General features: G+C 37.3%; 1 protein-coding gene across 1 annotated transcript; it reads right to left on the bottom strand.

The window, feature by feature from the left end:
* Positions 1-26,556: 26,556 nt before the first annotated feature.
* Positions 26,557-97,576, bottom strand: MEI4 (meiotic double-stranded break formation protein 4). Its single transcript, XM_048937614.1, has 5 exons — positions 97,257-97,576; positions 87,812-88,060; positions 75,224-75,783; positions 61,836-61,967; positions 26,557-27,554 (listed from the first exon to the last, which is right to left on the bottom strand). The coding sequence occupies exons 1-5, from the start codon at positions 97,297-97,299 to the stop codon at positions 27,303-27,305; spliced, it is 1,236 nt and encodes a 411-aa protein (XP_048793571.1). The 5' UTR covers positions 97,300-97,576; the 3' UTR covers positions 26,557-27,302.
* Positions 97,577-144,179: the final 46,603 nt, after the last annotated feature.

Below are 144,179 nucleotides of genomic sequence, written 5' to 3'. Positions count from 1 at the left end.
GTCCACTGGAGCGAACATAAAACTGTTTGCTGTACACAGTGTACACTTAGATCAGAAGCCAAAATCTGAAACAAAACTGAACATTATTTTTAATAATAGGAATAACTGTTACAGTCCTACTCCAACATAAAAATTAGTTGGCCTCCGCAGCAGTAGCTCTGCTACAAGATGAATTAGTTTTAAATCCCAACGCAATCTAAAGAAACTTCACAAAATATTATGTGGTTTCCCTCCAGCCAAGAAGCATATCCCATTCTGTTTCCAGAATTTAGCATGGGGCAGATCTGCAAAGGGACATTCAGGCAGCTGCAGCTTAGTGGCTGAAGCGTGATGGAGCAGCGGGGTTTCAGCCATTGCACTGAAGAATGTGGAGCTGTTAGGCCTGTCTGTTATGTGCAGTGAAACAGGCACGTTTTGAGTGCAGCAACGGTGAGCAAGCACTTATTAGCTTCTCTTCAAAATAGCAAGAAGTTATAAGTTCTTAAATGTAGTAGCTCAAAGTAGTTGTGGTCAGGTAGGAAGTCATTCAATACCAATAAGATCCAATAATTTCCTGAAATATGTTAAAAATTCTTTTTTTTTTTTTTTTTTTTTTAACCCAGGAATTTCATTCATATTGGTTTGCTTAATTATTGTGTACAAGCAAACACTTGTTTATGGTGAATAGAGAATGCAAGTTTTATACAACAATGCTGAGTGAAAAGACTTAGGTATGTTTTCAAAACTGTTAAAGTGTTAAAAAGTTATATTGAAAAAACTCTCATGTAGTCAATGTAATATTTCAGTATGCAGCACAATTTTTCCCATACAGTTAAGCTCAGATGATTATTAGGGACAGGTTAGGAAAAAAAGGTAACTGCTGATCTTGCCCCAGCAGGATCAGATAAATCCTGAGGAAATTTTTCAAAATTACATGCATTTAGCATATTGCATGATACTCCTCTAGCCCTTATGAAGGACATGGGAGAATGACTATAAGCAGTAAGACTGTACTAAAACAATATACAACAAAATATTACAAAAGAATGAAACTAAGAAGCCTGGTTTATTAAAAAAAAATAAAATTGGACTAACAGCACAGGGGATTAATGAAATTATTGGGATTCTCTTTCTAAGAGTGGAATGGATTGTAAATTCATGAATATATTAGAAAGCAAGAAAGAAAACAATAGAATAGGCAAAACTCAGGGAGTTTCCATGAAGCTACTTATAAATTTGATAATCTAGATGCAGACTGTGGCCCTGCAGTTCATTCTTGCATTTAGCTTGTGATACTGCTTTCCTTTTCAGTCGTATTTTAATTCACCACCGCTTTGTGGAGAATGAGCAACTGACAAAGATCAATAAAGTAATAAATAGCCTAAAAAAAACTCTCAGAAGTAAAAAAGAGTGAGAGAGAGCATGAGAGAAGGAAGGAGAATACCTCATAGTAACAGTTCTTCAAATGGCTGCCTTGTACTAGACTGTCTCTGGACGTTCTCTGTGATGTGTAAGACAAACAATCTTTATGTCTTCCTGATTACTGCTTCATTCCTCCTCACATCTGTACATGGAACAATTGTGTAAGCCTTGTGTTTTTCTAGTCCTTTTTAGTTGGTTTTGATCCACAGGATTCTTTATAGCCTGTATAAGTTCTGCAGGCCAAAAAAAGCTGTAGCAGTCCTGATAATATCAGCACAAGCAGGAAGTGGAGTTAATCTGCTGCTATACAACATACAGTCATCTTCTTCACTACACACAATCAGGTCTATCTGCACTTTGTACCACAGCCCCTTTGTTAAATGTGGATGACAAACACTTCCAAATGAGGCATTTCAGTATTATATTGATAGCTTCACTTAAAAGGATACTGAATTGTCTCCTCACCTTGTGCAAGTCAGAGTACCATCTGACCAACGGATAGCAAGCACTAGAGTAAGGTATAAGGTATACTGATCTCTGCAATAATGTAAGCAAACACATGCATACAAACTGCACACAACTTTCTAACGTACAATTTCAATAAGCTTCAGTTTTTTTACTGTCTTGCTTCAGTTGAAAACACTGATGATGAGAAAACATTTCTAATACTTTTGTGTGTATTTATAGCAAAGGCTGGCATTCAGTATTAGAAAACAAACAAACAACAGCAATAACAAGACCCCAAACACATCCCATGTTGCTATTTGATTTATTTCATTCTCTTTCCCCTCTTGATAGTATATGTTATGGGAAAAATGAGAATCAAGGTATAAAGTAATGTATAGCTTTGCTGCCAAGAAGTTCTCACTTCTAACTCTCTCCTTTTTATTAAATATTCTTTCACTCCTCCTTTTGAAGATAATTAACTGCTGCTATTATTCCAGCTTCATTGCAATGTGTTACCCAAAAATGCTGATCCATATGTTATAGATTAAACTGTCAGAAAAAGGTACAGGTGATGTTTGATCATTTTAATCAAGGAGGTGCCAACGTCATTACAAAACCCAAAGATTTATGTCCCAAAAACCTGAAGAATTTGCATTTTTAATTAGCACTATATAAAATTCATTGTGATTTCATCAATTATGTTCATCTTTTTGCTAGTGTCCATTTAACAAATATTGACTTGTCAGTTGCCTCATCTCACTGTTTAGAGAAATGGTCTTGCACAAAGAATATAATAATTTTCTTTTATCAATTCATATCTGCCGAAGTAATTAACTAATGAGAACTGAAAATCAGAACAGGAAGCATAGGTTGTATTTCACTTACCCAGACTCCTTACTCCTCTACTTACACAGCTGTGACTGCTACACAATCATGATGATGTGATGAGATGTTGCATATATGGTGTCATCAAAATTTACACAACCAGCTGTTATTCTTTCTATTCTGTAATGCTTTTTTTTTCCCTTCAAAATACACTATATGCCAATTAGTATCTCATAAATTATCTTGTTACCAACAATTTGTATTTGCCACTTTGACTTAATTTTTTGGTATGATACACCTTTTTCTTTATAGAAGAAGCAAACACTTATCTCCAGATTTCACTTTCAAAAATTGTTACTACAAAATCTATAGGTGTTTTGCCTACACGTAAAATCCAGTCAACCCCTTTCCTCGTGCACACACACAGAATAAGACTACAAAAAGTGTTGCCTATTCAAAACACTCACAGAACACTTCTCAGTCTCAAAGTCATGCACTAGCAAATCATATAGACTTCCTTCCTGAAAGTTTCCCATACTTTTGCCTTGTCTTCTGCTTGTGCTTAAAGCACTTCTGAGCCCTGCTGGGTCTTAGCCCTGTTCTGGTCCTGCAGCCAGCATCCCCAGCAGAGAGGGCTACAAATGGTGCTGCTGCCAGAAAAAAGTGGCAACTTGGCTACCACAGTATGTGTGGTGCTGCCAGACTTTCACTCATCTTCTCTCACACATCCACCGACCCTCACATTCCATTTTGCAAAGCAGCAGAGAAACACTGCAAGTTAAGCAATGAAAGTGGCTAAGGTACTTTCTGAAGGGTTACAACCAGGAATACAGGCAACTAAGAACATCGAACCTAAGACTTCTTTCTTGGAATATTCAGCTTTTTGTGTGTTCATAAGAAGTAGGTGACACCTCTAAATTGCTCTCCTTTAAAAGAAAAGAGTGAGCCTTGCCCCATTGCTTATGAAAAACCATAGTCATATTCTTTGTGGAGATAGCTGTGCACACAGTAACCAAACTCCCAAGAGGGGCCAGCACAGAGGTACTGGGAAAAACTCTGCTGAAATTTCAAGGCAGGACTTCAGCATACATCCCTCTTCTCCTCTGCAGAGCCAGTTTTACATAACACCTTGCTCAGTGTTTTAGCTGTTTGGCTATTACCCTCACAGGCCAGACAGTCCTGAATGGTATTATGACAGCATATCTAACTGTTCTTTGGATTCCTTTGTCAGGAAGAAAATCCAAGCAACAGCGTTATAGTATCTCAGCACAGTATATCAGTATTTAAGTCCTCTGTAAGTCTGTTCCTAATTTAGAGACATCTGGCTTAAGGAAAGCTGATTTTACTTCTAGTATAGTGCTACTGGCTTCCATATAGAGCAGATGTTTCATTCTACTCCAGTCATCTTCAAATTCCTCCTAAATAGCTGTCTAATTTTTGGATCCTTTTGTCATCTCATTTCAGATGTTGGTGAATGACAAAACAGCTGTGATAGCTCTGTGCCCTTTTCATTTATCACCTACTCCAGATGTGGTGAAAACAGTCTCTTTAACAATGCAAAGCAAAAGATAAAACAAATTACTAGCACTGTTGAGGCTGCAAAAACTCTTAGCAATTAGCACATTGCGGAGTGGTGGTAAAAGGGATTGGACAAATTAAACATCCCAGGGGAAAACCTAGCTGGGTTCATAGTCTGTCCCAGTTATTCTGCATGAACCTCAATTAGAAGAAAAGGCAACCCTCAAAAGCAATATTCAGTCAAGACAGAATTTCTCCAGCATAGCAAAAGGTGTTTTGGTGTCCTACAAGCTGTGGCGCAGAGCAGCCATCACACACCTGAGGGCCCCCTCTCAACTCTTTAAAAAACGTGAATGCAAGCATTCAAGCTGAGGGTCCTGGAATGATCAAGAAATCAGGAGGTCCAGGGTCCCAGATTATCTATACTATTTGCCTCTTCAAATAGTTTCATACAGCCATGCTCTCTAACTCCTGAATTCATACTGCACCTGTTTAGATTTAAACAATCTTTTCCTCTTGCTGCTCATACGAGATTTAGCTGTCTAAATCTAGGCTCTGAGTGCCTAGATTGCCTATTTTGAATGGCTAAAGCTTACAGAAACAAGGCTGTATTCATTTTATCTTGTATGCAATACTCTTGTTCCTCCTTACCGAACTTGCTCACTGTGTATCTCAGCTGGAGATGTGCAAAGGATCAGTCAGACTCAGACTTAAAATTTTCTGCTGAGCACCTTAAACAACTCTGAATCTCAGGCCTTGACTTTGTTCTTAGAGCCCAATTATGAGGAAAAGCTTAACAGCCTTTCATAGCTATCAAATGCTTTTCTGTCATATCATTTTTACTGTAATGAAGCCTATCCCCAGCCCTGAAATCTTAATACAATTCATCTTTGCCTTCCCAGTGTCTGTCTTAACTGTCTTCTTAAATACTTTCAGGCTTGTAGTCTTTCTCATTTTGGCTGTCGCTCAACTTCTCTTAAAACCTTTCCAGTAAGTGCACTGCATGTCGAGTGGGATGTACTTGCTAATGTAGAAGCTGCACCTTATCAATCATTTTACGTAGCCTCTGTGGCATTTGCAAATCAAATTAAAACTTTTCCTCCTTCTCTTAAGCATCTCCACTGGACTTTAAGGCCTCTTTTGCACAACCTCCTCCGTGTTCATTCAGCACCTCTGATCTTGCCCTCACCCCGTCTGCTCTATTGGCACTGTGCTGCATATCCTGAAGACTTTCTCCCTATCTGAGCCTCTGGCTTAAATTAAGAACTTGCTCTACACCTTAGCCTTTGACACTGAAACCTATTTTACTTTCCCTTTCTTTCTCATCATGCAACTTCCTCTTACAGGCTTATTTCTGAAAGCTTCCAAAGCTGATTCAGAAGCTGATAAATATCACCCTGCTATTCTGATCCTTGTCATACCCATGTACTGACAGAACTTTTTCGCTGGTGTAAGACACAACCCTAATGTATGTTTCTGTAGGCATACAACACCAGGACATGGTGTAAAATATGCTCATAACAAAATGAGATTTACTGTTTTCTTGTTGCTCAGATAATTTCATCATATTTTCTTTTCTCATTAGCTAGGCTGAGAAATGTAACATGGGATAGTAAATCCTCCTACTATGGCTACCAGAATGATGTGTATAAATCATCATGCTACAACAAGTGACATTCACATAGTAAATTTGTACAAATTTTATATACTTCTGCAGAAAAAAAAAAAAAAAAAAGCTACTGTGTTTTCAGAGCAGATAAAATGTGTTCCTCTGCAGCAACCCTTCAATTTCACAGAAGTGCAAGCACTGTTTACCTTATGAAACTTTCATGATACATTATGTGGTAGGCCCAGAATTATTTTAAAATAGACCAAAGAGCCAATGCAGAAGTCCTTTGGGTTTCCTTCCATCTTAACCAATTCCTCTTTTTACTGAAAGTTCTAGTGAGAGTATGGGATATGCAACAAATGTAAAGTGGGTCTTTAATTGCACAGTGATTTTTCACCTTAAAAATCTGACAAATAACATCATTAGGTGAGGTCTTCTGCATGTATTCCACTGTAACCTGCATGCATGCTTCATCATCAAATCTCAGAGTTTTTATTACCACATAGGGCAGTATTTCTGTCATTAAGCTATGGCTTTCTTATAATTTAGAAACAAAATATGCAACATTTATTTATTTATTTATTGACTTCTGTGCAGATGCAATTATGATAAAAATATTATCACAGGAAACTGAGTTGTAAAACAATCCTGGTGCCTGACAAAGTGTGGAAGGAGAATTTGCTATCAGATATGAGAGTCTGCTGCCTCCTTATTTTCAGTATAGGCCATGACCACCTTCATTTTTGGGTTCCTTCAAATCTCCTGCAGCACAACCTTTTTCACTAGCTCTGAATCCGTCCCATCTCTTGCATTCTGAAGCACAACTTCCACAGAGGTATTAAAGGCAACAGTCACTGGCAGACCGTTGAAGATTACTGAATAATTGTGAAATTTTAAAGAATTCTACTAAAAATTTTGTAACAAAGGTATAATGCTTATTGCTAAACATTTTTAACATTCATCATATTTTGTCTTAGCCCTCTTTTATTATCTTACATCAAAAAGGCAAACATCCACAATTTCCAGTGATGAGGCAGAAAGGTTAAATGAAATGAAATCAATAAATGAATTTCCCTGTTAAAAAATCCCACTCCTAATTTAATGGAAATAATGAATTACAGGGATTGTTTTTCAACTACAGCACACTGCTGAAATTTAACAAAGACAGAGAGATGTAGGAGTGTCTCTGAGATTCTGCGTTGCATGGAGTGTTTTTTTTTTCAAACTTCCCTTCTGCTCCCATGGTATTCAGCCTACTTACTCAACAGTAAAAAAAAAAACAAACAAAAGAACCAAAACACTTTTCCAGGGGACAAACTGTACCAAGTGCAAACATTATAATTGTGCAGATTGTATTGACATTCATTTATGAAGCAATACAACTTATTAAGTTACTTCTCAAATACTAGTCTGTCAAATTCTGAACTCCTGGGTTACTGCAATTTATCAGTTAGCAAAGATAGGTGGCTCTTGCAGGAGACACGAATAAAAGCTTTATCAATATTTTTGTTTTGCAGTGTTTCCCAACGCTCACATTTACACAAAATATAATTTATGTTTTGTGCTTTTGTCTCTTCTTTCAATGCATTCTCTGAAAGAACATTTTCCTTGTAAACTCTAACACCAATTTGGCAATTTGTTTTAAAGTACTTCATGCGTAACTTTGTACAGAAAAATTAAAAAAGACTATTTGTTCCACTGCGAAACATTTTCACTGTAGAAGGTAAATTGGTTAAGCTTCTGTGATTCCTGCCATTAAACTTGTTCCTATCAAAGTCTGATAAATAAAGGATGTCAGTCTTGCTCCAGTGATCACAACACATCCCTGGTGGCACATGCTGAAAATGTTCAGAACCAAAAATTATCCAAACCTTTTGAAGATTATTATTTTCCCTAGGTTTACAGCTTAAAAGATTAAGAAGTGAGATGTTGTTGATAAGTATATTTAAGACTAGGAAGAAAGATGTTTCAGAGAAAAAGGTTTCTTACTTTAGACTGATTTTTCTGAAATATTACCAAGAAAAAATGCCTCCTGTTTAATCAGTGCAGAGTCTATTCACCAGTAACAATAAAAGGGAAGAATGAGAATTTAAAAAAGACTGCATGGATTGATTACTACTACTCTGTTAATAATCTTCAAAATTTACAATTATATTCTATTTTAAAATTCAGATGTTAGTTTGGGGATCTGAAGAAAAAAAATAGATTTTTGTGAGTTTATATCACATGAACTGTGTACATTAGTCAGCATAGTTGGGATGCCATCCAAAGAGATCTCTACTGGCTCAAGCAGTTGGTCCAGGAGAACCTCATGAGATTCAACAAATCAAATGTGAAGTCTTGCACCTGGGCTGAAGCAACCCCCACTATCAATACAAATGGACAGATGAAAGAATTGAGCGCCGCCCTACCAAAAAGGACTTAGGGGTACTGGTGGATGGATGGTAAGAAAAACACGAGTCAGCAGTGTGCCCTCATAGGCCAGAAAGCCTATCCTGGGCTATAACAAAAGAAATGGGGAGACCTGATAGAGGCCTTTAAATATGTAAGGCTGTTAGAAAGAAGGGGACACTTTAGAAGAGTCTGTTGCAGTACAACAAAGGCAAATGGTTTCAAACTAAAAGGAGATATTTAGATTAGATATAAGGAAAAAGTTTTTTAAAATAAGCATGTTGAGGCACTGGAATAGGATGCCCAGAGAGGTGGAGGATGCCCCATCCCTGGATACACTCAAGGTCAGGTCAGATGGGGCTCTGAGCAACCTGATCTAGCTGTAGGTGTCCCTGTTCATTACAGGGGAGTTGGACTAGATGGCCTTTAAGTCTCCCTCTTCAAAGGATTCTATGATTCTATGACAATTATTCCAAACCCATACTAGTAGGAACAACTGCATGCAATTCAAGTGTAGTTGAAACCATAGAATGTATTGCCAAGTTTGAAACAAGTGCTATATGTTTATCTACAAATTATTCCAAATTCACAGTGTTTCCAAGGAACACTTAATTACTGCCTTCAAGTAAATAGTTACTCTTATACAATACTCTGTACTAGAATACTCTTTTCTTTCCAAGCACATGGTTTCTGGTCTCAGCCTACTGAAGGTCTTTTGCTTTTAATCACATGTGGTCTTTATGTTTTCCTTGTTTTGTATTTTAAGAGGTCATTCACTCGGGCAAACGCACCTACATTTCTCTTTCTCTTGCAACTGGCCCTAGAGGAGCTTTAATGCTTCACTCACTCTGTATACACACTACCCTGACTGCTCATGAGAGGGCTGCCCCTTCTTCATATCAATGACCAGAGCTCTGCTTAAAATACATCACTGGATGGTGTTTAGAGGAGATGAGATTTCTCATTTTTTATTTCACGCATGCATGCTCTTCTATTACAGATTAACAACCCATCAAAATAAAATAGCTAAATAAAGTCCTAGTACTTTAAATTTCCATGTTTATTCATAAATACATTACAGCACAATTGAATTATTTACAAGAAAATACCAGAGCTGAAAAGACTATGCAACTGATAAAGAAGTAAAGGATCAAAGCACACATTAAAATAAAATTGAAATTGTGATCTAATACCAAAATGATATTGCATGCATAATTTCATGAAAATCCTATTTAATTTCACTGCATTCTTATGCATTCAGTAAATCTACCATGGAAAGACAATAAATCAGAACATTTTACCACAAATATTTCCCATAAGCTTGTCATACAAAGTGAGGAATAACATGCCTTGAGAACATCACAGAACTTTTTCAGCGCTCTATACTGTGTCAGGCCAAGTCTCAAGATTTATGAGTATATTTGCTTTCTTAAAGGAAAAATATATATAGCTCTGGGTATCTCAAGAAGTATAAACAGGCAAAGGTTCATGCATAATAATTAGAAAAATGTAGTTAGCATACGCAGCAGTCTGGGCTTCCATGGATACATCTATTGACAGTTGAACCTGACAGATCAGCATTATTGTAAGATGGTAATTAAGAACAGTACTATAGTATTCAAATCATATATAGGAAAAAAATACATAGTTATGGGCATCGGCAGTTGGGTTAAGGAAAATTACAGCTGCTTAAACTAACAGGATAGAGGAGGATTTCCAATCTTATTTAAGAATATCAGTATTATCATAATTAAAGGAATGCAGTAACAAAATTAATGGACAGACACAAAGTGGGAAAACATCAAATGTACCAAAACATAATGATGTACCAAAATGAGAAGAACAGAGAAGGCTACACATTTGAAAATGATGTGTTAAAAATGTAGTTAACTAGCTGAAAACCACAGAAAAAGGTTTAGTTAAAGGAGTCTGAATCCATCATGGCATAAATAAACTATTAATGAGATACTGTGGAAATGTATCAGAAAAAAAAAGTGATGCTATTAGAGCAGTATTAGTTACCAGGAAGAACTGGGAGAAGCCACATTCTAAGTCATGTGTATGTATCAGATAATGAATGCTCAAGAAAGATGAACTTCAGCTACAAAAGTGAAAATAAAGGCTGCGAGGGGGACGGGAGGATAGAGAGCTTTTCTGCAAGAGCTCAGCATCTGTCTTCTAGGCTTATCTTAAGGTATCAAAAAAACCATGTTTTGCACTTTGATCAAAGGGTGCTAATACTTTCTAGTGCTTATTAGCGCGGTTGAATTAAGTGCTCTCGAATGACCCTTTGAGAAAGCCCAGAGCTTTTCATGCTGCCTGAAACAAGAAGAATTGCTCAGAGGTATTTACACAGGATTGCTCAGGATATTATTTGCACAGATTGAACCCAGGACATTGGAGGACAGTCCAAATGTCACATTTCTTCCTTTCAGAGTTTCCTTGGGAGACTTCCTCTTATCCTGTGCTTCTCATAGGGCACAAATAGACCCTGACTGACACTGCAAGTTGTGCTCTCCCTGCTTTGCACTTTGCCACTGAATATCTTCCTCTCAATGCACCAACTTTTCTCCTTTGCCTTTCAGTATTGACTATCTTTCTGGCAGACAAAAGTAGTAATTTAGAAGAATGACTTAAAAACTGAAGTTATTTGCTAATTTGCTATTCACAATCTTGCAGTTAATTGTGTAATTTGAAAGACTTTTTGCGAAGGAAAAGAAATTCTCTTTGCAGTGTATAGATTTTGATTTGCAGAAATAAGTGAATAAAAATAAAACAATGACTAAATTACTAAATGGCTAAATTACTGTCATCTGTTCAGCTTATTAAAATAACAATAAATAATAAATAATAAATAATAAATATATTAAATCAAAAACTGAATAAACAATGAATCAAAAATAATTTTCAACTAATTTTTGAAATTACCAAGTCACTAAATTAGTAGAGAATAAATCATGAGACACAAATTTAAAAAAGGCTTGTTTCTTTGTTTTTTTTTTTAATACTTGTGCATACAGAGACAGCTGAAAGATGAATTATATCTATTGTTTCCAACTATACACACAGAAAAACCTATCTATCCATCACTTTCTTACCAATCTGCAGAGTCTGCCATTGTGGCCTTGATTTAATAGCTCAAAAATCAGAATGCCTGTTCTTAATTTAGGACACTGTATCAGGAAGTTCACCTAAAAGGACAGCACAATAAATGTTACTAATTGCTGAGAAATAATGAGATTAAAGTACTTTCCCTGAATTCAAATCCTAAAGTCTCATCATTGCTAAAATGAACTTCCCTTCATGCTTCTCTTGCAGAAATAAACAGATGACTTAAGAATAGAGCTAACTAATGAAATATTAACAGTAATAGCTCCTTCATCCATTTCTTTTCATCTTAACTTCTTTATATTAAAGAAAAACTAAATTTGAAAATAAAAGAGAGAGAAGGAAGTCCAAAAGAAGTAAGTTTTAGAGGCCCGAAACCCTGCCTGAGCAGTGTTGTTCTTGATGGGGGTCATCAGGTCTATTAGTTAGGCACGAATGAGGGCTTGGAGACCATGAGAGGAGTAGAGGCAAAAGCGGCAGCAAATACAGGAGCTGCACAGACAAGAACAAGGGAAAGCCAAGAAAATGAGAAAAGAAGGAACCAGACTCAAGAAGATGAAAACAGAGTATTCAGAGGCTGAGATGAAGACTGACCAACTTTCTACATGTAACCAGGAGACTGAAAACTAGACATGAGTGCTGGAACAGGACACACTGTCTAAAACAGTACCAGTCAGCCTTATAGATATGGGAAGTAGATTTTCTAGAAATTTGTTGCAATTATTGCTCAGAGACTGGCAATACAAAACTGCATTCAGACTGTCTTCCTCATCCATCTGTTTATCAAAAGCATTGTTTCCATAAATCAGATTCAAGAAATACATCACTAGTTCATAGGGATCCATACGTGTGTGGTTCCACTGCAGATGCAATTCAAGAGCAATTCACTTTTTAATTTTACAGGTTCTGTAAGAAAAAGCACAGTAGTGCATATGAACGTGCATATGCTGAGCAATCATTTTGTTATGTCTCTGAGTCATTGCCTATAGACACATTCATACTGTGTATGACTCAACATGAATTTCAGACATATGTTGTACAAACCAGAAAGTGCAGGCCCAAACTAGCCAGCACTTATCAGTTACACAACACACTGCGTTATTATATTGTTTAATAAATTGCATTTGGGTGAAGGTAGCTGTTTGGTACCAGCAATGGCAACACTACTGACTTCTCTTGTATCATTACCACCTACAGCTATTTATATATAAAGGCAGAGCTTTTCTTGAAATCTAGTGGGTGTTCAGGATAGTCTCCAATACTGTAGTCTCACTGGACCACAGTACAACTCATTTACCCAGTTTAAGACTCTCTCACAGGAGATAATACATTTAGGTTTCCAAGTTTCCAGCAGAAACAACCTTGGTGACTGCTTCTTCCTGTGGAGAAAAGCAAAGCCCTTTTGAAATTGCTGAAGAAGGATTCCAGTTTTTGGATACAAAGTTTTGTATGGAAAACAGGTAGACTAATTCTCTGAATGAGATGTACCTCACAAACTGCAGGGATCACATAAATATACACTCTCTGCAAAGACAGAGTACATGCCATAGAACTCGTTTTATTATTATTACTTTTTTTTTTCTTTTTAAAACTTTCCTAGAGATACTATCAAAACTAGAAAGATGTTTGAACAGCTTAAGGAGATGCAATGTCGACATTGCCAGGAGCTTGAGAAATGAGCTCTCAGATTCAATTATCTCATGGAAAAGATCTCCAGAAAGGGGAAGATGATAAAGGCAAAGAATATATAATGTAATCTTGTGCCATGTGTTCATAAACTGACGGGAGTGTGCAGAAAAGACTTTGCTAATGGGTTACACAGAAAAAACTGAGGGAACCAGGATCTCCTGTGCAAGGTCACTAAGCAGATTACCTTTCAGGAGCTTTGAAGACTTGGGATGAGTGAACTTTGGTGGTGCCCAAAGACACAATACATTCCAGATACAGAGCTGAATAAAAGGCTTCCAGTCTCACTGTTCAGGGGGCAACTCCAGGACATGCTTGTGCAGTAATTTTTGGCAATGCTTAGCCACTGCATAGACAGCCATTGGTGGCTGATGGCAGAATAAATAAATAAATAAACAAATTAAATTCCTGTATACTGACCATGTATAAAATATCCCACTTATCTTAGGTAGTTGATGAGAAAAGGAAGTGAGAAATATCATACATTTTTGTAAGATGTTTCACAGAGCATGAAAAGCAGGAATGTTTGGGAAATAACCTACACGTATTGCAAATGCAAACAGTCTGGAACTGTTTGTCATATGCATATCCAGAAATATAAAGTGTGTGGGAGTTCCACCCTGTAGAACTTAAAATCCCACTTTATGTGCTTTTAATACCAGAAAAATCCAAGATTTTTTTTGAGTCTGAATGTGGATTAATGCATCATAATTGACCTCTGGACATTATCTTTAATTTTAAAGTTTAAAAATCTGCGCATATAAGCTGAGTCGATATTCTGACAGACGCTGTTAAAATTATTCTTCTAACTCTGGCTTACTGCTGCATTACATTTAATTTAGATTCATAATTATTTATGGCAGAAACTTATATTTTCATTAGTTTGTAAATCCCATGTTTACCTGTAGTGCAGTCTAGTAAGTGATGCCAAGACAATTGAGGAGAATGAGTGGCTGTTCTGAACAAAGTTGTGTGGAAGTATTGCTCAAGTTATTAAGTACCTATCAATTTATCTGCAGAGGTTAAAGGAGAGAATGAACTGCCACACCTCAGAAAGAAAACACCATCAGCCAAAATAGTAGACTTTTCTACTATTAAAAGTAGACTTTGCAGTAGTCTGCAAAGAGAAATTAAATACACTTTCAGTGTGGATACCTGGAAATCCAGTACACTGTTGCAGAGAAGAATTACTATTTCTATTTCTCTCCAGGAGCACTGGTCAGGAAAAAAAAAAAAAAAAAAAAAAAAAAGATGCAACACTTTCAAACGGCCTGGCAAGGGAAAAGAGAAGCTCACTTCTCCTTCAAGTAAACAGAGAAGTTTTTCTTCCTTCCTTCACTTTTTCCCTAAAACATGAGGATACTTTACGTGAAGATACGATTTGGAAATTTTCTCTTAGCTAAACAGACCTTATTCTCATTCAGTTTCTATTTTTCCCAACAAAGGTTTAAACAGAATGTGCATCTGTGTTTTTTTTTTTTTTTAATTTTTATTTTTTGAATTTCAACAGAAAGTTCAAGTTTCTAACATAGAATGAAGTATGATGCAGTTCTGAGTTTTCCATTAATTGTTTCTCAGCAGTGGTTCACAGAATCACGGAATGGTTAAGGTTGGAAGAACTACTTGGGAACGTCTAGTCCAAACCACCTGCTTCAAGCAGGGTCTCATAAAGCACATTGCTCAGGATCACATCGGGGCAGGTTTCTAATATCTCCAGCGAATGAGACTACACAATGTCTCTGGGCATCCTGTTCCAATGCTCAGTCACCTTCACAGTAAAGAATTTCTTTCCCATGTGCAGATGGAACTTCCTGTGTTTCAGTTTGAGCCCATCGCCTCTTGTTGTGTTGCTAGGCACCACAGAAAAAAGCTTGGCCCCATCCTGTTGACACTCTCCTGATGCAGCTACTTGTTTACTTGCAAAACCCACCTACTCTTCTTTATGTCGCACCCCCTCACAGGCAAGATTAACGAGAAAACGAAACCCAGAGCCTTGAAATCCCATTTAATCTTTCCCAGTTTGCCCTTGGTATCATTAGTACTCTCACGGAAGAAGAGCAGAGGGTAATAGTCTGACATGTGGACAAGCCTGGGGAAACTTTCAATGATTCAAGTCATTCAATCTCTGTCTTCAGAGGCTTCAGACTCACTGAGCAACTTGGCTCAATCTTCCAACTGATCTCGCGTTAAGCAGAAAGTTGAACTAGATGTTCTGAAGCCTGAACTTTCCAACAATTCTCAAAATCATACAGATGCCTTTTGAAGGTTGACTAAATGTCTGAATGAATAGGAGAATGTCACAATATACTACTGAATGCGTAAATTCAGTGTATGCAACTTTTTTACTTAACTATAACCTCATATCTTTAATTACTTATCCATGAATTTCCATTTATATCTGTCAGTTAACTATTTGGGCTTCAATAGATTTGCTAAGCTCCAATTCAAGGAAAGGATACAAAACCAAAAGCTGAGCACACAAAAAGCTTCACTTATAAAGAACTCCTTGGACATCTTATTTGTCCCTTAATCTGTTCCTTTATTACTTGCAAGTTGCATTTTTCTTTACGTTTAACAAGCTCTACTTGCAAGGGTAAACAAGTTTCCTCTTAACAATGTTCTGATGGAAGAAACATAATTGCACACCATAAAATCTTAGTAGTTATTTTAATTGCTCCATAAATTATTTGTAAGTGCTGTGCTTGATTTATGGTAGCAAACTGTTCCCCTTTCCTCCTGCAACAGCATAATAGAGCTGACTAGTAACATTCTAGGAAATACACATATATATTTTTGGGGGAAAATATACACCTGATAAAGAAAAGACTTATTACAGGAAAGACATAATTAAAGAAAAAAATCTTATTTGGAAAGGTTTCTTAGGTTGAAGTAGAAATTTTGATCAGATTTAAAATACCAGATTAAACAGATCTTAATCACAGTAAGAATACTAGTAATGTGAGAGACTGAATGGTAAACTAAGGCACACAGTTTGATAGAAAGAGGTTCAAGCTCATACCTTGTCCAGATTGCAGCAGAGCCTGCAGTTGGATCTAGGCAAGAGATCTATCCTGTTCAAGCTTTCTTTTCTACTGCACGGAAGGAGGTAAATGTAAAAGTCTTAAATAAATAATAATATTCACTAAGTAAAAATTCTGTTTCCTCAATTTTTCTTCCTGAATTTTGTTTCCTGTTTTCTCTTTAAATAGACAGCTGTGAAACAAGTAAATGCCTATGTGTGCATAATCATGATTATCACACCTCTCATCACCTCAGCATTTTGCAACCATAAATGAAATAGTAACTTCAATGAAGAACAGCATCACTTGTAGACAGACTATTGTTGAAAGTACAAATATGGAAAGATTGACATTTAAAACAGTGAAAGCTATTTCTCTGCAATGAAGCTCTACACTAATTAGAACATAATTTATTGAGTAGGAAATAGAAATCAGTGAGGCATTAGGAAAAGCTTTTAGAAAGAGACAAACTTCGGAGCTGTTCCATCAGAGGATTACATTCCAATATAATTACAGTTTACTTATTCAAAGAGTTGCATATTAATGGGTTCAAACTCATTAATGAGTAACGTTTGTTTCCACAGAATTCATCATTGACATTTGTCTAAACAACTTTGAGCGGTTCTTAATGAATCTGCTGAATGAAATCCTGAAATATTACTTCTGTGTTGAGCCACTTGTTGTCTAAAGCTTTTTTTGAATACAAAACACTGAAACAATTTTGCTCTATGTTTAAATTGCATACAATTTTATACGGACAGGTAGCAACAGGACAAGGGGAAATTGTTTTAAACTGGAAGAGGGTAGATTTAGACTAGATATTAGAAAGAAATTATTTACTGTGAGGGTGGGGAGACACTGGAACAGGTTGCCCAGTAAGGCTGTGGATGCCCCCTCCCTGGATGCATTCAAGGCCAGGCTGAAGGAGACTTTGAGCAATCTGGTCTAGAGGGAGGTGTCCCTCCCTGTAGCAGAGGGTTGGAACTAGATGATCTTAAAGGTCCCTTCCAACCCAAACCATTCTGTGATGCTACAACTCTATGCTAATTATTTAGCCTTCAATGTGTACCAGTTGGTACAGAGTATAACTGACCTCTGTTTTTCAGAAATTAAACTACAGGTTTCAAAATCTGCATATTTCTTATGAAGTTAGTGGTTTCTGACAAAAAAAAACCAACAAAAAACAAACAAACACATGAAAAGTAGAAAAGCAGCGACTGATTGTAAAGTTCTAATGAAAGTAGCAAATAGAATAGCTCACTGACAAGAGACTACCAACTCCAATTCATCAGTATAATTCTCAACTGTGAAATAAAAATTATTTCCCCTGATTCCATCTAGCAACACTGTAAAAAAAGTTTAAAGTGCTATGAACAGAAATCTCCAGTAACATAAAGCTCAATTTTAATACAGTTCCTAATCAGCTTATTAAAGCTGAAGAAGTCAGTATTGTTTGCCACTGTTTGCCCCAATTGTATTATGTTTGTTGAGTTACTGAATTTCTTGCACGCTGATCAGTGAATTTATCTTCACTTTCAGTGTTTTCCTAATGCAGCTACAGCCATTTCAGGAGAAAGTCTTCATTTAGCAGTTGATATTTGCTATTGCACTTCTTAAAATTATCACAGATTTTTGTACAAGTTTTCCAGAGTATAGTTGGAGGCCATGTTTCAACTAAAGCTGTCCTTTTGAAGGTCAAAACAAGATCTTGTTTTCTTTATTCTGTGTGATTTCCCCTCCCCTGAGCCTTAATTCTTTTACTGTCAGCTGCTCCCACCTACTGTTACTATTTCCTTTAGGATGATAAACACCAGAGTTGATGTAAGGATAAAATCAGTTGGACTATCAAAGATTTAAGCAGGTGCTGAAGATGGAATCTGAATAAATAACAGGACCTCTTGCTTTGATCATCCCCTGTCCAAGTCTGGTTCGTTCTCCTCTGCCTCAGAGACCTTATTCTGACTGTCATTCCAATTTCCCTTTGGAAATTTCCTCTGGGCTAATATCTGTAACAACCTGAGTGAATTAAAAACTGACCAAAGAAGCAATTAAAAAAAGTAATGCCTACTGATGGTAAGCTGACTGCAGACAATTATCCTGGGGTGTGTTGAAGAAAATGGTGTTAAAACTGACTTTGGCTGATGCTGTTATAAGTAATCTGCAAGAAGGAGTAAAGATTGTATTAGTGATCCTCTGAAACACTAACAGAGTACATGGACAGAACTTACGAATCACAAACAAGGCAAAGAAATCAAGAGGAAAGATTAACTAGAGACATAAATAAAACTAGAATTTTTCAATTAACAGAAAAATTAAAATTAATACCTCCAGAAGAAATACAGTCTCAATTATAGTTGAGGCTTTAGCCCAGGACAATCTCCCATATCAGACTGTTGAATTGTGATCTAGCTCTTGTACTTTGCAATCACAGACATTAATTCTATCTTTCAGGAATCGTTTTCTTCTGAGTTTCTTTTCTTCTTTCTGGGAGTTGGAACTTTGTGGCTTATTGGCTGCCTAAAGCTCTCTTTCCCTGTCTGTTCTAGGGCTTCCTCTGACAAGCTCTCCAGGCCTCCTGAGAACCTGTGTTGACATTTCCTTCTGGATATGTTGACATTTAAAGCAAAGGCCAGAAACCTTCCACTGGAATTTCTAAATACACACGTAACTAGACTCTAGACAAAGCATGACACACATACACAAATTTCTGACAACAGATACATTGGCAAACAAAACAAAATAAAAAACCATCAACGACAAAAACCTATTTCCGTCTCTCTATGACCTCAGAAACCCAAGGACTTTGTTGCACAATTACAGAGTGTTAGAGTAAATCATCTATCAAACTGTAGTGCCAGAGCAGTCCCTGTTATGCATTTGGTGCTGCTCATTAGCAAACTCTCCAAGCAATTCCTTACAATTCAGCCCAGTCATCTGGTACAGTTCAGAAACTGCTCCTCCCGATTTGTACATGGCAGCTCTGCTTCAAAGACCAAGAGCGCTGAACTGGCCAGAGCTGGAGTACAGGTAGGCTAGAGGAAGCCCTTGGCCACACGGCTGCATGTGGTATGAATGTGGCTGTTGAATCTTGAGCCTCACCAGACTCACCAGTCTTGCAAACCTGAGTCTGCAGCACACAGTGCAGTAAGCAGACGGCCATTTAATGCCAACACAGTTATCCAGGTCATGTTCTGTTCATATGAGATTAATGAAAATGCATCTTAAATGTAACCATTTACATTTTTATAGGAAAGTACTTCGACTGACTTGGGAGCTGCCGCTTTCATTTCCTGAAAATAGTTGTCCGCAAGCCTTTCTTTGAAAGGTTGAGCAGGGAATCATTGATTTTGCACACAACGGTGAGTGACCTGCTTGGATACTCCATAAAAAGAAAGCACAAACATCTTCACTACTGCACTCAGGGAACAACTTTTGAAACAAGGTAGCCACAAATGCATTTTGTGGGAAGTCCTACAGATCACAATGTCTTCCTCTAATCTATGTGGCGGGTAAAGCAAGTAACACAGGTATCCGTCACAAGAAGATAACGAAAGGAAAGAGGCAGAGAGAGAGATGAATTAAATGCACAAAGAGGAAAGCAGGAGCCAGAAATCAAAATGTTTTTTAAATTGTTTTCCAAATTACTTCCAGCTGCCCGTGACTGAGATGATGGTGGCCTCACATCCAGCTGAATTGCTCTCCTGCTTACAGCCAAAACTCATCTCAGTTGAAATAAGCAACACATACAACAAGGACATGGTATACTTCAGTCATACATAGAATCAATCCACTCAAGTTTCACTCACATTTAAGTATTACTCTCCAAGCATAATAATATTATCAGAAATATATTATCAAATCATTCTTCAGAAAAGACTGAAATAATAGGAAACAGTCAAGAGAGTAAATGAAAGCAAATTAAGAATCTGAGTCCTAACCAGGGGTACAGAATATTCAATGGATGTATTTCTGTTTAGTAATATTTGGTAGCACACTGCAAAGACGAGTAAAACAACTTGCTGTTCATCAGTCTGGAAATAAGTATGATGTTTGTTCACTTATATATTCTAATTTTCAATTTACACTGTTGCTGAAAAGAACTCTGTCATGTAGCCTAAAACGGGATTTGATAGTTTGGTTACCACAAACAGTTTTCTTCAAAAAGTTTTTGAAATTTATCTAGAATAAATACATTAAAAAAAAAATAAATACACAGGCTTCATCAATATTATCCATAAGGTTTTTATCTTCTCTGCTTTTGGGGCAGAAATTTTATGGGAGCACAGGGTTCGTGACAGTGCTCTTTTCTTAATTCTTGCATCATGTTCTTAATTTTCATTTCATCATTCTTAAGTTAAAATAGATTAATTTAAAAACTAATGAGAAACTGAAGCAAAAAACCAACCCCACCTGCACTAAATTACCCTGAGTAAGGAGTGTAAAATCTAACAGCTTTGTTTGTCTGCTTGCAGCAACCAAAATAAAGATGTAACATATTGCAAAAATAAAATAGGTAAGAAAGCCTCTTGAACATTTTGTTTTAAAACACACAATCATGATGACACAATTTAAATACTTAATCTTGTTAATTGCCCAACAGCTGATAAACTCTAACTGTATAGTCTGCTTAACCAAAGCTGAAGAAATGAGGGAAGGGTGTTAACAGTAACGTGATGTTTGTTACATATATAATGTGATGTAACAGTAGATATGATATTTGCATGAAGTCCAGACACAGAATGCAACAGATCACGTCAATTGTCAATGTTTTCCCCTGTTAGTCATGAAAAACATTCATTTATATATATAAAAAAACAAAAAAAAAAAAAACAAAAAAAACATAAAGGCACTTTGTCTGGCACAGAATCATTAACTTCACAGCAAAATGAATTGAAAGTAAGCTGCCTCCAGTACTCCTTCTAACTAATACAAACTAGTAAGTGAAAAAACAGAAGGTGTCAAAAATAATTCCGGTGATACACATGACTGACACATATTTATTTAACTCACTTGTTTCAATTATTGCCTTCAGTTATTTTCATGTGGCAACATAAATTATTTTAAGCAGATTTTCTTTCTCATTTGGAATAAAAAACTACAAGTGCCAAACAGAATGCTAAAGTTCACAGTCTGTTTACTTCTTACAGTTTGGAATGTCAATTTTGTTTTATATAATCACTTGGACCAAAAAAAAGAAAAGGGAAGTAGAGCATGCTGCTAAAGAAACTTACATTAGTATTACACAGAAGTGCTTGTAACAATACCTTAGTGCCACAAGGAACTGGGACTCAAGTGGTTTCCGTGCGGAACAGGCTTCCTTTGGCTTCTATTAACTTCTAATATATGAATGTACTTTCTAAGGAACAAACAGTACAAAAAGCTTTCTGAATGGCACAACTAATTGCTGCACCAAAAGCCTATAAAATAATCTATTCCATTATATTCTAATGTTTAAAATGTTGCATAATTTCTTAGAAATTCTCTCTGTTAAAAGAGCCTTCAGACAAACACAAGAAAAGAAGCAAGTAAAGGGTTTAATTTTTTTTGCCTTAGAAATTAAGTTATAATTAGCTGGAAAAATTAACAATGAATGGGATTTTAGCAATTTAATTACCCACTTATGAGGGAACGCTTCACATTTTTATTTTTATTTTTAAAAAGGCAACATATGAAAAAATTCAACCAGATTTCTATTAAGAAAGGAAACTATTTTTAATTTTATTCAGATGAGCTGTAGCAAACTGCTCTGCCAAAAGTGCCAGTGGCTCCTCTGGCAATGCTCTCCAACCAGTGATGCAGACCCTATGGTTGCACAGGACTTAGGACACAGCACTAGGCTGTGGGAATGCTAGCTCTAGCCTAATGGCAAGGACACAGCAAGGCTTCATCAGGTTACTTCATCATGCAGCTTGGACATGGCTCAAAAAGATTACACTGCTGAAGGCTTTTAAAAAATTTCACTGGAGTTTACACTTTCTGGGAAGTCCAATAAGAGTTTGTCTCATTTCTTTGTTCATCTTATCTGTCTCTTTTTTCCTTGTATTCTGAGGACAGGACAGCTGCAGGAAAGGATAACATGGAATTATATCAGCTTGTGGGATCTTTTTTATGGATAGCTACTAAAATAAAATGAAAGAGTATCTGACTCTCCATTATCTCTAAGGCCTGAGAAGCTTTGATATTGATTGCAGGATGATAAACAAACATCAGTGAGACATTCTGACACCTTTTGAAAATCACTCTTGAAAACAGGTACAAAGAGCCCACCCATGGAGTTAGTCCTTCTTCCCACCCTTCTTCCCTCAAAAAAAGGTTCAAAGGGGTCAGTCACTAAGAAGAAAGATAGTAAACTAAACAATTCATCTTCCAATGTTTCTTTTTCTGACTTAAAACATATTCCTTTGTTTCTGATATCAAAACCAACAATTTTCCAGAGGAAGGAAGAGTGCTGGGTTTGGAGAAGAAATTGTGGAGAGAGTCCTCTTGGAGCACTTTGCTGGACATATCGAGGAGAAAGAGGCAACTGGAAATTGGCAGCACAGATTTATTAAAGGCAAATCATACCACACCAACCTGATTATCTTTTAGGATAAAACGACTGGATTTATGGATGTCAAATTTAGGAGATTCCAGTCTAGATGGATGCAAAACCAGGTGGGTTTTAAAATGATTTTATGGTAGTTAACGGGTTAACCTTTAATGGGTTATACCTGGATGCTTGTTACAAGTGGACTATCACAAGGAGCTACTCTGGAGAAGGTGATGGAGGGCATCCTCACCAACTTTGCAGATGGCATCAAACTGGGAGTCCCAGTCAATGTGTTTGAAAGTGGAGCTGCCATTAGAGGTACAAACGTGGACTGGATGAACATGCTGACAGACTATGAAATTCAGCAAAGACAAATACAAGATGTCCCACCTGGAAAAACAAGCCCTGTGCAATGATACAGGCTGGCAGTGCCCAGCGGAGAAACAGCCCTGGGGGTCTAGTTGGCAGCAACCTGAACGTCAGTATAAGAGCAGCTCAAGGAAAGGTAATGCTCACCTCTACTCAGCATTTCTTATCTCACATCAGACAATTGCTATTTGAGGTCCTCCAATAAAAAGAGGATAAATGGATACATGTTCAGTGGAGAACCTTCTGGATGGTCAGGATTGCCTTGTGAGGTGACTTTAGGAAGCTGGGCTTGCTTGGATTGAGGAAGAGATATTTTCAGGAGGACCTAAAAGCAGCTTCCAGATCTATGAGGAAGATACGAAGGGGACAAGGCCAGGCTCTATGTGGTGGGAAGACTAAAGGCACTGAGCATAAAACAGAGGTTTACACTGTTTATAAGCAAAACCTTTTTCAGCATGGAGACAGTCAAGCAGAAGAGGAGGTTATCCAGAGGGGCTGTACAATCTGTCTTTAGAGTTTTCAATATCAGACTGGATACTGAACTAGCAAAAAACAACTAGGTCTAAATTCAAAACAAACCCTGCTTGTTCAAGCAGGAGGTTTGACTGGACTTTTGAGGTTCTTTTCAACACAAGTTCTCCTATGATTATATGAACATAATCCGAATGTTGTGTCACAGTAAACTATAAGTTAGCAGCACACAGAAAACTAGAACAACAACAAGATGTTAATATAGGATTAAAATGAGGTAAAATTTCATTTCTACTACTACCAACAGATATAAGCAAGAACTATCTCAAATCAGTACACCATAAATATATTTTTAAAAGGTTCCAAATTAAGCTTATAACATTTTGAGATAGTTCACTTCAAATCACTCCAAAATTCATTATTAGCAGACTTGTAAAATTCTTAAGTGAATGGAACAGTCAGTGGAGAAGCACTAATAATAATAATAAACATTTATTTTCCTTGCATCGTAATTTTGCTGCTCATAGAATAAGACACACTAACATAAAATTCCATTTAAAATAGATGCAGACAGTTAAAAAGAAAAGTCACCTGGATAGCCATGAATGTGGCAAAGTTACAAATTACAAAATACTAACCACTTGGCTACTAATGAATTAACAACGCTAATTTGATCACATAAATATATAATAAATATTTAAAGTATATACAAAAATATATAATGAATATAATTTGACCAGGTCAATATATATCTATATACATCTATATAAAATCCTGAATACTTTGCATTTTCAGAACACTGGCATTTTGCTAATTTGTGAAGTGCATACATTCATGAAAAGAAAATCAGTGTGATGAAATAAATGCTGAATTATTAATACTAAAACTGTACAGCTAACTCAGGTAGAGCATTCCCAGGAAACAACAGGTCAGACCACTTTCTTCTTTTACAGTTCCTTGTTCTTTGAGCCTAGGATAAGTTATGCTCAGCACATAGGACTTCTAGACTGTTCTTTAGAGACATCTAATATTCTCCATTCTTCAAAGACCATATGTTTTTTCACCGGATTTGGGATTCTTTGGAGGCTTGATATTTAAAAGTTGAACACTGACATACCTACTGAGCAAGTACTTAAGACATTGAGTAAGTCCAAATTGCAGAAGGGCTGCAGCTGGGATACAAATCCTTGCCTCAGAATATATATCTGTAAAATCTAAACATAGGACTGGCCCTCTCATCATGTTTTGTTTCAAAACTAAAGACAGTGGTGTTTCCATAAGTCATAGCTAACAGTTACTGGGCAAAAGCAGAAACTGTCTGAAGAGCATGGACTTAAACTTAGGCTTTTCTACTCCCAAAAACATAGATATCTCAAGGGTCAGATTTAATTCTCAGAGTAAGACACTGAAATGCATCTTGTTGCCATAGTTAGCTACATATCCAAGTACCATCACTGCTCGACATATTTTCCTAAACACTTACAGTGACAGTGCTACTAAAGATGCTCCAGGGTATTAGAGGCAACTGCATGCAAAAAAACAGCATGTGTGACACAGGATTTCTTTAAGAGCTGCATTCTTCTGCTGTAGCAGCTGGACACTCAGCACAAAATATTGCTCCATTTTGTAGATTTTTCATACCTTAGACACCCCAACTACACAGAAATATCTACATGTCTACATCTGTGCCATCATCCTATTGAGGCAAGTCCCACATTGGTGAACTACTTCTTCAGGAAACTTCAGACAGTGATATAAACAGCTATCCCAGCTGTAGAGGTTATTTCTCCCACCAAAGCTGAAATATGCTCACTAATATGGATTAACCAACTATTTAATTTTGCAATAAAACAGACTAGGAGAGCTCAGGGGTAAACAGTACTTGCTAGTAATTGTCTGAACTGCTACAATGGTATTACAATGGGGACTCTCACCCTGCTCAAATATTTTCAGAACTCCATAACAAACTGTTTAACAACCTTGTAAGATTTCATAAATAATGTTTCAAGCCAGAAGTTGATTCAAAACATAGGAATGATGCATATATTTCCCAAAACATCCATTGCTCCTCTAGTGGCCTAGAAAGTTTGCTGATGAGAAAATGCAATGCTCTGCAAGGAAGGAAGCCTTTCAGGAAAGGAGTCATGAAAACAATACACATTCTACTGTTTTTCAGATTCTGTTATTTTCCTGTCTTCAAGACATTTTTGAAATGTTTTTTTTTTTTTTTTTCCAAATATGAAAAGGACCAAATGTTGCACAAATTACCATATCAAATGGATACCAGTTCCCTTTTATTTATTTTTTTCCTTGCTCTTTGTGTAATCATGCTTTTATTGCTCTTACAGAACTTATGTAAGGAGGTGGAAGAACCTTGTCTAAATAAAAATTAATAAGACAACTGGAAAGGCACAATAATTCTTGTGTGGCTGCCAAATTTATATCCTTATTTATTTTCCTTAATTTAGTAAGACTTATCTAATTTTCTACTGTGGATATTCTTTTTGCATGCATAAGACAGATTTCTGTTGAAAGTTTGCTAACAGAGAGAATTAAATGTTACAATAGAACACAGTAAATAGTAAGTTTAAGAAGCATACCAGTGCTAGATAGTATATGAACAATTATAAGAATCTCTTTTCAGATACCAATTCAACATCAAAGTAACTTGTTTTGCAAATGTTACTATCTTCTAACTATGTAGAAAAAATAGGTTTATTATCTTAAATAAGTGCATTCAAACTAACAAAATAAATATTAACAAGATCAATTACTTACAGTAATAAAGCCACACTTCAGAGCATGTTTTGGGTATTAAAAATTGATTTGAAAAAAATACTAAAGAAAGAATAAGGTAAATGCTAAAAATGTTTTCTATTTTTGATGAATATACCCTACTAGAAGACACAACAAAACTAAAACGATATTTATTTACTATAAATAATGCTATCATCGTAAAACTTGTACCCTCCTGCCCCAAATTTATCAAAGCTGTTCTGTATTGGTTAAGCTATTGTTGAACTCATTTCTACAGGCCTTACATATTTCTATAAATATATGAATTTAATAATTACTATCAATACAATTGCACAGAAATAAAAATGTAAAAAAAAAAAAATCAGTACATAAGCATACAAAAGAGATTTTATCACTGTTCATTTATTTTGAACAAAAAGGTCTAAAGCAACCACAGAAAGAGTTAAATTTAATTTGAAGTCAATAGTCAACTCAGAGTGAATTAGGCCTGATGCTTACGCATACACAAGTAAAGCCAAGAATAAGAAAGTTGTAAAACCAAGCATCAGATTTTATTTTGGTCAGATAATCACTGTGATTAAACAAAAAACTAAGACTATCCTAGAAGAATACTGATGTTACCAAGTTTAAAACTATTTTTGCTATTTCTGATTTCATCATCAGACAGCAACCTCTGCTGCATCACACGGAGCATGGCAACACACCTGCTTTCTGATGATCAGTCTTTTATTTCATATTATCAATATGCCCAACTACCCAATGTCTCTAAAGCATACAGAAGGTATACAACTTACAGTTTCTTAATACAGAAGCCTAGCTCTACACTCATTATTTCTTGACTTTAAAGTTCAGAGTGCTTATAGGAAGCATTACCTGAAACTATGTTCTTTGTTACCATTTTCACTGTGTATGCAAATACCAATATATTGTTTTCTGTTACACGAAATAGTATTTATTAAAAACAAAACAAAACAAAACAAATGAACAGGGCTTGAATTATTACATTTCTGAATATTTAAAATTGGAAATAAATTTCATTATCTCTGAAGCGAAAGCATAGCATAGAAGTTTAAAATAAATATTTTTCAATAACTACAGTTTCCCTGCCTGACTCAAACATTTTCCAATCCAGTTTCACAACAATGCACTGCTTTAAAGTAGGTTGCTTGTTTTAATCAATTTGTATTTGAGCTGAGTTCAAAAGAACACTCACTCTCCATAAATATAAAGAAAACAAAGGGAATTCATCTGAAAGGTGAAGAATAACTTGATCAAGGTTCTTCAGAAATTTGATTTTCTCTTCTCCATCATAGCCTGAGTCTGAAGTGTTACTTTCTTCTGTCCCATTGTGAAGAAGTTGTTCCAGAATCATAAACAAAGTAAAAATATTCTCATACTGGGTAATGTCATACATCGCCTGGATCTGGGAATAAAGAAAAATTGATGCATAAACACAGTATGATAATACTTCTGAAGCCCATTATCTCAGATGATAGTTGAAGGAATAATGGTAAAATTTGAAGTAATATTTCTATAATTAGAATGGCTATATATTCAGACATGATTTCTAAGGAAAATTTTCTTCTTTGGGAAGTCAAACAGCTAACAATCCATCAAACTGTCAAATGAGAAGTCAACATAACATCTTGTCCATATAAGACTTTCTCTAATTATCCACAGACGGTGACATATAATTATGATCTATAGATTTACCACAACAGAAACTTTTCTTGTTTTAGACATATGATTAAACTTATTTGGTTTTTGGTTCCTGAGATATTAAAAAAAAAAGTTAAAAAAATCTCTGTAGTATGAAGAATTGTTGTTCAAATGATGCTTCTAGAAAACCAAAAAAAAAAAAAAAAAAAAACCAACCCAAAACACATTAGAATTCTCAGTATCAGTAGAAAATATCCAAATCTCTACTACAGTTTTGAGTCAATTTCAAAAGGAAAGAGCCAGTTTGTCAAACTTAGAATTCATTCTAATGTACCTGTCCTGCATTTGGAAACTGCTTTTTCAAATTGAAGTTTTTACAGCCTCTGCTGTACACAGGGAACAACTGATAAGACAGAACCTTAAACCTTGTGGAGCTGGCTCCTTGGAGTGAAATTCTGTATCTTGCTTAATAGTAAAATCTACCAATAATATGAGATAAACTTGCTCTGAAAAAGACTGCAATTACAACAGCTGATTGATCAGAACTTCAAAGTTAATCAAACTTGCTAGAAAATCAAGTACATATTTTAGAAAATGGATGGGTAGCTCTAACATGTCTACATTTGGGCCTGTAGTATCAGGCTGTACTGGATCTAGGCTTTGACATGGACCTATTAAATCGGCACCACCCTCAACAGTATGCTGCTAGACTTTTCAACGTGTGTGAAATATATAACAGAACTGTTATTTTTATTGACCAAGTAAGCGATTTTTGATTCCACTAGAATCTAATGAATACAGCAGTTTGCCTTCCCTTTGTAAGGCACATAACCTCTGTGGTAGATGGTGGCTAAGGGGACTGTTTACTCTTACTGTGAGCTAGTAGCTCTTCAATCCACAGAGTTTGAAGCCTCCAATGTAAAGTTTTCAGGTCAGCTCCTACATCAGTGATAACGCTAAGACACTACAGCCATCTTACTGCAAACTCCTGGTGTAGTAAAGTTATTTTTATGAGTTTTCTATACATCTTGAAAATCAAGTTAATTACTGAAAGTATTACCCCTAGCCTTGCACATTCCATTATGTCTCTCTTGATCTTGGTAAGAATAACCTGTAGTTCAAAACCCCATGACAATTCAACACTGACACAACAGATAGCAAAAAAATAAAAACACAGTATTAAATACTTACATACTTATAGAGTCCAATTAAATCCAATTATATAATTAGAGAAAACCTCCTTCTATAACTTCAAACTATGATTTGCATGATGAAAATGATTTTTTGCTGTTGCATGCTAGAAGACACTATATCATCACCGTATGACTAACATTCTGAAAATACATTTTCTTTCCTTCTGTAACAGAACATTCATGGCTTATTAAATTATATTAATCTCTCATTAACTATTATAGGAAAAAATAACTTACAGTGGTAAAGTATGATTCTGCACAGCAAAATAGAAACACAGAAACATAAATAGAAGTTCTATGCTTTTAGCTTCTATAATGTGAATGTTTGAAGTACAATTTTATAAGCAAAAATCTATGTTTAAGTCTTAAGCGCTGGACTTGGAAATTCACTCATATCTTCCTTTCATATGAGTGATCAACAGAAAATACTTTGGAAAAGCGAATTATGTCACTCCACTTATCCCCATGACCTTCAGCTTTTTGAAGCAGTTAAACAATTGTGTTACTTTCAGTGGATCTCAAAAAGTGCACCTAATTGCAGCTTAGTAAACTACCTAATTGATTACATATGATAGAAACCTCAAGGTAACTAATTGCCTTTCATCTACCAGTACTACTTCCCTAAAAGAAAATGATTTTAGCTACACAAAAGGTAATTCTATGAGAGCAAGGAGGAAGCCTTTTGTTGTTTTCTTTTTTTTTTTTTTTTTTTTTTTTTTTAGGTAATTTGCAAGGGATGAATGCACTTCAAAACACTTTTATAATACCAGGGGGAAAAAAAAATCCATCTACAACAATTTCTGGTTCAAGGCTTACAAACCTTTCCAGCCCACTTAATATAATCTCCACAAAACTTTTTTTTTTGTACACTAATTGATGTAATTACTACCAACAGAAATTTATGCCTTAGAATTAGTAGAAAGGAACATTTACAGCTACTGATGGTTAATAAGGTAACAACCCTTTCTCCTTGCTCACCAATGTATATGAGTAGCAGCATATGTACATGATGCACACAGACATACACACGCACCAACATACCTAATCCACCAAGAAAGTTCAGAAGTTATGTTCATAACGCAGGCCTTTTATATGAACGATAATTCCAAAATATATTCATATCAACAATAAATAAGTCTTATATTGACCCTGTTTTTCAGAAAGAATTTTAAGATAATCATCCTTTCACAGATCAGACAAATGTGTTTTTGTTCTTGTTGGTTTTCTTTTGTTTGTTGTTGTGTTTTTTTTGTTTGTTTATTTTTTAAGTGAGATCAATCCTTGACATATTTTCCTCTTTTCCTCACCAAGTATTTCGAAACATGTTTCTTAACAGTAAAGTGCATTTTGTAGACAGTTCAGTTTTCAATTTAACATTAGAAATTATTTTCTTATTCTGATTTCACAATCCAAAACATTTTTCAGAGTTAAAGTATTTTTAAACATTATTAACTATAGAAGATTGAGCTTTACATAAGGTGGAAACCAGGAGTATGAGGATATTCTGGCTGCATCAGACAATCTATTAATCAGAATTCATCTGTCTATATCACCAAATGCAGAACAGAGGAAATGAATCAAAGGCTGCAATAAACTCCTCCATCTTCTCAAATATTAGAGAGTAACCACAGCAGACATTTTTACTACATATTCTGAGAGCATGGGAGAAAATCTGTAACTATTCTATAACTAGTCTTATTTATAATACTATCATGGAAAATAAAACAAAACACAACAGTTCAAATATGTTAAAAGAAAATGTTGAAAAATTCAAGCAGCAATAGCAGTCAGAATGCTAAAAGCCAATCTGTATACATGTTGGCCTTTATTATACTTCCTTTTTGCAAAGCAACAGCCAACATATTATCAGATGGCCCCGCGTACGCTTTCAAGCCACTGCTGTCTTAGTAGACAGATTAGGAGTTGGCATTTACAGAAATAAATTGGACAAAAAAGTAAGTCTGTAAACACACAGAAATAATTCAAGTAATCATCATGGAACAGTGAATGTCTTTTCCAAAGGCTGGGTTATTCAATAGGACTCAGTAAAAATTCCCAGATGATGGCAGAATATATTAGTTTTCTTGCCTTAGTAGTTCATGCCCATTTATAACATTTACTTAAACGCTCTTAGTAATATAAATACAAAACAAAAACAGGAAGTAAATATTAGCTTTGAATCAGTTCTTTACAGTTCTCTACAGCTGTTTGATAGTCTCAGTGCACATTTCCAGGGACGCAAAATTGAGATAATTAAATGTTACATGGTTAAATGTTACAAGTTTAAGACAGGTAACTTTAGTTCTCTAAAAATTATTTCCAACATTTGGGCTACTACAATATAAAGATTTCCTCTTTCCTTGCTTACCTGTAGTCACTATCCTAACCACAAGCATTTATCCCTCCTTCCAACATACGTTTCATAGCTGCATATTTTTTTTCCCCAAAACAGCGCTAATTAAAATAATTAATGTAAACAGTGTTACATTCTTCCCATACAGTGATTTCTACAAAATCGTAGGGTATTGCTGAAACAGCCAATGCAGTCTTCCAATTGGCCCAGGAATGGTTGGGCACAACAGGCCAGTGGGCACGGTTCCAGGCTGCCTGAGTTCAAGAAATGTTTGGACAATGCTTTCATACATAAGGTTTGAATTTTGGGGGTGTCCTGTGTGAAGCCAGTTGTTGGACTTGATTTCTGTGGACCCCTTCCAACTTGGGATATTCAGTGCGACTTCATGAGTTTTTACAAGCAGCAATTCAAGATAGCAGAACCCAGCCATGCTTGGGAGAGAGTTAGTCCATGTTCCTGCTGAGCTGAAGGCCGTGTGTTCCCTACTTTGTACCACTGCTAGCTCATGTAGTTGCTCTCTGAATAAAACATCTAGCTGAGATCTAACATTTATTCTACATCAGGGGGAGCTTTCAACTGGGTCAGTTCCATTTAGGAAATGAGATCTGGAAGGGGAAGGTAAGGATTGCAATGTTTTTATTCTGTGTACAACAGATGTTTGCACTTAGGAAATCAGAAGCTGAAACGACTGCTCCAGAGATGACAAAAAAATGTGCTTGCAGAAAACAAGTGCCAGCATGCTGTTTCTTGTAGTTCTTCAGGTGAATGACCACTCAGCCCTTAAGCTCAAGGTTACAGTAACCAAAACTGACATGGAAACTCCTGGATATCATGCAACAAATTGTGGGATATGACAGGTAACGATGGGAGAAACTGACACAAGTCATGGATGGCTGATTGTAGGTGGAGATTCACAGCCAGCTGAAGGGGAACTGCGGGGACCTTGGGGAGAGAGGAATCCACTAACAAATTCAAATGAGCAACTGTGTCAGCAATACAAGTTTTAACACTGCATCTGGACAGTAGTATCAGCAACACCAAATCTGGGTGCAGATACAGCAAAATAGGCACCAGTGAGGAAAATATAATTAGGGGCGGGTTATTTGGAGAGAGATGGAAATGTAAAAAGACAGATATAAGAACAGTGAAGAGGAGGGCCAAAGCACAGGAGTGTTACATGATCAGTGCTCAGCTGTCCTATAAAGACAGACAGTATTCTCATAAAGTTCCAGCTAAATGAAAAGTAACAGCTAACCAAAGTATGTGTTCTGCTCCTGGTGACATTCTGGAGCTCTGAGGATTTTAAAACTTTACAACAGCATCACAAGATGGATACTACCTTCTGAGTGCAGGGACATAACTTCTACTCCTTTTATGCCTCAAAGGACCTACACTGTGAAGACAACACAACCTTTATAAATGTGAGCATATTTTAAGGTGAAAAGACGTGGAATATGTTCAGGGAAACCAGTATGGAAACTAGGTTTCCAGAACTACATATAAACCAAGTTTAAATGTGTGCTGCAATAAATATTAATGCATGCTATATAAAGTACATAAAATGCAAACAGAAATTGCAAAAGCTCTCATACAAATCTGAATCAAACTGGAAAGATGAGTGCTTATACAACAGATTTGATATTTAAAAAGGGATAGAAGTGGCATTTATATTAGATGGCTATTTTAACAGAAAATTATCCTGCCCAAACCTTCTCAAATCTCCATACTGTAAGAGTTTTATTCTTATAATTTTTTTCTTGATTTTTTTTTCCATATCTTGGAAAATTTTTACTATTCAGCAGCTGTAATTTGTATGTTCCTGAGGTGTCTCTTCACTGAAATAGAAGTGCTAAAAGCTGGTACTTCTTTCAGATGCATACTTTTTTTTTTTTTTTTTTTTTTTTTAACTCCCAGAAAACAAAGACCAAAACAAGCACGGCCTGCTAAAGCTATGCTAATGCTGCCTTTCAGGCAAAGCAGAGACAGTGCTTGCTGCAGCATTTGCAGCTCAGCTGAAATAAGCACTCCCATACTTAGGGAGTACCGAGGACAGAACAACCAAGTCTACCCATCCGTTCCCAGCAGGAACTTCTCCATGAGCTGTTCCCACCTCAGGGAGACGAACGGAACCAAAGCTCCTATCAATTCTTTAGAGGACTGAGGAACAGGAAAAGAACACATCTATCTTAAAACAGTCTATCACCAACCAACACATCATCTCAGTGAAGAGTTTCAGTATCCCTCGGTTCCTTGCAAAAGGCTGCTGGCACAGGCAGGTACATGTGCAGCCTGATTTCTTGGCAGGAAAATAAAGATTTGTGGGCTAAGAGGCCACAGAACTTGTGTAAGTTGACATCCCACATGGCACGGATAAAAATACCTCCTCTTTGAAGTGCAACATGACTAGAATGTTAGAAAATGTTTGAGTATCATTTACATGTTTCCAGAGACAGACAATCCTGGGACTGCTTGTTTTAGTAATGAGCTACTCCAATGCTTTCGTTAGTGCTTTAATCTAGAAGACATGTTTAGTTTGTAACAGAGACGAGAGAATTTCACTAAAGAAAACAAAATAGGGTTCAAGAAAAAGCACAGTAACCTCCCAGCAGGGTATTGAAGTACTTCCATGATTCTGGTAAATGAACAGTAGAATTTGACAGTTTCCTACCAAAATTCTTCATAATTTCGGGGTTTTACATGTCAGACCTACTGAGCTACAGTAAGAACAAAGTGAGAAGTCTGGAGATGAAAACAACATCCTTAAAAAATACAGTCCAGCAGCAGAAGAAAGTTCTTTGTGCTACTTGTGATGAAAACATAATGGAAAAGTTGGAAATATTTCGGTACAAGAAAACTTGGAAAAGAACATCTTCATTAAGTGGTAATCAAAACAAAGCCAGGCAATAACAGATTCAACTCACAAAACCTGGTATTTTATGATTAGGTGACAGAATTAACCAAATGATGACGGAGACAAGACTGTAAATAGCACCATATTCATATTTTCAGTATTTGTCATTTTCTATCCTAAAAATACCTTAATTAGAGTGCATTACTTTAAAATGTTCCCTACTGCTTCAGTGTCTCTTTACTCATAGCATTTGAATGTGATCCATTATTTGTTGTACTGAATTCTGGAAATGGAAGGGGTTGGTCCAAGGAGAGCTAAGAGACTAAAGAACAAGGCAGCAGCAAACTAAATACAGACATCCCACTCCACAGAACTTTTTTTTATTATTATTTTTTGTGCTCACTTTGGATACATATAGAAAAAATGTTGCCCTGAAACCGTTTGCAGTATTTAAACAATATATTTGTCCCAACAACTGTATTATCAAAATCAAGTCACTAAATTAGAAGCAATAGTTTTTACTTTCCAGTAGAAGAATTTCTAAATTGATTGATTGGAAATTACCATTCAAATGCTGAATTTTTCAGTGAACAAATTCACCATCCTAGTTGAAAATGTTCTCTTCTAATACATCATCAGGCGTAAAACCAATATTTTCCCCAGCCTCTGAATCAGAGGCTGTAGCAAATATCCTTCAAGAATGACTGAATTGCTTCCTCAGACAGTGATATTTTCTCTTTCTCATTGTATGAAGATCAACTCTAACAGTGAGTTCTGTTCTTGACATGTTGCTTTTCCTTGGAGAAATCCCTGTTCAGTCTATGCATTGCTGTGCTCTTGTCATAAGCACAACACACGCTTTTTTTCAGAATGCTTCAGGTATGTTTGAATAATAGAGCATTTTACTTCACAACAACAAAGACTTAACTCAGTGTTCCACAAGTATGTGAATAACTACTAAGTAGAAACTGAAGCAGAAAAAAAATCAACACGCATCATATAAGTAAGCACACAGTAGGATAATAGAGGGTCTCTCTAATTGCTGTTTAGTGTTTCAATAATGTGCTGACAAGCACCTCTAAAATATTTAAGGCAGGCATGGATGAAAGACTTTACAGGAAATATTTTTGTTCTGATTTTAATACCACTGTCTTTTGTTAAAAGGTAATTATCTTACAAATTGCTGTGCCTCAGGATTTAGTCTTTAGAAGATCAGCATTTTTCTTTAATTGCTTTTTGTTTTGTTTCTGAAATGCATATTTCCCTAACAGCATTCCCAGTAATCATAATCCCCATTAACCACATCAACCTGCAAGGAAGTTCAAACTGATTTACATGCTCTTTCAGTGCAAAATTCACACCACCTACAATTCCTTATTTAAACTTACAGTAAACAAAACAAACTTTCAAGCATTTTTGATCTTTCATTCAATGGGATTTCAAACTCTGTTTTCGTCATGTCTTCACTGATGCTCTCTCTTTCATAGAATCATAGAATCACAAGGTTGGAAACGACCTATAAGATCATCCAGTCCAACTGTCTCCTCATCACCATTGCCACCACCAGCACTAAACCACATCACGCAGCACGTCATCCAGACACCTCTTGAACACTGCCAGGGACAGCGACTCCACCACCTCTCTGGGCAGCCATTCCAGTGCCTGACCACTCTCTGAGAGAAACAGTTCTTCCTTATGTCTAATCTAAACCTCTGATACAACTTGCAGCCATTGCCCTGTGTCCTGCTCGTTGCCTGGGAGAGGAGGCCAAATCCCTATTCACCACAACCTCCCTTCAGGAAGTTGTAGAGTGCAATGAGGTCTCCCCTGAGCCTCCTCTTCTCCAAACTAAACAATCCCAGCTCCCTCAGCCGCTCCTCATAAGACTTGTGCTCCAGACCCCTCACCAGTTTCGTTGCCCTTCTCTGGACACGCTCTAGGACCTCAACATCTTTCCTGTAGTGAGGAGCCCAAAACTGAACACAGTACTCAAGGTGCAACCTCACCAGTGCTGAGTAGAGGGGGATGATCACCTCCCTGCTCCTGCTGGCCACACTATTTCTAATGCAGGCCAGGATGCCATTGGCCCTCTTGGCCACCTGGGCACACTGTCGGCTCATGTTCAGCCGAGCATCAACCAACACCCCCAGGTCCTTCTCTTCTTCACACTCATCCAGCCACTCAGCCCCAAGCCTATAACGCTGCATGGGCTGTTGTGCCCAAAGTGCAGGACCTGACACTTGGCCTTGTTGAACCTCATCCCATTCACCTCAGCCCAGCAGTGCAGCCTATCTAAGTCGCTCTGAAGGGCCTCCCTACCCTCAGGCAGATCAACATCACCTCCCAGCTTAGTGTCATCTGCAAACTTACTGAGGGTGCACTCAATCCCCTCATCTAGGTCATCAATAAAGATATTAAACAGGATGGGCCCCAGTACTAACCCCTGGGGGACACCACTTGAAACAGGTCGCCTCATAGAAGGAGATGAGGTTGGTCAAGCATGACCTGCCTTTCACGAACCCGTGCTGGCTGGGCCAAACAGTTATCAGGATAACTGATCGTGCCCAGAGGATAACTGATCTGGCTGTTAAAGGCAGATGTAAAGAAGGCATTGAGAACCTCAGCCCTCTCGTTGTCCTCAGTGACCACATTCCCTGCTGCATCAAGTGGAGGATGGGAATTATCTTTGGTTCTTCTTTTGCCATTGATATATTTATAAAAGGATCTTTTATTGTCTTTTACTGCAGAGGCCAACCTGAGCTCAAGTTGGGCTTTTGCCTTCCTAACTTCCTCCCTGCATACCTTAGCTACTTCTTTGTAATCTCCCCAAGCAGCCTGTCCCTTCTTCCAGAGGTAGACTCTCTTTTTCTCCCTGAGTCTCAACAGTAATTCTCGGCTCATCCACACCAGTCGTCTTCCCCTGCGGCTCGCCTTACGGCACTCAGGGACAGCCTGTTCTTGTGCCTTTAAGATTTCGGTCTTGAGGAGTGTCCAGGCTTCCTGGGCCCCTTTACCCTTGAGAAGCAACTCCCAAGGGACCCGCGCTACAAGTGCCCTGAACAGATCAAAGTCTGCCCTCTGGAAGTTCAAGAAGGTAGCTTTGCTGGCCACTTTTTGACATCGCCAAGATTGGAGAATTCTACAATTCTGTGGTCACTCTGCCCAAGATGGTCCCCAACCTTTACTTCTCCCACCAGTCCTTCTCTGTTAGCGAAGACCAGGTCACCTCAAGCAGCTCGGTAAGATTCAAATATCTGCATAAAACACCTGTTTTCCACTGGAATTATGTCACCAAAACCAAAAACTTCCTCCAAACTTTCACAGGATACTGTCAAAGGCAGAATTTAACAAGAAGCCATGAAAGGCATGGTAGGGTACTGTAATTTCATGAATATTAGAGACAATAGACATGAGTAGTGCTACTTGTTCAACAAAATTTGTATATGTTGAATATATCTATAGAATAATTACTGAATAGACTGCTAAAATTCAATCATATGAAAACAATGTTATTTATTCAGCTTAAAATTGTGAGGAATTATAGAAACAAAATATTTACTCGAAAATCATGCACAACATGAAATATCAGGAAAGAGCACACCATAGTATACCCAAAAGATTGCATACATGCTGTAAAGCTTAATTATAGAAGCAACTACTCCCTTGCCTAGAACATGACAAAACATAAAATTGAACAGATTATTTCCTACAATCTTTTTAGGCATTACAGTAACTAAATGGTACGACTGTTTGCAAATATGGTTTCTCCTGCAAGTTTACTCTTCTATTAATTTAATGTCATGCTGTCTTGGAAAATCCCAGACCAGTAGTTTTCTAGAAATTTGCATGTATTTTATTTATTACTTTTTAAATGCTATAGCAGTACAGAAGTACAAAAAGAAGGGTTTTAAAAGCTTCAGAGTAGCAGTTTGCAACTTGTTTCATAGGAGAACCTCTGCTGGAAAATAGCGATATGCAGTTCAAGACTGGCTCTACAAATTCAGAATGCCAGGAAGGATTCTCTAAGGACAGCTGCATGTAAAAATAGTTTTTTGAAAATGACAAACTTCTGCAGTATTGTATGAACACATTGTAGCATTCTGACAGAACACCAAAAAACAAACAAACAAAAGAACCCACAACAAAGAGGACTTGAAAGTAATCATATGACAAAGTAGCTGTTAGGAACCAAATATTTTTTCCTTCAAATTTTGAAGCAGAAACTTCACAGACAGGATTATGTATTAAAAAAAACACAATTCTACATTACAATATAATCTGAACCAATCATTAAGGGATTTAGAGGAAAAGTCTGTGTTTTAGGCATTATTATTATTGAGATATTTTATACCAAGCTGAACCTAATCCAAAGGCTTCCTATTCCCAGCTTTGGAATATTCAAGATTCCCATCTAATGTAGTCTGGGACAAGATCTCTGCTGTGCAATTAATGCTGTGCTCATGGCCGAATCTCCAATCTGAACTGTTCTGAAAGTCTTATTTGTCAGTAGTTGGCAAAGACAGAATTGGCTTTAAGTTAAAAAAAAAAAAAAAAAAGAAAAAAAAAGATTCTAGAAAGTGTAGTTGCATAAAAATTTGAATGTATAACATCTTCAGCAAGCACACTGCCACTTACAGCAGAACCTATTTACTGTGCTAGCAGGATGTCATCACAAAATGATGAATCTGGGAATTTGAAATGACCTAGAAGAAAGTTGAAGAAAATTTAGAAGATTTACATATGGCAGGAGAAGCATGTGATTTTTCATTCTTTGACATCTTTTGTTTTTATGCCAAATCATCAGCACAGATCACTAACACTGCCTAAAACTGACAGCTGATGGAGAAGTACAAGTCACTTCGTCCTTTACAAGGATTCTGTGAGGAACAGCTCAGTACTATTGAGCCCCAGCTTGGGCATCCAAGAGTTGAGTACCTTAGCAACAGTACTACCAAATACATCAAGTATCTACAGTAAACCAAAGATCTCAGAAAAATAACACTAACAATTATGAGCAATGCACTGCATTTCATTGAGTCCCTCAGAATCAGATTCTTAAACCTAAACAACAGAGTGATGTAATAGAAATTTACAGGAATTAGGTTTGGAGTAGAATCACGAATTCCAGCATTCATTACAAACAATTATAGAGTCATAGAATGGTTGGGATTGGAAGGGATTTTTAAGATCATGTCGTTCCAGCCCTCTGCTATAGGCAGGGACACCTCCCTCTAGGCCAGGTTGCTCAAAGCCCCATCCAGCCCCATCCATTCAAGGCCAAGCCTTGAATGCTTCCAGGAAGGGGGAATCCACAGCCTCTCTATACAATCTGTTGCAGTATCTCACCACCCACATAGTAAAGAATTTCTTCCTAATATCTAGTCTAAATCTACTCTCTTCCAGTTTAAAACCATTTCTCCTTGTTCTGTCTCTATCTGCCCTTATAAAAAGTCCCTCCCCAGGTTTCCTGTAGGCCACCTTCAGGTACTGAAAGGCCACTGTAAGGTCTAATCTGATCTGATACAAACTCATTTGCTCTTTGAATCTCTGAATAATGAATCTGAAAAGATTTTTTTTTTTTTTTTAAATTGATCTTCATACAGGAACAAGGTATTACTTATGAACTTCACAATACTGGATGCTGCTTGTATGAAAAGTAGAGTTTTAAAATGTAATAAGATCATGTTACATACAATTACTGAATAATTAAGGAGCATAACACAATTTCAAGGAGATTACAGAGAACAGTCCCTAATTCTTCCAACCATTAGACAGCAACATGACTGTTGTTGCCAAATAACAAATAGCATCATACCGGCAGGTAACAAATAGCGTTATATTAAGGTAACCTACAGGTTCCTCCTGTCAGTGTCACAGTACCTGCCAATTATTAGATGCGCACAAAGCAGACTGGGTGCAACACAAATGTCAGATTTATTGTGCAGTAAGAATGTAATGTTAGATATGCCACAATATTTATTATGAATTTGCCCTGTAAAGACTGGGAAATTTCTGACACTTCAAAGGATAACTAACTTTCCAAAATGATAGCTAAACTTCAGTTTGAGACGAGATGTGTGTGTGTGTGTACATTGATGACATTAAATTGTTCTGGAAGAAGAAATGAAACAGTGCTTCTTTCTAACCGTGGACCAGATGTGCTAATTTAAAATACCTGATACTTTATTTTGCACAAAAAAATCTCTAATGGTTGATTCCGTTTATGGCAGATGCATACAGAAATGCAGCAATACTTTTCTAAGTGCTGTTAGTGATACAACAGCATTCCTCTTTCTTCAGCTATCAAATTTTGCTACTTCAAACAGATGTAATGCTGCACACTTAATGCAATTTAACATAATGCTTATTTTATTAGGAAGCGTTAAAACTATTGTGCAAGATATTAAAATATAGCATTAACAAATTATACTAAATACATAGACTGCAGGAATTACATTAAGAAAAATATGACAGGAAATCATTACAGACTGACTCATTAAAAGATGAGAGAAGAAATAAAATTAAATGCAATCAGAATTAAAGTGCACCAATCACCTTTGTTATGCTGCACCTAGCAAATTTTTAGTTGCCTATTTTTAGATGTCGTCTGTACGACCTAGTTATCATCCAATGAGAGAAAACAGCTGCAGTATTAATAGAACTCTTGTTTTAATGGTTAAAGTTTCTTCATTAGAAGAAAGTCACTATCTGATTCCAATTTTATTTTATTTTTTTATATTTAATTTTTACTGCACTTATTCCCTGAAAGAGCACTAACCAAGCAGAGAGAAAAATTCAGGGACAATAAAGCGATTTGCAGACGACGAACAGGAAAGAATATTGCTACATTCTTAATGGCTTCAGAGTAGACGTTAAATATATTCCTAGAGGTTTCCCTGATGACACCACGTTACCCAACAAGGAACTCATGCTGTGATTGTTTCTGCTATCAGATTGGATTCATTTAAATTTAATTCCACCCCTTCTATGCTATGTTGGCATATAGCCATTGATTTTGAAATAATTTTAAGCATTCTGGTTAGTAAATTCTTTAAAAAAAATCTATTTCTATTTTTTTTTCCCCCACAGGTCCATCTCTTTTCCTTACTACCATGTATTTTAGATTCCCTCCCATACACGGAGGGCTTAACATCACGTGGCTCATTTAACAATCTTTTCAGTCCTCAGTCCTCTGGTCAATAAGAATTGAAAGACTTTGAATTCCTTAATTCTAAAGGGATAATTAGATCTTTCCCATCTTTGTTCCCTCAGTGGGATCTCTGTTCTCAGAATTGTACCAGGGCAGCCTGAGGCCAATACCACTCTGTGGCTTTACCTTCCCATAAAGGGAGCAATGAGGATTCTTGACAATTATCTCTTCTAAGAATAAAAAATGCCTCAACACCTATTCCCATTTCCCTAGCCCCTGGAAAACACATGAATTTATCAACAAACAAGAAAGCACTTCATATACGTATTTTACCCCTGACCTTGAAAGTCCAAGAGTTATCAACTCAATACAGATGAAGGAACCTAATGACTGTGTTCTAGACCAATTTCCATCCTATATCTTTTCAAGATAAGAGTCCATAAGTTGCAAAGCCTTCTTTTATGTTACAGAAAACTGCTTCTCATCCTGGAAAGGAGGAAAAAATCCCAACCTGTCCTAAAAGATCTTCGGGAACAGTACCCTTGAAAAGAAGGAGGGCTAGTATGATTCAGAATGAGCATACAGGAAAACTAGCAGCTTCTAGCTGTGCTAATACAATTTACACACAGATTTCTATTCTTCAAGAAATGCATATACTACATATAATAGTGAAAACTGCGAAAAATAAGAGAATTGAAAAAAGAATGCATCAGGCCTCTTAAGCACATCTCCAATGTGAGGATAGGTACCTTGTGAAACTCAAAGAGGTGTTCAACTGGGTGACACTAATCCCATTTCAATGGATTTACTGGTGGAACAACCAGGGAGTGTTGCTAAGGGCTTTTAATTTGCTCCTAAAATCTTTAATGAAAGACCTCATCCATTATGTCATCAGAAAGAACAAATAGATAGTCACTACCAACTAAAACTAGAAGATGCTTCTCACAAGAATGGTACGGCCTTTGTTTGAGAGGGAGTATCAAGCACATCCATTGCTACCTGTAGCAATATCACGATGAACAGAATGAGTCTTGGAAAGAAAACTACTTGAAATCAGTAGGAAAAAAAAAAAAAAATAGGAGCAAGGTCCAGTTCATGCAGAACTTTGAATCTGTACAGACAGCCTGATATCTAGCCAGGAGAAACTGATGATGCAAAGAACTTCCCAGTTCCACTGTCACATTTCTAGGTCTCATCTCTAGAGTATCACTGTTCTATAATTATAATCCACCACCTGCATCCCATGTAACTTCAGAAGTAACAATTCCCGCCACCATGCAGCTAAACCAAATGAAAAGTCAAGCAATCTATGTTGTCTATGTTGGTTCTTTTTTTTTTTTTTTTTTTTTTTTTTAATCTATCAGTTCATCAGATAGCTTGACACTGGCTATTTTTGTGATGACTTTGTCAGATTTAAGATGGCCTTACTAATACAGGGATACTGAGTCAACATCTGATGATAAAGCATGTATTGCCTAAAGGCTGAAAGATCTCAGTGATCAGCCTAGGACAAAAAAATGTAGTCTTTGCCCAGAAGCACAGAGTATACGTACATTCAACAATGAAGTACTCCCTCTTATGACTTTCATGGAGATGATAATTGTATTTGATCTGTAAAGAGGGAATGAAATGTGCTGCCTTTCCTATGCATGTGTTCAGCCAACAGCCAAGAAAAGGAAGACTGTGAGAAGCAGAATCCCTACGCTCATGGAATGGCAGAACTTGCAACAGCAAGTCAGTTGCTGATTTTTGTGATCTGAAGACAGAAACTTCTCAGCCAAATTTTCAAGCTAGATGGTCTCAAACAAGGTGAGGTAAATGAATTAGGGTAGTTTCAAGAGTTACTCTTCTAATATACCATGATTTTTCAATAGCAAGAATGAAAATGATAGCAGACCATATATTTATGCTCTGCTGGTGCTTAAGAATGGCACACAAGACTTTCTTCTGGGTACAGTCAGTGGCTCCTGCTATTTTGTTGAGTTAATAGATAAAGTTACAAGCAGCACAAATTGTACAAAGATTTGTGAATTTATTCTAAATGCTGAAAAAAAGGGCAGTAGAACTTGAAAAGGCAGTTTTCTTCCATCTTTACTCAGAAGTTGAAAATCGTCATCACTCAGGACAAATGTATTTCATTAAGTTCATCTTGCCTGTCCTGAGACAGATATTTAGTGTCAAGCAAATGTGTACAAGTTTAACAAGAAGAAATATATTTGGCTATTAGCAGGAGAGATAGTGTCCTGCTATCTGTCCTAATGTAACAGAATGGAGAGTCAGATATTGAACATCACCCTCTTCCTAAACCAATGCTGTTTACCACCTTGAAGTCATTTGTACCAGAAAAACAGCTTGAAAACATATAAGCTATGTATCACTTAAAAATATTTCTATGGAAGTAATCAACATATGTTATTCCTAGAAACATCTAGTGCTTGAAGGTGGGAGACTCCCGAGAAAAGGAAGTAGTTTCACTTAGTAAATGACATTCCCATCCTGGCCAGCTGCCTAGGTGCCCCCTTTTCCTTCTGGGAAACTTATAAAAGTTTTGGAAGCATTTAAAAACGTCAGGGTCAGTTTTCTATGAACATGATAAATGTTAGAAACATGTTTGATTTTCTTTCTCACTCAGAGATACTCAGAGAACCATAAAATACTGGCTGAAAATTACTACCTTAAAAAGTAACAAAGTTGAAGTGATATCAATAGTACAAAGATAAAAAGTAAAGCAGAGAAAGGAGGAAAAAAAAAATCCAGAGAATTAGCTCATATAGTGAGAATTTTCATGGAATTCCCACATGGAGAAAGTAGCAAGAAATTTCTGGCATTGGATCTTTAGGCGGAGAAAGAAAATATAGTAAATGTTAGCTTAGAACAGGAGAAAGTTTCTTAGAACTAAGAAAATTTTCTCTGCCTTGTATACTTCATTTTTTTTTCTTCCTTAAAAAACAATTTCAAGAGATGACCTTGCAGGTTTCCAGATCTGCTGCTCTTATCTGAAGCCCTTCTATTCTTTATGTATTTTCTAAGACAAGCTGACCAAGCTTACTGCAACTCAAAATCTACATCTATATCAGTTCATCTCATAGTCCTAGTAAGTAGTTTACTAAGTAGTTAGTAACAAAGGAAGCTTAAAATAGTTGCTCTGCCTGGAAATAACAGCTAACACAACCTGTTTTCTGCAAATAATGTGAAATTCATTCATAGCAGTAAAAGAAAATAATCATTCATTACAGTTAAAAATGAAAAATTACACTAACTGAAATCTTCCAAATTTAAATCTAAAATAGTAAGCACCACTTTGCTACACTAAACTACTACAAAATGACAGAGTACCTGGAGTTTTTTTTTAATTTGCTGCTTCTGTATTGCAGTATGATTTATTTTACAATTTAAAACTGTGTTTAATTGCATATTAAGAGACGGCTCTATGTGCAACAAGGTTTTATTAACACAGCTGCCTATCATATTTCATATTGAAAACAACCTACACTGGCTTACCTATGAAATGAGCTCATAATAAAGACCTACTACATGTAAAGTAGCACATTAATATTCTATACAGACTGTAATTGCCATTCTATCGGTTTTGTAATATTCATATTTGCAAGCAGTTTTGAATAGCTTTCAATTATTTTTCTTCTAAAATGCCCCCTTTGCATTTATATTAAAAACCTTTGTGAAGGCAGTTACTAACTGGGAATAACTGTGCAGTAATGCAGCATATCTTTTAGTTTATTTTGACTTTGTGCAAATCCGAAAGTATTTCTTAAGTCATTTTTTTTGTTTTACATACTTGAATTATTTAAGTACATGATTATTCCAGAAGCTGCAGTGCTCACTAAAGAGATAGACAACTGAGTTCTGAACTGCTTTAGAAAGCTACAGCACAGTACTATTAGAACATAATAACACAAATACTTACAAGACTAATGCACATACGACAAGTACATGGGTCTCTGTAATGGTATTACCACTTATGACCATGAAAGATACAAAGATACAAAGAGCACACTGACACTGTAAAAATTCTCAGCTATTTTTCAGTATAGTCACCCTCATTAGCTATGCTTTTTCATCAGTGATGAACAAGCATGCTACACTCTTAAAACTTTGCATCAGCACTGTTGCTACTGCTGAAACACACCACTCACTGCTGACTGAGCTCACTTCCACTGTTCAGTCTCCATAAACATTCAAGTGTCAATGAATGTCAATGGGTGCCATTTTTGCCAAATGGAGGAATTCAATTCCACACCTTGTTTTGTACACACTTCCATGTCAGACACCATTTTATCAGACTGCCCATCTGCTGACATCTGTTGCACAGTGACAAAATATAATGGGATATTGGTGGGAAGGTTCAACTCCTACTGCCATATCAGCAACATCTGCCTTTGACATTCTGGGCAAACATCACAAAATAGGACGCATTTTAAGAAGGAACGCTGGATGTTAACAGGGCTTGTAACAAAAGAAAAGGAATGAAAGCAACACAAATATAGATAACCTGTAAGATTAATAAGGTACTATACTTAAGGATACTTTTGACATGAAGCTATGAGTTAGCAAGATTGTAAAAATGTAATGTGTCTGGCAGGTGTAGTCCTGATTCTACTAACTCTTCTGTGAGTATTATGGAGAGTGACACAAGAAAAAAGTATTTTGTATGAATTACATTCCCTATTTAATACTGGACTGATTTTGCTTTGCTTCCTTCCTTAATCTAGTGTGAATATTACATAAGTGCTATTTCATATCACATGGTAGAAACTTAGTAAACTGCAAAGAACAGGGCAATCTTAGTCTAAATCAGAGATTAAACTGTATTGTAAACTCTACAAAGACATCATTTCTGACAAAAGTAACACCCTAGGAAAATAGGTCATTAGAAGCACTGTTAGCAAATGACCTCATTTAAAACAGTATATGGAAATCTTATCCTTTCCATTTCTAACTTGAAATAAAAGATTTTGGTTCAACTAAGAAAATAAATTTCAGTTTGTAAACTGCAATTCTCAGGTGAGTCGCGCAAAACAACCCCCACAGAATTTAAGAAACATCCATTTCTTAAACTTCCCTTACTTCATAGAAGAACTGTCTCCCACTCATTGTACCTACTGTCGACACTGTCATTAAATACTCTTCCTGAGCACTGTATTAGGAGCTTACTGAAAGATTTCACTGTGGGAACTAGGCACACATGGGTGGAAGCACTGTTACCTCTTCAGTTATGTCCCTGATGGAACTTTTGAAGTTTCACAAGACAGAGCATTTCTGTTTTGCTTGTTTTCTTTAATCAAGAAATATAGAAGTTGCAGAAAGCTGTGAAAAAAAGCTGCAAAAACTGACAGCAAAAAGCCAAACAGTCAACAGTGACACGCTAACCCAGTTTGAGAAGTGTACTCTAACAAGAAAATCACAAATACTACTTAAATGTTAGCTTCAGGCACTCACAAAATGAAGAACCAGAAGCAGTCAACTGCAATATGAAATCAGAATTTCAGAATTTACAATAAGTCTGTCCTTAGTTAGCTTTTCTTTAAGACAGTGACATTTTATTTTGTGTATGTGTACATCGGACTGTAGAAGTCTGGAATTCTACACAGTTCATAAAACAAAAACCCTCCTTTGCTGCTACTTTGTTTACTTTCAAGTTAATTCTCAAAATGCTTTTCTTTCTGCTGCTGTGTTATGACAGCTATTTTTCCTTTCCTAATCCTACACTCACATGAATTCCCTGCCATTTCTACAGCACAACTAGCCTGGAAGGGAAGGGAAGAGTGTAAAAACTAAGTAAACAAATCCAGATTCTTCAGAACAAATGCCTGCATTTAAATGCCTGCATAAAAGAAACAGACAGAAGTAATTCCACTCCTTAAAAATAATTACATGTTCTTGGTGTTCACACATCTGAACCTATACTAAATAATCACAGAACTGTTTTAGTTGGAAGAGACCATTAACGGGCATTTAGTCCAACTCTTCTGCAATGAACAGGGACATCTACAGCTAGACAAGGTTGCTCAGAGCCACAGCCAGCCTGACCTTGAACATCTCCAAAGATGGAGTTTCCACCAACTTTTTGGGCAAGCTGTTCCAGTGTCATCCATATCATAAACAAACATACTCCTTAGGTGTACAATCTGAATCAGTTGCAGCTGACATATTTCTAACAAAGCATTCAAGATGCCCTTGACCTGCTCACCACACTACCTCTGATACATCCTGGGATATGGTTGGCTTTCCGAACTGTGAGGGCACATTGCTGGCTCATTTCCAGCTTGCCATCCGTACCAGTGCCCACAAGTCCTTTTCAGCAGGGGTTTTGCTCATCCTTACAACCCCTAGCTTGTACTGATAGAAGGGATTTCAACAATCTAGACACAAGACCTCACACTTGGTCTTGTTGAACCTCATGAAGTTCATCTGGACCCACTGCTTCAGCCTGTCTAGGTCGCTCTGAATGACAAGCTGTGTCTTGGGCATGTTGACCACACCATACAGATTGGTATCATCCACAAACTTCCTGAGGGCACACTCAATCGCACTGTCAATATCACACAGAATCACAAAATTGCAAAAGTTGGAAGGCACCTCAACAGATAATTGATTCCAACCACCCTGCTAAAGAGGGTACCCTACAATAGGTCATTTATGAAGATGTTAAAGAGCACAATAATGTAGTGTGATATTTTTATGTATCCTTCAATTTTAAATTTTGAAGGAACCACAAAGCTTGACATTGGAGGACAGTTGGACTAGATGATCTTGTAGGTCCTTTCCAACAGAATCACAGAATTACCAAGGTTGGAAAGGTTGGACTGTAAGTGATGATGGAGAGTTTGTCTGGTATTCCAGTCTTTCTTAATGTGGACCTGTAAGCAGGGCTACAATATGTACTTTTGCCCCATCACAGAGACAGGACCACTGTAGCACTTACCATTGTTTTTCAAATGACCAAAAACTGTTTTGTTGTTGTTGTTGTTTTTGTTTGTTTGTTTTCCTATAAAACAGCAATAGTTAGTATAGTATCTCTATAATGAGGGCTCAGGCACTTACTGGCTTTTCTCTACCTAGGAAAGTTCAAGCCTTCATTTCCTCGAATGCATACTCACTACCATTTTGCTAGGCCACGAGGGAACTCTGCCAGCATGGTGCAAGTAACATAGAAAGTGATCAGGATTTTTCAGCAGTTCTTTGTGTAGTGAATTTAAGAATAAATTTAGCTGGCTCCAGAAGCCCATCTAAAGTAGCTTTTAACAGCCATTTGCAGACCCTGACTTCCTACAGCATAGGCCTGTATCAGGCTTCTATATTCTCTCCTTCAAGTGCAAATACCTTGTCTGAAGAACAAAGTGGGGAGTAAGCGTGGGATGCTGTAGAGAGGGCAGGCCAATATAGATGTGAATTTCCCAGTCATTGTGCATTTAATATTCCCACAGGAATGTTAATATTACCATGCTGACAGGAAAGCAGGGATGGGCTTTTTCTAACAGCATGCAGCAAGAAGACAAGGGGAAATGGTTTTAAACTGGAAGAGGGTAGATTTAGACTTGATATCAAGAAGAAATTTTTTACTGGCAAGACACTGGAACAGGTTGCCCAGGTTGTGAATGGATGCCCCTCCCTGGAAGCATTCAAGGCCAGGCTGGATGGACTTTGTGCAACCTGGTCTGGAAGGAGGTGTCCCTGCCTACAGCAGGGGGTTGAAACTAGATCACAGAATCACCAAGGTTGGAAAAGACTTTCAAGATCATCCAGTCCAACCATCCACCTATCACCAATAGTTCTCACTAAACCATGTCCCTCAACACAAAATCCAGACATTCCTTGAACACCTCCAAGGTCGGTGACTCCACCACCTCCCTGGGCAGCCCATTCCAGTGCCTGACCACTCTTTCAGAAAAGTAGTATTTCCTAATGTCTAGCCTAAATCTCCCCTGGTGCAGCTTGAAGCCATTCCCTCTACTTCTATCACCAGTTATATGAGAGGCCGACCCCCAGCTCACTACAGCCTCCCTTCAGGTTGTTACAGAGAGCAGTAAGGTCTCCCCTGAGCCTCCTCTTCTCCAGGCTGAACATTCCCAGCTCCTTCAGCTGCTCCTCATAAGCCCTGTGCTCCAGACCCCTCACCAGCTTCGTTGCCCTTCTTTGAACACGCTCCAGGGCCTCAATGTCTTTCTTGCAGCGAGGGGCCCAACCTTGTGATTCTATGATACTATTACAGTCCTCGAGGAACAAACCATGATTTTTTAAAACTAGGAATTGCATTTAAGCCATCTTTCAGAAAAGCACTTAGCTTTCTATTACAGATGATAAACTATGAAAGTCACCATTTTTTCTTATCATCTGTCAGTGGAATACATATGTGCCAACGTTACAGAAGAAGAAGTATACTGATGTAAAAACAAACCTATTAAAACATGAAAGCACTGATAAAGCATTAAGTAATGTACACATAGAAGAAGAAGTAATTAACGAAACTGAAGATAAAGCAAAAATTTAGAACACAAGTGATTGATAAGAGAAGCCAAAGGGATTACAAGAAATAAAAAGAACATTAAAGCGTATTAGAAATAAAAACAGTACCACAGAAAAACAAGGGGACCCTAGCTATAAGCAGGCATGAAAACTAAGTAGTTAAGCAGAAAAGGCAGGAATAGTCAAGTTACTGCTATACAATAGTACAGAGTACAATGAAAGGCTATTTCCTATGATATTCTGTGCAGAACAGAAAAAAAAGGGCATATAAAACAGCATCTGCAACAGCTTGACAGTTTAATAAGGGATGCTCCCAATGTTCTTTTCAGAGTGCCTTTCTGATGTTTCTTTCATAATGTCAAGATCCACATTAAAACATCAGATGTGTGTATATTAAGCCCTAGATTACTGTATGGAGGATCTATTTCAACAGGATAAAGCATTTGCTAAAAAGGCAATGGGGCTTTTGCCTGCAAAGTAGATTTCCTTTGTATTATATTCCTATATAAAGTTATGAATGAACAGGAACAAGGTTCTGCCACCTATGTTCACTCTAAATATTAAAAAAGCACAACACTTCCTGGGCAAGAATGTGCTACGTACAATACAAACAGAATACTTCACAGTTTGGACTGCAAATGAGGAGCATCGAAGGACACAGATCTTCCTTCTGCCTCAGAAAGATCCGTCATAGTAGCAGATACTTGATTAAATAATAAAATCATAACTTACTTCTATATATTTAATTAATTTTAAAATACCATGAAGAATTGGAAAAGTAAGATTTGTTATTATGGCTAATCATTTCAGAGACTATAGTTAGTTTTCAAGCAGTATTCGTATGATGCCAATTTATCACAGTTCACTGCTTGTGTTTCCGGACACAAGTGGCAGCTAGTAAAACCAACCTATGTTTTATTTATTAACTTAGCAGAAGCTGACTTATTAGATTTCACATTAATTGCCACTATTCCACTGTAGCAACAAAGTCTTGAATGCTTTGTTAGAAATAGGTCAGCTGCAACTGGATCTGAGTTTGTTTTTCAGATTAATGCTTTTACATTAGGCCTTTTCTCAGTGATATAAACAATTAAAAAATGACAGATAATTGTTCACCGCTTCTTATGCAGATCCTTAGGACAATTAAATCAATCTGCCTCCATTTATAAATAAATAAATAAAATTCTACAGGCTGTACTGTCAGCCCAATTTTATAACTACACGGATAGAAGTTCCTCAAAATATGCCAGTCAAATACATCACGCGAAATAGTAACTCCTGGCTCTCCTTAAACTTAATGAAGCAAGTTCCTTAGAAGCAAGTTGGTCCTTGGCATAGATAAGATACTGCAGACCAAATGATTGCAAACATCTCATCTCTATGAGTGAAATTCCACAAATCTCCCTCCTGATAAATTAAATGCAAAAAAAAAAAAAAAAAAAAAAAAAGTGCCCTGCATACAAATGACATTAAAACTTCCCATATATATATTAAACCAGCTCTGGTTAATGCAGAAATTCATTGGGAGCCACTAATTCTGCACACATAAGTCACCCTCAGTCACCCACAGTGAAACCACAACTGTATACTGGTACCAGTGAGGAAAAAAAACAAAAAAAAACCAATTTCTTTCCTCCCCTAATACTACACTGCCTATTAGAAGAATAAGGTGTGCATACCAGCAACAGTAACAGTTTCTTAGATTTTTCCTAAAGTCTCCTTACAACTTCCCACAAGGATATGGGAAATGCCTGGCTTTGGTTCCTCTGCCCTTACTTTTTAGGTAGAAGACTCAACCAGTTACCTGAAATTGATAGATGTGCTGTGGTGCTGAGGCAGCAAATGGCCCTACAGCTTTAAAGGGAAAACCTACTGCTTGCTGGGCTGTCAGGGCTGGTTGTTGTGCCACAGTACCTGAGGCCAGTGGGGTGCCAAGGTCATTCAGTACAGCAAGAGCCCTCTTAGGTTCTTAGACTGTCATGAGAAAAAACAAATGCCATGGCAACTATGCTGTGTATTTTTCATAGCCAAAATAATACAGCAATCATATCCTTGGGGAAGGGGAGGAGGCTGAACTAAAAGCTTAACACATCTTCCTCCTGTTAAGAACAAATAAGACTGAATTGCTAGAGCAATCTCAAATATCTTATTTTTTGTGCCCCTGTAGCCACTCAAAATCTCCAACTTCTTCCTCAATTATCTTGTGCTGTAATTTAAAACTGTTCAAACAAAAAATATGGATGGCATGAAATTCATCACAATTGTGAAGAGATTTACACTACTGTTTTCTCCTTGAACCTGATATTTGCATTTGTTACTGAATACATACTACTGTTACTCTTTCCATCTTACATGAATAATAACAGCACTGATTGATAAGAAGTTTTTGAATGCAAACAGAGCACTTCAAGTTTGCTAAAATTGGTACTCTCTGCAGGGAAGGGAGATTTATGTCAGAGCATCTGATAGGGCAGACTACCAAGGCAAACATCACTGATAAGTGCAGGCAGCATTAAGAGAGCTTTCATAAAGAACTAGAAATGATCATATTATGCTTTACTTGGGGCCATAATAAAAATGACCGATGTGAAGTATCTTCTAGCGGAAGAAAACTATAAACTCCCAGCTAAAAGGGAACCCAATCATACTTCTGTAAAAATGGATTTTTCTTAAATAAACAACAAATACATAATAAATATGTCAATATTCAGTTAATACTTTTGACTCAAGTTGATATAATATAATGTTAATCATGTAGAGAACTGCTTATGCTTTGCTCATAATTTATCTTTTTTTTTTTTCCACATAAATCTACAGATCATGTATCCAATAAAGTTTTCCTTTCTTCCCTCCCTCCCTTTAAATTTGCAACCGATTCAAATTTTGATCATACTTAGAAATACTAATGTAATAAATAAATGTGAGCACAGTTCTGATTTACAGCTGAAGTAGTCCTCAGGTGATTAATTTCCAGTCCAAACTCCCAAGGTTAAGTATACTGAAATCTCTTCAAAAAGATGGATGTACTTGAAGACCATCTTAAATGAGAAGTCATCTGTGTTGCCCGGTCCTGTGTGCTCAATCCATACATGCTATGATGCAGCCAATAATCTACTCTTCAACTGTTAAAGTGTTTTAACAATAACAATAAAACATGCTTATAACACTTAATCACCCAGTGTGCTTCTTCTTGTTCACTTTAGGAGCCATAATGGCAACTTCTCCCATTCTGAATCACTATTACAGCTGCTCTTACCATCCATCCTCTCTCTGCTGATTCCAGTTCCTACTGTACAGACCTTGTGTACGTAATTTCAAGCAATACCTGAGCAACCACCATGCAGAAATGAGCCAGCTGTATATAATTCCAAGGGTTGGTTAAATATCTCATAAGCAGAATTGTGAAACATTGAGAAAATTAAGGGTTAACATTCAAACTGTTATATAATACCGTAAAATAATTGTCTGATTTATTATATATGGTTTCTTGATGCTAGCTCCCTGCTTTCAATTAGGAATAGCAATTTTAAACCAACACAATGATATTGTAAGCCTAATTTGACTCTCCTATGTCTATAGTTTTAGCAACATGATCAATTACTGTTTTGTTTTTGTTTTTACAAGGATAATTGCTTCTGTTGCTAATCATGTTGAAATAGGAGGAATATTATTATTCAGTACTTTTTCTACACTTATTATACGCATGAACGTAAAATGCACAGCATTCACTTTCTGCTCTGAATACAGATTTATTTTTTTAATGACAATCATTAGTACAATTTCACATACAGTACATTATTACTTATAATTCACTAGCAGTTTTAGAGAGAGGTAATGTTTTTATTTATTACAACAGAATCTTTGAAATAATCACACTATCTTCTAATGACACACTTAGAGAACTTGGATGTGATTTTACAGTGTCTGGCATTACACAGAGATGCACGAATTCAAAACACAGCTCCTACTGGCTTTTATCAAAGCTGTGAGCTCTCACACACTGAACTTCAAATTTGCACTCATGCACTGACAAAGCAAAAATAAAATAAAAAACACATATAAAAAGTCCTGAGGTAGATACCTCTAGGAAAACACTCAGCCTGAAAGGTTAGCATTTGCCAAAACTTACAAACAAGTGAAAACAAGGCCTTACGACCTTGCAGACATCTGGAACTACTGTCCTGTCAGTCTCACCTCTGTGCAGGGAAAGATCATGGAAAAGATCATCCTGGAAACTATGCTAAGGCACATGGAAGATAGGGAGGTGACAACGGAGAACCAGCACAGCTTCACCAAGGGCAAATCCTGTCTGACCAGCCTTGTGGCCTTTTTTGATGTCACTGCATCAGTGGACAACGGAAGAGCCACTGATGTCATCTATCTGGACTTCAGTAAGGCCTCTGGCCCACAGCATCATTCTCTCCACATTGGAAAGATATGGATTTGATGGGTGGACAGTTCAGTGGATGAAAAACTGGCCGCAGAATTGAGGCCAGAAAGTGGCGGTGAATGATTCAGTGTCTGGATGGAGATCAGTTACGTGTGGTGTCCCACAGGGGTCAGCGCTGGGACCGAAACTCTTTAATATCTTCATCAATGACATGGACAGCGGGGTCGAGTGCACCCTCAGTGAGTTTACTGATGAAACTAAGCTGTGTGGTGCAGTTGACACACCTGAAGGATGGGATGCCATCCAGACGGACCTAGACAGGTTTGAGAAATGGACCCAGGTAAACCTCATTCAGGTTCAAGAAAGCCAAATATAAGACCTTGCACCTGGGTCAAGGTAACCCTCACTACCAATACAAGCTGAGGATTGTAAGGATAGAGCATACCCCTGCCAAAAGACTCGGGGGTACTGATGGATGGGAAGCTGGACATGAACCAGCAATGTGCCCTCACAGCTCAGAAAACCAACCCTGTTCTGGGCTTCATCAAAAGAAGCATGGTCAGCAGGTTGAGGGAGGTGATCCTGTCCTTCTACTCTGTGCTGGTGGGACCTCACCTGGAGTACTGCATCCAGATGTGGAGCCCTCAGTACAGAAGAGACATGGACCTGGTGGAGCACGTCCAGAGGAGGGCCACAAATATGATCCAAGGAGTGGAACACCTCTCCTACAAGGACAGCTGAGAGAGCTGGGGCTGTTCAGCCTGGAGAAGAGAGGGGTCTCAGGTGACCTGATAGCAGCCTGTCAGTATCTAAAGGAGAGCTACAGAAAAGAAGGGGACAGACTCTTTAGCAGGGTCTGTGGTGACAATGCAAGGAGAAATGGCTTCAATCTTAAGGAGGATAGATATAGGTTGGATATAAGGAGGAAGTCCTTTACAGTGAGGATGGTGAGGCACTGGAACAGCTTGCCTACAGATGTGGTTGATGCCCCATTCCTGGAGACTATCAAGGTGTGGCTGGATCAAGCTCTGGGGAACCCGATCTAGCTGTGCATGCCCCTGTTCATTGCAGGACAGTGGGACTAGATTATCTTTAAAGATCCTTTCCAACTCTAAGGAATCTACAATTCTATGTCAGAAAACACAAACGTTTAGCATTTATGGATGCTTATAGGAAAGCTGGAGAAGGGCACACTATGAGTGTAGTGATAAGAGTTAATGGTTCTAAACGAAAAGAGAGGAAATTCAGATTAGATTTTATGAAAAAAATCTTCTCAGTGAGGAGGGAGAGGCACTGGAACAGATTGCCACATCCCTGGAAGTGTTCCAGGCCAGGTTGGATGGGGTCCTGGGTAGCCTGATATAGTGGTGAGTATTCCAGCCCACCACTAGATGAGATCTTCGAGGTCCCTTCCAACTAAAATCATCCTATGGTTCTATACTGCTCAGAAGTATAGAAAGCAGAAAGTAAATTTGCTAATATAAGCAAACAAAAGAAGGCTTTATCAAGAAAATTTGCAGCTGAAATTACAATTGATTAAATTGTAATACAATAAATTAAATTGATATACAGCATGATGAAAGCCAAAGCAATTTCTAAGAGATCCAAACAGCATTTGTTAATGATTATGTTTTCTTGCTGGAAATTATTCAAAAATATCTTTTGGCTATGGAAAACTAGGGACTAATCCAGTATGTAGAGCCCTCCAGAACAGATTCCATACTCAGTCTTACCTATACAAAAGGGAATTCAGTGTAAAGGAGGATTTTAAGAGCATGTCTCAGTATTCACCTTATACTCCCACGAATTGAAAATTATTAGTCTGCATTCAATAAAAATTATCTTCACATAAATCAGATTGCTAACTTTGAGGGTGTTACTGAAGCATCTATAAAACTTCCTGAGAAAGTCTGTTCCTTGCTGGTTGGAAAAGTGACTTATCTCTTTATGACTTAATATTTCCCTCAAGAACTCAACTAATTTGCAACTATAATCTCACCTACTGCTGAAAAATTTATCAAAAAGAAAAAGCAGGGTCACCACCTTGGGTATCAGGAGAACATATTTCAGCCTCTTTAGCAATGTATTTGGGAAAAATGCAACGTGATATGACTTTGCAGAGAAGAGGTATGTGAGAGAGATAATTTTCAAGGTTGAAGTTCAAGAATGCTCGACCTGATACACAGGTAAGCAAAAGTTGCATGGCTCCTGCATGGATGAACAAGTTGCTTCTGACATAACTGAAAAATAAAAAAGGAAGCAGTAAGGTGTGGAAGCAAGGACGGGTAACTCTGAAGGAATATAAAGACACCGTCCAAATTTGAAGAGACAGGGTTAAGAAAATAAAACTCTATCTGGAACTGAATCTGGATAGGAATATGAAGTGCATCAAAATTTTCAGAGGTACATTGGAGCAAAAGGAAGATAAGGAAAAATGTAGCAAAGGAACAGATGATGAAGGGCATAGTGCTTTCTTCAGATTGAACTTCAGTGGTAAGATCAGCTTTCTGGAGCATCATGTCTGAAACCAGTGGGAAAGTTTGGAAAAGGGAAAATTTACCCTGAGTGGAGATGAGCAAGGTTGAGGAACATCTCAAGAAACTGGACATATAAGACCATTGGATCTGATAGAATGCAGACAGAATGCAGATTGTTGAGAGAGATGAGCAATGTCATGGCAAGGCCACTATCTTTGGATGGTCTTGGAAACTGAAAGAGTTCTCGAGGAATGGAAGATAAAGAATGACAGACCAATCTTCAAAAAGGAACATCCAGAGAAACACAGGTCAGTTCACCTAACCTTGATCCTTGGGCAGGTGATATAGCAAATAATCCTGGAAACTATTTCCAGACATATGATGGACAACATGGTGAAAGAGTAGTTGACATTGCTTTACAAAGAAGCAAATCATGTTTAACAACCTGACAGCCTTTTATTACAAGCTGCTAGAGGTTACCCAACACTGGAACAGGCTGCACAAAAAGAATGTTGTAGTCTACATAGTTGAAAAAGTTCAAAATGTGATTAGACACAGCTTGAGCAAACTTCTTTGAACAGAGGGCTGCGCTAAAACACCTCCAGAGCTCCTTTCCAATCTTATTAACTCTATGGTCATCTGATGAACTACTTTATTTAAGCAAGTTAACAGAAGTGAATTGTAGCTCACAATTGTAGGAAGGAGTCAAACTGAACAACTGAATATTCTAGCCTAAACTGAGCTCTGCCAATAATTTATTCCTGTAGGCAGAAGTACAACTCAGATTTTAATCTCTGTAACCTCTCTCTCATTCATATACATTTAATATAGGATACCATGGGGAACTGTAATAGCTAGGCTCAGTAAAAGAGTTTTCATTAAATAATGAGGCTACATGAAAAAAAAAAAGAGTTCTTTAAAATAGCAACTTCAGCTAGAAGTTGGATACTCTGAAAACACAGAGACTAGGAGTAACTTTTAATGAAAGAACTAATTTTATGGATGAAATAAAGCCAACAGTTTCAAGACCTAACACCTATAGATTTACTTGTGCTTTGCCAGCTAAATTCAGGGATTGACAGACAAAAGAAAATACAAAACACAAGTTAAATCTTCAAAGGTTGAGCTGTAATCATGTAACTTGGAATGCCAACACTTAAAAAGAAAAAAAGACATCAAAAAGCTCATTTTTTCTCCTATTTTTCCTGTATTTTTTTTCCCCATTTTCTTTCCCTGTGAAGTTGATTCAATTTATTTCTTCCTTTGCCAGCTGTTACTGGAACCAAAAGAAAATGCACCATCTGAAACAGTAGGAAAGTGAACTTGAGTAGATTCAAGACAATTATTTCCTAAAACTATTTTAATTCTGTTAGTGCTGTATTAATTTCAAATGTCTTTCAGCAGGAAAGAAATAAGCCTGTAAGACAAGCAATACAAATTGTGCTACTGTAAATTTTTCTATGAATGTGTACATTTACAAATGTGGTTCAGATGAACAAAAGTATCAGGTTGCATGTATTTCATTCAAGTTAATGAATACAATCAACAACATCTTAATTCTAAATCTAATCAAACCATATAAATTATTTTTTTGCTCAAGCATACCTCTATCGGGAATACTCCCAACATTTCCAAGACATTCTCTGCTGCACAAATCATGGCCATACAAACCTTGCTCTCTAGCTTAACACCAGACCACGTCATTGTAATTGTACAAAATCAAAGAAATTCGCTTGGATGCAAAAGCCATTATTTTCAATTTCTGTGGCTCACCAAATATTTAGGAATTAATTGCAGGCTAGCAAAAAGACATCCAACATTCCTGTTGGACATCCAACATTCATCTCTTATCATAACTAAACCTGAGAGTCTCTAATTCCATTTTCTGAAATGGAAGACATGAAATAGCTTTGCAATTAATAGAAGTTTTGCTTAAGTAATAAAGCAGGATAATGATAACATTCAGTTAATGGAAGTTAATCATACAAAGTTTTAACCATTTGCAAATTTACATATTTAAGATGTTTTTTTTAAAACTGTTATTCTGAATATTTCTAATTAAGAAGTGCATTGTTACACTTATAAAACAAGAAAAAGGATTTAAAAGTTATTTCAGGATAGTGCCTACCAAAGGTACTGCTCCATAAAGTCAGAAACACTCAGAAACAGATCTGTAAATCAGGCTGTCAGAAATACTGGAGTTTAGTGTTCTACTGTACTAAGAAGAGAAGCTTGTGTTAAGCAAAAATTTCAGAAAAATGATCACTTATGGGTTTGTAAGTAAACATAAAACATGAATGTGCATAAATTAACATAAAACTAAATGCACAAATCAATGAAACTGAAAATATTCATTTCTCAGCAAGCCGGAACTCTAGTTATGTACAGGAAACTACACGGACTTGCAGTTGTCATGATCTTGTACTTCTAAAAAGGTCACCTACAGAGATATCTGCATGCAGTTCCTGTACTTACATATTCCATCACCTGGAATCTTCTCCATTTCCCAGACAAAGTCTGACCTCCATGCTGTCAATGAACATTTCCAGACTGCTTTATTACTCTAAAACACTGGAGATTTCCTATGTATATGAAACTCAGTTATTCTTCTGATGGATACTTAAAGGCAGCATGTTTTAAAAGGAGTTGAAAGAAAGCACCCTAAGCTTTGGTAGGACTATACGAAACTCCTTTTCCAGCCCTGAGTTTGCAATTGGTTGATCAAGGTCAATTAAACTCCCAGGAAGCACTATTAACACTAGATGGGAAAAATATAAATACACAAATTCCTTAATCAGAAGGCAATATGCCTTCATCACCCCTGTGCAACACTGCTGGGAAGAAAATAAAAACAGAAATAAACACATAAAAGAGGGTATATCACTTCAGGAACAAAGGCAGATTTTTAACAGTGGAAGGACATAGAAGCAGAGCAGTAAACTTTCTTTATGGAAACACATTTCTAAATTCTCAGATGTGAGAGAACTAGATGATCCAAAAAGATCTTCAGAGGGGTGCACAGAAAATGCTGTTTAGAGGAGGGGTAAAAAGGAACCTCATTAAGTTATTAAGCTTTTAAAATTCATTAAGTCAGAAAATTTTCTATGCTTCCCTCTGCACAATAGTGAAAATACATCTCATGTTAAAGGTGGGAGGCATTTTGTGAAGGCTTCTGATAAGCATAAAATCTGGAAATCTGTATTATGTATTGATAACAGAAAAGACCTGCAGTAAGCACAAATGTAAGTAAAATGTAACAGGAGAAGACCTATAGGTAGCAAAGAGTCTACCTGAAAAGAGGCCTGACCCTGAAGCTGAAAAAGTCAAGTAACAAGTGCATTTTGCTAACCTGATTTTTTTTTTCTTTTACATATAGTAAATATAAAGAAACAGATCGAAAGAATCTTCATTTTTTTCTTTTGAATGCAAGTTTCTGTCTGCCCAGAAATTCTCCTTAGTTCTGAAACTGGGCCAGCTCTTTACACAAAGACATTTCATACAAAAATCCTCCAGATGAAGGGCAGGATAGATGGTAGGTGTTCTATGTAAGGGTTACATAGGAAAACAACTTATTAGCAAGGAAAAACTCTGTGGCATCTTTTAGACTTTCCACTGTACCACTACAGAATAAACCCCTATTCCTGGCACAAGTTTTAACCACTTATAGCATTTCTTTCTGCTTATGTTGGTTAAAAAACAAACTGCAAAATTGTTGTACACAACAACTAAGGGCATCAAGCCGTCCTTGAGAAACAGACTTTTAATTCATTTACTATGCCAGCTGTTGTATAGGAATTGTTCAAGGATTAAATCACCAATTTTTTAATATTTATGTACGAATCCAATCTTCTGTTTTCTTCCTGTAAATATATAAATTACACTGCAAGTAATAAAAACAAATTACCTTTAGAAAAATCCAAGTCGCTACTGCTTAAGGAGAACTCTTTGTGGTTAAAATCATAGCATACTAATTTACTCTAGTTTTCTCAACTTCAAATAATACAGTTTTGTAATCTTTCCTTTTTGTGACTTACAGAAAAATATAAAGACTACTCAAGCAACAAGTAGGATATTTTTTAAACTGCACCACAGTGTTGGTGATACACCTATGATAAATATTTTTTAGACATACAAATGACTTCATTTTTCACTTAATAACAAGGTGCATGCTTTCTTTTCATTGACCCTTGTAGGACACTACCCGATCAAGTCATATTCCCAACTGAGACTGTACCATTTTTAATTAGATGTATACCACTGAAAAAAATATATGAAAAATATATGAAAACCTACATGATTTCACATCTTCTCCAAATTTTAAAAGACACATCTACTCATTCTCTCTTTTTTTCCAACTCTATAGTTTACTTGGAAAAAATTATGCTGGTTCTATCTATTCAAACACCACATCATTTCAATACAAAAATCCATATAAAAAATCAATTTTACCAAATATATTATCTCCACTCCATTTCCCTTTTCATCTCCTATTCATTACAATCAACAAAATACAACTTTAAGTGCTGGATAACATTTGTATCATGTAAATTAATATAATGTGAAGCAACAAATTTAATTCTGAAGAAAAATAACACAACTTTCAATCTCAAGTGCAAATGGAAAAAGAGACAATTCTTTGTGGGTCTAGCTGGATACCAAAGTCGTATGCCCACATAGCTCACAATTTACATCCTTAAAGAATTAATTTCAACTAACTCTTAATATTAACTCAAGTATTTTCCAAATTACACTGCATGATCTTAGAACCTATACAGCCTATTATATACTCTGATCACTTTACTTTTGCCTATCAGGAATTTTTATTTTTCTTTATATCTCTTTTGAATCTGCTGGTAGAATTAGGATTCTTAAACCTGCACATTTTATAGAATGATAAACTGACTAAAATGCTATTCTGGCACTGCTCAGCAATAGCCAAAACACTGCTGTAAATCAATGACATTCTAGCTGTAAGTGTAGAGCACAGCACTGTATGGGTGCTGTGAGGAAAGCTAACTCCATCCCAGCCAGACTCTGTACAACATTCTGTAGAACAATGAACTGACCACATTCCATGAAACAAATATATATAGAAAAAAAAATAACAACAATGCTTGGATTTTCTCCAGAAGAAAAGATGGCAGTACCTGGTAAGCTTGCAACATCTGCTCAGCAAACTTCTGTAGCTCTGACAGTAGAAAAGACATTAAAGAATTTCGAAGTGTGTTGTTCCTTCCTAGCAAAACAAGAGTGTGTGACACAGCATCCAGTGCCTGAAACTAAAAAGAAATGTAATCTTTCAAAACCTGTTTTTTTTTTGGTTTTTTTTTGTTTTTTACCCCAAATGAATCCCTTAAACAGAAACAAGACTTACATGTTGTTTTTTTAAGAATGAAATCAAACTCCTTTTTCTTATAAATTATGTATGTAATTAAGGTAATACAGCATATAGGAGATATATATTCTCATATACCATTACAAAAACCCATATGCTTTACCCAGAAATCATGTGCTCTCTTAAGTTTAGCACTACACCATATAAAGAAATGTCTCCAAGGGTGCAAACTCTGCAGGGGGCAGCTCTTGGGCATTAGATGCCATCATGCTCTTCCTGCTGTCATAGCAAATGAGTGATCACTCTGCACAGACAGAGCCTAATTTTTGTCATAGATAGACAAATGAACAAACAAATAATTTGAAATAAACTAGCTAAGAGATATATTGGATATTTCAGTCAATGGAGTTATCAAGAATAAACTTGATTAAATGCAAGCTGATAGAAGATGCATTGGACTTTCAAGTTCAAACAATTCATTTGCAATTTGTTGTTTAACTGGCTGTTATTTAGGCATGTCTCTTGAACCACAAAATGAGTTATGTGAACTTAAATGAGAATTATGATTGCTATTCCTTTCCATTTAAAACAAATAAAATCTATTTTCTTAGTTTCCATAAATGCAATGTACAGTAATTATACAATGCTGTACTTTACGTAACATACTGCTCTAGACAGCAACAAAACATTTAATATAACACTACTAGAATATGTTTTTCTAATGCAAGAATTCAAAGAAAAAAAATTAAATATAATGAATATAAAACTTTATACCCCTACAGCATTCAGTTTATTCAGTAGCACTTGCACAGTATCTGTTGAAACAGCTAACACACTGCAGATGGATATTCCTGACTGACAAAACAGTACTCTGACCTTGTCTTAACCACTCAAAAGCACTACTGCAAGTAGTTAATTCCTCTAGCCAGGTTATGCTTATCTGTACTCAGACCAACTGCTGTTTTTTGTCCATTTTGTTTGGCTATGAGTTTATGGGGAAGTTCAGGTTGAATATTTGGAAAAAATTCTTTTCTGAAACGAGTGGTCAGGCACTGGAGTGGGCTGTCCAGGGAGGTGGTAGAATCACTGTCCCTGGAAGTCTTCAAGAAACATTTAGATGTTGAACGAAAGGACATGGTTTAGAGGGGAAATACTGTAGGTGGACAGGTGGACTAGATGATCTCTGAGGTCTTTTCCAACCTTGGTGATTCTATGATTCTATATATATTCACATTCTCAACTAAACTACCACTTAACAAGTCCGAATGGGACAAATCTTCCTGAAAAGCAGGAAAACAAACAGTTGACAGTCGGGAAGGTAATTATGAGTCATCAATGTGAACTTACAAAAGAGAATGCTCAGACAACTTGATAGCCTTCTAGGATTAGATGTCTAGCTGAATGGGTGCAAGGAGGACAGCGACCTACCTTGATACAATAAGACTTTCAACACTGTCCCCCATAAAACCCATTTCAACAAAATTTTGAAGTATTATGTATGAAATACTGAGTAAGTGGACAGTGTGAGGAATTAATAACTGCCCAATTTGCCACACTTGGGGAACTGTGATCTGAGGTACAACATCCTGCCAGAGGCCACTCACTATTGGTATTTCTCAGGGCTTACTGTTGGCACCAAAGCTGTTTAACATCTTCACGAGTAACACTTGTTATGATGGGACAGACTGCACTCCACTGCAAGTTTGAAGACAATACAAAAGCAGAAAGAGTGGTAGACCTCCTGGAAACCAACAAGTTGAAAAAGCTAGCAATATGTCCTTATGACATAAGCCAACACCACCCCAGTCTGCAAGAGCAGAAGCACTGCCAGCAGATTGAGGGAGGTAATCTTTACCCTCTGTTCACCACTGGTGAAAGGCGTTTGGAGTGTTGAGGTTCAGTTCTGGGTTCTCCAGCAGAGAAGAAGGAAACATGTTGGAGTGAAACCCACAAAGATGATGATGAAGGAATTGGAATGTCTGAAACACAGGAAGCTGCTGATAGAGCTCCAACTACTCAGCTTTAGAAGAAAAGGCTTGGAGAGATCTTATCAATGTATATATCCGATGGGGAAAAGTAAAGAAGATGTAGCCCAACTCTTCTCAATGGTACCTGGTGAAGTGACAAGAAGCAACAGACAAAACACAGGAATTTCTATTTAAATATGATTTAAATATATTTATTTATATTTATTGTGATAGTAATCAGTGATAGAGGTTGCCCAGGGAGATTGTGGAGTCTCTATCCTTGGGGATATTCAATGCATGACTGAACGCAGCCCCTGACAACCTGCCCTGACCGAGCCTGCTTGAGTAGGGAATTGGATCTTTCAACATCAATGAATATGGATTTACATTTTTGCCTTGTTTCAAAACATTACCTGCCAAGTCAACTGGTTCCAGTTTCTATTAAAATACTGCTACTACCAACAAAAACACTGCTAATTATATCTTTAATTTTACTTAAAAAGCAATTCTTACACAAGCATGAAATCAATCAGTCTTTTAAGTATTGTGATGGCATTTAAGATGCATTGAAGTGCTCAGGTTTCCATGGTTCAAGAAGAATACAATTTACAGATTTATTTACTTATTTTCACATCTTAAATGGATGAACTATCATTTATTAGCTAAGGTTTCTAAGAGTTACAACTTTAATAACACCTTACTAGACACTTACATAGCTATTAGTCCTAGACAATACACTTTTGACTTTTATAAGCCTATGGAAGCAAAAAAGCACCCACACTGACTCATTATCTTCAGGCATATTTATAGCACAGATCTTTCAACTGTATCCCAGCAATTTATGGTGTAGAGACTATATTCATTCCAATGTGAAACTCGTACTGGTTCCCATTCTCTACTGTTCGCTTCTCCACAGAGCTATAATCTCAAGGATATCACAGTTTACATTTCAAGTTCTCAAGTTCATGTACTACCCGAATATATACAGATTTCATATATATAGCCTGTAAGTTATTTAGCCTTCAATTCTACCAAGAGTACACATCCTTGAGGAAAGTAATAAAATACAATCACCCAGCTTTAATTTCTTCATGACTAAGGGTCAGTATGGTCACACTCTGCTAAAGCAATCCAGCATCTTCCTCCTCTCACCCGTTAATCAGTAGCTTTCCAATTACTTCCACAATGGTCAATAGTTGATGTAATGCCTGTTTACCAGCCTAATACAACCAATCGGCTTGGCTATTATTTGCCCATTATGAGACAATCTCCCATTCACAATCTTAACAATCAAACGTTAGTGAATCTTTGCTATTAATCACCTCCTTTAGGTGTAATCTCCACATAAATACAAGAAAATTATAAAAGACAGTGAAGTTTTTCTGATCATCATCAAGTCTTCATGCTGACACAGATAAATAATAAATCTCGACATTAAAGAAAATTCAGAAATTGTGTACATATAGCTTTGAAAATCTGCAAGATTAAAATGTTAAAGTTAAATGTTCCATTACAAAATACCTGCAGCTATCACTAGAAGAAAAAAAAGCAAAATGAGACCAAATAAAGGAATTAAAAGATAAAATGTGATCTGAAGACACCTTCACAAACTAATGAGCTTTCATTAGACATTATTCAGTACTCCATGCTCCTTAGACAGGCAAAACTCATTGATTCAACTATAATTCAGAGACAGAAATCAAATAGCACAGCCTGCCTTAGGTCTGATAAAGTACTTTTCAATGCTACTCTTCCCAAAGAACACTCTCGAAAGAGAATCTTTCAAAAAAGAGTCTATATTCTTTCTACTTTGGCAAGAGTTACCATTTTCTAGTAGGACTTATGCAGGAATAAGTGATAGGGAATCTTCAAATTTAAAGCCTAAGCCTCTACTAAATTAAGTACATAGGGATTTTATAATGATGGTACTTACGGAACTTGAGATATGAGTATTGATGTCTCTGAAAAATCCCACCTGCTAGTGATTTATTAAAGAGCACAGATTCACTGTTGCATTTTGGTGTATCTTAGTACATTAAAAAAAAAAGGAGAAAGCAAAGAATTAAAAAAAAAAAAACCCTCAGAGGCTATATACATTAAAAACACACCAAATTTATATTAGATTAGAAAGCAATCCACAAATACAGAAGAAAAGCAAGACTTCGTTCTTCAAAGTGATGTTCATATGTTGCTAATTAAACTCTAGAAACACTCAAACTGATAACAGTTCAAATAGTATGTAGTTTCATTAAAAATAAAGCACTTCCTCAGCTCTCAAATCTATCAACCAAACATTAAAAAAACAACAGAAATATTTTAATCCCTTGAGTTGGTATAGATGCAATAAAACCTGCGCTGTTCAGGATTTCTCAGAAGTAGTCAGAAAACCAAATCTCAAATAAATAAATAAACAATCAAACCGACAAAAAACATACCAGAAACAAGAAAACAATGGAGTCTGGTAGACGCTTAGCCCATAACCCTCATTCCACACTCCAGCTTCTACTCTGTACCCATGTTTCTCATGATGCGCAGCAACCTTTCCCAGTGGTTGGGAAGGATGTGTGTTGCCAAAATGAATACACAGTATCAATGTTCTGCTTGCCTCAGGCCTATCGATTTGGTCTCTCCCGGAACGTGCCAATTTTAAAACCCACTGGAAGGTATTTTTGACTTTTCACTGCTCTTGCCATGCAATTTCAAACAGGCTATAATTTTCAAAAGTTATTAGTAAGTAAAAGAGTGATCAACAAGACAAACAGTGCTCAAACTTGTTTCTCCAAAAAACTGGGATAAAAACCTTTAAATATCAGCTATATGTTTAGAATATGTTAGACTTCAATTCTTTCAGTTTCAAAAAGTGAGTTTCAAAATTGTTAGTTCTTATGCAAGCAAAATAATTCCTTCCTGAATTACATGATTCAGTAAATCTTGTGACTATGAAAATTGAACCTTAGTTTCTTTTTCAGCTGCTTACAGCTGTCATGCCAATTAACAGCACTCTTCTTCCAAACGACTGGCATATGTGGCAACATAAGACAAAGGCAAATAATTAAACAGGTATCGTCAAATTATGGGGTACTAAAAGCAAAGCAGTATTTTTGCCTTTGAATTTACATTATCTTTGCACTTTGTTTAATCCATCCTAACTTTCACGCCTAAATCACCAAGGTCAATTGAAAGTAATCACTTATTTGCAGAGAGCATTAATATGCCTTATCTTACTGTTGTGTTGTTTCTTTTGTTAATTTGGTCGTTGTCATTCATCTACTCCCCAGCTTACTCTGTGCTATTTCTCCTGTCTTCCAAATCCAGGAATTTGTTATGTTATTGGCTCTGTAAGCTTTGCTGTGAACCCATCCTCTGCACTTATTCCTTTATAATCTTGTTCATGCATCTAAAACTCTTCTAAAACTTATTTTCTCTGCTAGGACAACCAACTTCCTTGCTGCAAGTTTCTTTTTTTTATACTGCAGTACCTCAGTACTGTTTTGCTGAGCTTTGGCTGAAAACCTTTTTGATGGACAGTGTGACATACAGCTTTGTATGCTATAAACTGCTACCCAATAGCTTCCTCATACCTTTCTCTTAATTATAGAACATGCTTTATTAGAAATTCTATAGTCACAATAACACCATCTTCAAGTCTTTTATTCTAAACTTAGTTTTACTTTTTTTCCATTCAGTTTAATGAGATAAAATTTTTTCTTTCCAATTTTGAATGTAACTCAAGAAAATATAAGACATAAAACAAAAATATCTTGTTGATCAGATAAAATAAATATAATAAACTCTGTTGTGGATTTGTGTGTTTTTTTTCTTGTTTGTAGTGTGGTAATCTCTTGAGTTGTTGTTTTAAAGAAGAAAAAAAACATCCAAAAAATCAAAGCATGAACTAGATAATCTTAAAAGAATTCAGGACTGTAAATCACAGTCAAATTTAATTCTTATTCTATCACAACATGGTAGTACTCATTTCCATCTTGCTTACAGCACCTCAGCCCCATTGCTTTTAGAGAAAAGACGTATTACTTTAGGGTGCACAAACACACAATTTATGAGTACCTCTGAAGACTACATACAAGAAATTGATCTACAAAGAAATCCAGCTAAATACTTAATACACTTGCAATCCTGCTTTTCATCACTACTTTAAGCAATGCTACATTGGCAGGGGTCAATGTTTGAACCTTTTCCATGATTCATGAAGCAGGCATCTACACACCTAAATCATCCAAGAGTCTGGGACCAGTAAACACTGTCAACAAGAAAACAGTGTTTCTGTTTTCTTAACTTCAACAAACTACAATCTCAGAGCAACCGCTCATGTGAATGTGTGCTGCTGCTGCCCATTTTTTTAAATAACTGAAGTGAGTAAGCTATTGATTATTTATAACCAGCTCTAAATGCAAAATCTTCCTTGTCTGCAAGATGCAAATTCATACTCCTCTTGATCCTCTCTTCTTAGATAGCAATGGTCAGAAGCCTGTAAGTGTACAGAACTGCCACCTGTCTGCTGATGCTGGGTGCCTGCACTACCCTAAAAGATGCATAAGACACTAAGCAACAAGAGTGAGTCAGCCAGAAGAGAAGAGCTATAGATTCAATTTTTTAATCTGAAGACTGCTTAGAAATAGGTACTGGATAAAATCACATAAAATCAGTATTGTTTCATTTTTAACCTTTAAAAAATATAGTGTGAGCTGGTTACCGTTAAGGAATTTTAAGAATGCAAATCAATGTCTCATTTAGTTGATTAAGATTCAGACAATCTCTGGAAATGAAAATGAATTTCAGATGTTTATCTCTCAATCTCTCATTCCCCTCTGTTCACGTGCCAGCAACTTTGAACACCACAAAATCTACTAGAAGTGCAAAGTACCTAGCATTCATTGATTGAAGAGAACAGGTACCTTGTTCAGGGTTGCAGATTTCACTGCAGAATTAAGCACTGAAAGTTATACAAGGAATACCTTTTGCAATTGGCTTTAGAGAACAGGGCTCTGTACAGGTTATTTCATTTCTAACCTATTTCTGCAAGAAAAACACTCATCCTACTTGGGCACACAAGTATTTCCTAGAGAAGCATGACAAATTTAAGCTGCAAGAAAAGCAAACAGGCAAAAGAACAGAGAAATTCTACGGTTCTTGTTATTCAATACATACAAACATTTAAAAAGACTGATCAAAACTTCAATGCATATTTACAGCAATACAGGCATTTTGGATACCATTAAAAACAAAACAAAACAAAACAAAACAAACAACCTTTGTCCTAATGGTAGAAAAAAAAATATTCAGCTAACTTCATCCCATAACTCTTTAAAACTTGTAGCTTTAGTTAATGGCGTGTATCATCTGAGGATTTTTGGGAAGGTGGACAAAAGTCTCAGAGGCAGACAAAATTTTATTTCATTCATTCCTGTTCAGCTACTCCTATGATCCACTTTGCTGAAGTAAATGAGTCAGTCAATCTGGTGATTGCTTTAGACTGTAGCGATTTACAAGACAATGGACTCTGATTACCATTTGACTTAAATAGCTCTCCACATAGGACAACAGATTGCTGAGAAAATTTAATTCAACAATCAAGTGATTCAAACATTGACTCTTACTAGACCATAAAATTCCAGCTACGCATTCTAATATTCATGTAAATGAACTGCTGTTCCACTATGTATGCAAAATTCTCTGGCCAACCAAAACGCACGGTTTTTCAAGAGCCACGATACTCCCCTTTGAACTCAATTAATTTCAGAAAACTGAAACTCACTAGTTTCATACTTGAGAACCACTGGTGATATGAGAAACTATTTTTAATTATTACTTGCCCCCGAGCAGGCAAGGTTTTTGTAAACCGAGGAGTAAAGTCCAGTCCTGGCAGCTGCTGACAGAACTTGCTGCAAACCATACTCATCTGGGGGGAACTTACTGCCAGCTCCATATATTTAAACCACCAAAAATTACAAGATTGCTCTCTACTTGGCAATTTCAGTCATTAATGAATCATTCAAGTTGTATCCTAGATAAGAAAAGATTTGAAACCCTGGTTCTAGTTCATGGTACTTTTTCAAATGCATGAACAAACTTCCATATATTTCATAACACAATTGCTAATAAGATTCAATTACTTCCCTTTTTCTTCTTTTCGCTGTACTACATTTCCAACCTGGAATTTTCATCAATGTTTGTGACTCCTTTCTTATAAAAGCATGAAGCGACTACCAGGAATTCTTCCATTTGCTTTTCTACTAAACGTACTATTAGTAATATTTGAACTTTTGCAAAATTCTTCACGAAGACTTTTAGATGGAACATAAACAAGGAACATTAAAATGGGCAGCAAAGTTTCACACAGGATACATTTTCTACAAACTGTTCATGTCTCAGCGTCCTTTCAGATATTCTTTAACACACAAAAAAACTTCAAACAGCTACCTAGAGATAGAGTAGCCAATTCTCAACGTACAAGGGCAAAAAAAAAATAAATAAAAAAGAAAATGGAAGGAAACAGCAAATAACATTTTTCATTTTGTTAAATGGTGCAGGCAATTCGTGACTCTTGACAGCATCTTTTGTCAGTATTGATGTGTTAAATAGAGCAAAGAAGCAGGAAACAATCACGGTTCACTGAAACGGGGCTCTTTTCTTTCTGGGCCTTGTTTGAAAGAGATTAGAAGAGTGGGGGTGATGGATGGGTGACGTATTTGTTGGACAAAACCAAGCACTACAAAATAGTATAGCCTGAGAATCCTACACAGCACAAATGCAGTCTGGAATCCTTCAAGCAACGCAGAATTTGCCTTCTATTTCAGTGATTTCATTCAGTCCTTAAAACAAGAGGTCCAACAAACGGGCACAGTTCTCCATAAGGAACCCACAGTGAAGGCTAGGATCTTTTGGCACATAATTGAAGCATTAGCTACACTTCAAATTACACTATCAGCAACACCTAACGGAAGACAACTAGAGCAGTGAACATCAAGATGCTGATAAACTAGTGTGACATCACCAGGGATCACATCACATCGATCCTTTGTAATGCAGAACCCCATGGCAGTATATGGCCTCTACAGTGTTGAACACAGTTCAACTGAAGGAAGCAACACGAAAAAGTTCTCTCCAAAGTACTGAACTACACTCTAAATCACTTACCAATAATTGGTTTGATGATTTGCACAGCTGTATATACAAAGGATGTAAATAAGACATGTACAAAGTAACTCCATTTATGTTACATTGATTTGACTTTTAAAGCTAATTCCATATGCTATGAAATTATAGCCAGCTCAAATTCCCCACAGCAGATTTGCAGGCAGGCTCCAGGAAGCTTTCCATGTAAAAGGAATTCAGCATCCTCTCAGAAATGCTCTGCTTCAAGGAGCTGTGCAAAACCTTCCCTAGAAACATGAAACAAACAGCATTCTGAACACCGCAGGAGTTTGGAATTCCCAGCGACCCTGACTGTTGTACAACAGGAGACTGGAGTGTTAGTTCCAGTGCACCATGGAAAATAGAGTAAGTAATGCATCTTGGAGCTGGACAGATCAAAAAAAGGACAAAAAAGCAGGCACGGTGTACATTCATTTAGTATGATTCTGAGAAAGGGGAGTGAGATAGCTGTTGTCAATTCTCAAACAGACTGATTAAACAGAAGAAACATCCCTTTGCTTTCTATCTCATCAGAAGAAGCAAAGTTTCTACTCTGCTGGGGCTAAGATTATACAGCACAACTATCAGGGAGCAAGGATGTCTGTTTTGTCAGGTACTGAGAACAGAACATTTGAAAAGTACAGCTGATGGCTCCCAGAACACAGCACAGTCTAACAAAGGTTTCTTTTAAGTGGACTGCACTACTCTCTTTGCAACAAAGCAGGACTTGCAAAGAATCTGTCTAAATAGGACAGTGGCTCCGCTGATAGAGGAGTGACTCTTAACTGAATGAACAATTCGCACACTGAGAGGTAACAAACACACCAACAGCAACACATTCACGTGAAACTCCAAGAGTCTCAGTGATGAAGATTCACAAATGGGTGATAAGAGCTTAATCCAAAGATAGCAGTGACTGTCACAAATTTCACAGTGTGAGAGCTCATCTGTACAAGAATTAGATACAAGATGCTCACAAGCTTTTCTGTGTCAGCACAACGGGGTTGTGTGATCATGCTGGCAGAAGGAGCAAAGATAAGTCTTCTAACAGATGATTTATCCTCAGCACATTCATTCTTCATCCTTAGCAGCAATGAATTAAGACCCCTTCTAGATACTTCCAGATGGCTCCTTGCAAAAAGACTGTTTGCCAGTTGTACATAGAGGGAGGGAGAAAAGAAAAATAAAAAAGGGAAATTCAAAAGGTTAATTGGAGTTCTTTGATTTTAAATGGTTTTACATTTTATGCAATATTTCCTTTTACTCAACCTCTTTATCTTAAATGAAAGATGTTTTTTCTTTGCTTTGTGTCTATCTGTAGTTTCAGGTCAAAAATTCTATCCAAAGTGCACATCTTTACGCAACTGAATCCAGGCAGAGAAGCTCTAGGTAAATGTCTTTCTGGCTCCTGAAGCACTTCCAGTGCTTTATAATTAGAAACCTCCCAAACAATGGGACTCGGTAGTTAAAGCAAGTAATCTTACTGCTGTTTTTCTTTCTTTACATCTAATGCAGAAATAATTATCTTTCCTACGATTCTCAAAGGTTCTTTTAACGTTATTTAATTCACTCTGCAAAATGCCGAGATTACTTTTGAAGATGAGGCATTCAGCATAATCCACAGCCATTTGGGTCTTTGTTCACTTTTTGAAGGTGTTTCGTTCAGCTCTTTGTCCTCCTTGACAGATCCTGACAGTTTTATAGGTGAGGACAGCAAAGAGAAAGTTGCGTCAGATCCTACAGCTGCACCGATGGTTGGCTGTACAAACGCTTTTTGACAGCTAGTAGGGTTAGATTCAACACAGTTCGTAATGGTTTTATACTGCAGGCATTTAAGCATCCTCCTGGGACCAAAATTCATAGTTTGCCACTCTTTTCAGATGACAGCCTCGTAATTAATGGCAATTTTATTTTAAACATATAATCTTGATATTTCAATCACCATTTGAGTAAACAGTGATGATTAACAGTGAAGCATGAAGTGTCTCTGGGAGGTATCTGCTACACAGCACGTGAAGAATTATTTGTACAACTTCCACTACTAATTTGGAATTTATATGTTTATCTCCATTTTTAGCTCATTTTAAACAAATCAAAATTGTGGAAATATACTTCTTTTTTTTTTTTTTTTTTTTTTTTTTCCAGAAAAATCTTTATAAACATTGCAGTTACCACACACATCTTCCTCTCCCCCTGGATATCTGAAAATTATCAGGATTATCCCTTAATTGTCGTCCTAGACATTTTTCAAGACTTTGAAAGCTGTTTGATTGAAGTATTGACTGCTGACATGAATGACTGTTCAGTCAATACTGCAGTAGAAGCAAGATATAAAACATCTCATAAAAAGCCATCTGTTTAGTGAAGTTATTCAGAGGAAAGATGCCACTTGTAAATTATGTGGGCATATTCCACTCTTCCTGAATGATTTCTAAAAGCATGTTGCAGACTTGAAACATTCCATAACAATCAGGATATTTTCTCTCATTTCTCCCTTACCTGTTTCTGTATGTTTCTGTAACATTTCTCCCTTACCTTCTCTTTGTGCTCTGTTCTCCCCCTAGATTCCTCCAATCAACAAACAATCCCCTTTTGGAGAGCCTCTCAGTTGTGCATCTAAAATTAACTTTATTTTCTATTATTTATAAAATTCCAGTTTGAGTGGAGGAAAGGAACAAGCGGAAAGAACAGACATCAACTATGAAGCAGGCCTTACTGAACTTATGTCTTCTCTTTGTATTCTGTGATCTCTCAAACAGGTAAGAAGAGACACACCTGCATGGCTATTTTTGATATCACACAAACATTAAGCATGCTGACATCATTTCAAGATACAGAGTAGGGACATATCTACAGAAAAAATAAGTATCACACTACAGTGACACTGAAACATACAGCATCCTTGTGTTAGCGACATAAGACTCTAGCCCTGGAAAACTTCTGTATAACACATTTATTTCAGAAAGCTTTACTTTTTCTACCTCTAAACAAAATCCAGGCACATCCATGTCCCCTCCCCTCCTTTAATTTGGTAATGCTGCTCTTTTTTGGGTTCTGGTTGTTTGGGTAGTTTTTTATGTTTACATTCTGAGTTACACACACACAGTGACCCAGGGATTCATTCTATATTACGACAAATGCACATTTGTATCTACAGGCACAGAAGATGTCCAACCTCTCATTTTGCTCAAGGCAACTTGAGAGCTCATCCTACAACAGACACCTAAGATCCAGGCAGCATTCTTCAGATTCCATGAATACAAACTACATTTATTATCATGGGTGCATATATGTATATGTAGACACTACAGTGAGATGTTTAATACTCAAACAATTCCACCACCACGTCTGTTTAAAGTTATCCTAAAAGTCAAAGTAAAAAAAAAATAAATCTTAAGACAGACAATGAAACTCATACAGTAGAATTACTGTGAAGAAAAACTAGGGATTTTTTTTTTTTTAAACCAGAAGATGAAACTTAAAGGGGATGCATAGAACAATAAAAAGTGATGAATACAGACAAAATGCTGCTTAGTCCTACTTGCTTTATTGCCATGGATGTGCCACTCCCGTATTCTTTACTCATTTGCTGATTTACTTTTAAAACCCAACTCTGCAAATGTCTAGAGAGTTACAGGTGTGATCTGAAGCAAAATAACATTTTATCTAGGTGCATTAAAAAGAATAATAATAAAAATTATATGGTCATTATTTTCTGAGTATTTTCTGAGCAGATACTCAGCAAGAGACAAACAACCTGCTTTTGTCTCTTTTCTTCTACCAATTTCTTTTAGTGCTTTTTTAACAGTTTAAAAGTCCTATGCTTGGGAATAGATCAGAAGAATCTGCATGCATAAGCAGAAATTTTCCAACTGCTTTGCAGCGTTTACCATCCATACCACAAAAAAAACAACAAAAACAACCACAAAAACCACCCATAAGAAGTACTCTTCAAAATGTAGCAAGACAGTATTTTAAAAAGTATAAAACCAGAAGAGTATTAATAATTAATAATATTAATAATAATAATATTAATAACACTTAAGTGGTATAGAAAAGATGGAAGATGTTTAAAACTTACCCTATTGACATTGCTGTTTCTTAAAATAATCTGAATTAAATTTTTCATAAATTCTTCAAGCTTCCTGAAACACTTCTTCAGAACATGATTAGATAATTTAGTGTCAGCTATTAATCTGATCAAAACACAAACTGCCTCAGTAAGAAAACTTGAAACTGGAAATTTAGGACTGTTGTAAAAAACAGTTAGCCCATCAAGCAGCTGAGACAATGAATTGCATATCGTGAAAGAATCGTTCTCAAGCTCTGTGAAGTCTGCTTGCAGCATTCCTCCTTCTGACAGTTTTCTTATTTCAAGCAGATGTTGAAAAAACTGCACTGGGACAGTCAAAGGTTCCTCCTTGCTAGAACAGCAAAAATTCAGTGAGGGAACTATTTCCAACCAGTGTTTAGATGTGTCAGCAGTATGCTCAAGGTCTTGGAAATCAGAAGCTATCCCTAAAGACTCAAATGCATAGTCATTAGACACATCACATCCAGAGTCCTGTAACTGGCTTGAGTAATTCACTGGATTTATACGTTCCTCATCCAGAAGAGTTTCAGCAGTGGCACCTGGCTTTCCTGAAATACAAATGTGAAAGTTACGTTTATGTGTAGTTGAAACATTTATATACATCAAAAAAGTATGCCCCATTTCTGCCTTCCTTCTGCTTCCATGCAAAAATCACATGATATGTGCTTGCTGCCCAAGAACTACTCATGACTGACATTTAGCTGCTGTGGAAGGTGATGTTTTTCAAGTCAAAACTATTAGGAAGTAACACATTTGTGAACCAGATGTTTCATGCAGACAGTAGTATAACAATTCTGAGTTTGAGATTTCTGATGGTTCAAAGTATTCACAGGGATAACTGAAGTGGACATCACATAGAAAATTTAAGCGGACGTATTATCTGTACCACCGCTGATTCCCAGGAAAGGAAATGCATGTAGATTTCTGCCTTCCAAAACACTTTTCACTACTTTTATTCTCATTAATTCAGGGCGTTTAAAAAATATATATAGAAAGGACTTATTACTGTAACTGCATTACATAATATTTTCTCCTTTACCCACACTCTTTTGCACTAGGCCAGGTAAGGAATTCTAACAGAGTTGGAGTTGAACAGAACATTACACTTGAACTTATTATTATTTAACAAAGAAAATCACTCAAAAATCTCAACTCTATTTTACACTATCTTCTTCAAAAACATACAAACTGTATTTCAGATGGCATTTATTACATTTGCACTGGTAAGAAATTATTTTACTTAGAGCAGTGTACAATCTTTATCATTTTATTTCATCTTAGACGAAATTGATGCCTCGGTGCATAGGGACAGATGACAAGAGGCTCTCACTGTGCTACATCCAGCCTATGGCAAAAGATTACTGTTAAAACGTGCAAGAGATATTAGAGCAGTGAAGTGGAAAAACAACGCACGTGATCATCTCAGTGCTACAAAACAAAACTAGAGCCCTGTCTGCTCAACCTCTTGCTGTGCCCCATTTACCGGAGCAGTCACGCACAGTCCACTCAATTTTAAACTGCTTACATTTTCCACAAGCGATAATGTACCCTTCTGAGTCTGCATTCCCAAATGAATTAAAAATATATAAATGGTTTGGCAAATAATAACAGCATATCACAATGCATTTCAAAGCATCCATGACAAATTAATAAGCATTTTTAATATTGAAAGCATCACATGACAGCAATCTGCTATATTCCATATACTACTGAAAAAAAAAACTATTGCTTAAAGTTTATAAAGATTTAATTAAATGCACAGTTTCAGATTGAATCCTGACCATGACTTCAGTCACTAAAAACATACTCTGGTACTGAGTTTCAATCCTAATAGCACTGCTTCTGATTGGTAGAAAACCTGTGGGTTTGTTTCAGGGAACGAAGACCATTGTGTCCAACCACCTGACCACGTCTAACAGGGCTAATCCAAGAAGTTACAGCACGTTATCGAGGGCATCGTCCAGATGTCTCCTGAACACTGACAGGTATGGGACAACAACCACCTCACTAGGAAGCCATTTCCATGTCCAACCACCTCCAGAGTACTGAAATTCTTCCCTATACCTAACACGAACATTTTCTTTTATAAATTTATTTTAGTTTTAGTTTCATGCCCCTTTAACATTCAGACAAAGCCAAAACTGAACGGCACCAACTGACTCACAACGAAAGGCCTAACTGCAGGGAAATCAACTGACATTTTCAGAAGGCAGAAGAAGCAGAGCCTGGGATTTTAGATATTACCAAAGAGTTTCCAGATGCAAACCAAACTCAGTAAGCAAGCAAACATGAAAAGCACTCTTGGCACAGTCTGAGTAACAAAAACAGGTATCAGTCTTTCATGTCCTCTCTCCCTATTGCTTCGAGCAAAAGATACTCCAGAAAAAAAAAACAACTTGAAAATTCTTTTTCCTGCTGCTGAAAAGCTCTTCTACGGAACCCATCTAGTCATAGGTTCTCTAGTCTAGGTCCTAGAGGATCACTAATGAATATTTTGTTCAGCTCTTAGTCCCATGGGATAACATGGAAACTACTTACGGGGACATAATTCCAGGAGTTCAAAAAAAGCAAAGCACAGAAGTATACAAAAAAAATGTTTGAGGTTTTTTTAATTATCTGAAGGAAAAAAAAAATAACGTGAAAGAAAAGAGGAAGAAAAAGTACGATGAGAAGAAATTAACAGTGCATAAATATATGTAAGAACCAAACACAAAACCATCTCAAAACCAAAGATGCAGCATATACAACAAAATACTCCTACCAGCACGAGATAAATATTGCATTTGTGCCTCAGCTTCTATTCACTGAAATAGAAAACTGCTCTGTCACGATCAGCTTTCAGAAAAGTATTACAGTAACCCCACAGTAGCAACACATTTCCAGTTCCATTAATACAGAAAACACTTTAAAAAATGTTCGGTGATTTATTTTTTCCAGTTACATGGAGAGCAATGAGAAGCTATATTTAAAATAAATAAATAAATCACCAAACAGGAAATGAGATTCATGATTTCCCTCAAAATGTCTGGAGGAGGAAAACTGATCACTTCATACTTACCGATTGTTTAAATGTGAAAATAGTCTTGATGTTCACACCATGTAGTTATCAAGTATAAAAAAAAAAGAACAGTATTAAGCCTGTCTCACAGTAACAACAATCTTTCAGTGGCAATTTCAAGAAAATGTGACTATAAAAACACTGAAGAAACAAAAAATACTGAGCATTATACACTAATCACAAAATTATACATTGCTTTTCTATAGGTAATGAAATATTTTTTCATGAATAATTTATAGTCTCCTTAAAAATGTCACATCATATCAATGAAATATTTAGACTCTCAATTCCCTTTTAGGACTTCAGCTTTTCCACACATGAAGATCCTGAGCTGAATACCACAATTATGTGCCCACCAGATAAAGCAAGGTGCTGATACAAGAAAAGCCTTGGGGTGCAAAGGCTGAAGAACTGGCACCCTTCTACACATATCCACCACTGTGGAAACCATCCAGCCTGAAAATCAGCAGCTGTTCAAGGAACAAGAATGTGACTTCTATATTGTGAGCAGTATGTAAGTAAGGTTGAAGAAACCCTGTGAAACATAACTCAAATGCAACATATTGCTGCTGGACCACAGGGCACAGTGGCTTTTATCACAGAAGTGTGATGCCAACCTGTCTTATGGTCAGAGAAAGTGGAGTTTCCAGCTACTCTTGAGAAAGAAGAGTTCTCTCAACACCAAATCCACCCTACCCCTGGAACAAATTCTGTCGCTTCTGAATAGTTACCTTACCAGAGACACCACGGACAAAAAAGAGAGGAGTAATCAGTTCCTTAATCCGTACAGGAAAACCGTTGGTTGCCAGAGTGCTTGCAGCCAGAAATGCAGTCATAAGGATTCTCAGAGATCAGAAGAGACAAAGGAATGTTCATAGTTCTTCCTACCCAATAAGAAAGGCAGCATTTGTAATAGAATAGATGGTGGTGGAAGATGCACTCTCAAAGGACAGGCTTGAAGGTAGCAGATGTAAGAAAAACAAAGAGAAAAGACCACTGGAAATATGCAAAGTGAAAAAATAGTGCAGTTTCAAGCATTTGGCATTGTCTTTATTCTCTTTCTTGTGAGTGCACCTAGATTAACACAAAGCTTGCTTGAAATGTGCACAGTTCACTTACAAAAACACATTAAAATGAGACTAACAGTAATGTTCAGAACCTTAGAAACCCCTTTGCTGACACTGCATTCTGCTTCCAAGTGTTCAGTCAGTAGCCTCTAAATGGAGATGAAATATATGAAACAATTTGTATTTCGAAACTTTCCACTTTTGGATTTTTCAGCACTCTTATTTTCCATTTAACTTTCACTGCTGGATCTGCTACAGGTGCACTTTCCATGAGCGGTGAATCAAGTTTGTTCTCCTCGCATACATGAACAGTTTTAATTTTCTTCATAGGCTTGTTGTTAAAGCCTGTTTCTGTTTTGCTGTTTTTATTATTAATAAAGCTATTTGAGGGGGAAAAAAAAAAATCTGTCAAACTTCTATGTGGTTAGCTGATCTGGAACCAAGGTATAATTCTGTATGCATCAAATTTTCTCCAGATCTCTCACATATTCCAGCTATTATTATTTGAATAGTTTAAAGTAATAGTAATAATAAGCTTCCAGGATTGTTTTAAAGAAAAATTTTTAGAAGACCTGCATTCAAAACTTAAGCATTTCTGTGGATTCTATACCAGCTTGGAAAACTCTTCTGTTAAAAGCTAAGGTATTTTAGGTTGACATGCTTCACGTTACCCATGAAGACTACCTATCTGAACTGCAAGTACAGTATAAGGTCTTATTAAAAATAGCTTACATCTTCAAACAAACTCAGCTGCTCTAAGTGACAAATATCAGCCAGTACACACAGCAATCCTCTGGCTGTGACTTTATTAACTGGAATATAGCTCCAGTTATTCTTTATGACCTTATAAGGTTGAAATACTCTCTTAAGAAATCACTTGGGTTATACATTTCTAAAAATATATATATTTTTAAAACAATGCCAATGTTTGGCATTTATGTTTACATATCCACCCACTCCTTCCCAAAATAAAAAATAAAAAAAGAAGAGCTAATTGAGGAATTTAAACTTAAGTTTCAGTTAAGCTAATTCTGTCCAGGGAGGTTGTATTTTCTTTGGGGATATTCAGAAGCTGCCTGGACATGGTCCTGAGAAAGTGGTTCATGATGGCCCTGCTTGTGCAGGTCAGGCTAGGTGATGTCCAGAGGTCCCTTCCAACCTCAGCCATTCCAAGACTTTGCCTTTGATGAGAACAATCTGACTTATTCTTAGCTCTTCATAGTAGACTTACAAGCAAGAGAATCCCAGTTGCCATGGCAACACTTTTAAACTAGTTTTTACTGTACGCATTTTTTCCCAGTATTATTATTCTGTTTACCAAAAGAAAGGAATTATTAATCCCACTTGCTTGCATGAGCTTCAGTCCTAAAAATTACCGTGCACCTTATCAGGAACTTGACAAATACAAGAAATGCACATGATAACCACAAACTCTTTGTCTTGCTGGGATAATTGGTTTGTTTTCACTTCTAAGGGAGTTTGTCATACAGAAACTTGGAAGGAAAAAGATGCTTCTTGAATCCCATCGCTCCAAGTATGCGTTTAGGACAACTGTAGCAATTCTACCTGAATAGACAGACAGCTTTCAAAGAGAAAATTCTACAACCCAAATAGACCTGCAATACACGGAAGGAGCAGTACTCTGAAATTTCAGTGAATGATTATGCCCCAGCTGGTGCTTTTTCCAGACTGCAAATTCACTTATTATCTTGAAAAGACCTCAGCTCTCCTTAAGTTCCTCACTGTGTCACTACTATTACAGGGAACAGATTTATCTCATCATCTTATTCCAAAAGCCGTGTTCTACACTAAGCACATTTTAACCTCAATGTTGTCACCTCATATCTGTTTTTATTGTCCTACTCTCCTCCTTAAAATACTTTTATGGTTCTAAGACAAGTTGCAATGCTGCCCACTTGCATTAGTACTGCTGGTAGAAGCACAAGAGTACACTGATGTCAACTGATTGCTCATTACTGCAGTACTGTCTGCATTAGAGAAAGTAACTGCTGACACGGTGCTTAGGTAGACTGGGCTCCCCTTATGGATCTGTATGGACAGAAGGCCACCTCTGTCACTGAGGAGGGAGGAAAAAAAATCTCTTCATACCACATCCCTAAACATGAGACAAAAGTAAACGTATCTTTTTTCCATAGCAACAAACTAAACATTGACTTCTGCCCAACAGGAAATCTTCTCACATCAGAAGTAGTAATTTAGGGAAAGAAAGAAGCCAAAAATGCTCCACTAAAGAGGAACACTTCTTTCCAAGATTCCAGATATATTCACTGAGAAATATGCAAATGTTTTGGTCTGATCTGAATTCACCTAATTGTCTTCTCTCTAGAAAGAGATGGGGAGGGGAAGCAAAAAAAAAAAATATATATATATATACACATCAATTATGTTCTCCCACTGCTCTCGTTAATGTAAGCAGGAAGGGAAACACCACAAGGTGCTATTTAAGCTATTGGGGCTTTAAGCTGAACACCCAGAAGTTCTGTCACTATCTGCTGGGCAAGAAATACTCAACCCATGACTTATAGGGAAGCGGAAAGGGAAGATGCTGAACTCTGTCTCAAAACAGGCATACTTAATGGAGTTCTGTAAAGTTTATCGGTTTCTACTTCAGATCTGGCTTATTCTAATACTGTATGAATCTGCTTTTGCAGAAAGAGTAACTCACAGCAAGAAGAAAATAGACTGAAGCATCTTCATTCATACTAATCTAGGAAGAAAACTGCTTCCTTTTTCCACAGGTACAGCTAAATATCTTGAGAAACACACTAAGTAAACAAGCTAAAACAAGGGATACAAAATGTTTTTTGTCCCTATTTCTTATTCCTTAAAGAGGTAAAAACTGCTACAAAAGTCTTGGAGCAGTAAGCAGAAATCAGGGGACAAAATCCTGAAAAGTCAAATGCAACCTCAAGAAACAGCTGAAAAAAAAAAAAAAACCAAACCAAAAAACAGTCATGTTGCTCACATACAGTGAACGAGAATTCGGCTTCTACCTTCACACACAGGCACACCACAGAAGGATGTGCTAGCAACTACATGCTACTGTTGAAGCTAAAAACACAGGAGGGAAGATGAAGACCTTCTGTAAATGATACAAGAAAGGATGAGTGAAATAATACTAAAAAAATAGAGGAAAAATCGTTATTATTAGTTTTTGTTAAAGAAGCAACCAGTTCAGTAAATTTCTGTCCCCTGCACAAAAAGGGAATAATATAAACTAAGATTGATGGTGAAGATAAGCAAAACAAAAGACATGCGCAGTACAAATTTTGCTAATATGTCCCGGATAACTAACTTGGAATTAATCTGTCAAGCCTATCAGCCTAAAACAATCAAAGCAACGTATCTATCTCCTCTAAATTGTCATTCCCCAGATATTTGCCAGGCAAAAAAGGGCTGAATATTCCATTATGCCTTATTGAGTTGCAGTAACAGCTGCAAGCTTCTCCAGATCTCTTCAGCAGAGGCTGCCAAGAAACAGTACGATTGTTGATTTGATGAATTGATCATGGTTAAGAATTTTGCTTTAGATGACAGGTGCTTCAACCTGTGAATAAATCAATCAATACTTTATAAGACCTTTTGTCTTTTCATGCAGCTCCCAAAGCAAAGAGGCAACAGTGTTCAAATGTTTTGTTCTCATTCTTCAGTAGTGCCTCCTTCTCTACATCAAATTCTAATCCTGAATCAAATGAAAGTCAAACTTTTTTTTCTTTTAAACCAATAAGCATAGCTGTAAGGACAATATTGGCAAGGTGAAAAATAAACAACTACAAAGAATTACAAGGTTGGAAGAAAATTCAGGAGGTCAACTGATCCAACACTCTTGGCTTCTTGCCCCATGTGACTTTTGGGCATCTCTAACCAGGCGACCCCACAAACATTCTGGGCAACCTGTGCCAGTGCTCCATCACCAGCACAGCACAGAAGTGCTTCCTTGTATTGTTGTGGTCTCACTCAGCAGGAAGCTAAGCACCACACAGTTGTTCAATCACTTCCCCCAGCTTCCCTGTGGGAGATAATTGAGGGAAAAGAAAAAGCAAAGTACAACTTATGAGTTGAGATCAAACTATTTATTTACTAACCTAGAGAAAAGGAAAAGGATCATCGTTATAACTATATTGACACGTGTGCATGTGTATCATCAACACTGTTTTTCTTCTGGAACTAAAGCATAGCATCATACCAGACATTCTGACAAAAAAAAAAAAAAAAAAAAAAAAAAAAAAAAAAAAAACCACCAAAAAATCCCCCAAATTCCATCCCAGTTGAAATTAAGACACACTCAGAAGGAATCTCCTTTATTCCAGTTTATATCTATTATCTTTTGACCTGGCACTGAGCACCACTGAAAACAGCCTGGCTTTGTTCTTTTTACACCCTCCTTTCAGATGTTTCTATACACTGATGACATCCCCAACTCTCTCAGCCTCTTTATGGGTGAAATTCTCTGGTTCCTTCATCATCCTGGTGGCCTTCTGCTGGACTCACTCCTGTCTATGTCCCTCTGGTACTGCAGAGCCCAGATCTGGACTCAGCACTCGAGGTACGGCATCAGCACTACTGATGCTGTACTGTACTGATGAATACAGAGGAAGGATCACTTCCCTGTCAATACTTTGCCTAATGTAGCCCAGGATACTATTAACTTTCTTCGCAGAAAGGGCTAGTTGCTGGCTCATGTTCAATTTGGAGTTCACCAGGAAACCCAGGCCCTTTTCTGCCAGGCTGCTTTCCAGCTGGGTGGCTCCCAGCATGCCCAGGTGCCTGGAGGTGTTTCTCCCCAAATGCAGGACTTAGCACTTCTTGTTGGACTGCATGATGCTACATTAGCGCAGTCTGTCACAGTCTCTCTACAAAAAGATTTGCTTTGCTTCTTGGATGGCTGACATACAAAGTACCACCATATGAAAGGGATACCAAAGTCCTTGCATTCAGAAAGAAACTTCACATGAAGTCAAATATTTCCACACAGTCAGTGAATGCATACCACAGCAATGTCATAAAAAGCACATTAAAATGTAACCACTCATACTGAAAAACAAATTAGTTAAGTAAACCATGTTTCTTCCCTTCATCAAGGATACATACACTTCTTAGGGTCTTTAGCAAGGTTGGATAAAAATAATTCAGATAATATGGCTTTAAAAACAGGTATTTTTTGCTTTCTTCTTCAAGTGCTTGTACATCCATTCCGTGTTTATCCTTAGATGAAGAAAACAACCATCACAGTTTCAAAGAGCTCACACGTTTCCCACATGAAGGAAATAAAATTCCATAGGCCATCTCTAATAATCCCCGAAGCCTCAGAAAAAAAACTATTATTATTATTCAGAACAGAGTGCAAGGAAGATTCAGCTGTAAGGTGAACCTTGGCTGAAAGACAAACTCTTTAGCTCTCAATTGGCAGCAGGAGACTAACAGTATCTGACTCTTACTGTGACAGTATTTTTGGTGACAGATTGTGAAACCCTGCTATTTTTGCATTAATAGAATTGTTAAACAGAACACAAGAGAGCCAGAGAAAAGCTGAGGATCTAAATTCTTCTAAAAGGTTGCACTGTTTTAGGCAGAAAGCCAACTCCAAATACATGGCTGTAGAAACAAACGGAGGCAGAATAAAATCCATGTCTCTAGACACCTGGCACTAGGAACAATCCCATCTATTCTCAGCCCAAAGGGGAACTTCTCTGGTACAACATTAGGTAGAAAACTTGGTGTCTATACAGTAACCTTCAGGCAAACAGGATGGAACCCCATTTACACTAGTTTCTTTCCAAAAGGGAGTCATGCTCCTTGTGCCTTGCTATCTCAGCAGCAGACACCTTTTGGCTCCTATCCAAAAACCTGAAAATCTCAAGACAGGCTCAACAGAGAAGAATTTTATTTTCCAGAGCAGAAAATTTCAGTAGTAGAACGTCCCTTATTTCGGGTACAAATCATCTTACAACCCTACAAATCATCTTCCTTTACAACCATCTTCCTTTAATTTTAGCTCTTGATACAAATTATCAACTAGACCAACAGAAGAGTGAACAGAACTCACCAACTGATATCCTATCAGTTTCTTTACTCAAAGATAAGAGGCTGAGCATGTCTCCAGTTTAACCGTAACTATGAATGCTCACTCAGCAGTCACATGTCTGATTAAGAGCATCTTCCTTCCAAGAGAACAGATGGCTCAATTTCATTATCAGAAAACTTTATACTTTATAAGGTTGGAGGGAGGTGGGGGAGAGGGGGAAGAGTCAAATCAGTCAAAAGAAACACCACAGAAGACAAACATATCAAAATTAGACTCCAAGAACTCGGAATTTTTAATGTTAAGGAAAGCCCTTGTGAAAAAATGTGAATGTCCTACTCATCTTGGACATCATGTGAGGTAGGAGGGGCTGATGTGAACAACTATAAATATTTAAAATGTCAAAATATTTTCTAACTAGAAGGTTTACTAGCAGTGCAAACTGATTTAATCTGTAGTCTACTGACATGTTCTGCTGATCTCCCATCTTACAACCACAACTACTATTCATGTTTGGAATAAGTGGCAGAAAAGAGGCATGTAAAGAATAACTAAATATGAATAGTTAGTAAATCACTTTTCTAGAGAGTCTAGTGATAAAAAAAAAAGTAAATCATTAAAATCTCTAAGTAAAGTCTAACACATTACCCCTCCCAGTTAAATTTATAATCTAGAAATCTTTTCAATCTTTTCACAAGGCAATAAAAATGGCACAGTTTTAATATAAAAGCATTCCAGTACCACAGAATCACAGAATGGCATAGGAAGAACCTCAAAGATTATCTTGTTCCAAACCCCCATCTGTCAACAGGGTTGCCAACAACTGGATCAGGCTGCCCAAGACTCCATCCAACCTGGCACTGAACACCTCCAGGGATGGGGCACCCACCGCTTTTCTGGGCAACCTGTGTCAATGCCTCACTATCCTCTAAATAAAGATGTTCTTCTGACATCCAATCTAATTCTCCTCTTTTAGCAGAGAACTATTCCCTCTTATCTTGTCACTATTAGCCCATGTAAAAATAAATCAATAATTTTCAATAATCAATAATCAATAATTCCTTCTAAGTTCCCTTTAAGTACTGGAAGGTCACAAGGAGGAACCATCTCTTCCACAAGCTGAGCAAGCCTAGCTCCCTCAGACCTTAATCTTAAGAGAAATGCTCCAGCCCTATGATCATTTTCATGGCCTTCCTTTAGATCTGCTCCAACAGCTCTGTATCTTCGGCTGGAGGTCCTAGACCTCAATGTAATACTGCAGGTGTTCACAAAGGCAAAGTAGAGCAGGACTATCACCACCCCCTCGCCCTGCTGGCAATCTGTTTTGATATAGCTAAGGACACTGTTGGCCTTCCAGGCTTCAAATACACACTCTTGGCTTGCATCAAGCTTTTCACCCACCAGAACCTTTAAGTCCTTCTCCACAGGGCTGATCTTAATGCTCTCTTCTCCCAGTCTGTCTGTACACATCTGGGATTGTCCCAGCCTGAGTGCAACACCTTGCACTTGGCCTTGTTGAATCTCATTAGGGTCACATGGCCCCACTTCTCAGACTTGTTCAGGTCCCCTAGGATGCTATCCCTTTCTTCTGTTATATCAACTGTACCATTTAGCTTAGTGTCATCAGTAAACTTGCTGTGAGTGCACTTATTCCCATTACATCATTAAAGCCTCATCAAGTTTTCCATTAGATAACTTCCTTAAAAAAAAATAATAATAATAATAATCACAACTTTGAAAGTAACTAGCTAGATACCCTTCCTTCCAGCTAAAATAGTCTTTAATTACCATATTCCTTACTTAAAAGGTTTTCCTGGACCCTACAATGTCAAACTTACATTAATACATCATTTATAATAATAAATTGGTTGGACCAGATGATCTTGGAGAGCTGTGATTCCACAAAATACCCACAGAATCCAGTGTCTGTTCACATTAACAGAGAGAGCATGCATATAGTTCTCTGCCTGTCCTACCTTTCCTTGTCATATGTATCAGGGATTCATGCTTTCAACATATTAGGCCTATGTTCTAATTTTAAGCTTGTTTAAAGTAGTTAAAAAAAAACAATGTCTTTAAGATACTAGTATCTTGCAGACTATGGAGTAATATTTTGAATTAACATGCATACAGTAATATTTGTATTTTTCTGGAATTATTCCATATGACACATGTTGATTTTGAGGGTTAAAATATAAGTTCTGACAAAGTATTAAATTTTCAAGCTAAATCTCATCACAACTTATGTAACTGTTCTACAGTCTAAGGGTTTCTGGAAAGCCACGAAGGCACCTTAGAACTTAGAACTCTAGTATCTACATACAAGAAACAGAGCAGGCTACATGAAAGCCGTTTTATTTCTTGCTACTGCAGCATGGCGATTGTCAGAAATGATTTCAGAAACTCACCATTTTCCAAGCAGACTCTCTGACAGATCCTGTTCAAAAGAAGCTCCTGACGTAATCGAAAAATTTCAGCTTCTAGTGCTTTAACTTTCGATTTCCAGTTGAAGTCTTGTTCAGATACAAGTTTGGCAAGGTGCTCAGTGTATTCTTTGCAGCTCTTTCCTGGTGGTTTGGAGCGGATAATGGCAAAAGCCAGTGCCAGTTTTGATATTTTCAAATACCAGATTTGATTTTCTCTTCTGTCTTTGACTCCTATTGCATACAAAAAAAAAAAAAACAAAAAAAACCCTTCACCATGATTTTATTAAAGCAAATTGCACACACTTTCCTTAGCTTTGAAAGCCATTTAACAGTGAGACCAATTATCTTATTTCTACCACAATCCAAAAATCAACCTAGGACAACACAAGAAATATAAATAGCTGTCTACAATGTGAGACTAAAACATCCATGAGCTGTGCTTCAGTACTAATACCAATAAACATAGCATTTGATAACAATTATGGAAATCAGAAAACAGTCCAAACAGGCTTATACTAGCAACATTTAAATAGCAATGTTATTTCAACTAAAACAGAAGTGAAAATGCTAAAAATCCTAGGAAAAAATAAAAATCACTAAAACCCTATGGCTGAAGAAAGGTATTATATTAGTTTAGACCCAACACATATGATTTCTTGATAGGGTATCAGAAAGTCTCTAAAACTCTAAAAATTCTCTAAAAATAAAAACAAACACCTGAGGATATTGGTAGCTTCCAGTTTTGGATACCTGGTACTGCTGTACCTTTGGTTTTAAGTCTTCATAAGCATCATATCTCACGCTTGCAAAAAGTCTTTTCAGAGATACTGCTAACAAAATGCAGACTCAGGCTGGAGTAAAGGTGCCTTTTCTTCAATTCCTGCCATCAAGAACTGTAAAGTCAGTCCTTTCCATTCAAAACAGGAATTCACATGTTCACATGTAACTTACACAAATTCACATCAATAAGGTTCTTTGCAAGAGCAAAGAAACTTTCACTGAATAAAATCCTCCCTATGCTTTTCTCCTAGCCCTAACACACAAATTCTCAATCATCCTATTTTTTAAATCTTTTTATCCAAGAAGCTATGAATCAAGCACTACAATAAATGGTGTTGAATATCTGAAACAGTAACAGCACAGAATTCAGTGAGGCATTTTATGCCATCCTTTCACCAGATTGTCTGAATCACTAAACTGATAATTTCCCCCTCAACTTTAGACAGTAAGTCACCTCACATTATGTATTTATTTACCCAGCAGAGGCATTTAGAAAAACAGATGCCTTTTGGGTTTTTTTTTCCCCCACCTTCCCAATGCTACTGAACATTCCTGTACATTCCTTGCATGCCACCCATTCAGATACACACCATTCCCATCTTGAAGCATGTGCACAAAGTGTAAGATGATAGAAATTCCTAGGGATCCATCTAGACCCATGCTCAGAATTATTGCTGTTCTCCACTTGAAATCTTACATTTCTGCTCTACCCATGCAAAAACAATTAGCCTAAGCATCAGTGTACTGATAACGATTAATGAAACAGCAAGATCTCAGAAACTAGCCAACACTATCTATACCATTATATACCTATATCATTCAATACATAAACAATATCTTTGCATGATTTCTGCCTTTTGAAATCCATTTCACACAAGTTTTTTTAAGAATTCCCTGGGAAAAGTGTAAGTTACTTCCCCCCAAAAGAATCTACACTGCTGTGGGACAACAAACTGCTGTAAGGCTCTTTTGCCTTATACATCAAAGGAAGTACTTTGCAAACACAGAACCATGCCAGTAATTGAGCTACCATCAAAGCTGTGCATAAAATGAGATACCTAGAATCACACAGAAATAAGAGTATGTAGTAATTTTTAAGGATCAAAGATCTTTGCCTTTGAACTTGAAATACACTTCCAAGATTCTCATTGTCTTAAACATAAGTTTCACCCAGGTATCACTCAACACACACATCAAGCTCCATTCTTACAAAGTTTATCTGCAGAGCAGAGCTATAGATTAAGGCAGACAAATTCTTCTTTCAAATGGATTTTTATTGCTGTTTTCTCATTTTGAGTTCTCTGGGGAACTCTTTGCAAAATCTTTCTGGTTCACCTGCTTTTATAGAAGAGAAAGGCAATACTAACTTTCTGCTTTGTAATATATTTTGTCAGTACAAGCATTTTTTCACAAATTACATTCAAGAAAGCTGCAAGAAGGTATGGGGTAGGAAACAGTATTTAATTTGAGTGCTTTGTGACTATCCACACACTGTTTTATCATTCAAAAAAAAAAAAAAAAAAAATCAACATCAATACCTTTTTTCTATCATGTTGTTTATTTCCACTCATACAGCAAAGAATCAGTTGTCTGTTTGACCACTGATGCCTTATGATCCTGCCCCTCATATGCCTTGGCCCATACCTCTTCATTATGAAAGTAAATCAATAAGTCCATACATCCTCTGAAAATCCACTGCTGAAAGGATGTCTACGTTACTAGAAGGCCAAGAAGTTAGGAAGTTCTTTCTGAATATTCCAAGTTCTCAGCCCTTGTAATTGAAATATCCAGTGATTCACAGTAGTAAATAAATAAATAAATCACATAAACCATTCTAGTTTTGCTTTAAAACCCAGTTATCAAAACACTTAACAGCAATCCACATTAATCCTCACAGCACAGAATTAAGCAATGAGATTTGGATTTAAAGAGGCTTTTTCCTCTTTAAATTTCCATACAGACTTCTGCAGTCACAGTTCTTAATCTGAAAAAAGGGAATTACTTTTGTGCAAAAAACCCTCGTAGGGCTGCTATTCAAAGAAAAGCCAAAAAAAAATCCACAAAACAGTACTGATAACAAAGATGGTTTTCTTTAGAAACATGACCAAAAAAACCCCCAATATTTGGAGAAATAATACTATTGGAATCTTGAAACCAGGTAATTCACGGTTAGCAGTGATATACCTACATGCATTTCTAGAAACAATGAATTTTATGAAGATTTTATAGAGAATAAACAGCTTATTTCTCTCTTTTCTTTTGCTCTTCCTATCCCCATCTCGTTCTCCTTTTATGATCACAGAAAGAGATGTTTCCAGGACTAAAAGCAGGTATCGCAGAAACCAATTCAAGTTTCCCACACCTCCCTAAATGGAAAGCTGCTCTCTCACAAACCACTGTATAAAAAACTCCTAGAAAATTACACACTGGATGATGCTGCTAGAGATTTGCCAACTGTGCATTAGCAAAAATTGCAAGGCAAGCTGTTGCTTTCAGGAAGTATCACACCAAAGACAAGCAACTGTGAATGCATTCCTCTAAAAGCATATTGGCAGCTACAGTGATATCAATAATATTTTTGCTCACATCAGCATAGAAATGACACTATAGACTAGGAAGAAAAAGGTTAAGAACTAAACCAGAAATTATCTTAGACTGGAAATTACAAAACAAGACCATGACAAGAGCAGAAAGAAGTCATCATGCATCCTAGCTCCTAATGTCAAAATATATCAACAGGAATGGAAAGAAGAATCATTCACGTCTGGTACCCAAGTTACAGTAAGAATAACAACTTAGAAAGCTCTGTTTGCATTCAGTGCTAAGGAGGAAGTCTCTGGTTCTCTCAGCAGCCCAGCTAGAAGTAGCACCCTCACTAAGGTAAACAGACCAATGACAAGTTTCCTATGCAAAGCCTCAAACCTCACTCAGAGCACAGTCAGAGGACAGGATCAGCTAAAACAGATGTCAAACAGGCCTGGTGTCTCCAGAATCTTGACACAAAGAAGGAAACCTATCTCCAGCCCTCTTGCTCTCAAACCCTACTAAGATAGGTCTCAACTGTGGAAGATCACTGAGTAAGTGTTCAGATGCTGAAAGAAGTACAAAAAAATTTTAGAAGTCATAAATTTGTAGAGTGGCTTGAGTTGGAAGGCACCCCAAGGATCAAGTTTCAATTCCCCAGTCAAAGGCAGGGTTGCTGGCCACTAGAGCAAGAACTAGATCAGATTACCCAGGGTCCCATCTAACCTGGCCTTACACACCTCCAGCGACATGGCATTCACAGCCTCTCTGGGCAACCTGTTCCAGCACCTCAACACTCTCTCAGTAAAAGCTTCCCCTTGACATCTAACCTAAATCTCCCCTCCTTTAGTTTAAAACCATTCCCCCTTCTTCAATCACTATCTACTCATACAAATTGTTTTCCCACATGTTTATAAACTCCCTTTAGATATCATGAGGTGTCCTTGCAGCCTTCCCTTCTTCAGGCTGAACAAGCCTTCCTTCAGCCTGTCTTCACAGGAGAGGCATTCCAGACCTTGGGTCATCATCGTGGCCTTCCTCTGCACTCTCTTCAAAAGCTTCTCATCTTCCCTGCATTGGGGCCCCAGGCCTGGATGCAGTACTCCAGACGGGGCCTCTCAAGGGCAGAGTAGAGGGGGACAGTCTCCTCCCCGGTCCTGTTGGCCACCCTACTTCTGATGGAACCCAGGATACCACTGGCCTTCTGTACTCCAAGAGCACACTGCCAGCTCATGTTAAGTTTTTCATCAACCAGGACCCCTAAGTCTCAAAGAATTCTTCTCCCAGTTTATATACTTGTTTAGGATTACCTCAAACCAAGCAGTCGCGAGCTGCCCTACACAGTTCAATGGTAGATGACAAAGGGGAACAAAGAGGTGATAAAAGATCTTCAGAGGACCTTAGATATAATCACAGAATACTCCAACTTGGAAGGGACCCAAGGGATCACTGAATCCAACTCCTGGCTCCACACAGCATCACCCAAAATTCTCAAATCCTACGTTTGAGAGCAATGTCCAAATGCTCCTGGAACTCCAGAAGATTGGGCCTGTGCCCCAGGGAATCTGTTCCAGTACCCAAACACTCTCTGATGAAGAATCTTTGCCTAATCCCCAACCTGACCCTCCTCTGAAGCAGCTTCATGCCATTCCTTCAGGTAAGAAAATTAGCAAGAAAGCAGAAATAATCAGGTTAAATCTGAGACACAAACGCTACCTTTCTACAGTGATTTGCTGTTTCTGCAGCTGCATTTGATGCAGCAGTTCATACTGTTCCTGTAGCAGTTCCTACACCAGTTCCTGTACCACTTGGTACAGGAAGATACCATTCTGACAGATCTCACCCCAGTTCTGAGGCTGCCCACAACAAGTAAACAGAAAGAAAGACTCAAAAATAAGAAAAAAACATATATTTTAGATAATCACCTTTAAAGTTCGCTTTATTCTCAGTTGGAAACTTCATATATGTAGCACTACTCTAAATTCCAAAGACTTCACATTATTGTTAAAGAATATCAAAACGTGCATTGGAATTATGGAAGTCTCTTGGTGAAGAACCTTTCCCTAAAGTCCATCCTGAACCTCAGTTAGCTCAGAAAGGGTTAAACTTAAAGTCAGCGGTCAGATCAAAATGGACCGCTCACTAAGGAGAAAAAGAAAGTGATGAAGTAAAACAAATAAACAAAAAAGCCCCACCAAAACAGTGACCTTGGGATGAGCTGAGTGTTCCCTAGGCAGTTTTGGGTTCCTCTATCAGGCTCTTATCACAGAAACGCCTGCATAAACCAGACATTGAGGGATTAGCTAATCAGCTCACACAGGCAAAGCTTCTGCTCAAGAACTTTTAAGAAGTCCTTCAGGAAGTGTTTGTGGGTAAGGGAGGTGAGTTTTAAATAATTCATCTGTCTGAACCCTACCCATAAATTTTTGGCTGACCTTGAAGACATGAAAACCACAATGATAGGAGGGTTAGTTTCAGTGGTCTTTACAGAAACAGGGAAATACTCAGATTTAAAGTGGCAAGGCCTTCGAAAATAAAACCAAAACCTGAACTTATTTGAAATCATTAAGTATTTGAAGAATTGTTTGCTGTTACAGGACATCACACCTGGGTATCAACCTTAAGTTCACACACGTAACTCACATCTAATAATGGAAGAAACTTCAAATGCCTCTGACAAAAACCTTACTGTTTTGAGAACATCAATTTCTTGTTCAGACCATTATCATCCAAAATTGAAGACTTCGAGAATTCATGCAGTAAGACACAAAATAGGCTATAATGCAGTTAACTTCCAGGCATCAAAGAACTCTGTTCTCCTCATACTTGAAATAGATGGTTACAAACTAAAGGCACTAAATTGCTGCCACCGCTGCTGTGCAGCTGAAAGTTATTTAACAGTCCCACACAACATCAAATTATAAATATTTTAAAAGTTTACAATCCAAATTAAGTGTATGGTCTGGCATTAATGGTACAAACATAATAGGAAAAACAGTTTTGTCTGCACAATTTTCACTTCAACAGGTTTGTCAATTACATGCTGCAGATAAAGGTGAAAAATCACCCATATCTGTGTGATCTCATGCATTACATGATGGCAACCAAGTTACTGACCTGTTATAATGGAACACAAAATAGGTCACAAAATGATGCAAGTGCTCTAGCAGAACTGAGCTGCAGACACATATGGCTATAACATTAAGCAACAATAAAATAAACTTGATTTAATTAGTATGCCTAACATAATGCTGTCTTTTATGTATATAATAAATAATGATAATGGGACAGCTGTATAATCAAGATGAACTAAAGTATGCCTTGTGTTCCAATTAAGCAGCTTTTATTGTAAAATATGTAAAATGTTTATTAAACCAATGCTGCTTGGCAGTGTCATTTTTAAACAAAGATATATAATGTGTACATACTTACTGAAACATTCAGTTTTACTACCATTAGTCTAAACAACACCTTCAGCATAGCCATTTTCAAAAATCTCCTTTTATAAAAAAGAACAAGATGTTAAAATGATACTGAAACAAACAAACAAAAAATCTGAAATATGTCAAAAGCACAAAGAAACTCAACTAAAATGTATTGTGAAATTTATTTCTTCAAACCATTTAATTCTTAAATCATGTTGACCTCTGAAATGAAGTCAGATAAATTCCCAAAAAATAATTAAAGAGCTTCTTAGATTCACCAACTATAAAATATTGCCTAGCACTAAGTACATAAGCAAGCATAACCCCTCCGGATTTCAGTGAGACTTAAGGGGCAGGATTTATCTCCTCTTGAATACAGAAATCTACAGAATAGAAGACTTCAGCTGAGCTAACTGGCTAGACTTCCTTTAAGATCAATGGGCAGAAACAGGGATTTCTAAAGTCAACAATGAGAGAAGCGATTCGTACATCTGCCGTTTGATTAAGTCAGTCATGCCCCAGAAACACTTGTTTCCCTTCCTGGGCTACAGAGGGAGTTCAGATGACTAGACATGATGCACAAACTCATCTCGTGAACAGCAAACTTCAGAGAGATGAGTGCACCACAAGCAATTAAAGCTCAGATCTTCAAAAAGTGCCTAACGAAGCAGGGAAATGATGCAGGGCTAAAATTAGCACTTATAATAAGAAGTTTGTAATCCTAGGTCTTCTAAATATCTCTGAAGAAATTAACAAAACACAAAAAACATAGGAAAAAAAAAAATAGAGAACAGCCTTGTGAACACTTAGTAGCATTCACGAACAGAAAACTTTGCATACGTGTGCTAAGACAAGTGAAGCATCAAGCACATCCAGAACTAAATGTGCATAAACCAACCTGTTTAGCCTTTCATAATGTTAGTATACACTAGAGTTCAGCAAGATCATGTGAAGAAATTGTACTTTATTTCCTCGCATTTGAAAATGTGCAAACTCCCATTTTTAGATACCAACTAGGTACTAACATACTGTTGTAGTGACGCTTCTTTAAGAGAAAAAAACATACCAGATTTTACAAAGAAGTATCCTAAATCACTCAAAAGTTCAACCCTATCACTATTATTAAAGAAACGTTACAAAAAATTGATAGCAAGGACAGTGTATGAAATACAGATGGCTTAAAGAGATAAGAAGATTCTGCTTTTGTTCTATTCCCATCAGAATAGACCAAGTAAGAAAACATAACATAAGCAAGAGATTTTCGATTGCTTTAAATTATGCATATATTCTAACTACAAGTGGAGAATTCATCTTGCACTGGCTTTATTTTTCAAAGAGATCTGTTTGTTTGTTTTTGCTGTGTTATTTACAATGTTACCTAGTCAATCTGCCACACATTACTGTTACTAATCCCACGTTTTTCAGGGGTGCACACAAAAGGGAACTTATCCTATAAAGCCTGCTGTTCAGAAACTAACGCTTAACTCAATGGTGTGCATTTTTCTGCTCTTACAATGACACAGATGCTCCCTTTCCAAAACATAGCTGTAATCAAACCAATTGGATGTAACTCCACTTGCTTTGGAAATTAAGGATATGCTTTTCATTACAGCTTTACAAGTGGAAGTCAGACCGTTAGTCAATTACAAATATTCACATGTGCCAACAACATTCAGTTACATTAAATATAAAACCACAATTGGTATTCTGGACCCTGAATCATAATCTCAGGCTGACAAGCAGCTGTACCTCCAAGTTCTACCTATTACAACAAGTGCAACAAGCTGTTCCTAAACACAGGATTTCAGAGCAGATTAAAAAAAAAAAACAGTCTAGAAGATGACACAGAATATTTTGCACCTTTTCTCTTCCCATATACATTGAATAGAACACCACCATACTGTTCAAATTTTATCCAAGTAATTCCATTCTCATACAAGATCTTAAACCTGCCACATCAGTACTTCTTAGTGGAGAAGTTTCCTTTAAATAACTTACAAGAAGGCTTGGCTTTCCTACCCAAATTTTATATTGGAAGAATGAAAGGTGAGATGGCCCAGAAGAAAGCAAATGTTCTTGAGACGAGGCACAGAGATAGATTCCTAGAAGCCTATGGAAAATATACAGTAAAAGACCAAAGCTTAACTACATGATAGATAATAACTTAACTATAATCACAGCGAAGCATTTGAGTAATAATTTATGAAGCACTGAAAGACAGCAAACTAAGAACGTGAGGTGCCAAGCATTCACAACCGAGACCACACAAAATAAATAATGCTTTGCACTTTAATTCAATTTAAGAGCTACTTCGTTCAAATTAAGAAAATTGCTCTGTTAGTGACTGATAAAAGCACGGAATGAAAAAAAGACTTATTTTTAAAAGCCGAACAGCATTAAAAACAAACAAACAAAAACGCACCTATAGAAGACAATTTAGCAACAATACAACGTGCTTAAATGTTATTTGCATTAAAAAAGAAACAAACAAACAAAAAAATGATCAGTTTCGCCTGCAGCCATGCCCAGCTACAGCAGTCCTTGGACGCCGCAACGGCCGCGGCCGACAGACACCGCCCCCCCGCGGCCCCGAAATGGCGGCGGGCCGAGGGCGTTTCCTGAGGCCGCGAGCTAGCCTAGCTTCTCTTAGCGCCTCCCCAGCCTACCGAGCTCGAGGCTGCCAGGAAGCCCCAACTTACCTGCAGCGAGTTCCCCACCCTGGGGGACGCACCTCGGCTCCATGGAGGGAGCAGTGGCGGGAAGCTGTGCTCACAGGCTCCACGGCCGCACCTCGGCTCCAAGCGGCCTCCTCGAGGGTAGCGGCCCGGCTCCGTGCTGAGGGACTGCACTGAGGCGAGCAGTCACCCCGATCCAAGGCTTTATGGGCCCTGCTCTGCAGATTTTATTTGTGATTGAAATGGTGGACGTCCTGCAAAGAGAAGCACATGCAGAGACAGCGTTACATCTTTTATGCCCTATTACCCAACACTTCCTCCCTTGGTTCCTCATCAGCTGCGTACTTCAGGTTCACAAATCCTCCTGACACTTAACTAAACGTATGGATACCTGCTAAACATAAATCATTGCTATCTAAACATGTGTGTTGCTCATTGTCTGACTTCTCAAGTTTTCTGTCACGCAGGTCTTGTGTGTCCAGCACCAAAAATTAGTAGTCTTTCAACATAACGAGCCTATTGATGTGCTTGTCACACTGTGGGCTAACTTGTTTTTAACTCGAGGCTCAGCAGTATTGCAGATGGCTGGGCAAACAAGAGCTCAACTCTTTCTACCTATAAATTACTCCATCTACCTAATCTCTGTGACCATATCTATCTGCTGAGCATGCGAAGACTATCAGAGACCTCTGATGAAGTAAAAAGACCCTTCTGAAAAGAACTATTAGTAAATTATTTTGTTCTAATGCAGAAACAACATTCCATTCATACAGTAGTGCTTTTATTTGGAGCTCATTATCAGCTGAGTCACCTAAAATGGCCTTGCACAAGTTTTTGCACTGATGTGTGCTTGGTGTCAAGCCCAGTTAGTAGCAGTACTGAGAATGAAGCTTGATCATGGTGTTTGAATCTCTTTAAAGATATCAGCCAATAGATCAGGCTGCCCAGGGTCCGTCCAGCGTGGCCTTGAAGACCTCCAGGGATGGAGCAGCTACAACCTCTTTAGGCAGCTAGTACTAGCACCTTGCCATTCTGTGAGTGAAAAACCCTGGCATCGAATCTTAATCTTCCCTCCTTTAGTTTTAAACCATTTCCCCTTATCAAATAAGTTATTATTGTATGTACAATTATATTTTTTACACGAAGTATTGAAAAGTTTGTATTAAGGCCTTCTGGGCCACAAATGGAGTCTGCAGCTGAGGAGGGAAGGAGGCAAGGTGAGAAAACAATAACAGCCAGTTTCATGGGATGGGGTTAGGTTGATCAGAATGTATGAGACTTTTCAGTGTAGGAAGATTGGTCTTTGTAAAGAGATGTGACAAGCAATATATACTTTTACAATTTTCAAGCCCATTTTTTTATTCTCAGATTACTTGCACAGCTTTGTTTTTAACACTTTAAGCCCACCCCTTCATAAAAGCTCTTTTATCAAGAGACATAGTGCTAGATTTCTGAGCTACTGTGTTTTTAAAAAATCTAATTTGAGAAATAAGTTTACCATCTCAACTAGAGAAAAATATTAACACATTGGAACTTTCATTTCAGGCTTCAAATGATAGAAATAAGCTTGACTGAATAATTTAGAGTATATTTTCATTCTGGTTTTGTACTGAATTTTCGAGAAAGCCCAGGGGAAAAAAAATAGGGAAATAAAATATTCTTCAGACTTTTTTTAAAAATATTTTTTTTACAGACACAATGTGTCTATTCTTTTCTGTGCATCTTCTGTGCATGCAAGTGATGCAGATACTTTTCAAAGTGGGCACTCATTATGTAGCACAAAACATCCATCTTTTCACGTAATATTTTTAGGTATGATTGAAAGAAAAGATTGAGAGACATTAGTACTTTTACCTCCAAACCTAGGGGAAGAATTAAACAGAAGCAAGTTCATTACTGTTTTAAAAAAGAAAGGGGCTCTAACTGCTTTATTTTAGAGTATGAGTCATACCTGCAAGTGGAGGCTAACTGAGAGGCACCAAATCTGAGACCTTCTGCTTTTAAGCAGCTGTCTTGGGATAGGATGATTTAGGCTTGATTATTTTGTATTTAATTGTTCAAGATGTACTTAAATTTCTTTTAGCTGCATGGCCCTTTTATTTTTGATTTGGAACTAGTAGTAGTCAAAAGGAGTGTTGTCACATACTTCTAAACTCACTGTATGCAACCTGCAGAATACCAGCATCCTGCACTTCTTTACAGCTCTTAGGGTTTTATTTAAAATGGAAGAATATCAGTATTTTCAAGGTGGAAAAAGCTGATTCCTCCCCTCCCCCTCTCCCCCCCCCCCCTCCCCCCCCCACCTTCTGTTTAACCCATGGTTAAACAGAGCATCTCTTTATTATTCATCAGAATGCAGCAAATAAGGGTGCAATCAACTGCAGGTTCACTTTGAGATATATGATTCTGGTCTATGGAAGAACACATTTCAAAAATAATTTGAATGTTTTTTTGAACTTCTATTAACTTTGTCCTCAGTATTCTCAGTGATTATCTAATCTAACAGATCAGCTTTGTAATCAAGTAACAGTGAGTGGGCATATGCAGATCTGTGCATGTGTGCAAGCTAAGGATAACCAATAAATAAAAAATAAGATCCAATTTCCATTTTAATATCCAAACACTGAGTGATTAGCAGTTCATGTAATCTCAGGCAAAGCAAAAGTAAGACCAAGCTTTGACTTCAAACAAGCAGTTTGTAGATCATAAAGGGAGCCGATTCTACTAGCTGAAGATAAATTCCTTTGATCTCTATTTCTGAAGGTGCCTTTTGATCTGAAAAACAGTCAAAAGATATATTCGTGGCAAAAGGTCATGCAAAATAATTAGCTGCTTTTATTAATAATTAAATATAAAATCAGTGCAGGTGTTTAATCACATTAGAGGTCATGCAATTTCGGTATTTAATCAATCTATATGCTGAATATTTACAAACAGGTCAGCGGTCAACTAAGAACACAAGAGCACAACCTTCAATCAAATGTTAAGTATAAATAAATTATATCACTGTAGAACATGCAGGCCTTGCTGTTACTGGATGCCTACAGTATCAACAACATTTTAAGCAAATGTGAAAGTAAAAGTGTTCATTTGGAGCACTACAGTTTGTCAGAATTCATTAGACATCTTTATGTTTTAGTGCGTCTCAATTTACCCATGGGACGAAAGTGCCTGAAAACACGTACAAAATATGTTGTCTCAAATGATGTAGTTTGCAGTTTTGTATTGCTGATGTGGAGCAAGTGCTTACTAACTTGAGAAGAATGAGTGAAAATCACTAACAGTGCCAGTGTCTTCTCATTCATGCTTTCATTCCTCTGTGTTACAGTGCATATTTAATTAAGAATAAAAATTTTGGCATCATGTGTCTTGATTACTTGGCATCACACTCTTCAAAACGGATTGTAAAGTGTTTTCAATTGCTCTATTTTGTATGTATTTATGATGACAGATATATGGTTCGGGTATATTATTAGCCCCTTTGATCATAATCTGCAATTCTAAACAAATCATCTGATTTAGGATGTTCAGGGAGTTATGCAATGACTTCTTTGTTACTGCACAAATAAAGCATTACCATCAGGAAGGAGATTACACTTCAGCAGCTGAAGCAGTAAAAATTCCCCTTTTCCAAAAGCAATGTAAAAAGTTAGACACAATTTGAGAACAGGGAAACAACTTGCTACCAATAAGAGGCAGTATGTCATTGGTTACCATAGTATGCTCTGTTATGAAGAGGTATTTCAGAGTGGTTTATTTAAATGCTATCACAGAATCACCAACATTGGAAAAAACCTCTGAGATCATTCAGTCCAACTGTCCACCTATCATTAATATTTCCCATTAAACGACGTTGACCCTCTACTCTGCTCTTGCTGCTCTGCTCTGCTCTCATGATGCCCCATCTGAAGCACTGCATCCAGTTCTGGAGCCCGTCAACACAAAAAGGACATGGAGTTTTTGGAGCAGGTCCAGAGAAGGCCCATGAAGATGAACAGAGGGCTAGAATAAGCCCTGTAAGACCAGCTGAGAGAGCTGGGGCTTCAGCCTAGAGAAGAGAAGGCTCTGAGAAGACCTTATAGTGGTCTACCAGTACCTGAAAGGGGCCTATAGGAAAGCTGGGGAGGGACTTTTTATAAGGGCACGTAGTAACAGGTTGAGGGAAAATGGTTTTAAACTAGGTTTAGACTATATATTAGGAAGAAATTCTTTACTGTGAGGATGGGGAGACACTAGAACAGGTTGCCTAGTGAGGTTGTGAATGGCCCCTTCCTGGAAGCATTCAAGGCCAGGCTGAATGGGGCTTTGCACAACCTGGTCTAGAGGGAGGTGTCCCTGCCTATAGCAGGGGGTTGGAACTACATGATCTTAAAGGTTCCTTTGAACCCAAACCATTCTATGATTCTGTGTCCCTTATACAACATCTAAATGTTTCTTGAATGCCTCCACCAACTCCCTGGGCAGCCCATTCCAGTGCCTGACCACTGTCTCAGAGAACTAGTTCCTAATGTCCAACCTGAATCTCCCCTGAAGCACCTTGAGGCCATTCCCTCTAGTCCTATTGCTGCTTACATGGAAAGAGGCCAAGCACTACCTCTCTACAACCCTCATTCAGTTGTAGACAGAGATAAAGTCTCCCTTGAGCCTCCTCCCAGTTCCCTCAGCCACTCCTCATAAGCCTTGTGCTCCATACACATTACCAGCTTTGTTGCCCTTCTCTGAACACGCTCCAGGGTCTCACTTATATAGCACTATAAAATTAGATGCACACATAAGATAATGACAACAGATTCAGTTCTCTTCTACATGGTATACATTAGGCAGAAAGAAAACCTTTCCCATGAAGAATGTCACCATTCAGAAACCAATACAAAAAGATTCCCACAAATCCAGGTCAAGAAAAAAGGCAAAGCAGATAATCAGAATGATGGCTGTGCTTCAGAGTTTAAAGACATTGCTATTCCAGACCTAGAGCCTGTGAACTGGATGTGGCCCAAAGTAATTTTCCTCCTTCAGTCCACAAAAAGGAATGCAAACATTTTCTCATTTTGTGGAAGCCTATGCACACTCGCATACAGAGGCATGCACATAACTAGTGGTTAGTGACCTACTCCTGTGGGCCAGGCAGTCCTGTTTGATCTTCAAAACTGGGGCAGTTTCTTTCCTCAAAAGACATACATTGCTCTGCTAGATGGGGAGGTGGAGGACAATCTAATCAGCAAAGTAAATTATCATGGATTCATTCAATTCAAAGGAGTTTTGTCAGTTTGCTCTAATAGTAAATGTGTTCCACTGTGTTTAACAAGCTTAAACAATTAACACATTCAGTTTTCCTACTGTCAAATGTAGGTTTTAGATTAAATTTTTTAACATGTAGATTCTTGAAGCCCAGAATTCCTTCTATCTAGAAAATAGAGAAAGCAGACAGGAGAAAAAAGAAATACTGTTCAGAATACCTTGAGTTTTTTAGAACTATAGCTTTAATTTCTAATGCAATATATACTATAAATAGGATAGGTCATGTACAGAAATATGTACTTATACTGATGTATGTACACACATTTAGATTAATTGATACATAGGCAGACAGTTACAAGTGAAAAAGTGAAACAAATTATCATAAAGAAGCTTTGAAAATAATGTTTGTTATCTGACTAATATGTTCCAACTGGCTTCTAAAGATAAAGCAAACACTTTTTACCCTACACAGGCAGTTTTCCTTCCCTCAGAAAAATCACATCCCAGTTCAGTGGCTACTGTCCTTTACAGCTAAAGGTTTGAACGTAATTTTAACACATCAAGGGAGCTCTGGTCAATACTGAATCTGCTTTGAAACTCATATGCTATGCTTCCTGGGGTTCCTGAAGCCCATTTGGGAAGGAAGAACCTGGAAAAAATCTTTTTTTCCAGCTGCTGAGCTGCTCCTGCTGTGGAGAAGAGCTTCTGCTGAGAGCATGAGAGAGACGGGTTACTGTGGTTCCCATGCCTGAAATAAAATGGTGGTGATATAGAGTTTGAGCATCTGTATGACATTGCATGCTCACTGCATGACATGGCATGGCTCAAGTGACAGGATTTCAGATTCAATGGAATTGTAACAGATCCTGTTGCAGCCATCTCAAAATACACAGGGTGTAAGTGGTCTGCAGGTTACAGAAAAGAACCATGGAGGCTGGGTTGTGTATATTTTAACTGGAGAAAATTGCACGTGCCTGTAAGACTCCACTAATACCCATTCTGTAGGAGTATTTAAGAGGTAGTCGTCCATCTGACAAAATACACATGCTGTCTTTAATCATATTTCTGATAAATGGAAAAAAAAACATCATAAGGAACTTTAAAGAAAAAAGAAAGTTAACAAGGTTTCTCAATTACTCATTAAGGAATTTGTCCAAAATAAATGATTACGAGGACAGAATATACAATGAAGCCGACCATAAATTTATGATATGCGTAATTTTGGAACTAAACCAAGTGATCGTGATTTACAACATCACTAAGGTACCTGTGAGTGAGTATTTCATTTAAATCTGTGAAAGCTGCTGTATAAATGATGTTCATAAAATTAACTGAATTAGTTCAGCTCTGAGTTTGATTCTAGCCTTTTTGTTAAAGTAATTCGCTATTTTGTAAAATTCACTGTTTCTATAAAATCAGTGCATAGTAACGTTTGGTTTAACACCCTTTACTATAAGCTTGATTTGTTGCATAACTTGAATTCTCTAGGATTTGGGGGACAATGAAAAATAAAACAGCAAATCAGCAGACTGAAATTCTTATGTAGGTTACTTGGATAATTCATATCTAAGAATGAAGTAATCCAAGTTTGGTAGAATATATGTAACATTTGATATATGTAGCTTATATGTAATTTCCTTAAGATTTGTAAGAGTTAAAAGTAAGATTTAATCAGAAGTTTTCCTCTGCACTTATCTTTGAGAATCTGAGGTGAAATTGGACCAAGCAATGTATTTGTGGAGATAATCCTCTTGTATTTCCATGCACCTTGCATTTGGATGGGAGCTATTTTCCAGTAGTTTTTACAGTTTTCATTCCCTGTTCAACTCTACTATTTTATCTATGCTTTATCACCAAATTCTACACACAGATATGTGTATGACTCTCAGTGAAGTCATTTTCTCTCAAGGGAAAATATGCCCTTTAATAAATATGCAATGAGGCACAGTTGTGATTGAGGTATGTAGTTTTAAGATGCATAACTTGGTGATTTAAAAACCAGATTTCTTTAAACATGCCAAAGGCAGGTATAAGTCAAGCTAAATATTACTTGAATTGAGGTATAAAAGGGCACACTAAACATTTTTCAGATGATTCAAAATCTATTTGCTCATATTCCACAGCTCAGGCCCAGCCAAAGTGGATTTTTAGCACACTTTCACAATAATTCATTTTTGGGTGGTGAACAAATATGAAAAAATGTAGGTTAGGTTCTTAAACCTCTGAATGTCATGATAGATGCTCATTCTCAAACATAATTAAGGCCATTGCAAGCAAGATGGTATAAAAAGTAAAAAGTATGCTTTCCTTTTTGTTTCTTCATTTGAAATACTTATTTAGGTAACCCTCAAGACACTATCAAATATCTTCAAGGAATAATACTTCAAATGTTCCAGACTGCTCCAGAATTCTTAAGGCACTGCCAGAGTTCAAAGAAGCCTGTGTTGTCACTGGTGAACACCTCTCTCCTTCTGTAATAATTACCTATATATTCATTTTCCTAGCTAGAAAATGTTCTGCCAATTTTTGTGAATACCAACTTGTCCTCACCATTTTTAATTTCTTTGTGGAAAACAGAGAAGGATAAACTATTTGAATGCTCTGGGACTTTATGGCATTTTGAAATTCATAGACAGGCAAAGAGATTATCCCAGTGTAACATGGATCACTCCCTAGAGTCTCAGATAATATGGTTTCACCTGGGTCTCCATATCGGGTAACTCCAGTAGAAGTGACACCAAACATGGAAGCGCACAGAAAGCATGAGAAGAGCCCCCAGTGGGTCAGACCCAGAGTCTAACTTATTTTTCTCTCTTACAGCACTGGGAAAGGCTGTTAGAAAATTACTTGAAGACTTCTGGCTGCCATCTGTTTTCTCCTTTGTGCTTTGCTTCAGCTTTTAGACAGTTTTGAGCTCTTCATTACTACCTTAGCTGAGCATCTTCCCTTTTTTTTCCTAGGCCATTTTTATGGTAGAAAAGTGCCATTATTTAAACTTTATTAAACAGAGTGACACAATCAACCACAGAGTAAGAAATTAAACTCTGTCTTCTGCTTTTTTACTAGCATTCTACCCAACAGAGTTGGTTATCCTACTCAACCAATGTGATTAACAAAGATATTAATTAACAGTTAACTTAGAGAGTAGAGCTTATGTTTTGTTGTTATTGTTTTCCTCCTTCTCCTTTGGAGGAGTGGCAGCTGTAAGCCAGGATGTGGCTATGTAAAACATCACTATATATTTTCCAAATATATTGATACAACAGAGATGTTAATGCAGTTTTCAAATCCAAGTATTTAGGTAACCTGACTATAAATTCGAAAGAGTAGATTTTAGCATGTGTACAAACTGTCATTCCAAACTCAATCCTAAAATCTTTGCAAATTTGCAAGACAGAGGTTTTTTGTTTTTGTTTTTTAATCTGAGAACTCCCAGAGATACTACATGATTTGTACCTGAAAACCCTGCTATCAAGTACTCTGTCAGATGTCATCCCGTACTGATTTTCTGTACTTAAGTCACAGTTGCATGACTTGTATACAGTAAGCTTGCACCACAGACCTAAGAAAGTCTCTGTTAAATGTTTTAAGTAGCTCACAGAGAACTTTCAAGTTCCTAACAAATATAGGAAACCCTGAAAGAATCATTCAGATGTCCCTGAAGGAATTTAGAGATGATGTAAATGTCCTTGACAGTAAAACTTTATAATAGAAAAGCTGACAGGTCCTTAGCTATAAAATCATATATGCATCTCTGATCAGACTTTTGTAAAGGCTTAGTGAGTTTTCAAAAAAAATCCTTGAAAAGGAACTTTCTGAGCTATTAATATAATAAAATCATGAACAACTAATGGTTAGGTGATTAAAACAACTCAAGCTAAAAAGAAAAAATGGTAAAAATACAAATTGCTGTTTTCAAATGAAAAATAAATGTGAAATTCAAGTCTTAAAGTTGAGACTCCACAAAATCACATGAAATTGTTCCCATATTTTTAATTATTTTCCCCCCATATAATGAAAGCTAACAGGATCCTTTTAATGTCTAGGCACACTTCTTAGAAGCTAGATTGGCTTACATGGTGTTTCTGTGATACTTTTCAGTGAGGGATTGGTTGATTAATTTCAAAGAAAGTGACAAAAAAAAAGAAGGGAGGGAGGAGTATTCTGCTTCATAGCAAACATAATTGTAAAAGCTACAAAAATGATGTTGTTACATCATTATGTTATTAACATTATGTTTGTAACACCAAAAGGTATAGAGATTAATATATCTTTGATTTTGAAAAGTTGTAGAAGTATTTGGCAACATCTCATTTTAAAGTATGTTTTTAAAACATATTGAGGAGTTTGCCTTATTCTGATGTGTGAAGTAGAAAAATAAAAACAACCAAACACCTTGTAATGTCTTCTTCTTTAAATAATACCTGATAATAGTAAGAATAGAAAATTACAACAAGATTCAGAAACTAGAAGAAAGAACTGTAGAAAATTTCTGCACAGAAACTGGAAGCAACAACCAAGAATCAGTATAACTTCTTCTGTTGCTTTTCTTGATGCAAGTCTCTGTGCAGTATGTTTAAACACAAAAATATGCTACTTAGGTGTGATTGAACTGATAAAAAAGTCATAGGAAATTTTCAGATCAAAGCAAGAATCTTTTCTTTCCATATATAAAAATACTTCTGCAGGTGTAGAGTAAAATAACTAGTGAGGTGAAAAACAGCTGATCAGGCCATTTTGGTGCCAGTTTTTATGAGGGTGATCTTCAATCACTTAGGTCAATGAATAAAAAAGGGGTAAATCATATCGGTGTAGATCAGTACCTGCTATCTTTACTTTGCCCGAGTCTGCTGCCAATCTGAGACTGAAATACAATCCTGAAGCAGCAGAAGTGACACAGAAATGTTTTGATTTAATTTTTCAATGTCATATCATTGAGATATAACATTGTACAAAGCGTTCAAGATATTCCAAAGATTGCAGATTATTTTTCTCTTACGGAAGATGTTTTGGACAGGTTTAATTCAGCTCCTTCCACACATTGCTTAGAGATGTAGGTTTTCAGATCAGGCCCAGGAAGTCATTGCATCTTCTGAAAACAACAGAAGGATTTGCTGCTTTTCAGCTTTTAGCAAGAATCTACCAGACTTCCATATAGTTGCAAGAGCAGGCAAGCAAGTAACCTAGGCAAACGAATACTGCACATGTAAGCCATTTATATAAGAGCTGTTATGTCATGGCCTGAACTGATGATTGAGCATCTGGTGAAGGAGGTGTCTGGCCCAGGAAGCAGAGGTGCAAGTAATTCAATTGTGCTTCCCAAGTGACCAGAAGGGGCAGACTCTGGGTCCACCCTTCCCTGGGGTCCTTTAAGGACTAGCTTGGATGAAGACCACTCCTGGATAAGGTGTTTTTTATAGCTAGACCTTCTGTCGAGTGGGTGACTTGACTTTTTCCTACATGTAATTTTTATCATTTTTTATGATGCTTTGCCTGGTGTTGCAAAGAACTTATCAGAAGCAATTTCATTGCTTCTAAGGACCAGTACCAATTCATGCAGTTCATTCAGTTCTGCCTGTACCAAAAGTCTGAAGGTGTAGGCTTGTTGGTTTGGATCCATGAATAATGATAGATGGAATTCATGTCTTAGGTATCCTTGGTTACTCCACAGTTAGTATCACTAAGATATTATGAGCTATCTTCATTAAACTCTTATTTAATAAATTCCTTGAAAAATCCTCATGATAAATTAAAGATCATCCTGGAATCTTATGTGAAATGAATAGGGAATACTGAGAGAAAGAATACAAAACTTGAAAATTAATATGAAAACATGGATGTTTTAACAGATATTTTAGAGGTGATCCTAACTTTTCTTTTGGATTCCTATTTGCAAAGCTTAGTTTGTCAGTCTTCCTTTCATATACCTTCAGGTACAAGATTGATTGTTTAAAGACAAGAACACATATCAGAGTTACAAGACTGCTTAAGAAGATAAGCCATGCAGGTCAAGTCTCCCAGGCATTAACTCTGCTACTGAAGTCCTGAAATATGTGAGCAAGTTTCTCTGCCTCTGAAGAACTTGTGGGGAGACATGGAACACCTTGGATCTATCAGGAACTGTTCTGTAGCCTTCTTGGCTATGAGACAGCAGTGTTGTGCATTGAAAGCAACTTTTGCTGGTGGATTTTACTAATGAAGTAGCTGAACTTCAAGGCACAAATAATGAAACATAGTGTTTAATGGGTAGATCTAAAAGCTTCACAGCCCAGTACAGCAGGCCACATCCAAGGTTTCTGGATCAGGTTGCTCATAGTCTCATCCAACCTGTCTTTGATCGATTCCAGGGGTGAGGCCTCTACAGCTTCTTTGGGCAACCTGTTCCAGGGCCCAATAGTAAATAGTAAAGAATTGCTTCTTTATATCTAATCTAAATCTATCCTTGTTTAATTTAATACTGTAAACTGTAGTGAATAGGACAAGGGGTAAAAAGTCTCTAACCCGTGAGCCCTCTTTAAGCATTGAAAGGCTGTGATGAGGTACTGAGTATTAAAGCTTCTTACAGATCTGGTTAGAGGTTTGAATAAGCTTTAAAGCAAACTGAAGAGAGACTTCAGGAGTTGATTGATTGTTCTTGTTAACATCCCACACCCTTTCCTTTCTCCCCCCTCCTCAAGAATTCTTGCTAGTTGAAATCAACTTTTCTGGCAATTATCTTTCTGAGGAAAAAAAAAGCAAATAAAAGAAGCTTAAGAAACCATGCAGAGACTTTCAGAAAGTCATTAGGATCTTGAAATTTTGCCTGAAAGGGTAATTGAAGCTGTTGTTTCTTCTTTTGATAGCTCCACCTGTGTTCTGCAAGTGAAACACCTAGTCACGTACTGCTGGAGAGAGTTGATGGATGATACTGGAAATGATCTCTACACTGCTAGTCAAGCTCTTTTTGTCCCCCATGTATTCTATGAATGGCTGATATTTGCCGTATGTAACAGGAGGTGAACAAAGACTGATAGATACTGATTTTCAGTCATCTGAACTGTCAGCTGCTGTACATTAAGGAGTTATCTATACCTTTAATTGGGAGTGGGGAAGAGATTTAGAGCTTGCAGGAATGTAATTGCTCCCTGTTAAATTTACAGGTAAGCCCCTCTTCCTTACTGCCCACACTCAGTTCCACTGACTTGAAAATATTAAATTGTCCCTTTTCCTTTAAGCATTCTTGCCTAAAGCTACATCTATTGTCTTAAAGCCTTCTTTTTAGCCTGGATTCTAAGGAGATGCTGATGCTGCAAACCAATAATGCAAATGAGGAAATACTAAACAGAAGCATAAGAATGCCCTTATTATTGCCGTATTTCTTTACTGCCTTAATTTTGAAACACTTTTCTATATTCTGTCTAATTCCAGTCTTAGTGTTAACAGTTTTGGTAGTTGACAGGTTTCTTCTCCAGTGAATTTCTGGAAACAAGGTGCAAGCTTGTGAGGGAGAGCCAGGGAAAGATTTTTCTTTAATGTGTCAGAGACTGTGAAAACTTATTTTCAATTTACTTGATCAGATAAATGAGGCTTGTTCCGATGTCTGAATCTAAAAGTTTGGTGAATTGCTTATCCTGTCTAATAGATGGGCTTGAAATCAAGTGAGTAACATGCAGAGAGCTTAAGAAAATCAAGTGAATGGTCCTGTGATTAAATAAGTACCTGCAGTCTCCATGGGGTATTTGTTTACCTCGTCTTGTTCGTGCAGTGAAGATACAAAAATGTGTCTATTTAGCAAAAAATACCTGTGTAAATAAGTTAGTCAAGTTTCAGATGTTTGTATTTCCTAGCCCGCCTGAGAAGGTGAGGGATTTTTCTTATTGATGATATTAACAAAAGAGGAATGCACACAGAATAACAGAATAACATCTGTTTATCCATCCTCTGTTCACTGATTGTAATTTACACTACAGTAAGATTTTTCAGGGATGGAATATAGAATGATTTCTCTATATTTCTTCTTCAGAGTGAGTCTAATTTCATGGTTTGAATCAGTGGGCGATGCAAAGGAATCATGCTATAAAAGAGACAGACGCTTCTTGCACCAGCCTGGATTAAGAAAGGCTGTTCCTGTCATACCTCTCCAACAAACCTCCAAGATGACACATGACAAGAGTGACCATGTCAGGGGATGTAGATGTGGACTGAACAGGTGGAATTCTTTTGCAAGTGGTCTATAAGCCTGAGAATTACCAATGAAACCTGTCTCTTTAAGCCCTTTGCCACCCAAGGCTGCAATTATCCTCAGGTCAAGGATATTTAGCATTTCTACAGGGAAATGTAAGACTGTAAATAGTTTTAGCCCCAACTTCCACTTTTTATTCCTGTTATCCTTTTTTCATTCATTTCATGAAACAAACAAAAAAGCATACTGAGAAAAAATAACTGTCACATTATAGGAATGAAATATTTTGGCACTGTGCAACTTTTTTAAAAAATGAGAGGCTGAAGTAACAGCATTTGGCTTGGTATTTTTATCCAGCAACTAGGTAATCTCTTTATGCAGCTACCTTATGGAAGGATGGTGTTAAAGGAACATTTAATAATTTGTGGAATCCTTTGTGCTTGACATCTGTTTTTCCATTTTAATGAAGTTAATAAAGTTCTCTTTTGTGTTATATGCGTATTTCAATAACCAATTGCCACTAAAAATTTTCAGGTGAAACTTCAAATAGCTCAGAGTAGAATTTAATACACTGTTCAATGATTAATAGAAAAACACAGTTTTCATTCTTTTCCTGTTCTGTTTTTCTAATGTAATGGTGTGTATTGTTGCAAAATCAGTAGAAATAACCTAGTATTTTTTATGAACTATGTGATCCTATAATTCAATGAATGTACAAATCCAAGTAGAAAAATCATAATTTAACAATGCTGTCCAAGATTGACTTGACTCTATTTGCTGGTCTTTGAATAATTTTTGTGGTCTTACATGTATGCATAATGGCACTAAATTTTGAAGATGATATTATTTATAGTATGTCTTGGTACTAGGCTGCAGGGAACAGAAATATATCTTTGCAGTGGGAAAACAGGCAAATGGAAGTTCAGTAAAGTATTAGGTGATATTGCTAATGACAACCACAAAATAAGGGGGTTGGACTCGATGATCTCTGGAGGTCCCTTCCAACCCCTACAATTCTGTGATTCTGTGATAAGGTGGTGAAAAAAGAAAGTAACTGACCACTGGCAGTTCAGCAATCCATAGGAGTATAATATTAATCTTGAAACACCAATGTGTGGGCTAGCCAATACATTGCATAAATTACTTAAGTGTCTTTAACATTAAAGTTTTTAATGACTTCTGTCATTTGCAATATGCAGCATGTCACATTTTATTCAAATACTCAATATCTTATGTGTAACCATCTATCTAGGCTTTAGTTCAATTTTCCCAGATCCTTCTTGGTATTAAGAAAATAAAAATCCATTTTAAATGATATAAGGAAAAAGAATGAAAAGCTGCTTGGAAACCATCTGTTATTTTTATGTTGAAAATGGTCTTCGAACTATCTGGAGTCAAAATTTCTCTAAGCCTTTTTGGGTTGGTGCAGCCATGACACAGGGTTGATGGCTACAACTGGTTTTCAAGAAACTGGTTAACAAAAGGGCAAGTTGTTTCTAATACTTAATATGCTTAGTTAATATTAGCTAAGCTTAATTAATATTAGCTTAACTGGGAAGCTATGAAGCTTTTCATTTTCATTGAGCACTCCCAAGTCAGTTGTTTGAGGGAGATATCTTTTTGAAGAAATCTGATCTTCAAAGAATTTCAGTATTTCAGTCATTTCAATGACTTCCTTCTCACTTGTCAAACTTGTTTGTATCAATCAGTAACATTATCTTGATTCTTGCTAGAGATCTCTAAAGCTTTATAAGAAGATCAAAGAAAATCTTGAGATTCTTTGATATTCTTCTCACAAGTAAATGAAAACTGAGCTGATTAAGTAGGACTTTTAGTGAAATAGTATGTAATTATGGAATCTCACACTTGTGAAACAGGTGAGAAATAGATTTAAATCAAAAAGTTTAGAAAATTAATTGACAACAGGTGACCAATATTGGTTAAATTTGCAGTCTCAATAGGAAGAAATTATAAGGTAAAGATTTATTCAGATTTTCAGTTCAGTTTGGCACCTGTGCGTTCTGATATCAGACTCTTTAATTTTCAGTGTGGATCTCAGAGGTCTCAGTGCCTGTTGTATGTATATGTGTGTATTTACACATTCATACTTGCATAATTCATTTTCCATGTCCTGGGATGGATGCAGTGTAGAAAGGAATGTCTGCATCAATAAACAATACCTTTCTACCAAGGAGAAAGAAAACCCCAACAATCCAGCGTCCAAGAAATGTAGTCAAGCAGAAACAACTAGGAGTGAGTTCTTCAACAAATTGAAAACTGTTACTCTGGTATAAGTTTCTGAGCTAGAAATGGAAAACATGACATTGCACAGGATCAAACAAATTCCAATAATCTAGCAGCATGACTTACGTGACTTGCTATTATCTCAGAAGACAGTGCTGATGAACCAATTGAAAAGACAAAAGATATGCAAGTGTTTGATGTGGAAAGCTATTTTTCCTCATCTCAATAATGGTTGAAAGAAAAAGATATGGTGTCTACTGAATTCTGAGAAGAAATTGAATTACACAAGAGGTGTGGGATTTAGGGTTTGCTTGCCCCTTGCTCAGCACTACCTGCAATGTCTGGGATGGCAGAAGACCCTTCTCTCTCTCCTCAGCCTTAGTGTTTCAGCTGAAGCTCAGTGACTATTCAACTAACTGAGCTTCATCTATATAACTGGCCTTGGCCTTTTATATCCATCTATATATGTATTTTGGGACTGTCTAAAAGAGCAGGTGTCCCTCGGGTCAGTCTAGGAGAAATATTTACAATTGGTCACTCCCAGTAGCACTCATGATGGTTATGCTAACCCACATTTGTCACCAATGTGACACAACATTGTCTGTTGAAAATCTTGTTCAGAAAATACATAAGAGAAGACAGGTATGGTGTTACAAGAAATTTAGGGAGAAACTTCCCCCCATCTTTCTTTTTGGGCCTGGAAAAATTCCTAATCTACACCCACTCCTGATTTCTCTATTTGTGAGCAGATGGAAAGCTTGATCTAAGTGTGCTAAGAAATGTGCTTCTGTGTTTACTTCAGCTTTAAGAAGCAGCAGTGCCTGATCAAGACTTTCACTTCAGTGAAGCATTCTTTTTTCACTGACTTCTAAAACTATACAATCAGACAAAACAGCTCTGTTATAAAAGATAAGGTGCAGCATGTGTATTTTTTTATCAAGCAAATCATTTACTATACTTGAAGGGCTTCACAGTCACTTACTGGTGCCATACTTTGCCATTTGATCAAATGTATCTAATCAAATTTCAAGTTATTTCTTATTTGCAAATAAAAGACTTCGGTTTTCTGTTCAGAAACATCTTTAATATAAAGAATCAAATGGTATTGACATAAGAAAAAATCTTAGGAATTTTAAGTAAAAAACTTCATACTGAACAAAAACAGGCTTAGTGTTTTTTTTGTTTTTTTTTTTCCTGTTTCACTGATAACATTTATCTTCTGTGCAGGTGTTAAATGATGTGAATTTACTCAGTAGGTCAATTTTTGCTCTTAATTTAAAAAGCACTTCACATAACAAGAATACTTTTCTTTTTTGTCATATCACTTTCAAGTGGATCAATACTTTAGATGCTCTTGAAAGTATTACTTTAAATATACTGGTTTCTGACCATATCAACTTAAATTTCCCCCTTTCATTTTTACATGTGTCCAGAAATAACCTTTGAAGAGTGCAAATGATCTGCTTCCACTTCTTTTGCTTACATCTTTAATTTTGCTCAGATAAAGCTAGTGTGATTTTATGTTTTATTAATTTTCAAAAGTGAGTCACTGTAATGCTTTCCAGTGAACTCAGAGTAGCCTTGGGATATTGGCAAACCTGTGTAAAAAGGTGTGGGATAGTTATTTCGTTAGCCTCCTAACTACAGTATTTCATTGAGAACAATGTTTGTTTGTTTTGCTCTTGCATTTTAACATCTTCAAGGGAAATTTGAAATACCAGGACCGGGTACGGCAAGGACTGTGTGCATCTCTCTCCTTATGTAGAGCAAATTGCCCACTGAGGGAAGGGAGCTCTTTTAACGCTGAAGTGCACTTGGTGTACTTTAAGGGCAAACTCTGGTAACTCCTGAGATGTAGTAGTGGCTCAAGCAGTTATCAGTGTCACATGCAGCTGGTGTTAGCCAGCTGTCTTCCCCACAGATTGAGGGCAGATGCCTTCAGAAAGCGGTGAGATCCTCTGGGAAATTTGGCTCTGAGTACAGCTATTCCTGTCTCCGTCCATTAGCTAGGAAGAGAGCACAGCAGCACCTAGATCTCTGAGCTTTAGACAGCTGAGTTTGGTGGGAGAAACTGCAGCTTCAGGGTCTTAATGCATTTCCCTGCTCTGCTGGAATGCAGGTGCCACCGACAGTACAGAGGCATTGCAGAGCAGCAGCTCCTGCTTGCTGTGAAGGTACCCAATTGTGCATGACCATGGAGGTGGGAGGTGTTGCCTGGTGAGTGTGGTTCGTTGCTGCTGCATGCAGTACATCAGTGCCTTGGGGACCAGAAGCCGGAGCCTCCTATGTGGTACTGGCAGCCTTGTCCACACCTGGGCTTGCTGGCTGAGACTGGGTTTTGTGTGGTGGCCAAAGAGAGCTTCTGTTGAATGTGGTAGGTGGGTAGGTGGGTTAAGAGATGTACCTGGGTGACAGTGATGCAGAGCAGAGGGCTAGTGAGACAAGTTAGGTATCAACGTAGATAAATGTAGCTGGTGAGTAGGGAAGGAAGGGACAGGACAGGACTCTTTTTTTTTCCCTGCACATATATGCCATGAACTGCTGTTATCAGCAACTGAGCTAACTAAATGTGAGATGTCTTGCTGTAATATTTTCCCAGTGCCTTTCTCTCCCACAGTATACCTTAGTTCATTCTCTTGGACTGAAAATTCCTAACACATACGAAATAAAGTACTGCTTAATGAGATTTCATTAAATAATAAAGATTTCAGTGTCAGAGCTGATGTTACTTTTCAAGAGTTGTGCTCTCACGGAAAAGCTTTTTTCTTGTGTTTAAATCTTCTTTAAATGCTTCTTTAAATGCTTTCATTATTTGGTATAAAGAAATTACAAGTTGTCTCAGTAAAAGTTTAAACAGTCTTTATTCCGTAAATAAAAGAACTCAGGAGAACAAACAGTTGCAAACATATATATCAAGTGTATGCAAACACTACAGAATAATCTTTTTGTTTTTTTAAAGCAATTTTGTGAAAACACCTATAATCCTACAGTGAGATGTCTTATAAAAGAAGCAAGTGGATTTAAATTATGTGGAACTAGCTTTTTGATTTACACTTTTTGGTGAACATTTACAACACAGTTATTAAAACAGAAAATGCAATATTTACAACTAACTCACTCACTTGAGTGAGTCCATCTTACCACTTCCAGCATTTCTGTAATGCAGAAAATTATCTGCATTATCAAAAAATTTATCAAAAAAATATTGTTTTATAAGAGCTTGTACAGGGCTAAATTCAAGCAGGAGATAAATAGTACATTTAAGTCCAGTAGTGTTTGCATGGAACTCCCACGAGTTCTGATCCCATGTTGAATTTAAAAACTATAATCCTGTTTCACTTTAACAGTAAGTGAGATATCCCAGTCAACAAAGCACCTAATGGCCAAACTGGCAACTAGCTTCTAGTACTAAAAATGTTGTGACAGAATATTAATCATGATGCAGAAAAAAGAAGAAAAGGTTGGAGGTGCTGTATTTCCTTATCCTGGCTTCAAGATAGACATGGTTTTTGTAAAGTCCTTGCAGCCAACTGTAAATGGTGACAGAGTGAAAGTAACATCCTTAGCAAAGGGTATAGAGCACAAGTGTCCAAACTTTTGGCCTTCTAGGGTGGCATTGAGTGAACATTGAGCTGCATATAAAATCTGTAGTTTAGTTAATATATATAAATAACAAAACATTTTATTTCTTATATATTTTATTAAAACAATCAAGTAATTTAGCTGTTTGTCAGTGGCACCAAAGAAGCCATTTCTTCAGTGACATTATATTTGTTATCAGTATCTCTAATAAAAATGGCCAGTTGAGCTGCATCTTTAGAATCAGTTATTTTATCTGTTGCCAAAGTGTAAAATTTGAAATTAGCAGCTTTACTCTCCAAATTTATTTCAATGCATTTTCCTGTTTCTTCAGTTTGCTTGGCTACAGTCTTGTGAGCCAAACTGATGTTAGAAAAATTGTTTTTATTGGAACAAATTACATCCACCACACTTTCCATACATTGTTTAATAAACTTAATATCAGTAAATTATTTTGATTTTTTTTTTTTTTTTGCATTCAAGTTCTCTACTGCATAACTTACTTATATAATAGAGTCTGTTTGAGTAGTAACTTTATCATTTCAACAATTACTTGTTTTAGACTTTTTCCAGTTCCACTGTTTTTTCCATTGGAAACTTTCCTTGACATGCATTGAATTTGGTAGCGTTTTTTTTGCATGTAATGTCTTTTCGAATTGTCATCTTTGAAAACTGACATGATTTCCTTACAAATTAAGCATAGCGCCTTATTATTTGTCTCAACGAAGAAGTACTCACCTATGCATGTAAAACTATAGGCATGTGGGGAAGCCTACGGAATTTCAGGAACACGGCCAGAGACATAACAGCACACCACTGTGGTTAAAAGCTATTAGTCCACTTTATTGTTAAGCACTACTCTATACATGTTAACAGGGGGCATTCTGCAAAACACTTTCAAATCGTTCACACAGACACTTATCCAACCAGATCCCTGAGATGTTCTTTGTTCTTCAAAAGGTGTCCTTGGTTCTCTATTGCTTATCTTGCTCCACAGCTGCTGCTCTGAACAGTTTTTTCTTGTGTTCCCACAAGGCAGGTTTTGATTTGACTGCACCTGTGTGGTGGTCACAAAAGGCAGAGTTAGCACTGCACTGTACCCTCTCTGGGCAGCCTGTTCCAGCACCTGGCCACTCTTTCTGAAAAGTATTTATACAATGTTATATTGCCTTCTATGCAGTCCACAGCCAAGCTATATAGAGTCGTAGAATTACCAAGGTTGGAAAAAGACCTCCAAGATCATCCAGTCCTACCATTCTTACACCTATCATCAATGTTTCCCACTAAACCATGTCCCTCAGTACAACATCTAAATGTTTCTTGAACACCTCCACTGTTGGTTACTCTACCATCCCTCTGGGAACTCTGCTCCAGTGCCTGACCACTCTTTGGGAGAAGCAGTATTTCCTGTTGTCCAACTTGAATCTCCCCTGTAGCACCTTATCAAGGCCTCATGGAGAAGTCTTGGCTGATGCTAGCATTATATCTGGGGCTGTCATTTCCAAATCAAGGTCCCACAGCTTATGTCTCAGGACATGGTCAGGGCTCCCTTCTGTGGAGGAAAATCTTTGCAAATAGTCAGACTCATCCAACTCAGACAAAATGTGAATGCCTGGTGTTTTTCAGTGGTTTAGAGGCTCATAATTCACAGGTAATGGACTAAGGAAGGACGTTACCTGCTTGTATTGTTTGATAGAACTTATTTACTATAGTCCAAGATGTAGCACAAACCATAATGCCTTACCGGCATGTTAAAATGTGGAGACTTCTGATAGATTGAGGCAAATGAATTCTCAGGAAATTGAACTACGTACCAGAGAGAAAATGAAATAAATAGGAAGTTGTCAGTTATGTAATAGCAAAGAGGTGGCTATCAGTGGGAGGTGCTGACTCTCATTGCAGTATCTACCTTCAAGGACGCCTCAGCAGCCACACCAGACCCATAAGTAACATGCTGCATCCAGCTTGTATATATCTCTCCAGCCATGGTAGATTGGTAGTTTGCCCCATGACCTCGCTGAATTCACCCAAACAAGAAAATGCCTTCTGGCCTTGTGCACTAAGCTCTGTTACCCAATGCTTCCACGGCCTTGGACGTTTCTGTGACATTGACCCATGTCCATTCTTTTCCCTATGTGCCATTCTTTTCTGTGCAGCAGGTGAAAATTTAGACAGCTCTGCAACTTTGTAATGTGAACTTCATTCTAAGGAATGAAGAGCATCCTCATAGAAAAAAAAAGAAAGAGAGGCGGGACTTTCATCTCTCTGTAATGAGAAATTAGGAAAGGCATAGGTGATCTGTTGGGTGCTACTAGGAGGTGAACAAATTAAAATGTAAGAGTCATGACCGTGTCAGACTTGCTAGTCTAATTCTTGCCTTGAGCCAAAATGCGAGCAATAATTATAGTCTCTAGTGAGCTGCTCTACGGACATGAGTAATTATAATCCTTGACACACAGAAATGTGTATTTCATTATAATGAAGCAAGGAAGTAAACAAAAGTAAAAGAACTAGAACTAAATGTTCAGAACATCTTTCATATGCTCTGCTGTAGTCGGCCAACTGAAGTTTTACATAATGAGGAAGTCTGCATGTGAAAATGTGGTATTGTAAGAGGGGTTCATGTGAAGACTAGTCATTAGAGGTATTTGTCCAGTACAGAATCACAGAATCACAGAATTGTAGGGGTTGGAAGGGACCTCCAGAGATCATCGAGTCCAACCCCCCTGCCAAAGCAGGTTCCCTACACCAGGTTGCACAAGTGAGTGTCCAGGCGGGTCTTGAATATCTCCACCACCTCCCTGGGCAGCCTGTTCCAGTGCTCCGTCACCTTCACCTAAAGAAGTTCTTGCGCACATTTGTGTGGAACTTCCTACGCTGCAGCTTCTGGCCGTTTCCCCTTGTCCTGTCTCCACACACTGCTGAAAAGAATCTGGCCTCACCATTCTGCCCCCCACACCTTAGATATTTATAGACCTGGATCAGGTCCCCTCTCAGTCTCCTTTTCTCAAGGCTGAACAGACCCAGTTCACTCAGCCTTTCTTCATAGGAGAGATGCTCCAGGCCCTTCACCATCTTTGTGGCCCTCCGCTGGACTCTTTCCAAGAGGTCCCTGTCTTTTTTGTACTGGGGAGCCCAGAACTGGACGCAGTACAAAATATGCAGGATTTCTGTTTGCTCCCAGATTTTCTTTAAGTCTGTTCTCAGATCCTTATGTATGTAAGCACAGAAACTCTGATTTATCATTGTGTACACCCCTCCTTCTTTAATAGATCTAATGCAATTCTGTTTTGGACTACTACTTTGGACTAAGAGGATGCCTCCTCTTGGATTGCTCGTAATGCGTTTGTTGTGGCATTTTCTACTATTTGTAGAGTTGCAGAGATATTCAGTATAGCCTTTTCCCATCTCACCTTTCATATGTGGGTATATACTCACAGCTGTGTCAGCCATACCAGCCTGCCCCTTGATTCTCACCCACAAGCTCTCCACTGCTACACCGCTCTCCTCCAGGTGGAGTTCAATACATTCAAGCTGCTCTCTCACATAAAGAGCAACTCCACCACCCTGCCTCGACAGCCGGTCTTTCCTAAGAAGCACATAGCCCTCCATGACAACATTCCAGTCATGCGAGCTGTCCCACCACGTCTCCGTGATCGCAATGAGATCGTAGCCATGTAACTGCAAACAGATCTCCAACTCTTCCTGTTTATTTCCCATACTGCATACATTAGTGTACAGACACTTCAGGGAAGCAGCATCCCCCTGCCACCCTCCATCCCTTCGAACTTCACCCTCATCACCCATCAAGCTCTGTTTTGAGCCTCGAACTACCTGCTCAACCCCAGCGACCCTCATTTTGTCCCCTTCCCCCTTCTGACCTAGTTTAAAGACCTTTCAATGAGTCCCGACAGTTCCTAGGCTAGGATCCTTTTACCTCTTGCAGACAGGAGAGTTCCATCTGCAGCCGTCATGCCAGGAGCCAAGTAAATTGCCCCATGGTAAAAAAAAAAAACACAGAATTCTTGTGCCTGCACCAACCTCTAAGCCATTTATTGATGAGGAGGTTTTTTTTTGAGCCTCTCAGTGTCCTTCCCCGCCACTGAAGGGATAGAAGAGAAAACCATCTGCATGCCCGCTCCATCAAGTACCCTCCCCAGTCCCTTGAAGTCATTTTTGATAGCCCTCAGGCTTCACTCAGCAGAATCATCACTGCTGACCTGAACTACCAATAAGGGATAAAAAAAAGTACCTGAAAAGACAGTGATTGCTCAGTTCAAATATTCAACTATGTAGTAAACAAAAGAAGAAATCTGCAAAGATACTCTGCTTTTAAAAGTAAAATACAATTCTGTACTCACATTTCTGTGCTAACTAGCTTAATATGATTAAATAATTCAGTGTTTCAGCCCCGTGTCATAAAGGCCCTAAAATACTTATCAAAACTTAAGTAGAAAGTTATAAAGTCCATGTGACTAAGTTTACTTAGTTTCTGCAGATATCTCTTAGACTCAGTGCCAATCTAGAAGCAGCTCAGTTCATACTAAAGCAGATGTCTTCTATATCCTGTAGATATATTTATTTAATCAAAATAATCTATCCTAGGAAATAAAAGACCTTGAGACTTAAAAGTCTGATCTCCATACATTCAAATTTCATTAAAATAAATCTGATGCTAAACTTTTTACTTTGGTATATCAAATAAAATGTATAAAACTTACCGGGCCAAAAGCTTTAGCGGAAAGCTGTGCTGGCCACCCAGCTATCAAGACAGATTTGTGGAACAGTCAAATCAGTTCAGTCTGACTTTCCCATTTTTTGTTTTTGTAGGGAAATTGTCTACATGGCATATACGTTTATGCTGTTCTCAGTATTTCTGCATTTCCTTACCTAAAAGAGAATGGCACTAAAAAAATGGTTGAAATCCTGGTTCTGCTGAAGTCAGAGGAAATATGTCCTTGATTTCAGAAACATCAGAATTTCACCCTGTGATGAGAATGGCTGTGCCGTATTACCAGATATCTGTACATGGAGTAAAGCTAAACCCCCGCTCCTCTAAACAAGACCAAACAACACTTTTTGTCTGCCAGGTTCTTCATTTTCTCTTCTATCAAGGTAACTGCAGGCAATTCTGTAGTAGGGAACAGGATGTCTTATGCGTGTAACACGAACAAAGGAGCGAGTGTTGGAGTTCAGCTGTGACTCACACTCAGCAGTGCGTATTTCTGCCACTTCTGAGCGGCACTGCCCTCCCTGCTCTGCTCCGCAGCAACGTTTTAAATGATGTGGGAGATATTTTACACAGTGAGGCAAAGCACCCTTGTATGTGACTCACAAAGATCTCATTATTATTTTATCCTTTATTCAAATTACTCTTTAGATCAAGATTGTATTGATACTCATAATTAATTTGGCCTTACATAACGCTTCTAATCCAAGTATCTCACAACACTTCTTGAGCATTATCTAATTAAACCAGTCACAATATTTCTGTGGTGTAGTCAAGGAATCCGTGCTGCTGGCTCCATCCAGTTCCAAAAGCAGTCACCTCTGGGGTCAAATGAGGCAGCTGCTCAATAATGCATAGCAGCATCGTGCCACGCTTTGGGAGTAGAAGTGAGAAATAGCATCTCTAATTGGAACTACATGGGAACTGAGGGAGGAAAATGTAATTATCTGTAATTTCAGATTTAAAAGTGATAACCCATCTTTTCCTGTGAAGGTTGTCAAAGGCTCCCTAACGTCCAGTTGTTTTTTTAGCTCATGGTACAAATGTCTCATACGATACCACAGGTCCTCAAGTACCCTCTGGCCAGAGTCAGAGCAGAATGCCTTGCCACATCATCATTTGATGACCTATTTAATACTGAAATTCTGCTTCTACACATGTAATTTATTTACCCAAGTAAATAGCAAGGTGTGATGCTTTGATCAAAACCCGTAATAAACTTCCAATATTTAAGATCTGTCCTCTCAAGGCTGATTTAAAGTAAGTTTTCCACTGTACTGAAAGATACTGAAGGATGGGGAAAATAAATTATCTTCCTCTACAAACCCAGAAAGCCAGTGATGAAAAGGTCATTGAATCTTATTTTCCTAGCCTGTGTTATTCTGCTAAGCTCTCACTCATCCTTCTTTCTGCCTGTTAAAATATGTCTAACATTCAATCTGTATTTTTTATATCCTTGATTAAAATAAAGATCAAGCATGGAGTCTAAAATACTCTCCTAACTCGAGAGATTTCACATACATGCACCCATTTGTATCTCTACTAATGTAAGATTTAAACAAGGCAAGTTAATTCAAGTGATATAGAAGCTCCCCACGGGCTGGGTGCTGTGGTTTTCTTGTGTTGCTGCTTTAGCCCAGACCCATTTCATAAGGATGTGCAGCAGGGACCTGGGCACAGATTGCAGGGATGTCTAGAGTTTATTAGGCCAAGGGACAAAGGTGTGGGGTTTAAAGCATCTGCCAGTGAGAACAAACAAACTCCACAGGCAATTTCTTCTCAGAAGGAATGCAGGAAGGGTGATGACGTGAAGAGGGATTTGTCTCCATGGCACTCAGAGAAAACATCTCTAAAGTTTTCATGGACCCTTACAGCTGGATCAGGAGGTGGTGGTCTCCTGTGACCTACTGTGTAGAATGAAAGCTGTAGATGTCACCAAAACTGGATCTTGTTTTAGATTTTGAGAGTCAATGGGCTGTTGTATCTCTGAGTGAAGTACTGGAAGGAAAAGAGCTCATGCCATCGACTAGCACAGACCTCACTGAATTTCTGGCCACACAATCAAAATTGTATGGAAATTGTAGCTATTCAGATTGTAATGAAGACTTGTAAGTACTATATACATGTTTACTGAGGCTGGAGAGGAGCCTGGGGAGCCCGCATGCTTTCCCTAGTGCATAGGAAAGCCAAGGGGTCTGGAGAAGTCACCTTTCTGCATCCTGCTCCTTGCACTGCCATTTTTTGGACTCAGCTTTTGTGTGCATATATGGACCTGGAACACGCAAGTCTTCAAATGCACAGAAAACTTTGTCTTGTTTAACAACGGCCATAAACATAGTGCTATTGTAATGATGTAATCTGCAGTAATTTGTTATTAAAATCTATGTAAAATGCTGTACATCATTATCACAGTGGAGCAGGCATGATTGCTCCCAGGATAAAAAAAAACCTTTGCAAGAGGTTGCAAAGAGGTCCACCCTTTAAGTAGAGTGCAAAAAATGATGAAAATTCCTTTTCTCCGATGATCCCAGTTCCCCCAAATCTTGATGCTTTCAAGCATTATTTATGAAATAAAAAATCCTGAAATAATAATTCAGTATTTTTCCAATTTTCTGATTACAGAATAACTACAAATTTGAGACAAAGTAATTTCTGAAGGGGGGAAAAAAAAAGAGAAATATTTCAGTCTGCAAAAGCATTGTAACAAAAAGTTCTGACACACTCTGTGTCGTTTAGGTTAAAATTAACATGCAATTGTACATTTCAGCAGAGCAGAACATCTGTCAAAGTTTTAATAGCTTTTGTTGTATTCTTTAAGCAACTTCACTCACTTTAAAAAAAAGAACTTTTTATTTCAGGGAAATTTCTCTGAAAAGGAGGTTTAATTCTCTTTCCAATTACATCCAGAAGTGTTCACACTTCCTTCTCACTGGATAATAAACTTTGGACGACTTTATTAATTGTGTTCATTATGGTGTGCATCACAAACAGCTCTAGCTTCGTGGTCACAGTGGCTGCACTTCTATTGTCCTTGCAGAAAAATGCATATCCTTGCTTCTCAAGAGGGTGGAAGAACATCTCCAGTCATCTATGAACAGCTGGAAAATGCTGAATTCTTTCTATTGCAGGCCAGGAAGCCGTGTGTGGAGTTAAGGGGGAGTGAAATCAACTTTATGGGAGTCAACAGTTAGACAAGTCAAAGTTTAGCAATTAGCGTTAAGAGCTGCAGGCTCCTGGGTGATTCATCTCACTACAAATAAGGAAGCTAATTACATAGAATTATATACCCTCTCTAAGTTAGGGAAAATAATCGCTGCTTGGAAATCCTCATAATTATCTGCTGACCTTAAAAGGAGAGATAAAGGTAAGTAACTCACCCCTTGATAAGTAACTTTCTCTAAATGTTGGTGAAATGAACCTACCCTAAGATACTTAGAGAAAGATGTGGAGAACCAGCTGTACCAGTTCAAAGGGGCTGAGCTCTCCCTTTAAAGGTGACACACAGAGCTGGTAGAATAGCAAGAATGCCTGAATTAAAAGTTATTTTGGGTACCTCCACATTGTTCTGCTTTATCACATATTCTGCATTACCTTCAGTGGGACTACACAGAAGTTACAGAGCTGATAGTGAGACCATTCTTGTATTTTTACAATGTATGTTTTGTTTTTATGCTAAGATCTGCTTGATTTTACTGGCTAAATTCAATAAGCATGAGAAATCAGTGATTTCTCTCTAGTTGTGATGATGTACTTCATGGAAAAATGGGATAAATGGTGGGGGGGAAAGAAAAAGGTGATGGAGAAAAGTAAACAAGAAAAATGATGGAGAAAATTGCTCTAGAAACTTATTTTCATGGAAAAAATAAAGGGCATCTAGAATGGTAAGCAGTTCAACATCCTATCTGATGAAACATGCTTAGCAGATAATGCAAATTAAGGCCATTATAGATAAATTCAACTTCCACCCCTTAAAGCACTAATCAAATAAAGACTCAAGACAGACGGAACCCCAACTGCAAAAGCAAACATCTCATTTCTCAGTTTTAGTCAACCAGGAAAACAGATGGCCCTTAATAGCATGCCCTGAAATGCCTAATTACATGAGAAAATGTGTATGGTTTTTCTGGACTTTTAATTGGTACCCCAACTGTGTGTGAACAGAGCCAAATGTTTTAATAGATTAAATACTAAATATCGAGACAGTCTCTTTTACAGCATGTGCAACACCTTGCTGGGTTATTGTTAACATAGACTTCAAATATATGGCAGTGCAGACCTGTAGACCAAGGTTGTCATGCAGATGAGCTATATTCATTTCTACCTAAGTCTTCTTCCTATTTCAAGCTGTGTGCATTGCCTTTCCATGAAATTGGAACAGCAAGATGGGCATAAGATATTTAGTGTCATAAGGAATTTAGCCTACAGTAAATGACAAGAGGGGAGAAATGGCTGGTAACTATAGCAACCAATGGAAACCTAAGAGGAAAGGGGAAGGTGCGTTATGCATCAGCATGCCAAACTGGAATGTAACAATACATTATTACTGAAAGAATTAGTGCACATCTAATGACTGAGATATTTAATTACTCTGATTCTTTAATAATAAAAAAAATGTAGTTAAACATCTCAGTAGTAAAACATTAATCAAGTATACAAACTCTTCTTTACTAACAAGAGATACAGAAAACAAGTATTAAGTGAGGCAAAAAAAAATCAGCAAAAACAAATGTTGTTGTTAGTGTGCAGTGAATTCACACACACATCCAGGATCCTTGCTTCTATTACCCAAAACCTTGTGTAATGTCTCCCTCAAGTAATATAGGCCATAAAAAAGCATCTGAGTTCTGCTGTTCAATCACACCATTTACTCACGTGGTTGTGATCACGCTCTCTAACAACTTTTTAAAATTTGCTAAATTTTTTTTATTATTATTTTTTGGCAGCAATTAGGAAAGCTGCTCAAAAATTGTGTTGCTCTTATAATTAGAATCCTACTTTTTAGGTTGAATTTATTAATGGCCACTATACACTCATTTGTTCTTGTGCCAGTTGTCATTAGTTCAAATAGTTCTTCTCTGGTGTATTAGTGTGAAACATTATAGACCTCTTCTTTGTTAGACTGAGAATGCCAAGTTCCTCTCAAAAGAAAACCTTTTTTTTCCCTTAATTATCTTAATTATGTTTCTTTGCCTTCTATCATGCTTAATTCTTTGCATAATTGTACATTACATTCCAGGTAAACTCCTTCTGGAATTCTGTTTAGTTTTCTTTTTATATGGCTTTATCATATCAATCTATCATAGGATCACTATCAGATACATGGGTTTTTTTTGTTTTTTTTTTCAGTCTGAGCTCCTAACTCACTGTAGAAGCTCTAGAAACTGTTCCTTAATCCTTGCCTTTGTGTTTTATGTTACGAAATGTTGATCTCTTTCTAATGACTCAATTATCAACTCATAATGGTGCAAAAGCCCATATTCTAGTTATGACTTAATCCGTTGTGCTTGTTACTCTTGTGCCTATGAAATAACAATTGAGCCTTATTATTTATATATGTCCTCCAGCATATGCCTGGAAAACTGTAATCCCAGTAATAAGAATTTAGTAGAAATGTAACCCTCTATTAACCTATCTTCAGGATCTGTGGCAGTACTTCAAGGTCTGCCTCAGCAAAATCTCATTTGCAATCCTCGCACAAAACAACTGACCAAATTCTTTCTGTTTGCATCCACCTAAGCAGTTTCACTGCTGGCTACCACCTCATCAAGCACTCAGTGGACAAGAAAGTGACTTCTATACAGGGAACTAACTCATCCCATGCTTTATTCATGAATTCCCAGGCCAGATGGCTTTGGCTGGCTGTGCCCATGCTGTCCTCATAGCCCCTGAAAAAGGGTAGCCACTCCAACCTGTCTATTGGGAAAGGACCCTGGCACAGGCAGCCTGTACTGTGAAGCTGGTCAGGAGGTTATTTTTCACTCAGGTCAATATGTGCAAGGGACTAATTTAGCAGTTCATCAGTACAGACGTTTGATTGCATCAGTTTAAATTATCACTGAAGATAGCCATAACGATGCCCATACTTTTGCTGGTTCAGTTACAGTGTCCATATGCACGTATTTTCCTTTATGCACCTAAAGATTGCCTCTTCTAAGGGATGTTTATTAGAAGGTGTAAGAAAGCCATATTTGCAGCTATCAGAAGGTAGGCCAAGAACTTTTAAATTATATCTTCTGAACTTTGAAGGTTTATAACTAGAATTTTTGTGTCCCTAGATATCTTAACCAACCTGCTTGTGGTCTATCCCTTTGAGCAGTTCTTTTCAGAGTCTGTAAAAGTTTCCTTGTATTTAAATATCTACAAAGAAATAAAAAAGCAAGATTGCCTCATTTAAGTGTGAAGATCTAAAAAGTCACTTTGCTACTCTTTAAGTATCACAATATCTGCACTACTAGAGGCAGAGCTGTATTATTGGACATCTTCCAGCATGAAGAAACAGGAGAAGAAATAGAACAAGAGAAGTAGCATTAGAGAACTACAACACACCATATTACTTCAAGGATGCTTGCTCTGCAGGAAAGGATATTGCTAACATGATGGGCAAAAAGGGGAAGTAGGAAAAAGCTGAGCTTGAAGGAAAGAAAACTAATATCAGCAATACCAGCAACTTCAAAATACTTTGATATACTGTCCAAGTTGTCCTGTTCTCCTGCTGAAAGGAGAGTCAAACTATGGCAATTCAAATAAGGCAATTTTGAAGCAGTCAGAAAGAGCTATAAGAAAGCAAATTATAGATAAGGAAGAAAGTTATTTGGAAATACTCTTTTGCATAATAACGAACAAGACAAATAACATTCTGGATGAAATCACCTTACACAAATAAGGAAGGTGAAATGCAACAGCCATATAATTGAAAAGAGTCCTAACAAAGATGACTTCTTCTGATAAGTATGCAGCACAAAGAACTGCAAATTTATAAAAAATACTAGAGAAAGCACATCCCAGAGGCACCTACACAAGTGATCACTGTATAAACAATCAAGCAGATGAACAAATCAAGTGAAAATTAAGTATATTAAAATTCTTAGCACTGGATTAGAAATAGAACAGAAAATGTCTTGCAAAGGAATAGATCTATTCCTTTGAAATAAGAAATGTGAAAGAGCTTCCTTCATGGGAAACTGTGGAAACCGTTCTTAACTAGCAACACAAAGCTTGGTAACTGCTGCTAGGCATTCTGCATTTAAATCAGATGTATGCAGCAGTTAGGAGCAGCAGTTAGGAGCTGCTGTCAGAACAGGATAAACCATGTGGGTAGTGTGATAACATGCTATTATTTCCTATCTAGTTGTATGTTTGCTTTATAGTTTTCTAGTTTTCCTTTTGTATCTCCTTCAAAATGAAAACAGGTAGATTGAACCAGTTATTGTTTACCGGTTGCTTATTACAGAGTGGCTTTTAAACAGAGTTAGAGTTTCCTAAACCAGAACACGCTAAATCTAGATCAAGTCATGAGTTCACATTCTCAAACTGGACCTCACTTCCCATGGTTTTCAGTGGTTACCTCTGGGCTTTCAAATCAGGCACAGAATCCAGTTGTTGCGTGTGTGCCACATTACATTTGATTATTTTAACTGAAGTACCTGTGCACTGAAAGGCACTTGTGCTGTTTCCAGGACTTTATATCCTGAAATACACTACTGAGATTGAAAATACATTATTTCAGCATGAAATTTCATAACAGAGGTTCCAAGAAAGTAGTTTTATGTACAATAAGTCAACATCTATCATAATTTGATATCAAGAAAGAAGAAAATGACATAATCTAAAGTCAAATTCCCAACACATTGAAAAGAAAATAGATACGGCAAAATATTTTCTATTTGTCTACATTTCCCCCAGTTCTAAGCAGAGCCATTGTGGGCAACATTATATTGAGGCCATTTTAAACAAAAATAGTAATATGATCAGATAGATATACAGTTCTGTATACTTAACATGGAATATATCATAAATACTGTGGCTATTGGACATAACATCAACGTAAAAGTATATTTTTTAAAACTTCAGAATATTCACACATGGCCTTAGAGTACTTATAACCTTTGGTTAGGCTTAGAATGGATACATGTATGTTTGTGTGTAAATATACACACACATACACATATAGATATCAAACTGCATACTACTGAGGAAATGGGATGTTCTTTAGTGTTTTCTCATTTACCTTTTAGTCAGTCATGTAGATTAGTACACAACTATTAGTGTTTGAAGACAACTGTAGGCACACATAATAAAAAGGTGATACAGTTCTTATCAAATTCTCAACTCAAAAATATGTTTGGACAAGCTATTGTGGAAACAAGAAAAGCAGTACAAAAGTGTGACAGCATACTAAAGGCAAAACCTGACAATTACACAATTTCAATATTGAATTATATTTAAGAAAAGGGGAGTAAAAAGAAAGCAAGGAGAAAAGAATGGCTCTAAGAGTTTCCTAGGTACTCATCATTGTGTCTTCAAATTTTCTTTAAAAAAATAAATGAGGCAAAAAGGATAAATACCTAAAATATTCCCTTGCACTTAGACTAGGAAGCCATTTAACATCTCAGACATACCTCCCAAGTTTTTAACTCTGGTTAAAACCAGAGAAGCATGAATGATTAATGACATAAGCTGCTTGGCCAAAATGAGTACTACCTCTAAATTACTTTGAATCAATTAAAACTAAAGATTAGGATCTCAGCCTGCAAATAAATAAGCAAGTAATAAATTCTGACAACCCAAGATTATCTGTGCCTTTCCCACAAAACCAAGAAGTTTTTTGGATGATCCTTCCCAGCTCTCAGCAGTAGTATTTGTGGTAATTGCAAGACATCACACAAAGCTAGCAGGGGAGAAAGGAAATGCTGTGCAAGAGGAGATAAGGAGAGAGTACCAACAGGGAAGCAGGAAAGCAGAATCTGAAAATAGCAGTTATTCTAGGAATTGAATTAAGGCCCTAGATACAAAAGGGTACTCAAAATAATAATAGTTGTACTGAAATATAAGGTTTACATCTAGAGACCCATACTCATAACTTAATACTTTACAAAGAAAATGCAATTACAGTGAATCAGGGGGGAAAAAAGAAGACACACACATGAAAAAAAAAGGAGAGGAGAGGAGAGGAGAGGAGAGGAGAGGAGAGGAGAGGAGAGGAGAGGAGAGGAGAGGAGAGGAGAGGAGAGGAGAGGAGAGGAGAGGAGAGGAGAGGAGAGGAGAGGAGAGGAGAGGGAAGGAAAAGGGAAGAAAGAGAAAATAGAGGAAAAAAGAAAAGAGCAGATGAGCAAAAAAGAAGAATTATTTCATTTAAAAAATTAAATGCTTGAATTGTGGCTAAGAATTGAAAGAAGTATTTTTTTTACGATGTCTCTAAGTTCTCCATAGCAGTTACAGAATCACAGCATCACCAAATGTCAGGGATTGGAAGGAACCTTGCAATGTCATCCAGTCCAATGCCCCTACCTTAACAGGAAGATTCAGATTAAGTCACACAGGAATGTGTCCAGGCAGGTCTTGAATGAAGGGAAGGGAAGGGGAATGCCAAAAAAGTTGTAATTAAAAATACACATTCTTACGGTAATTAAAAATATACATTCTTATGATGTTTGGAGGCTTTTCTGAAAGTCCTGGATGAGTCCAAATGGGGAAAGCAGCCAGTGGGAGAAGAAACCACGCTTTATGCTGCCAACTTAAAACAGTTAGTATTAAATAACTTACGAGTTACTGCACTCCCTAGGACAAAAAACTTCTTCAGATTAAGACTGGGATTTGTATACATGAAAAGTAGACTTAATTGGGAATTTTCTAAAATTAAAAACCACAAGTTCCATACTCAAAAGCAGAGGATAAAATATTTCATCATGTCACTGGCAGATGAAATATTTAGTTTGGGACTGGTTTATACAGTGCTGAGATTAAGCTTCATGGTTTGAGTTAACATAGAGTGGAGGTATGAAGGCTGGGTCATCAATATTTACTGCTCAAGTTGCGGACTAAATTGAATGAAGATGAATCTAAAGAATTTGGCTGAGCTCAGAGTGGAAATGTCAAGATGTGTTGTTCAGCTTAGAATGACAAAACAAAAGAATGGGATGAAATTTGATGCATGGAAAGATGTGTCAATATTTCTTTTGTCTGATGCATAACAAATTTTGAAATCCTGCCATTTTCACAGGGTGGAAGTCTTGATTTGTCACCAATTCTGGTAAATTTAAACCCTGTGTACTATTAAACGTGAGATGTGCACAGTATTATGTAGTCAGAGCCAGGTAAAGCTCTGAGGTGGATGTCTTGACGCTTGCATTATGGTAGACCAAAACACTTTTTGATCTGAAGGGCAGATTTTGTTAAATATAAGCCAAAGTAATTAGCCTTTTAAAGAGACAAAACTTGTAGTCACTCATACAGAATAGAAATAAAATTGTATATAAACAAATCTCATCCACCCACTGCATCTTTACAGGCAAGTTCTTGCTTCTCTGCATGGTTACTGTGACCACAGTGACCTTTGATTTGCAACCAGCTCTTTCTGATCCATAAAATGTTTCTCTCTGCCACGTGGGTTAGAGGTCAGTCTCTGCTCTTTTTAGTATAATCTCTATGGGCTCTTGCCCATAAAAGCCCATGCAGCCCATCAGTCACCTTCTTGTAATGACTCTCCCACCCTCAGAACCCTTCTCTTTCCCTTGGGCCATTCTCAGCCCTTTGGAGACACCACTTGAGCTCACAACACATTGCCAAGAAGGACATACTCAATCCGAGAACAAACTGTCCAGTACATGTGAGAAAATCTGTTTTTGTTTTGTTTTAGAATCTGGTATTTGGACCACGGAACTATACTGTTTGGCAAGGTGACAACTTTTCTGATTCAGTGAGTAAATAGGTGTCATTTATTTGACTACATGAAAGGAATATTGTTTCTTTTTTGTGAATCCATTGCCAATATTAATTAGCTTTTTCTCTGTATGAGATCTTTCTCTTTCAAAGAAGCTCTTCTGATAAAGTCTTTCATAAGTTTAAAGACTTTATTTAAGCTGTGTTCAAAGTATTTAACAACTCCTATATCAGCATGACAAATTATGACTTTTTGGAAAGTATTTTTCTTAGCAGCAAATTAAAGAAAATATTAAGATCTTTAACCTCCAAAGGAGAAGCAATCCCAATGTTATTCAAAATAGCACAAAGAGAATTGTTTGACCCACCAAGAAAATAATGTGGATGTATTTTGATGATAGTTCGGAGCTGATGAGAACAAACTGTATGCCATTCTACTAATAGAAGGAGACACAATGGAAAATTCAAGCAAATTGGGAAGTCTCAATGAATTAAAGACTCCCCACTTGCTGCATACAGGAAGCTGACATAAATCAGTATGATTTATGCCATTTAGATCACCTGACTAGAAATACCTAATTACAATAAAAGCTGCAATTTTTTATGAAAAAAAAAAAAGTGAGCTTTTTTTTTTTTGCTAGAGTAGATTACCTAGGCAACTATCTGTAACTCTTATTCAATACATAGATTAGAGCCAACATGGTTATGTACAGACATACTTAGATACTGTGCCTGAAATATATTTAATTTCACAAAAATATATATATATATATATTTCCATGCCACATAATTTAAACTTATGAGTGGAAAATACAATTTCAAATTGGGAATGTGTCTACACAGTCACCAAAATTACTTGAAAAATCAAGTTTTCATTCACACATATTTCCGCTGTAAAGAGAGATGATGGTATTTCTGCATAGAAACAAGCTCATTTCTTGTAAATATGACATCTGATGGTGAGATTTGCATACCTAAAAGCAGAGCTATGACACATACAGTCTTTACAAACATCTTGCTCAGTCAATGGACAAACCTTTTGTGTTCTGAAGATAAATTGCACAGGACACCACGTTAGTTGGATGTGATAACAGAACTATTTTTAAATAGAAAAGAAAAAGTAGTTAGTGTATGAAATTGAACATAAAATTTAAGAGTTTGGTTATTTTTCTGTTCTGTGGAATCTGAAAAGAAAATGTTGAATTACAAGTAAATAGATGATGTATTAAAAAAAAGCATGTGGCAGGAAAAATTATGAGAAAGAATAGTTGAAAAAGGGCTATATTTACAATCATTTGTTTAAAGACATTAGTCACATTTAGGCTACATCCAGTATTAGCCTGAGTAAATAGCTAACCTGTGCTCCAGAGAGAAAATGAAGTAAACACATGGCAATGGAGTAAAATAGTACAGGGGCACACATTAGAGAATCTTCCATTTTTTTTTATCACTTAATTTTGACAATAACATTTTAAAGGCATAACATTTAATATACAAATACCAGTCTTAACTTATCAGAAATAATGTTCTTTACTTAAATTTCTTCTAGTGGCTTTCCATCATGAAAATTAGTTTTTCTTCAGGAAATCATACATTAAATATTTATTCAGAGCAATGGTCTGGTAAAGTAAAAAATGAAAGTTGATTTAAATTGTCTTTCTATACACATGGAGAAAATCTACACATTCATGTGGAAAGGAACTCATTTATAAAATGGGAAAAGAAGCCAAAGCTCTAAAATTCCTTTAGAATCAGTTAAAGAGATTAAATCTTTTCCAGAAAAAAAAAAAAAATGTTGTCCTGTGTCCTCGTTTTAATAATTTTAAGGCCAAAAGGTTTTCACCAGGCTTTCTTGAATCCCTGTCTTAATAATTTTAAGGCCACAAGGTTCTCATTAGTTTTTCTAGCATTAGAATATCACCCCAGACTGTAAGTGAGACCCTGATGTTTCTGTGGGTGATGTCAAAAGAAAAATAAATCCACATTCCTGGCAGCTTCTGAGCCTGGACTTGCCATCTCCATCTGACATTTGCTTTGCCCTTTATGATACATCTACTTAATGCAGCGTATGACACGTAAAGTTCATCAGGCTCCACTGAATACCAGCATGCTCCTTCAGACCCTGAAAAAGCACCAGCCACATCGCTGCATTTTCAAGACTGGTTCATGAGGGCAGGGTGCCCACTGTTCTTCTATGGGGTAAGATCAGGCATCTCTGTGTACATGCAGTCCTGGAGTTGAATCATTTACTTTGCACAGGCAGTGAAGAGGTACTTCCCTAAGGCAACGCATGTTGTCTGTTTTGATGGCTATTGTAGGATAGGTTTGCTCACACTCTGAAAGATTTTATTTCATTCTGGGCCTCCAGGACCTTTCCAAAGCTTAGGAAAGTATTTTTTATCCCAGCTGAAAACAAGGAGAATTATGTGCAGAAAATTACTTGTTGGTTAGGAGTTGCATTAATAACACGCTCTGGCAGTTCAAAATGTGGAAAAAAATGGTGATTGGGCAGAAATACAGCAGAGATCTATGGGGATTAGCATACAGGGATGACACATTTGGACCACGTACATAAGGAACACTCACATTTACTACCTGTGCAAAAGTGATGTAGGATTCCAGAGGGAAAGTGAAGGAAAAGTGTGATCTAACATTTTAATTTGCTACTTAACAGGTTTAACTTCTATTTAATCATAAAGTTACTTTTTAAGACTGTTCAAATCAATGGCCTATATTCACTAATGGAACTGTTTATTTAAATAAGCAAATACGTCAAAGTGCTTTAATGCCAAATCAACCCTAAAGCATGCAGAGTTCACGTTTTAAGGGTGTTTGATGTATGCCAGCATGCTTTGACATGTAACAAATCTGGGGTTCTGAAGAATGACTCACCTAAATCTTGCAATTACTTTTCTGCCAAACAAGGTGGTTGTAATTGAAAACATCAGTAGTATTGAGGTCTCCTGTATGTTCTAAAAGATCAGTGTAACACTGTCTGTCTTTCCCTTCTAATGACTGCACAAATGACTTGCAAAGGGAAGATTATCTGCTGAATGCAGACAAAGACAAGTTTCCACAAAGTCTAAACTCTTTTTGCTACTCAGAAATAAATCAAAAGCATTAAATTTTTCAGAAGCATTTGTTCTAATTCTAATACACTGTTAATGTCTAATAAAAATCTTTTTTTTTTTTTTATTAGAAAAATTTTAATCTCTTGAATGCATACTCTGTGAAGTGGTTATAGGGATAACCATAATTATACATCCTCTAAAGCCCACAGGGTTTGGAGGGGTGAATATGCTAGAAGGAAGATCATGTTTTCTTTCCCATTTAGCAATCTCAAAATGTCAGGAAAATACTTTATTGGATAAAGAAAATTAATTGACATAATTTATTTAGATTTTCAAACTGCCTTTAAAAAATCCTTAATGCTGAACACAAAAGAAGTTCAATGATAACACTGAGTTTTTTGCCACAAACTAGAAACTGGGTAAGAAACAAGAAAAAAAAAAAGAAAAAAAAGCCAAATGAATGGTGGATGACTGTTGTGGCACATCAAGAGTGTGTGTTAGGTTTGCTCAGTTATGCATGTGTAGCATATCTACCCTGGGGAAGGTGATAAACAGCAAGACAGGAAAAGTATATAGGTTAGGATAATCTTGGCAAAACTAGAAAGAAATGGGGAAATAGGCAGGATTGTGAGGTGGCAATTTGAAATTGAATGCCACTATAAATCTGGATGCAGTCCTAGATTACTAATCCCAGTTCTCTAAGGATCACTACCTAACAGAGATGGAAATAAAAAAAACAAATGGAAAGTTAATCTACAAAAGGTTGGTCTGAAGAATAAAATGAGAAAGACTGTAATCACATTTATAAATCAATTACACTAGGGATATCGTCCTTAGGTTGGCCTACCTCAAAATAGTCTTTTTAAGAGTGCAGATGGGAGTAAGAAGAAAGATTAGGAAGAGACTGAATTGCTTATACTAAGAAATATAGAAATTGAAACTCTGGGCTACAGAGAAGTAAGCTTTCTTGCTTATGCAAGTGAAGACTAGTGATGAGGAAATAAAAAGGGAATAAATCTTACAAATCAGCATGCTTCACCCTTCTGATACAGATCTTAGAGGAGAAGAAACATATTTTTCAGAAAAGAAAGGCAATGAAAGAAATGAAGTTCACAGTTGTTGATGCACGTGTATAATCCAGTCTCTGCCTACATTACATTTCTTTTAATTCAAGTCTCAAAATGTGATTGGTCAGAATCTGTGTATCTGCGTCTTAAGTAGTGCTTCTTCTTATGAAAAAGATGTGCCTAATTTCTCTCATTGATTCCAGGATTGTCATTATGTCCTCAGCGATTGCAATGCCATCTCAAACAAGTGGCAGATATCTAAAAAGCAGGCAAAGATAGACAGTGGCAGTTTTAGGGTCTTGAACTCCTGAAATTGGAAATTTGATGATTCTTCCATCACAACTTGTTCAAGTGGGAAAAGGACATTGCTTGAAAAGCATTAGCTCACCACTTCTGCCGTCTGTTGGGGGCAGAACTGCTTACAAAGCAGCTGCCTGTTTGGGGAGTTCTCTGAAGGTGAAGAGGGTGAACTATACAGACAAAATTGGAGTCCCTACTATGGATATCAAGAGGTGGAAAGGCACACTAACAGATGACATTCACTGTTGGTGGTATGATATACTATTTGAACACCTAACTCCTCAAGTTAGGAGGAAAAAATCTAGGAATTAGTCCCAATTGTCTCTCCCATATCCCATATCTCTCCCCATTATAATCATATAATTATTCAGTGGAAAGTGTACCTTTCACTGAGAATAAACTCACCTGAATTTGTGAAGAGCTTTGAGACCATTCTAAACTAAAGTTGCTCACAAAAATTGAGTCTGTTTTACACTCATTTTATAGCATGATGAAAGTCCAATGGATTACATTTTCCCAGATAAATTTTTTCAGCTTCTTTCCCCATTTCTACTATTTCTGCTTTAATTCTCAAATAGTTAATGTAGCCTCCCCTTTGCCAAAAGAGTTCTTCTCAGCCCCAGTCCTCCGATTCAGATACAAAATTAACTGTGAAGAGGATAGTCGAAATTACAAGGAAAATTTACTAAGTGCATTAATGCTAGGACTGAAAAACATTATGCTACATCCCTTCTGTGCTTTGTTTTCCACTGCTGTGTTCTACTAACCTTTGTCCTGTGCTGCTCAGAAAGTGCCCATATTCTCTGAGCGAGACTCTCAGGCTTAATAATTTAGCTTATTGGTTTGAGCTGGTGCAAAATGTGGCAGAAGTGATGGCAGAAATAAGACCAAAATAGATTTGATGGAATTAATGGAGCTCTTGTGGGCAGGAGCTGGCTTAGTGCATTAAAGATTTTTTTTTCCTAGCTTGATAGCAAAATACAGGGCTGTATCTACAGGGGATGGAGAGTTAACAGGGACTGATAAATCAGTGTAATGCAGTAGCTAAAACCACAGCTTCATGGGGAAGAGTCCAGAGAAATCCACAGTTGCATGCCACTTGGGCACCAATGCTGGTGATAATGCTTTAGGGAGGGTGATAAAAAGGGTAAAGTGTGCCCTTCAGCAGCCACTAAAAAGGGCCCTATTTCCCCTGGAGCATGAGACATAATAGTATTGAGCTATCCATCCCATCTTTCCTAGATGTGCAACAAGAGGCCTTTGTGTGAGCCACAGCACAAACGAGCCCTTCATCCACTGAGTGAACATTTTGGGGCTTCTAAAGCTCCCAGATGGTTGCAGTGCTTTCAGGCAGGTACTATCCAGTACAAACACAGGGAAAGCCTCTGAATCTGCCAAGTTTTGCTTGCAATCAAGGCAGGACCAACACATCTCTTTTCTCTTCAGGAGATATATACACATATAGATTTAATTTGAGGGGGAGGGACTGAGGGCAATACCAGGATGCCTTGTGGGAACTCACAGACATCACAGAATCACAGAATTGTAGGGGTTGGAAGGGACCTCCAGAGATCATCGAGTCCAACCCCCCTGCCAAAGCAGGTTCCCTACAGCAGGTCGCACAGGTAGGCATCCAGGCAGGTCCTGAACATCTCCAGAGAAGGAGACTCCACCACCTCCCTGGGCAGCCTGTTCCAGTGCTCCGTCACCTCACTGTAAAGAAGTTGCTTCGCACACTTGTGCGATTATTAAGGACATTTATTAGTCCTGTCTAAATAGAGCTAGATATCCAGGTTCCACCTTCATCCAAATTAAAGCAAAAGTCTTCAGTTCTTGCACAGTTTTATACCTGAACTTGTCCCACTTGCAGATGACTCTACAGAGAGATTTTCCCTTTGCCTTCTTCCCTTGAATAGCACAAGAAATAGCATTTTTTACTTTTAAATGTTGCAACACTGGTTTCAGCTGTGACTCCCTGAGCTACTGCTCCAGGACAGTCAGTAGCCTACCTCCAACTGAGGGTGAGTCTGTGAAGCTTTGGAGCAGTGCCAAAGAAGCCGAGGGATGTTTTTCAGGGAACAGTGAAATCTTCCTGCACGTGAGTGGTGAGCTAAGGAAAGAGCATGGGCTTTGATAGAGGGAACTCTGTAGATCTCCCCCTTCATAAAAGATGCTAGCATCATCTTTTATTCATCAGAACTGTGCAAGTGAAACAGAAAGAAAAACATCATAACCTGGCCTTCAGACCAAAAATCTCGAACAAATTCAACTTGCTGAAATGCCCCATCCAAGCTGTGGCACGGCACATCAGCAGTGCTGGACTTTGTGACCAAATGGGCAGTTTGACACCCAGAACAAAAGATCCTCTCTGTTTTGCTGCTGTTCAGCCTCAGTCTTGTTCTCCTCACTAAGCAACAGTAGTGCAGGTCTGACTTAATGCCATGGAAACTATTTTCCTGAGGTCTCCCCCAGTGTTTGGAACAGTTTGTTGTACAACACACTAGTGCTAATTGCTGGCAAACAAAATTACTTTGAGTATCAAAAAAATAATCAAATTTGAGAGGATAATTAAGAGTCAGAATGCTCAAGAGAAAACCTTCCTTTTTATTTTCATTTTTGGTGGAGATAGAAAGTAGAGAGGAGATCTTCCTATGTCTTTTAGTTATGAAATAAAGTTAGAAATGAGACCTTAAAGGATGTTGTTAAAATAAAAGATAAAAAGGCAAAGAAAATTTAAAAAAGTATTTTTCTTGTCAGAAATCAAAAAAACTAAATGCAAGAATTTCACTTCAGAAAAACAAGACTGATGGAGTGAGGTTACCTGGAGGAAGCAATGTGTAATTTCTCCATTTTTTGTAATGAAAATAGGTCTTTCATATTTATCCATTGGTAGAAATGGTCAACACATACTGGGAAACTGCTGTACATCAAAATCTGCAATGCCCTATAGATCAAAGTGTGGCATAAACATGAGAAGCATGTAAGGGGTTAAGATTTCTTTTGGGAGGAAAGAGTGACTGTGAAAAAGTTCTGCTCCTCTGGACAATACATGCCATCACCTACACAAAGGTAGGACCGGAATGCTTGAAAAAAGCTGTTGTAATGATTCTCTCAATTTTTCCCTTCCTTTTAGACAAGTGGCAGCATTTACATTCCACACTTGATGTTAAAGTTCTGTTTAGTAGATATGGCAAACTACTGATGATCCAAACATGCACCCTAGAGTGCTGAGGGAGTTGGCAGGTCTGGTTGCCAAGCCACTCTCCATTATTCTTTGGCAGTCCTGGCTAACTGGGGATATCCTGGTGGACTGGACACTGGCAAATGTGACTCCCATCTTCAAAAAGGGTGGAAGGATGATCCTGGTATCTACAGACCTATCAGTCTCACCTCGGTGCCCAGGAAGGTTATGTAACGGACAATCTCAGGAGCCATCATGGACTAGTTAAAGGTTGACCAAAGGATCAATCCCAGTCAGCGTGGGTTTACGAATAGTGGATCCTGTCTGATAAAACTGATTTCATTCTATGACAAGGTGACCCACTTAGTGGATGAAGGTAAGGCTGCCCGTGTGTCTACCTAGACTTCAGTAAAGCTTTTGACACTGTCCCCCACAACATTCTCATGGAGAAGCTGGCTGCCCACTTTTTGAATGGTGTACGCTCTGCTGGGTGAAACTGGCTGAATGGCCAGGCCCAAAGAGTTGTGATCAGTGGAGTTAAAGCCAGTTGGCAGCTGGTCATGAGTGGTGTCCCCTAGGGCTTGGTACTGGGGCCACTTCTATTTAACATCTTCATTAACTATCTTGATGAGGGGATTGAGTGCACCCACAGTAAGTTTGCAGATGACACCAAGTTGGGAGGGAGTGTTGATCTGCCTGAGGGGAGAAAGGCGCTACAGAGGAACCTGGACATACTGGAACAAAGGGGCAATGTTAACTGTATGAGTTTCAATAGGACCAAGTGATGGGTCCTGCATTTTGGTCACAGCAACCCCAGGAAACCCTACAGGCTTGGGGAGGAGTGGCTGTAAAGCTGTCTGATGGAAAGGGACCTTGGTGTACTGATGGACAGTCGGCTGAATATGAGCCAGCAGTGTGCCCAGGTGGCCAAGAAGGCCAATGGCATCCTGGCTTGTATCAGGAATGGTGTGGTGAGCAGGACCAGGGAAGTCATCCTGCCCCTGTACTCCAGCACTGGTGAGGCCTTATCTGGAGTACTGTGTTCAGTTTTGGGCATCTCAGTACAGAAAGGACACCGAGGTGCTGGAGCAGGTCCAAAGAATGGCAACAAGGCTTGTGAAGGGCTTGCAGAATATGCCCTATGAGGGGAGACTGATGGAACTGGGGCTGTTTAGTCTGAAGAAAAGGAGGCTGAGGGAAGACTTTATTGCTCTCTTCCAGTATCTGAAAGGTGCTTACAGTGAAAGCAGAGTTGGTCTCTTCTCACTGATGACAGGTGACAAGATGAGGGGAAATGGCCTCAAATTGTGCCAGGGTAAGTTTAGGTTGGATATCAGGAAAAATTTCTTTACAGAACGGGTTGTTAAGCACTGGAATAGGGTCCCCAGGGAGGTGGTTGAGTCACCATTTCTGGATGTGTTTAAAAACCATTTGGATCTGGTGCTCAGGGACATAATTTTGTGGAAGTTGTTAGTTAGGGTAGTTAGTTAGGGTAGTATGGTTAGGTTGTGGTTGGACTCGATGATCTTTAAGGCCTTTTCCAACCTGAGCAATTATATGATTCTATCACATTGTGAGTTCTGGAGAAGCTGAGTGGATGGGCTGAGTCCAATCACAAGACATTCAAGAAGGCTAAGTGCCAGATGCTGCACTCGGGTCACAACAACCCAGTGCCTTGGTACAGGCTGGAGGCCTGAAATTCTAGTTAACAGCTGGCTTCACATGAGCTTACAGTGTGCCCGGGTGATCATGAAAGCCACTGGGAATCTGTCTTGTATCAGAAAGTGTAGCCAGCAGGACTAGGGAAGTGACTGTCCCCCTGTACTTGGCATTGGGGATACCACCTTTCAAATATTGTGTCCAGTTTGGGGCCCTTCACTAAGACAAGGGTACTGAGATGCTTGTGTATGCACAGAGGAGAGCAGCAAATCTGGTGAAGAGACCAGAAAAAAAAGCATTATGAGAAGTCACTGAGGGAACTGGGGCTTTTGTTCTGGAGAACAGGTGGCTGAGGGGAGAGCTCATTGCTCTCTGTTACTACCTGAAATAAGGCTGCAGCGGTGAGGGTGATGATCTTTTCTCTCAGGTAACAAGTGATATGATGAGAGGAAATGGCCTCAAGTTGCCCCAGAGGAGGTTCAAGTTGGATATTAAGAAGCATGGAGAGGCTGGTCATGCACTGATATGGACTGTCCAGGAAAGTGGTGGAGTAGCTCTTTCTAGACTTACATAAGAAATTCCTGGATGTGGCACTAAGGGACATGGCTTAGTGATAGGACTTTGTAGGTCTGGTTAATGGTTTGATTTAGTGATCTTGAAGATCTTTTCCAACCTAAATAATCCTATGATTATCTTCCAGTGGAGTGCAGGAACACCAAAGATGAGACATAAGGATTTACCAAACAAGAGGATAAATCAGAAGAAAAAAAAAAACAACTTCACCAATCCTTCCCCACATCAGAATTATGACATCTTATGACATGGAAACGAATTGGGTTGTTGTTTTTTTTGCTGGCTTTGCCTTTTCTCTGTTTGGGTTAAGTTGCACTAGTAGGGATTGCTGGCTGATTTGACAGTTCTTCTGTTCCTTACAATAAGATTCGGGGGGGCTGCAAAGAGTTTTTTCCCAACCAATGTTAAGGCCCTTTATGATTTATTGAACTATGCTTCAGCACAGGTTACCAGCTGCAAGATCACAGACTGAGCCCATCTATGCAAAAAACAGAAAGATTCATTTTATGGCATAAGAAACTCAAGGGCCAGTATGATTTGTCATCAATCACTGTTGATTTAAACAGAGAAATAAAAGATTTGGAGAAAGTTAAATAAAAGACTTCAAGGGAAAAGGTATTTCCTTTGGGAAAGCTGTTGCACAGACTTCTGTATCTATCACCAGTTTGGCTGGAGAAGATTTTTTGACAGAAAAGTGGAACATGTTTGGGGAGAAAAAAAGTAATCTTAAGAATATGGCAGTGAGAACTGTATCTGCTAACCAACAATTTCAAGAATGTTTTGACTGCAAAATTTTTCACTGCTGTCTAAATCACGGCATTCTGAGGTTAAAAAAATGCCTGTGGCAAATGATGTTCACTGTAAGTACTCAATGTCAGAGCTAATTAAAATACTTTTTTAGAAATTGAATACACAAGTATAGATTTAAGTCCACGTGCTCAGAAAATCTCATCAGTCTACATTTATGTAGAATTTAATTCTACCACTCTTAGTGATGAGGAGTAGTATTTGAAGACACGAGTGATCTTATTAAATAAAGTTTACTTTCAAGATAAGTCAGACTCGGGATCAGGTCCAAAGTTATTACAAAAGGTGTATCAACAAATATTTATTAAAGCAGAAGAGCATGAAGAGAAGCATCCAGAGTGTGTTGTATATTTGAAAACTGACATGCAAGGCGAATGAAAATAAATCTAATCCAAGCCCAAAGGCAAAACTGGCATTCTTATTGCTACAACAAAAGCAATGACTAACAGCCCTCTATTCTGTTTCTACATTTCTAGAACATATATTTCTAAAAGCTTGGCATCACTGCATTGCTCACAAAATACTAAAAACAGAACTAGACAAGCAACATGTTTTGCTGGGTTTTTCTTCCTTTTTTTTTCTCTCTCTCTCTGTATTGGTGATTAAATAAGCCTACATCAGTGACCCTGCTAACTTGTAATCCCAGGTATGTTACCAGGCAACCATTATATGCAACTGAACCTAACTTTCTCTTCTATTCAGTGTTCTGGTAGAAGTGGAAACTTTCTGTTGCTAAATAGATCTTATCTATAAAATTTGCAGAGTACCAAAATTCCAGTTATCCTTTCCTAAACATATTGCTCATTGGTGTGCACAGTGGTTAACACACACTAAATGAATGGACTTGTATATATGCTTCAAGTAAAGCTAGACTTGTTTATCATTTAGAAGACAGTAACAGTGTCAACAATTGCAATGTAAGTAAAAAATGTATGAGATTTGGATGACTATACCTAAGAATTTATTGCAGGTCTTGTCTATCTTCAATGCAATGCAATTACAAAGTGGTAAATTAATGAGTAGCTTTTCTGACGTATCGCTGAAAGATGCCTGTTTAGCATTTAGATAATGGAAATTACAGAATAATATTTTCTGTACTTTTTGTTAAGGCAGACACTGTGTACCAATGAACTCTGAATTTGTTGGAACAAGACTAAGAGTACGCTGAAGAAATTGCAAGACTGCTGATGCTAAAAGTAATAGTGACTAAATTGTGGATTGTGGCCAACATCTTCTTACCAAAGCAAGGGCTTCTACATGAAAAGAGAAAACTTGCTTCCAAAAAACAAAAAAATAAAAAAAAAATAAATCCATGCGGTTAATGACGTGTCATCCTAAGTTTCTACAGATAATAAAAGCTCTAAAATTTAGAGCAGAAAACACAAAAATCATTTCAGCTAGGTTTGGCTGTGAGGATACTTAAGTCAGATTAGGAGATGAGATGTAAGAAAATTCTATGT

Source organism: Lagopus muta, chromosome 2, assembly GCF_023343835.1.
Source record: "Lagopus muta isolate bLagMut1 chromosome 2, bLagMut1 primary, whole genome shotgun sequence".
Taxonomy (NCBI): domain Eukaryota; kingdom Metazoa; phylum Chordata; class Aves; order Galliformes; family Phasianidae; genus Lagopus; species Lagopus muta.
This window is presented reverse-complemented; position numbering and strand designations above follow the sequence as displayed.

What these genes read in the sequence shown, in the direction of transcription:
- MEI4 (XM_048937614.1), bottom strand. Translation starts at nt 97,299, where the DNA reads ATGGAGCCGAGGTGCGTCCCCCAGGGTGGGGAACTCGCTGCAG. An exon ending in GGGTGGGGAACTCGCTGCAG is followed by an intron (nt 88,061 to 97,256) that starts GTAAGTTGGGGC and finishes TGTATGCAATAG; the next exon opens with GAGTCAAAGACAGAAGAGAA. An exon ending in GAAACAGCAATGTCAATAGG is followed by an intron (nt 61,968 to 75,223) that starts GTAAGTTTTAAA and finishes ATTTCTTTTTAG; the next exon opens with TTTCAGGCACTGGATGCTGT.